We start from the raw sequence: 144,179 nt of genomic DNA on the forward strand, positions 1-144,179 counted from the left end.
CACACAATTCTAGAACATCTGTGATAGGAAGACAAGGAAAGGATCAAGCATGTAGTCAAAATCCATTCTGCCTCAGGATTACCTCAGTCTCTAGGCTAGAGGGGTGTAGGGGTCTCACCAGTGGGAAAGGAGTACATCAAGGCTGTATACTGTCACCCTGCTTATTTGACTTATTTTACCCAAAGGACAGAATAGCCATGGACTTCCTATATCTTCAGAGAGGAAACATTGCATAAAACTGGATTCCTCAGCACTTTTTCAAAGAGGCTTGGTGCTCAGCCAAGGAAAAGGTGGCATTTCCCCCGGGGGATGGCTGTTGTCTATAGCTGAGCAGGTGGGAGAGGTCCCTGGAACCGAGTGGGATAAACCCTCCTTCCTCATCTTTCAACCAGGGACAGAAAGCTTTCAACATGGAACATGAGTTCTTTCTTATTACAGCCTGGGTGTAGGAATCTTTCTCCACCCTCAAAGGGCTCGTCCCCACCAGCTTCCTCAGTGAACTACTGAAATGACCGGAAGTGGAACTAGACAAGTGCCATCAGAGCCTCATGCAGAGCAGGGTAGAAAGGGATCATTCCCTAAACAGTTCATAAGGGAACGAAAAATAATAAAAGCCGTATTTATGGAGCACACAAGGTGCTCAATATACCAGGTACATTACATTAAATGTGTTACAGACATTCGCTCAATAAGTCCACACGACTCTTATGAGTAGATATTATTTTATCATCTGAGGCTCAGAGACATTAAATTACATCCTAAGGGCCACCTGGAGGAAATAGCAGAGCAGAAACGAGACCCCTGGACACCGGGCTCAGGAGATCACCTCTCTAACGAGTGAGGTATGACTGAATACACTGCAGTCAGAGACGGGGATTCCAGGAAGCCAGCTACCCTCTCCCACCCTGGATGGTGACCCAGTGCTTAATTGTCAGAGGCAGTTTGAAAGCTTGCTTTAGGTTGATTTGCTTCTTTCTCAGCGGCGTGTCAGCTGCTGCCCGGCATGATAGCTTATTTAAAATATCGGGTAGAAATAAGATTCACTGTGAAATTAGTTGTAGACAAGCTCAGAAACTGCTAATGATGCAGAGATAATAAGGGGATTTGCAGAAAACACTGATATTGCATTATGATTAGTGAGCGGAGCTTCACCCCTTGAAGCCTGCAGGCCCCAGCTCCCACAAGAAGAACAAATGCATATGCATTAGCGGCGCACGCTGGCAGACCCAGGCTCCTGGGGCCAGCAGGCTCAGGCCTCCCGGTCAGGGGCTCAGAGCTCAGCTCTGATTTGCAAAGATGATTAATTTGTGGGTTTTGAGAATGAGAAATGTTTACTTCCCAGGTCTGAGAGAAACCAAAGGCCGGTCCTAAATCAAACTCCAATCTGAAAATGAGAACAAGCCACAGCAGTTCCGGAAGGAGGCCTCGCCGGTCCTGCCTGGTCCGCTGCCCAGGGCGCCTCAGGCAGCTCTCCCGGGGTTTGATCTCAAGTCTACCAAGAACTTCAATAGGTCCGTAAGCCTGCACAGCTGCCTGCAGCCCATTGGCACCAGAGAGGTGAGGCCAGCTGGGAAATCACGGGCATCTCACACCGTTGTTGTTCAGGCGCTCAGTCGTGTCTGACTCTTTGCGGTCCCGTAGACTACAGCACACCAGGCACCAGGCTTCCCTGTCCTTCACTATCTCCCAGAGTTTACTCAAACTCATGCCAAACTCAATGAGCTGGTGATGCCATCCAACCATCTTATCCTTTACCACCCCCTTCTCCTCATGCCCTCAACCTTTCCCAGCATCAGGGTCTTTTCCAATGAGTCAGTACTTCACATCAGGTGGCCAAAGTATTGGAGATTCAGCTTCAGTATCAGTCCTTCCAATGAATATGCAGGGTTGATTTCCTTTAGGATTGACTGGACTGATCTCCTTGCAGTCCAAGGGACTCTCAAGAGTCTTCTCCAGCACCACAGTTTGTTCTTTGGTGCTCAACCTTCTTTATGGTAAAACTCTGACATCCATACATGACTATTGGAAAAACCATATTGCCATACCAGTTAGTAACGAATGGTTTCCCTGACCTTGTGACATGGCCTGGCCTCATCCTCCCACCCTCTCTAAGACCCAGCAACTGAAGGGCTAGTGTTTGGGACCTTGAAGGTCTTCAAATTCAATTCCAACATTTTGGCCCAAATCCATTTGGATATGTTGGTGTCCACACCTAATTGGTTGTTAACTTCTTTTTTCTTTCTTTCTTTTCTTGGCTGCACTGTCTTTTGAGGTGGCACAAGGCTTCTCATTGTGGAGCACGGGCTCCAGAACACACGGGCTCAATACAGCTAAGCCCATGCAGGGTGGGCTTAGCTGCCCCACAGCACGCAGGATCTTAGCTCCCGGACCAGGGATTGAACCCATGGCCCCTGCATTAGAAGGTGGGTTCTTAACCACTGGACTGCTGAGGAAGTCCCTGTTAAATATTTTTAATATCACCCCTGCCTCCAGACCCAGCCCCAGACATGTCTGATAGAGCTGTATCCTTCACATGAAATAGGCTACATGCTAGAAATCAGATAAAATCCTCAAGAAAAACCTATTAGTCCAAATCAACAGGATCTCAGTCCTGTTCTGGCTGAGCCTGTCCCTCAGTATTTACAGATGCGCCCAGGATGGCAGTCTGTGCACCCAGGGTGTGTAATTTGGCCAAGTTACAGCCTCTGCACTTTTGGCAGAGAAGGGGGAAAATGCAAATTGCATGCATGTCAATGACTAAGTCACCTGCATAATGAAATGCCAGAAAGTTTGAGGCTAAAACACTTATTTACATGAAAAACAAATCTGTATGGAATACGTATTTCTCTCCTTCACATCTCAACACATTTGTCACTCAAAGCCAGAAGGCTCTACTTGACAAAGTCCCTCAAGTCCCTGGCCCCATTTTCATTCTCTTTAGCCTTCAGCTTACCTCCTTGAGGGATGGAGGCCACCAGGTGTTCAAAACAGACGCCGCTGCTTTGCTGCCTAGGGAACCACATGCTGAGAGAGGGCTGGGCTGAGACGATGCAAATTCCCACCATGCCAAAACTATTTGTATGATCCTTGTACAGAATGTAAATTATTTATTCAATTTATGCAGCGAGGTTGATACAGCTGAATGGCTTGGGACTCTGTCAGATGGCTGACCACCAATACCATCAGTCCTTTTCTTTTAAATGTGATGAAACTGTGCACCAAAGTCAAAAGTGAAATATTAAAGAAAGATAGGGAGGGAGTGTGGTTCCGTGATGGACGGATGGTACCCAGTGATGGGAGGGTTTGGCATATTTTTCCTCCATTCTTCCTCTCCCAGCAACAGACTCTGGGACTTCCAGATCACACAGGTGATCATGTGACCCTCCCTGAACAATCATGGCAACTCCTTCTACTGGACACAGTGACTGGGGAATGGGTGGATGCAGCATCCAAGGACAGCCCATCAGAACCTGTCATGGGAGTGATATGTAAATGCTCTGAGTAGAAGATTCTCTTTCCTCTGGTGTTGATAAACACGAAGTTATAAAGCCAAGGAGCTGTGGATGCATCCTCTGCCATCTATGCCATCTGCAAGAGTCTGTCTGCAGAATGAAGCCAATCAGAAATGAGCAGACATGAGAGACAGATGCAAAGAGCGTGGTGCCCTGACTCCTGGGTCTCCACCCCAAGCCCCTGTGCCCTACAATTCCTCCTTAACTCTTCAAATGACCCAGGATCCTTCCCACCTATGTAAGCCAATAAATTTCCCTTGGCTTAAACACTTTGAAATTGTGTCTGTCACTGAAAACATCCTGGCTTGCACCCAATCACAAAAAGGATGGCTATGTATCTTCCACACTTAGGTGTTTGATAATGAATATTTAGCATTTTGTGCAAGTTCTCTGATTTTGTTTTTCCCCCTTTGCAATTTAAAATGATTAATTAGTTTAAATCTAGTAAATATCCAATTAAAGCTAAATAGTCTCTATTTTTGTCTCAATTGTACTTGAGGTCCCTGCTTTTGATCACTCACATGGGCATTTTAATTTGCCTGTTTTCCACTCTTTGTAAAATATTAAGGGTGAAAGCGGAAGGAAACAGTCAAACGAAGGCAGCAACACTGCATTAGGGACAAAATTGCAGACCTTCCCAAAGCCGAACCAGTAGCTCGCAGGCACCACCAGCGTGCCGTAATCCAAAACATCAATTTGTTAACAGATAAAGAGTGAGGGTCAGCTGAAAGCTGGACTTCAGAAATTGCGCAAGACCACATCACTTATCACTTAGGTTCAAACCCATAGGTGGCCGTGGAGGGATGTGTTTAGTCACATCAGTCCGACTCTGTGAGACACTATGGACCGTAGCCCTCCAGGCTCCTCTGTCCATGGGATTCTCCAGGCAAGAATACTGGAGTGGGTTGCCTTTCCCTTCTCGAGGAGATCTTCCTGACCCAGGGATCGAACCCAGGTCTCTTGTATCTCCTGCATTGGCAGGCGGATTCTTTACCACTAGCGCCATCTGGGAAGCTCCAGTGGAGGGAATACCCAACATTATATTCATGGTGAGTTTGCCAATGGTAAGGAACTGGCTGTGAAATGTGCATCTATCCATGCTTTGGGTTGAGAAAAGCAGCCATAAGTGAGTGGTTTCCCAGCCCTGCATAGTTACTTAATGTCTACAGCTTCAATTTTCTCACCAGTTAAAGAAGGATGTAACAGTGCCTACCTCACAGGGGTGAAGAGCGGGCTAAGTCAAGACCGTTTCTGCACAGCATTGGCCATACAGCAAGCACTCACTAAAGCATGGACACAGGCCTCACTGTAGCTACCCCTGCCACTGCCCCCACCCCAGAGGCTCTCAAAACAGAAGACAAAATAAACACAGGTAGGGTTAGGAGGCCTGTAGGCAGAGACTGGAGATGATTGTCATTTCTGGATGAATCGCCACTGATACATGAAATGTTGAAATTCAAATATTCCTAAAAGATACCAAAGCCCTTGCCTCTCTGAGCAATAAAAAACAACAACAAATAACAAAAACGATGGCTCTCACTCACTAAGTCATTCCTATGTTAGGCACTTTCCATCTACTTACTTTGAACCTCACCACAAAGTACAGGCTAGGTATAGCTGTCTCCAGGGCTTCCCTGGTGGCTCAGGCGGTAAAGAATCCACCTACAAGGCAGGAGACTAGGATTTGATCCCTGGGTTGGGAGGATCCCCTGGAGAAGGGAAAGGGTACCATCTCACAGGGTGTACAGAAATATTGACCAGGACAACTCAGGTTCAGTGACTTGTTTGGGGGACACAGTTAGTGATGTGGAAGAGGAACCCAGCAGAAATCCATCCTGCTCTCAAACATCACCATGGCTCGTTGAGTTCTCTCACAACATCGTCCCTGCTATAAAATAACTTTAATGGTAACAATAACAATAACAGATTGACTGTGTACATGTGACCAGTGGACGTGTAAGCAGCTGACCTGCAGTCTGTGTCATTTATGAAAAGACCTCTGGTGTCTCCATGCCTTCCCTGGCTCACTAAGTAGCCTTGGGAAAATAAACCTCAGGTGTCCAGTCCTCCCTTGAGATCTCTGGACAGAAGCTTACAGAGAGCACACGTGTAGATGTCTAGCCCTTCTTTGCAGTGTGGGAATGCCATTTCACCTATCTGCCATCCCAGTATCCACCACAGGAAATGATACCATACTGGGAGATGCCTTTGGTCAAAACTCTGGCTCTCAAGAGAAAAGCCCACATGATAAATTATACGTAGGAGAACTAAAAGCTGCAATGGATACATAGAAGAAAGACTTTAAAACACATATTGGAGAGGGTAATTTCCTGGAAGTCTAGTGGTTAGATTTCACCTTCCAATGCAGGGGTAAAAGGTTCAATTTCTGATCGAGAAGCTAAGATCCCACATGCCTCATGGCCCAAAACTCAAAACATAAAACAGAAGCAATACTGTAACAAATTCAATAAAGACTTTAAAAAATGGTCTACCCTAAAAAAAGAAAAAGCATATGGGGGAATTAGGAAGAGCCTCTGAGAGCCTAACCAGTAAGAGAAATCACCAACGTCATCATGATTATTGACATCATCACCTTCATCAGAGAAAATCCGGACATGCCGTTAACAGCCAGAAGAGCTTTGTTCTCTTTTCTTTGTATTCGAAGCACAGATACAGCATCTCCAAGTGTCTACACTCACAGATTGGGAAACTGGTTTGGCCATTTGTCGTGGACAACCTCCAGATGCAAGCATGACCTTTCCAAGGGAAATAACTCCACTGACCTGCTTTCCCCTCTTAAATGTCAACTGTTACCATTCTGTGGCTGTTTTGCAATAAATGGAGGAAATAACATCAGAATCCATCTAAAAACCAGATTTGGTCATTAAACATCAGCAACTGAAAGATGTAAAGCTCAAGTTGCTCCTCTTTGAAATGACTTCCTCATCCATACAGGCTTTCCTCCAACAGTTAAAGAGACAAGAGCAGAGTTGAGGGTCGGCCCCCTAGATCCTGCCTCAGTTTCATTGAGATGGAAAAGGCATAAAAGAGTTGGTCTGTCTTCAAGAAATGATGGTTGATGAGGGCACTGGCACCAAAAATGAGAGACCCAAGTCCTGTCCATAATAATATCGAGCATTATTATGAGGGGAATCTGAAAAACTTTTATAGACACAATGATTATTAATCAGATGTTGGGGAGTGATGGCTAAAGTCCGGATGCCTGCTCCTCTCTTGCTTCTCCTGTGTGCGCGTGCTCAGTCGCGTCTGACTCTTTGCGACCCCACGGACTGTAGCCCACCAGGCTTCTCTGTCCATGAAATTCTCCAGGCAAGAATACTTGGAGTCTCTTCCAAGGGATCTTCCTGACCCAGCTGGCATCTCTTGCATCTCCTGCATTGCAGGTGGATTCTTCACCACTAGCGCCACCTGGCAAGCATACACTCCTCCTGCAGAAGGTGCCATACCCTGAGCTCTGAGCCTCAAATGACCTCTGAGGAATAGATGGAGACAGAGAAGGGAAAACAGAGGGTCCTGAGATGCATATGCACTCATCTGCAAGGAATACCCCCAGGACAGGGACAGATCCCCTCCCCAATCTAAAAAGAAGGGTTAGCAGGTGCTGTGTGCTGTTCAGAGTTAAGTAAGTGCAGGCTCACTGAATCATCCCTACAACACTGTAAGGTGGGTACTTTCACAGTCACCAAGACTTAGAAAAATAAGACTTGAAACTAAGTTTGTAAGAACTCAGGATTTGACCCTGGTTCTAACGGACTCTGAAATCTGCCCTCTCAACCTTTTTGCTCTGCTGCCTCCAACTGAACGCAGGGGGCTAAATGCTGAGCCCAGGTCCTCCTGCTGAAACAGACAGCTGGGTAAATATGACCTTGCTTCCCAGGTGTCGCAGTGGTAAAGAATCCGCCTGCCAATGCAGGAGATGCAGGTTTGATCCCTGGGTCGGGAAGATCCCCTGGAGGAGGAACCAGCAACCCACTCCAGTATTCTTGCCCAGAAAATTCCACAGACAGAGGAGCCTGGTGGGCTGCAGTCCATGGGGTCACAAGGAGTCGGACACGACTTAGTGACTGAGCATGCACACATACAACCTTAAGGCTGAAGGAAGGCAGGTGAGGACAAAACACTAAGGCTGAGGGGAAACACTGCCATTCCAGGACCCAAGCGGTGCCAAGGGTGAGACTGTTGGCGTCAAGAAGGAGGCAGCTGCAGTATCAGCCCCCAGCTGCACCGGCTTCTTCGTCTTTACTCAGACACCGTCCACCTGCCCATTACTGAGTTTTCTGTGCTCACCCGCCCGGCCTATGCATTCTTCTTTGGGCAGTGGCTTTGAGTCCTTGGGGACTGTCTGAGAATCTGTACACAAAGTCCTAAAGATACAACAGGGGGCATGAAACACTGCTGTTTTCGTCAGCCAGTTCACCTGGCACAGCTCTACAGGCTTCACGGTGCAATCTGTTCTGTTCCATTGCTGCCTCTATTTGATTTGACTGGCATCTGAGTCCTATGGGTTGTTAAACATTGAATACTACCCTGGTACCTCCTTAAAATATTGAGGAGTGGAGAAAGAGGGAAGGCCCTTCCAGATCACTTTTGGGTTGAATTCAGGTCCTGGTGGCATGCCTGTCACCACTGAGTCTCCTAGCCTTGCACTCTTGGAGAATGTAGAGTTGGTGGCTTGTTCCCTTTGGGGCTTGAGCTTCTCCTTTCTCTTCAGTGTCTGCTGCAGCTCCAGTGTATTTGTTGGCTCTGTGATGGCTGCTTAGGGCCTGGACAGCATCATTAGAAAGGCATTCAGCCTCATTCACAGCTTACTCTGATGGCACTGGCATCAGCCTCACAGCGTGCCATATCCACACAAAGCTACAAGCCTCCTTTGTGCCTGATTTGATTAAGCTGAGGGCCGACTGCTCAGATGCCACAGGACTCATCACCGCACATGGAGCAGAGGCACTGGGACAAAGGATGAGCACGGGCCCCGTGGGATCTCACTTTAGCCATGAAGCTGCTCAGATCTGTCATTTCTTGGGGGGATGTGAAATGCTGTAGTCGGAACTTGGCAGGTGAAAATCAGGAAACAGCTCTGCCAGCCCTGGCTGGCTATCAAGGACTGTAATAGCAAGGTTCCCTCCATCATTTATTCTAGACAGTTGAAAGTTCTTGGGAAGTCTCCACTCTCACTGGGGATGAAGAGAGAGCTATGACACCAGGAGATATCACGCCTCAGATCTGGGATCTGACCTAGAGCTAACTGCTACTCAGCCGGCTTAAAGGGTTCCTTCTCCAGCCTAGATCCTGGGAGCCTGAATGGTTCCTATAGCAATGGTTCCTTTCCTCCAGAACTTAGGAGCTCCTTCTGATCTGGTTCCCAGTGCAGAATGTTTCCAGGATCCAGAGAGGGCAATAAAGAGCAGAAATAAAGAAGAGAAAGAAGAAAGTAGTCTATGAAAACTGTCATCACAGATAGGACCACCGTTTGCATGTTAGAAAAGAAGAAAGAAAGTGAAGTCGCTCAGTCGTGTCCGACTCTTTGTGATCCCATGGACTGTAGTCTACTAGGCTTCTCTGTCCACGGGATTTTCCAGGCAAGAGTACTGGAGTGAGTTGCCATTTCAAAAGAGACTTCAATTCTTGGGTTCCTTCGGCCCTGAATCCTTAATTCAGACACTGGGCTGCATTATATTTATCAATAAAACATCTGATATGAAAGTAGTTATCCAGTACCAGACACAAAACTCTTCCAAGGACTGAAACTCTGTACAAAGTTTGTACTGATTGGGATGAAGATGGCAGAGGCTGAAAGATCACCATGCTTACAACAATTACCTTAGTACTCGTGCATGCGTACTTAGTCACTCAGTCCTGTCCCACTCTCTGCAGCCCCATGGATTGTAGCCCACAGGGCTCCTTGTCCATATAATTTTCCAGGCAAGAGTACTGGAGTGGGTTGCCATTTTTCACTCCAGGGGATCTTCCTGACCCAAGGATCAAACCCACGTCTCTTTTGTCTCCTGCATCGGCAGATGGATTCTTTACCACAAGCACCACCTAAGAAGCCACATTAGTACTCAACATATAAGAAATTCTCTCAGGTGAAGAGATGGTCAAACCTAAGGCTATGACAATGCCTCTAAGTACTTCTTTGACCACTTCTCACACGTTATAATTATGTGCTTCTCCTGTGAAATATTCTCTTCTTAATATCAATGTTATAAATGAGCTTACTGCTTTACTTCCAAAGGTTTAGAATTTTTTGTATAATAAATCTGAATCATTCGTTTTTAGATCTACTGCTCTGTGCTCAAATCTATTGCATTTTCTGTCCTTTACAATTGATTATTTTCTTGGGGATACATAGACACTCACACACACACCATGATTACTATGATCAAAAGTGAAATTCTTATCTGTGAGGTACACAATTTGGTATATGTTTTGCAATTCTGCCTGATGAATTGTATTAGTCATTATTTCTCCGTTCTATTCATTTGTTTACTAAGTCTGACACATCAATAAAATGAGACAAATTTTGAAAGAAAAAATAGTGACTTGGTGCCACTACACGGGATAGAATAGAATCATTTTCAGCTCAAAGTATTTAAAACTACAGAGCCATGAAGCTGAATTTAAAAAAAATAATAATAAATTATTTCTAGTGGTGGAATTTTTCAGCATCTTAATTTGAGTAAAGGAAAGGTTTAAATAGATTTGAGGGCTTAAATACTTCTGAGGAAACAAGGGACTGCAGCCGGGATGTGTAATTCACCTAAAAGTAATTAACAAAAAGTAAGTTAGATCATTATTTCCTCCAAGATCATAATTTAAAAGGAAGCTGATTTATCTGAACTGATTGGGGCTTTCAATCCCAACAGAAATGTAGACGGTTGGTTGTTATGGGGAGAACAGAAATGAGACCCAATTAAGCAAAATTCTTTCTTATGGAAAAAAAAAAGACTTAGATAAAACGATTACTTAAATATGCTCAGAAGGGAGCTGAAAAAAGCAGAACTGAGGGGGTTTTTTTTTAGCCTCTGGTTGAAATCTCCACCCAATTCACAAGTAACATTCATCACAAGAAAATAAAGGAAATGGGACCTCCATAGTGGCCTAGCAGCTAAGACTCCGAGCTCCCAATGCAGGGGGCCTGGTTCCATCCCTGGTGGGGGAACTAGACCCCACACGCCACAGCTAAGACCCTGTGCAGCTAAATAAATGAAAATAAAGGTTTTAAAATGGGGAACTCATTTCCACCTAAACATTTGAGTGTAACCAGCGGTTTAGAACTGGGTATTATGTTGACATTTGACATCTGACTGCCATGAGAGGGGCAGGGAGCTGAGGACAGAAACAATATTGGAGGAATTTAGAAGCAAGCTTCCTGATCCTCTGTGAAGTGAAGTGAAGTGAAGTGAAAGTCACTTGCTTGTGTCCGACTCTTTGTGACCCCATGGACTATATAGTCCATGGAATTCTCCAGGCCAAAATACTAGAGTGGGTAGCCTTTCCCTTCTCTGGGGGATCTTTCCAACCAGGGACTGAACTCAGGTCTCCCACATTGCAGGCAGATTCTTTACCAGCTGACCCACAAGGGAAGCCCGACCCTCTGTGATTAGGGTCTATTATGGGCTGAGCAAATAGGGTCCCCCTAATTCGTATGTTTGTATGTTGAAGTCCTAGCCTCCGTTCCCTCCAAATGTTATCATATCTAAAGACAAGGTCTTTAAAGAGATGGGTAAGGTAAAATGAGGTCATTAGAGTGGGCTCTCACCCAGTGTGACTGATGTCCTTGTAGGAAGAGATTAGGACACAGACATGAACAGAGGGAAGACACAGGGAGAAGATGGCCATCTACAAGCCAAGGAGCAAGGTCTCAGAAAAACTGAGCCTGCTGAACCTTGATCTCAGGCTTCCGGCCTTCAGCATTGTGAAAAAACAAAATGTCTGTTGTTTAACCCACCCAACCTGCAGTTCTTTGCTCTCACAGTCCTAGCTGACTAACACAGGGTCTCAGACAATCCTGGCTAGCCTACCAATTCTGTCTCTTCTCTTCCAATTACACTGCAACTCCATTGAGAGCAGAGTCTGTGTTTATTTCTGCATCACTGTACCAGTGGTGAATAAAGTAGATTTATTAACTGAATCATTCTTTCCTCAGAGGATAAACTGGAAGACTCGGGAAATTATAAAGTAAATTCAAACTAGTCCTCATGATTTGGCTGGTTATAAAGGACCTCGAGGTGGTTAGATGTGCCAGTCTGGGAGGAAATGCCCAAGTTCAAATCCCAACCAAACCACTGAGGATCTGTGTGACCCATAGCCAGTTCCCTAACCTCTCTGAGAACCACAATCAGGATCCAGAGTGGCACCTGACTCAGGGGGACTCAGCTAATGCACTGCTTCATTCACCCGCACAAATACATCCTGAGCCCACACTCCATCCAGGAACTGCTGTAGATATGAGGATGTTGACAAAAATGTCCTGCCCTGTGGGGCTAAAATTCTGGTGTGTATGTGCTAAGTTGCTTCAGTCTTCTCTGACTGTTGGCGACCTATGAACTGTAGCCCGTCAGGCTCCTCTGTCCATGAGATTTCCCAGGCAAGAATGCTGGAGTGGGTAGTCCCCCTCCACGGGATCTTCCCAACCCAGGGATCATACTTGCATCTCCTGTGACTCTTGAACTGCAGGCAGATTCTTTACCGCTGAGCCACTGGGGAAGCCCCAATCTTCTGGTGGATGTTAGCTAATAATTACAGTGAGGGCCCTTTAGTAAGAAAGGGAAGGATGGCATAAGTGCAAAATTCTAAAGCTTGGTCCATTTCCGTGCCCTCTGTGTAGTGACCCTGAATCTCGTTTTAAATCATCATCATAATAATAATCTGAGTCGCCCACCATGGGTGTCATTAATACTCTCTGCTGGCAGGCTCCCTGGCACCACAGTCACCCTCCATCACCCTGCTCTGCCCCAAATCAGGGCAGAGCCCTTGCAGATGCCTGTGCACTTTGCCGTTTGGCTGCAGAGAAACCTATTTGTTGATCTCAGAAGGTCAGTCTCCTCTCCCAGAGCCATTCAGCGAGCGACTCCCTCTGTCTCCCTGTCCCGCAACAAGAGCTCTGTGGTGCCAGCCGGTACTCAGCGTACGAGGTCTCTGAAGGGTCCCTGAGGCCCTGTCACCCCTCATGGGCAGCTGTGTTCAAACCAGCCAGGCTGATGTGTATGCAAGACGGGTCTGTGCCAACCTTTTAGGGAGTGGCTAGGAGCCTGGATCCAACACCCAGGCCATCTCCACCACCTGTCTCTGTGCCTCCCGGGTGATGGGGGCAGGGGTAGGGACCAGCATCTGTGCTTAAGAAACCTTGGGAGCCCAGAGATTCCACAGGCTTGTTTCTAGGGACTCCCTGGCACCTTCAAGTATTAAAAAGGACCTAAAAGCTTCCCCTCAACTTCTGCAAATCATTAAACCCCCCAAGGCTTTGTTTGCCCTTCTGTAAAATGGGGGTGGAAACTGCCCTGCTCTTTTCATGCAGTTCTGCAAGGATAAAATAAGTCTGCAAAAGCCTTTGTAGGGGGTTTCTTTCTGGGGTGAAGAAAGTGTTCTAAAGTTGGTTGCAGTGATAGTTACATGACTGTAAATATACTGAAAACCATTGAATTGTACAGCTAAATGGGTGGGTTTTATAGTATGTGAATTATCTTACAATAAAGCTCGGTTTTTTTTAAGCTTTTATAAACTGTTAAGGAGTATGGCCATCCTATGACTTCAAGTCAGCTCTTAATCAGATGCAGTGGTGGGGGTGGTGGGTGGAGTGGGAGAGGTGGGGGACAGAGAGAGACACTAAAGGAGCTGGGGTCGGGGGCCAGGGCAGGGCAGTTACCAGCTTACTGAGAGGGACACAGGAAGAAGCAGGAGAGGATAGTGTCCCAGAGAACAGAAGACAGTGGCCATCACTCTGTGGTCCTCCACGGCCAACCAGGGACCGTGTCAGGATGCAGACTCCATTCCCAGACCTTCCCTCCATGCAGTCTTTCTGCCTCGCCTCCCTCAGGCCTCCACGCAGATGCTGCCACAGCAGCAGGGCCTACTCTGCAGCCTGTGTCACGGTCTGCAGCCCAGCCTTGCTCTCCTCTCTTCAGAGACCTCGTCCCCACTCCCCCTGTGCAGGTATGTGTGTGTGTGATGATTCTTAGTGCTCCCCCACTGAATGCAGGCCCTGCACGAGCTGGGACTTTGTCTGCTTCTTCCCTGGGTACACGGCCCCTAAAATAGCTCCTGGTATATAGTAAGTGCTCAGTATGCTGCTGCTACTGCTAAGTCGCTTCAGTCATGTCAGACTCTGTGTGACCCCATAGACGGCAGCCCACCAGGCTCCCCCATCCCTGGGATTCTCCAGGCAAGAACACTGAAGTGGGTTGCCATTTCCTTCTCCAGGAAGTGCTCAGTATACATCTGATGAATTAATAAAGAAGACTAAGCACTGAAGAACTGATGCTTTTGAACTGTGGTGTTGGAGAAGACTCTTGAGAGTCTGTCGGACAGTAAGGAGATCAAACCAGTCCATCCTAAAGGAAATCAACCCTGAATATTCATTGGGAGGACTGATGCTGAAGCTGAAGCTCCAGTACTTTGGCCACCCAACACGAAGAGCCAACTCATTGGAAAAGACCCTGATGCTGGGAAAGATTGAGGGCAGGAAGAGAAGGGGACAACAGAGAATGAGATGGTTGGATGGCATCACCGACTCGATGGACATGAGTTTGAGCAAACTCCAGGAGATGGTGAAGGACAGGGAAGCCTGGCGTGCTGCAGTCCATGGGGTCACAAAGAGTCGGACACGACTGAGCGACTGAACAACAGCAACAAATAACTGAGTAAATTCCTGGGTCCATCCCACAGTCACCGGTAGAAAGGCCTAGAAAGGCGCATTTTAAGCAACTGCTTAGGTGATTCTAACCCCCAGGACCTCAGAATGGGACCATTATTGGGAGGTAGGTTGTTTAAAGAGGTAATTAAGTTAAAATGAGTTATTAGGGTGGGCCCAAGATGACTGATGCTCTTATAAGCAGAGATTATGACACAGACACCCACAGAGGGTTGACGTATGAAGACACAGGAGGGAGACAGTCGCCTGCACGCCAAGGAGAGAGGCCTCAGAAGAAACCAGGCCTGCCGACACCTTCATCTCAGGCTACAGTCCTCCTGAGCTGTAAGAAAATGTATTTCTGTTGTTTAAACCACTCGGTGTGCGGGACTTTGTTATGGTCCTACATAAGGAGGCGAAGACAGCACCCGGAAGAAAAGGTCGCAGTAGATGTTACCTGCTGCCTGTCTGCAGAGCGGCAACGCGGTGAAGAAAAAGGATGAGGGATCAGACGGACCTGAGTTCAGACTGGGTGTGTCACGTCCCTCTGGGGCTCAGCTTCCTTGCCCATGAAATGCTGATCACGCAAGGACAATGTGAGCATCACACAAAAAAGAGCACAAAGCACCCAGCCCAGAGCCTGGGCTACAGTAACTGCTCTGCAGGGTTCTGGAAGCACGGTGGCCAACCCAGGCCATCATCCGGGTAAAATCTGACTTGACCTCTCCAAGTCCGGGATGTACAGAGAGACAGAGCTGGAGCCTCCTTTGCCAGCTTGAGCCACTGCCACTCTTCCCTGGACCAGGAGAGCAGACCAGGGCAAGGGGAGGGTGGGCATCAACCCAGGGGGCGCCATGAGCTCAGATCTTGAGGGAGTTTAAGAAAGAACTTTTTAGTGTAGCCCAGGAATCTACCACACTGCACAGGGATTTAATACAAAGCAGGATGGGTACGGGGAGAAGGCAATGGCACCCCACTCCAGTACTCTTGCCTGGAAAATCCTACGGATGGAGGAGCCTGATGGGCAATGGCACCGGACATGACCAGTGTTCTTGCCTGGATGCACTGGAGAAGGAAATGGCAACCCCAGGGCCTGGAGAATCCCAGGGATGGGGGAGCCTGGTGGGCTGCTGTCTATGGGGTCACACAGAGTCGGACACGACTGAAGTGACTTAGCAGCAGCAGCAGGATGGGTACGGGTTTCCAGGTGGCGCTCGTGGTAAAGAACCCACCTGCCAGTGCAAGAGATACAGGTTCCATCCCTGGGTTGGGAAGATCCCCTGAAGGAGGAAATGGCAGCCCACTCTAGTATTCTTGCCTAGAGAAATTCCGTGTGCAGAGGAGCTGGACAGGCTGCAGTCCATGGGGTCGCAAGTGCGCAAGTGTCCAAGATGACTGAGGGACTGAGTGGCAGCTGCAGAACGGGCGCAGCAAAAACAACAGATGTCTCAGCACAGGTGCGCCCCTCCCCAAGCCCCCTGGGACACCTGCAGAAGGCCTGGACCCCCATGTCCCCAGGCGACTAGCCCAGGTGTCACTGTCTTCCTGGAGACCTGTTGAGGGATGCACACAGGTAAGGGGGTGACTCCAGCACCGACAGGGGAGGTGACTTTCCCACATCCTGCCTCGGGTCAGGCAGCAGCCCCCCATGGGGACTCCCGTCCAAGCGTCTCTGACAGCCGGACAGAGGAACGCCCTCCCCTCTGTCACCCGCTAATGATGTGTGAAGGAAAGCAAGTCTCCCTGCCAGAGGGTCACCCACAGATGATGGAAAAGCTCTGTCCGGAGGCAGTCTGGCGAGATTTTTTCAATCCAATTTCTCTTGAGTGAAAGGCTAACAGGATAAGATCTCTCCGTGTTAACAACCTGGATTGTGAGTGAAGTCTCCAGGTTGGGGTGAGAGATGAGGTCATGAAATCAAGAGCTTACCTTGCAAAGCAATCTAGTCGGCGCCCCAGGTCCCCAAGCCACCCTCCAGAGCCTGTTATTCGAATGTTGAACATGTCCCTCATGGGCACTTCCTGTCCAGGGACTCAGGCTGTCTATCCTAGGCTGGCCGTCAGCCCTGGTGTCCAGTGGGAACCTGGAAGGCTTGTCACAGGGCATCCTACAGACTTCTCAGTGGGGAGAGAGTGGGGTGAATGCTACTGTCCAAGAATGGTCAGAGTCTCAGAGCTACAGCCTCGCAGGTGACCCCTCAGGATGGCTTGTGAACCAGTCAGTGTCCTCCTGAGGCTCCTGCCCTGTGGCAAACAGGCCATGAGCTGGGTCCATAGTAGACGCACAAGGAATTGCGTCCAGTAGAGGCTGTCTAAGGAGGCTGGTCTCCCTGAAACCATAGGGAGCAAGTATCTAGGAAGAATTAGAGTCCATCAGTGACCCAGTGTACTCCACCCACGCCAGGCTCTTAGGATCCCACAGTCACACCTGGCCGCCATGGGAGACTGGGTAACACATTCTACATTCGCTGGTGCCCAACTCAGTGAAGCCAGGGTGAAAGGCAAGGACAAGTGAGGTCGAGCTGAAACTAATCTGATTCAGCCTCCTGAGATGGGTTCCACTCAAGCCAGTGTGAGAAGTCCAAAGCCAGGAGTTAAGTTCGACGAGCAGGTTCAGATGTGTCAACCTTCTGCAACATGGTCGGCGCTCACGGATAATGCAGAATGAAAGAAGTCAGGGGATTCCATTTATGTGCAGTGCAAAAGCAGACGAAATTATTCTAAAGAGGGGGCGAGCAGAGTGACGGAGACTCTGAGTGGGGTGGTCTGACTGGGAGGGGCACTTGGGAACCTTGCAAGTATGTAAATGGTCTAGGTCTTGAACTGGGTGGTGGTCTCCCAGGGGTAGGCACATGTGGAAATTCATGGAGCTGCCACTTAGCCTGTGTACTTTATGATCTGTAAGCTATACCTTGAGCTTTCAAACTGCTGATGATTTATTGAGCACCTAGTATATATGCCAGAGCTTAGACACCAGCATCAGGACATTATCCTCTATTCAAATGGGATTGGTAAAACCCAAGGATGCAGAAAAACTTTTCATCTAACCATCCCATGTTGGTGCTTCAGTTTCTGGATTTCTGGGGATGCTATTGTGTACAGGGTGCCCTCAGGGAAAGAAACAAGAGTAAGCACTGGAGTGCACAGAGTCCCAGGCAGTCAAAAACCAGCTTTGGGAGAGGGTGGGGGTTGACTCAATATAAGGCTGGCTTTGACTTCTGGGAAGCCCTGGACTGGGTTTGGAGGAAACAGAAGCAGTAAACTTTCAAAAAAAAAAAAAAAAAAACACCCAAAGCTAATGGGTGGGAGGAGTGATCACACACAGCCTAGTCTTTACCTCAACTTCAAAGTGAGTAGGAGATTTCCAGGCAGAGAAGAGAGAGCAAATGTTCTGCTAGACATCCAGAGTCAAAGCCAGAAGTGGGGTACATGCCTGGCATGATGCTTTACACACAGCTGGCCTCAAAAATGTTTATTGAATCTGCATGCCCCTGTGAATGAGTGAATGACTGCATGCAGGTACCCCTGCATGAATGAATGAGTGAATGAGGGTGATCTCAAACCTTCAGCATCCACAGCTGGGCTCCTGGCTTAGCATCTAACGCAACTGACCCGCACCTACGTTCCACCAAATATCGGAACCACTCAAAGTAGTTCATTAAAGGAAGGCTGGCTGAGCCAAGGGAAGAATGAGGAAGGAGGTGGGGGGCGGGGAGGAGGCAGGACTGGGAACGAGAGGACAGGATGGCGTGGGGAGGAGTGAGGGAGTCGGGGGAGGAAGAGACTGGGAAGGAAGACGGGGAGGGGAGGAAGAAAGGAGGAGGAGGACCATGGAGGGGAGAAGAGGCAGGGAGGTGTCACTCCTGGGAGCCCATGTTCACAGAGGCAGGCTCCGCGGGAGCATCAGGGGCCAGTCTGACCTGAGTCATCCTGCCCTCAGGCAGCAGCAAGATGCTCCTCTGAGCCACACCCTCTCGGAGAGCAGCCGGGTCGGGGGACCTTGCTGACCAGCACACCCCGACCTCATTCCTGCCCAGAGAGACGTTTCCTGTTTCCTCCTGGACAGTGCGGGCAGTGGCAGTTCCGGCAAATGGTCACTAGGTGGCGAGTGCTCCGCGTGGTCCCTTCCCCAGGTCTCAGCTGTGGGATCCCGAGGCGGACACCTCAGCAATGTGAACGGTCCCAATGATGGATGCCCACAGCCAGCCCCCCCGGGGAGGGCCGGCAGAGCAGCCTGTGGGGCCAGATCGTCTCCCCGTCTGCCCGTGAAGGGGGTCCACGCTGTCCCTCTCATAACAGGGCTTGTCTGAGAGACGCCCCCCGAGATACGTCCAGAGAAGGGAGAGGGGAGGAGGAGGCCCGGATGCGTCCTGATCCACTCCATCCCAGGGCAGTCACAGAAGTCGTTTCCTGAAGGTGCCTGCGAGCCCAGTCTGGAGAGGAAGGAAAAGGGCTCCCAGATGCAGAAGCTCCACTGTTGTCTGTTTTACACCCCGGGATATTCATGCAACAAATAGTTTGGGAGGAAAATGAGTCCAGGGCTTAAAAAGCATTGAAGACCTTTCCACTTACCCTTGAGGACTCCACCATAGGGCAGAAACCCAGCCAAACATTCATAACCCGAGGTTCCTTTTCTTAGAAGTGTTACTCAGTCGTCCGACTCTTTGAGATCCCATGGACTGTAGCCTTGCAGGTGCCTCTGTCCGTGGGATTCTCCAGGCAAGAATTCTGAAGTGGGTAGCCATTCCCTTCTCCAAGGGATCTGTCCAAACCCAGGTCTCCTTCATTGCAGATGGATTCTTAAAGGGCCCCCCAAAAAATTGCTTCAGGTCCCACAAAACATGGATCTGCGCCTGCCAGGCACATACTAAGTGCTCAACCCACAGTAGCTAACCAATGAGCTGGATGAGTTCCATTTTACAGATGAAGAAATTAAGGCTCAAGAACACTGAGTGGTGAGCTCAAGACCAGGAGCATGAGAATCAGCTAGAACTCCCACCACGTCCTGGGGACCACAGTCGGCTGCCTTGTCAAAGCAGCACACCAATGGGCCATCGCTGCAGAGACCTGGCCCCACCCACCCCTCACCCCTCTTCTCTGCCAAGCAGCCTCTGGAGCTCTTGGACCAAACCCCCGTGGCCGCCTGTCATGTCACGTGAGTCCCTATGTGGATTCTTCCTTTATCTGAATGGAAATGGACTGGAATGGGTGCATTTAACTCAGATGACCATTATATCTACTACTGCGGACAAGAATCCCTTAGAAGAAATGGAGTAGCCATCATGGTCAACAAAAGAGTCCGAAATGCAATACTTGGATCCAATCTCAAAAACGAGAGAATGATCTCTGTTCGTTTCCAAAGCAAACCATTCAATATTACAGTAATCCAAGTCTATGCCCCAACCAGTAATGCTGAAGAAGCTGAAGTTGAACAGTTCTACGAAGACCTATAAGACATTTTAGAATTAACACCCAAAAAAGATGTCCCTTTCATTATAGGGGACTGGAATGCAAAAGTAGGAAGTCAAGAAACACCTGGAGTAACAGGCAAATTTGGCCTTGGAATATGGAATGAAGCAGGGCAAAGGCTAATAGAGTTTAGCCAAGAGAATGCACTGGTCATAGCAAACACCCTCTTCCAACAACACAAGAGAAGACTCTACACATGGACATCACCAGATGGTCAACACCGAAATCAGACTGATTATATTCTTTGCAGCCAAAGATGGAGAAGCTCTATACAGTCAGCAAAAACAAGACCGGGAGCTGACTGTGGCTCAAATCATGAACTCCTTATTGCCAAATTCAGACTTAAATTGAAGAAAGTAGGGGAAACCACTAGATCATTCAGATATGACCTAAATCAAATCCGTTATGACTATACAGTAGAAGTGAGAAATAGATTTAAGGGGCTAGATCTGATAGAGTGCCTGATGAACTATGGACGAAGGTTCGTGACATTGTACAGGAGACAGGGATTAAGACCATCCCCGTGGAAAAGAAATGCAAAAAAGCAAAATGGCTGTCTGGGGAGGCCTTACAAATAGCTGTGAAAAGAAGGGAAGTGAAAAGCAAAGGAGAAAAGGAAAGATATAAGCATTTGAATGCAGAGTTTCAAAGAATAGCAAGGAGAGAAAAGAAAGCCTTCCTCAGTGATCAGTGCAAAGAAATAGAGGAAAACAACAGAATGGGAAAGACTAGAGATCTCTTCAAGAAAATTAGAGATACCAAGGGAACATTTCATGCAAAGAAGGGCTTAATAAAGGACAGAAATGCTATGGACCTAACAGAAGCAGAAGATATTAAGAAGAGGTGGCAAGAATACACAGAAGAACTGTACAAAAAAGATCTTCACGACCAAGATAATCACGATGGTGTGATCACTGACCTAGAGCCAGACATCCTGGAATGTGAAGTCAAGTGGGCCTTAGAAAGCATCACTACAAACAAAGCTAGTGGAGGTGATGGAATTCCAGTTGAGCTATTTCAAATCTGAAAGATGATGCTGTGAAAGTGCTGCACTCAATATGCCAGCAAATTTGGAAAACTCAGCAGTGGCCACAGGACTGGAAAAGGTCAGTTTTCATTCCAATCCCAAAGAAAGGCAATGCCAAAGAATGCTCAAACTACCACACAATTGCACTCATCTCACACACTAGTAAAGTAATGCTCAAAATTCTCCAAGCCAGGCTTCAGCAATATGTGAACCGTGAACTCCCAGATGTTCAAGCTGGTTTTAGAAAAGGCAGAGGAACCAGAGATCAAATTGCCAACATCCGCTGGATCATGGGGAAAGAGTCCCAGAAAAATGTCTATTTCTGCTTTATTGACTATGCCAAAGCCTTTGACTGTGTGGATCACAATAAACTGTGGAAAATTCTGAAAGAGATGGGAATACCAGACCACCTGACCTGCCTCTTGAGAAACCTATATGCAGGTCAGGAAGCAACAGTTAGAACTGGACATGGAACAACAGACTGGTTCCAAATAGGAAAAGGAGTTCGTCAAGGCTGTATATTGTCACCCTGCTTAGTTAACTTCTATGCAGAGTACATCATGAGAAAGGCTAGGCTGGAAGAAGCACAAGCTGGAATCAAGATTGCCCAGAGAAATCTCAATAACCTCAGGTATGTAGATGACACCACCCTTATGGCAGAAAGTGAAGAGGAACTAAAAAGCCTCTTGATGAAAGTGAAAGAGGAGAGTGAAAAAGTTGGCTTAAAGTTCAACATTCAGAAAATGAAGATCATGGTATCTGGTCCCATCACTTCATGGTAAGTAGATGAGGAAACAGTGGAAATAGGGCAGACTTTATTTTGGGGGGCTCCTAAATCACTGCAGATGGTGATTGCAGCCATGAAATTAAAAGATGCTTACTCCTTGGAAGGAAAGTTATGACCAACCTAGATAGCATATTAAAAAGCAGAGACATTACTTTGCCAACACAGGTCCGTCTAGTCAAGGCTATGGTTTTTTCAGTAGTCATGTATGGATATGAGAGTTGGACTGTGAAGAAAGCTGAGTGCCAAAGAATTGATGCTTTTGAACTGTATTGTTGGAGAAAACTCTTGAGAGTCCCTTGGATTGCAAGGAGATCCTACCAGTCCATTCTAAAGGAGATCAGCCCTGGGATTTCTTTGGAAGGACTGATGCTAAAGCTGAAATTCCAATACTTTGGCCACCTCATGCAAAGAGTTGACTCATTGGAAAAGACCCTGATGCTGGGAGGGATTGAGGGCAGGAGAAGGGGACGACAGAGGATGAGATGGCTGGATGGCATCACTGACTCGATGGACGTGAGTCTGAGCAAACTCTGGGAGTTGGTGATGGACAGGGAGGCCTGGTGTGCTGCAATTCATGGGGTCACAAAGAGTCGGACACAACTGAGCGACTGAACTGAACTGAACTGAACTGAAGAATGCCATTGGAAGGAATGTGTGCTTAATATACTGTGTATCTCCACTCACCCACAGCCTCTAGTACCCAGATATGCATTCAGTAAGCACTCAGTAAATGTGTCTTCTTGCTGTTGGTACAGCCTAAGTGCAGAGAGTAAGGGCAGAGTGTTGACGACTGGAAAATGAGAGTGTTTCAGAATTACAGAGCAAATGAACAGGTAAATGTCTCGTCTATAATAAATATACCTCTGAAGAGTCTTAAAAGAAATCAATGAAGCACAACATCAAAGTCCCAGGGAGTTATAAATCAGCAGCCTGGTAGACAAAAGTGCATCTGAAATCATTTAAAGTGCACCAGAAATCATTTATGTCTGAGTAATTAGAACACATTGGAATGACTCTGTGCCATTGAACTGAAATTGAGCAACATAACGTTTAGAAATCCCCACAGACTCGGGGAGGAAAAGGAAGAAAGTTGCGTTGAAAACTCCTCCACCTGTCCGGAGCCGTCTTGAATGGTCCCCAGGAGGCCTGGAGGGAGACAGTTGTTGTTTAGATACTAAGTCTTGTCTGACTCTTTGGGACCCCATGGACAGCAGCAGGCCAGGCTTCCCTGTCCTTCACTATCTCCCAGAGTTTGCTCAAACTCATGTCCACTGATTCAGTGATGCCATCCAACCACCATCATCTTCTGTCAACCCCGTTTCCTCCTGTCCTCAATCTTTCCCAGCATCAGGGGCTTTTCCTAAGAGTCAGCTCCTCCCATAGGGTGGCCACAGTATTGGAGCTTCAGCTTCAGCATCAGTTCTTCCAATGAATATTCAGGGTTGATTTCCTTTAGGTTTGATCTCCTTGCAGTCGAAGAGACTCTCAAGAGTCTTCTCCAGCAGCACAGTCTGAAAGCATCAGTTCTTCAGCACTCAGCTGGTCCAATTCTCACAACCTACATGACTACTAGAAAAACCATAGCTTTGACTATATGGAACTTTTTCAGAGAGACACAGAGTTTTTTTCTAATGTTTGCCCAAACTGGCTTTTTCCTTCTGGTTTAAAGATGTCTGTGGCCCTGGTTGTTGCAAGAAAAATGCAGGTCCCAGGCTGCATGTAACAGACTAGGGTCCCTCATCTGACCTCACTTCCGAACTGAGAGGGGTGTTTGATAAGACAGAAAAGACACCAGGGGAGTGTGAGAACTCATGTGTTTTCCCAGAGAGGTGGCCAGTCTTAGCAAGGAAAAGGCTGGACTTTCTTCCCAGGGCTCCCACCGGAGGTGACACTCCCTCCCACAGCCTCACGAGGGGGAAACTGATGGGGACTGGGGTCCTGGTGGGTGGGAGCAGAATGAAGGGTCCAAGGGCACCCCAGATGGGGAGAGCAGGAGGTGAGAAGGACCAGACAGAGGGGCTTCTGAGGGCTACCTACCAACCCAGTGGCCAGATTGATAGCTGGGAAACATAACCCTACCCTCTTTGATTTGGGGAATAAAATAACAAAATAGCAGGAAATAGCACATGAGTATTAAACACTCTTACAGCCCCTGCACTCTGCGATGGAACCTGGCCTGCCTCACATGGCCCCAGCATGGCCCCAGGACTGGAAGGCTTCCACAGTCTAAACTGCCCCACGAGCCAAACCTGACATTCTTGAGTCACTGTCAACTCGCAGACAGAGAGGAATAAAAATCCCTGTCCGGGCCATGCCTCCCTCATTCTCTCCCCTGCTCCCCACTATTTTTAGACAACCTAACCTCAGGCTCCGGGAGTCATGTCCTGGGCTGTCACCCGGCTCCATCAGCAGGTGGGCAGACATGAAAGCAAGCGGAAGACCCTGCATGCAGCATGGGATGGGGAGGGGGTAATGCTCAGCCCACTTATAGAAGCATGTCTACTCATGCCTCCCTGCCTAGAATCCAGAAGGTTATGTTGGGGAATCCATCTTCAACCGTATGACTGCAAATGTGGTGCGGGCATACATGCACCTGGACGGCACGTAGAGGTCCTGCTGGAGTCTGGAGAGGATGACCGCTGCCATGCCAACAGCTGTTTTCCCTTCTGGAGCCTTTGCAATCCTGCTCCTGCTCCAGATGAGTGAGGCCCCTCAAAGCAGCCACAGGGACCTTCACAAAATGCAGATGGTGAAGCCTTTCAAGGCCTTCCAGGGCTTTGGGATAAAGACCAGTGTCTTCCCACAGCCTGGGAGCCCTGTGTGGGGTGACCCCTGTCCTGACATCCCTTTGGCCTCATCTGGGATACTGCCACTCAGGCAGACTTCTGACGGTTCCTGGAAATAACCATGCCCCTTCTGGTCACAGGGCCTTTGCACGTACTGCTGCCTCTGTCTGAAAGGCTGTACTCCCTACCTTAGTCCCAATACTATTCTCCTCCTTGAGACTTCAGCTCATGAGTCCCCTCCTGGGAGGACCCCAGATATGCCCCTCCATCTGGGCCAGCTTTCACTGTCAGAGGCCCTCCCAGGAACGCATCCCTCCCTTTGTAGACTCCTTTAGTGTTTATCTGCTTACTCTCTGTCTCTCCCACTAGACTTCAGGATCTGGGAGGGCAGGGCTCGACATATCTCAGGTGATGACTGTCATCTGAGCATCTACGCAGGGCCTGACACATGGTGTTGCCCAAAACTGGGCAGATGAATGGCTAGATGAATGTGCAGATGGGTGGATGGGTCACCGGTTTTTGTTGACAGTGGTTTGGGAGACTGATCATTTTTATCAGCTAGAAGAATACGAGGACATCAAAATACAAAGCAAAGGGTACTGGAAGTTGAAAAAAGCCAAAAAAGAAACAACAGCGATAATGCTGGTGGGGGGCAAGCCCACTAAGTCATTCATTCAGTCAGTCATTGACTGACTCATAATGTGCTAGGCTCCTCCAACATGTGGGCTCTGGGATGGTGCTGGGGTGGCAGGGAGCTGCTGGAGCCCACCTTGTGGACCAGGGCTTGGATCTAGGTCATGGAGTCTCACCAAGTTTGGCCAAGCTCTGGCCTGTGGTGGCCCTGGGTCAATGTTGGCCAAACACCTCTAAATGCATGGCACCTGCCAACCTTCCAGGAGGGTACTTCCCCATGTCCCCACATGAGGGGAACACAACCTTGGGGGACAACAGCCTGAGGGCTGACCTCTCCTTGGCACCCACTTCTCTCCAGGGGGGCACTCGGCATTCACATTCCACTCCCATCTCAGACCAGCGGTGAAAGACAGAAGTTGGCTCAATGTGTTTTGCTGGTAATGGGATAGACGGATGGCATATTGGAAATTCACATTTAAAATACATCTCTCCCTTCTGTAAATGAGATTGCATCTACCGATTCGGGTAATGAACATCTACTTAGATCCACGCCTTGGGCTGGAAGCAAGAGCCTAGGCACGGTTCAGCCTGTTCTGGGTGGTCCAGCCCATTTCGGTGCTCATCACAGAGCCTCTCCCCTTCCTCTGGTCATTTTATTTCTTAGCAAAATTATTACTGAGAATATTGAACTGCCTTACAGAGACATATTTACTTCCCTTATCTTCCCTCCGTCTCTCTTGATTAAAAGCTATGTGTGATATTTGTAGTTATCAAACATCAATATTTGGCCTGGATTTGCGGGAGGGAGGTGGTGGAAGGAAAGGCGTCTGACGGTTTCTATAAAGGGGAAAACCTTGAGCAAACAGGCTGCGTTTCTTACCAGGGGCACTAAAGAGCAGGGACTCATTTCGGAAGGGACTGGCCAGACTGCACCCCTGCAAGCTTCGTGACACCAACGATTGGGGCTAGAAATTAGATTCCAGATTTCATCTGGAAAGCTGGCTACCTTCAGAGGGTTGGGAAAGGGGGTGACAATTATGCAGCCTGCCTGACAACTTGATCAGAGCGACTACAGCCTTCTTCCCCAACAGCTGAGTCCAGCAAAGTGCACAGAGCTGAAAATAACAACAATAATAACAATATGAGTTAACCCTTCTGAAGTGCCCACCCCCTAACATTATATCTACATTAACTCAATCCTCACAACAACCCGATTTATCAACTCCAGACGTGGAAAGTGTGGGGCAGAAAGATCCAGTCGCTTGCTCAGTCCTTCCATCTGGAGTAAGAGGCAGAGCCGGAAGTCAGTGCCCGCAGCCCAGCTCCTGAGCCTGTGCGTATAACCACTCCACAACCCTGCCCTCTGTCTCACAGGCACTCCTGGACCCCGGCACCTCCACGGCAGAGCACGGTTGCCCAGAGTCAACCGTGCCCTGAATTCACAGAACAAGATGCTGGTCTAAGAGCTGCTGTTGTTGCAGAAGTGGAGTCCTTGCTTTAAGCCCTCACCATCACTGACTCCATGCGCCCCTCTGTCTATCAGTCAGCATGGTAATAACCACATCTGCCCTCTGGGGCATGACAACAAATCACAACTTATACTTTCAGAGGGCTTTTAGCATGCAAGTGGGATTTATATTCATTGATGGTAGGAGTGATCATTTGTAAAAACGCTTTAGAAAAGTTTAGGGGTCGCATCTACTGAAACTGAATGTGCATCCCTTCCACACCCAAATATACCCTGTGGTGGATTCCCAAGATAAATGGGTGCATATGTCCATTAAACAGCAGGCATATGAGAGTGTATAGCCCCAAACCAAAGACAGCCCAAGCGCTCATCAGTTGGAGAGCGGATGAATCAAGCATGGTATAATCAATCAATGAAATACTATTCGACAATTTTACCGAAAACAGTCAATGATGCACGCAATAATGTGGCTGAATCTCCCAGGGATGAGGCTGAATAAGGTAGATGTGTATAGGGTCCATATATGAAGTTCGCAAATGAGCAAAATCTACCTTTGGTGGTAAAAATCAGGAGGGTAGTTGGCAAAAAGTAGTAGCGACTTCGGTGAGGCACAAGGGAGCCTGTTGGGGTGTCCTCCACCCATAAGACTGATCTTGTTATTCACTCATTCATGTCAGCAGCAAGCATTTATTGAGCACCCACTGTATTTTACACACCCCCTCTGGAGACGAGGAGAACACTCATTCCCAACTGGAAGTACGACGCTCACCTTGGAAACCTCTCAGAAACCCAGTATCTCCAGGGGGCACAGCCAACTTCGGGGACCTGGGGACATCGCTAAGGAGATTTCCCCCTTTTATCTGGCAGCGAGTGGTGCAGAGAAATGGCAGGGCGGTTCATTAGAGCCGCAGACCTCTGCACTCGCTGAGCCCGAGGTCGCGAGCACCACTCAGCATTTCATCGTGGCAAGCCTGGCTTGCTTTCATCAGAACCACGTGGCCAAAATCATGTGCGACATTTTGAAGGGAAAAGAATTTAAGCCTCCATGTCTCACTGCCCCGAGTATCAGCTTTGTCCTTCTGCTCTTAATGCTGTTATCTCATCCGCACACTTGGTGTTCTGCTGAGCAGATGCTATGGAAAGGCAGATCAGCGAGGAGAAGCAGAGTGCGCCTGGCGGCCTGGGTATCGAGCCAGTGACCCCTCTGCTCTGGAAGCCAGCTCCAATGGGGTGCAGGAGAAGATAACGCCTGAGGAGGACCAAGGCTTCCCCCAGTTCCACAGCTCCCAAGCCCGGTCCCAGGGAGCTCTTTCTCAAATGCAAATCGGATAAGACAATCATGAGCTTAAAACCCTCCAATGGCCCCACGTGGATCACAGCCAAAACCCAACTGCTTGCCCACCGTGGAGCATGGGGCGGGCGGGGAGGTGGGTGACAGTGTCCACCCCTCCTGCTCATCCCTGGCATCCCCTACTCTAGAACCTAAGCCAGGTGTAAATCCATGCCCACGCTTCCCCTGCTCCTCCACAAGTGTGATGACCCACCCTTGTCTTCAAGATGCTTTGACATCTCTTCCATGACGCCTTCTCTGACTGCCTATTTATGCCACTACTAAATTTTGCATTGTGCCTCCGCTAAGAAGCAATCAGATGGTGCCTCCACGATGGGTTTCATTGTCATCTTCCCTCGTAGACCACAAGCACTCAGAGGGCAGGATCTGGGTCTCTTTCATCTTTGTACCTTCCGACTTTCACCAGTAACTGCAACAGAGTTTGCTTAAGGGTGGAGGGTGGAGAAGGGGAGGAGCGTGGAGGAAGGGAGAGATGAGGAGGAGGGGAGGTGAGGAAGGGAGGGGGAGTGGAGGGTGGGGGGGGCATCTAGTCGGGGGAGAAACTCAGTGCAGCCACAGAGACTTGGGAAGAATTGGAGGGCAAAGCTTTTCCGAGGGATTTGTGTGGACGGTTAGGAATCCAGACAGATTTGGAAGGGGTGGGGGTGCGGGCGGGTGACCTGAAGCAGAGGAGATGACCTGGGTAAGGTCCACAGTTGGGGAAGATGGCAGGTGGAGACAGGAGGACCTGGGCTGGAGGAGTGGCAGGGTGGGGCCCACGGCCAGCTTGGAGGGGTCCCAGTGTGTTCTCACATCCCAGGGAGCCACTGAAACGTGGAGAAGGAGAGCGAACCCTAGTCAAGAGGCTGACCAGCTTGGGGGGAAAGAACTGGAAGAGGAGGACGGGTTAGAGCTCGTTATGTAATCCAGACGCAACGTAAGGAAGGCATGGACCTGAGCCATGCATCCACTGGGGATGTGCTGATGGGGGCATGGATAAGCTGTGCTGACTTCAGAGAGGGGAGTGCCAAGGGTACCAGGGGCCAGGAGGGCGGCAGCGCATCTGAATGCACAGGAGGAGAAGCACTGGGGAAGGTGGGCAGATGGGCAGCTCCAAGTGAGCTCCAGGAGACTCTGTGTCTCCAGGAGGCACCTGGCATTGGGGTGGCGCCAGTGCAGCCTCCCCTCCCCAACTACCAGTTATAATCGATGGTTCCACTCCTTCCTGCTGAGGACAGGAACAGCCTTAGGTGCACTGGGCCCACTGACTGGCATCCATAAATGAGGTGCTACCTGTCTCCTACACCTGGCCACAGGCATCACGACCTGGGGTCAGGGGTGGGGAGCTAAAAGAGGCTGCTGGACCCACATTTCACAGGTGAGCTGCAGGCAGAACTGGGGATGAAGTCCAGCCAGATGCACCAGAGCTCATTCTCGTACATTCTGCTCCCTCTTGGAAAGTCAAACAGGCCTGTCAGGACTCACGGTAACTATGAACCGGAGAAGAAACGACCAGGAAATCCGCCTCAAGAAGAAACTGGCTCCTTTTCCTTTTTTTCCTCTAGAATCTGACACGAAACCTTGGTCAGCTCCCATCAGAAGTAAAGTCTGGGCGAACCGGTGCCAGTGGAAAAGAGAAAGGGATTGTGTTTCCTTTCCAGAGCTTCCTTCACCTCCATCCTTTGAAACAACACAGATCACTTTTGCTAAGTTCCAAAAGGTGGCAGCATTCTATTAAATATTCATTTGCTGCTGAGGCAAATTGAGGAGGAAGTTGAGACAAGCAGACGGCCAGATGGCCAAGGTCAGGATATCTGGGGGTATCCAGCACTGATGGGGGGCTGGTGTGTGTGGGGGAAGCTGTGAGCCCTCTACTGGGGCAGGAAGGGAGGATCCTGGACATAGAGACCCCAGACCACCACCCTTGACCCCAAGACAAGGAGTGTTTTAGACTCATCTTAGGACTGTCATAGCACAGGGTCAGCGGAGGTCAGACCCCTGAGTGTTCCCCTGTTTATGCCGCTGGGGAGAGTATTAGATGGAGAGTATTAGACCTGTGACATGCCTCTCACCAACAGTGAAGGTGATGGGTATCACTCAAACGATTCTGCCAGGATGGGCAGACCCAAAGCAAGCATGCCCTACAGACTGTCCCACCGGCCTTGAGAAGGGAAGCTGCCATGAGGGGGGCAGATGGCCGGGAGATGCGGGCAGCCTCTGGGAGCAGAGGTCCACCACCCTCCATCCACAAGGGACTGAATTCACCACAGCCAGCTCCAGGTGAGACCCCAGCCCAGGCTGACACCTTGCTTGCAGCCTCGTGAGACCCTGAGCAGAGTACCTAGCCATGCCAGGCCTGGGCCCTGAACACACGATAACTGCGATACAAGCTGCTGAGTGTCTGGTGAATTTTTAGGTCGCAAAAGGAAGTGAACACAGTGCATATCTGTCACAGAGACACATACAGGTTATGGACTACAGCTCTGGAATGAGACAGAACAAAATGCAATAGAAATTTGGATTCTGCTACTGAACTGCGTCATGTCTCCTGGATAGTACAGAAAGAGAGAAAAATGCAAGCAGAATGTTATTGTGCTGGGCAGTGTCACCGCCAACTGCTTAAGGAGGCATTTATACCAGAGAGAACCCCCAAATCAAGTGTGGGTCTATCTCATGCCTTTTTTATTTTGGTTTTTTTTTTTCTTTTGGTCTCATTTCTCATGCACCTCTTGTCACGTGACCTTTTGGCTGCAGTGACCCCGATGTTTACATACAGGTAACATGACCTCAACACAACCACTTCACCCAGCACCTAAGCAAAGACTCTAGTCTGTTCTAAGATTTGAGGAATGCATGGCTCACTCAGATGTGGGTGCGGAAAGGCTGGTCTCCAGCCTGGAATCTTCCTGTGGGGTCTTTAGCAGGTGACTCTGACCAGGTGTGAGTCACCAGCCTTACCTGCTGACTCTGAAGTCAATCTGACACCTAAAATGTTCCCAGAAATGCTCCCTGAAATGCCAAAACAGAACCAAGTGGCCTTCCCCTCAGCTCAACTCAGCTCGGGAAACAGCCCAATCCAGGTTCAAGTTCAGACCCAACACCCATGAGCTGTGAGGCTCAGCATGTCACTCTCTGCTGAGCCTCAGTCCCCTCACCTGGGAAATGGGGTCAGGGACATTTCCCCCTCAGTGGGCTGCTTCAGGGATGGGTGAGATCACGCACTTGAAATACTGAGCACAATGCCAGCTACTTCCTATGTGCCTAGTAATGCTGGCAATCATTATCATTTCCTTATTCTGGATGCAAGTGAGTGGCACCCAACGTGTCCAGGAAAGACCCTTTCTGGGAGGCAGGACTACAGCAGAAAGCTAGTGCCAGAAGCTGCAGCGCCGGCTGGTACCAAGGGGCAGTGAGTGGAAAGACACCAGGGCCTGAGGCATCCTTTCTCCTGGGGCAGCCAAGGGCCAGAAAGTGTCTTCGGACCCTGGTCCAGTCTTATAAACTGCATTTTCACTCCTCTAAGGGGACTGCAACATTTCTATAACAACTGAGAGTGAAACTTTATTAAAATGCCATCAGCTGTCCTAGAAACCTCCCTTGACAGCTCAGAACCCACCACTTAATTTTAAAAATAGTCATTGTCATTATTATTATTATTGGGTTGGCCAAGAAGTTCATTTGGGTTCTTACGGAAAAATCTGAACAAACTTCTTGGCTGATCCGATACTTTTACTATCAAGGAAAACAACTACATACTATAAAATAAAACAAAACCTGTAGAGTCAAAAAAAAAAAGCAAAACCAACCAATTTAGTTGATTTTCCCATCTGCCTCTCTGACATCTCTCTCTGCTTTTCAGAGAAGAGGAGATATATGAATCTAATTGCATATAATTGAAATTATATGCAATATAATATATAATGTCATCCAGAAAGGTTGGTCACCATATGACATAGGCTGCATTTCTCACTCCACAATATGTCACGAGCATCTTTCCAAGTCAATAAACATAAATCCTCACCATGAAATCCTAGCAGCAGCTTAGAACTGGACTTTATAGATGCTCATAGTTTACTTTTAAAAATTCCTTATTGACAGATATTGAGGGTGTACCTTTTTATTATTTTTGCTAATAGAATTACCCCTCAACAAACACTGCTTTCTCACACTCATACAATAAACCGCAAGGTGTCCATTCCTAGAAGTGTAATTACTTGGATCAGAGAGTGAACACACTTTGCACACTGAGACAGGTGCCATAAACCACCCTCCAGAAAGGTTGGTCACCACGTGCTGCCACCGACGGAGGTCATGCTGTGACTGCTTCTGCCCGTGACACGCTGGCCTGGGAGGCTGACCTGCGGATTCCAAGCAGGGAGACCCGGACCAGAGAACTGGGAGGGTCGAGGGTAGGGAGAGAGGGGATGCTTACCGTCCTCTGATCTTCAGAGCTCGAATCCCAGGGAAACTCTAAAAGTCTGCAGCCTCCAGGGGGAAACAAGTGGGACAGTATCCCATCAGCCTTAATGAGGCGAGGCTGGAGGCTGGAGAATACCCAGCCCAGCCCAAGGAGGCTGAGCATCCGGGGGTGCTCTTTCGGAAAACAGAGCTCTCGGCCACCACTGGTCTTACTGTGAACAACAAGCATTATGAGGTGGGGGGTTTCTCCCCACCTATCCAACTACTTCCGAAGAAGCTTCTGCGCTGCACCCCCAACTGCAGGACTCTTTGGTGAGTCACTTTCCTGCTCCCCATTTCATCTTCTCACCTGCTAAATGTTTTTAGGACCGTTTTATTTCCATAGTCTTAGTGAGAGGTTACCAGAATCCTGCGTGGAGCATGGATGGTTCTTTTAAAATTATGAAAAGTGTGGTAGCCAACCTCCAAAGTGACCCCCCAGTAATTCAGCAGAGGTGACGGCACGTGACTCCCCAGGGCACAGGAGGCATCCTGGTTTCTGCCTTGCTCTCTCTCTCCCAGGATTTCTCACCCTGGGGGAGCCCGCCAGCCACGTCATAGGAGCCTGCCTCCACATCACAGCTTTATGGAGGCGTCCACACACGAGGAACTGAGGCCAGGTGACAACAATGACCTAAGCCATCTTGGAGGTGGATCCTCTAGCCTCAGTCAGGCCTCCAGGTGGCAGCAGCCCTGGCTCATGAGAAACCCTGAGCCAAAACCAGGCACCAAAGCCATTCCCAGAGTCCAGAGGCACTGACACTGTGAGATCATACACATTTCTGCTTTTACCCTGGACTGAAATCTAGGGTTCCTTTTCAATGTGGCAAGAGGTAACTAACACACTTTCCCGCTCTATCAGTTAGCTTCCCATCCACAATAGGGAGAGACAGTTTCATGGGCTTGGGGTGAAGCCAGAAGACTGTGCCCCAGCGACAGAGTGGCTCAGCGGGTGGATGCAGCCTCTGAGCCCTGGGGTACATTACTGCACTCCGGTCTTGATTTCCTCATCAACACAGTGAAGACAGAGATGGTGTTTACCTTATGGGGTTGTTGAGGGGGCTTAGAACAAAGAAGCAATGTCTGGTCAGTGGCCAGGTAGCACAAGAAAATCGGTTGTGTGGTTGTCATTTTTCATCATCTTTCCTCTTCTTCCTCTTCCTCTCAGCAACTCAGATAAATGTCTCTTTCAGGTGACCCAGCAGTGAGGTTTATTATTTAAAAAAAAAAACAAAAAACACAACCTCAAAATCTTTTAGGGGGAACAGACAGAGGCCAAAAGGTGGGACCTTGGAGAGTCCAGCTTTGTACAAAACACCAGCGGTGACTGGGGAGAAAGAAGGAAGCATTTCAAATACACAGCATACATATGGACCCTGCCCAGGACCGCATGAACATCTCTGATAAAGGAATCCACTCTTAGCCATTCATTTGTCACTACCACAGCGTCTTGCCATATTCTTTCCATGTTCTTCTTATTTCCATACTATTTTTTTCTTTAAGTCAACTCATCTTTTTCAAAACTTTAATATTTTCAAAATACATTTCACTACCATAAAGAGAAAGCCAGTATCCGTTGCTATAAAGAGAAGATCATCATGAAACCACATAACAACAGTCAATACAAAACAACAAAAACAAAAGCCCATGTGCCCCTTGACGTCATCGCGGGGTCACCACTAATACACAGGCTGACTGCACTTTGGGATCTCACCACGAGGTTAAACATCCTGGAGACATCGGGCAGGAGTGAACTTGGAACTGTAAAGGCAGGGAACATCTCTGGTACGTGGTTGACAGGTGGCGGGGGGGAGGGGGAGGGCGGGTGCACAGAAATCCACAGAGATCCTAATACCAACCACGGTCACGTGCCCTGAAGCCCCCAATCCAACGCCACAAGGTGGGCCCCCCAAGGCACTCAGTACGCATCCATTTCTTTACCGTGGGGACAGTCAAATGATAAACTTTCTTCCCACTTTCCCAGCACCTTGGGGCCCACCGTCACATCAAGAAGTAAAGAGATTAGCCCGTGGCCCCTGCCCTGGTCACTGTTTCTCCCGGGTTTGCTCTCCCAAGGGACCTGGCCCTTCTCAGAGGAAGGTTCTTGTCTTTCACATCATGTGCCAGGGCTGAGGCTCTGGCCCCAGGTGTTTCCTAACAGAAATTCAGTGAGTGCCTGGGAACATTTATTCCCCTCTCAAACCCAGTTACTTCTCCAATGAGATCAGTTTTAAGTTACAAACACACACACGCACACACGCACTCCCAGTGATGGATGATGGTGACCAAGAAGGCTGAAAAGGATGCAAACGCAGTTTCAAACTCTAACCTGTTCAACAAAATGCTTCTACTTACTGAGGCATGCGGACTGTTGTTGGCACTGGAGAAGCAAGCTGAATGTTCAGATGTGTCGTCCTGGCGAAAACAAAGACAGGAGTAGGTGGGAAAACGGGTTGAGGAAACAAATTCTGATTTGGAGTATCCCAGTTTAGCACAATCCCACAGCAAGCTCGCGCGCCTTCCCATTCCCCCTCTCCAGTAGGGGGTCTAGATCCTCACTGCCCAAAACGGCAGCCGCTAGCCACCACGTATGTATGGCTAGTCTCAACTGAAATCGCTGCAAGTATTAATTACATAGCAGATTTTGAAGACACAAGAAAAAAAAAAAAGAAGTGTAAAATATCCTATTAATATTAATATCTCATTAATATTTTTATATCGATTACATGTTAGAATGATAATACTTAATAATATATAAAAATAAAGCATTTTAGCACGCTTAAATATATAAATATATTATGCATATTTAAAATAAAATATATTGTTACAGTTAATTTCATCTGTTTCTTTTTACTTTTTAATGTGTCTACGGGAAACATTTGAATTGCGTACGTGGCCCTCATGACATCTCTATCAGGCAGCACCGGTCTAGATTTTTTTGAATGTGGACACTCCATCCTAGCCTGAGGACCCAGGTGGCAGTTTCATGGCTTCCCTGGTGGCTCAGTTGGTAAAGAATCTGCCTGCAATGCAGGAGACCCAGGCCCAACCCCCAGGTAGCAAGAGGACACAGGTGGTCCTATGAAAACCATGCCCACCATTACTTCCACTATAACTTGCCACTGTTTCACACTTGCGACAGCTCAAGCCTATGGAGCAGCTGGGATGCTGTGTGCCTAGAGATCTTCACGCATTTTCTTCTTTAACCCTCACAAGGACAGAGGAAGGAGGTTTTGCTCTCAGCCCCATTTTACAGGCAGAGAAACACAAGAGAGGCTGAGAACTCATCCAAGGCAACTCAGTAGGGATGCTGTGGAGCCAGGGCCTAAACCAAAAGGTTAAATGGATGGGTGTTAAGCGCTGTGGCTCCACTCTCCCTGTGGGGCTTTTACCCACTTCTCCATGTGCAGCACATAGGAGCCTGAAGTAGCCACACTCACTAACCAAGTCTGGGAAGCTTGCCCCCCAAAAGATGCCTGCAGTGCCTATAGCTCCAAACTTTCATTAAAGTCATCGGGTTTCACCTCAAGTCACCCCTTAAACCTCCTGGGCAGAGACAGGGGCAAGTATATGTGTGTATGTGCACGTGTGTTCATGTATGAAAGAGATGAAGATGTAGACAGAGACACAGAGACCAGAAGAGAGAGGGAAGGAGCTGGACCAGGCAGTTACTCAGACCCACCACACAGTCCTGAGAGGGCGGTGTCTGTAAACAGATCTGAACTCACAAGGAGGAGGCAGACCCCGCTTGTCACTTCCCTTTCTGCAGTTTTCCCACAGCCAGTGGTCACGGGAAAAGCTGACGACCAGAAAGTCAAACCCGTGTTTGTGCCTCTCCTCCCTCTACAAGGAGCAGTCCTCACGCCGCCCCCCACCCACCACCCCCAGGTTACTAAAATGAAGTAATGAATTAGGGAAAGAAGGAAGGGAGGGAGGCGTGGGCTTAAGCATGAATCAGAGCCCCCAGACAGGGACTGCACAAAGCAGCCCCTGAGTGGAGAGGAGGAAGATGTGGCCAAAGGGGTGATGCTTCTAAGAAGACACACTGATTCTCCTTTGACGGGTGTCCTGTGGCCTGAGAAAGGCTGGGCTTTCTTACTTCCTTCTTGGCCTCATCTTCTAAATGAGCCAACTAAAAGCCCTGCTTGAGTGATGAGTTCAGCCTAACGGCAGATCTCAACCAGGACCACATCCAAGCGTTACAGACCCCCAGGGGCCCCTGCCTCCTGGGCACTCCTTTCTTTGAAAGGGATCCTGAGGCCACAGCTGCCCCAGGAGAACCTGGCCTCCGCGTACTTCCCGCTGGTCTAGGGACACACAGCCACCCAAGAGCACCCATCTCAGGCTCTCCCAGGAACAGGAACCAAGACAGAGACAGCCCCCAGGCTCAGGGATCTGAAACACTCCCATTCAAAGCCAGGCTCGGGTCCATGAGCTCAGCTGCTCAGCAGTGTCCAACTCTTTGTGACCCCATGGACTGTAGCCCACCAGGCTTCCCTGTCCATGGGATTCTCCAGGCAAGAATACTGGAGTGGGTTGCCATTTCCTTCTCCAGGGGATCTTCCTGACCCAGGGATCGAACCTGGATTTTCTGCATTGGCAGGAGTGTTCTTTACCACTAGCACCACCTTGAGTCCATAGCAACCACCAGCTCTGGAAAGCTGAACTCAGGGTTAAGCCTAAATTAAGAGCCTTAATTTTAATAGCATCACGGATTCAACGGACATGAATTTGGGCAAACTCTGGGGGACAGTGAGGGACAGGGAGGCCTGGCGTGCTGCAGTCCATGGGGTTACAAAGAGTCGGACACAACTTCATGACAGAACAACAACAAAAGAACCTCCCAGAGGAAGCTGATTGGAAAGGAAGAGAGGCCCCTGGTGAGCCGTTCCTCCCACCGAGGCAAGAACCCCTGGGCCTGGGAAGAGACAACTTACTTGTACTCAAGCATGACCTTACTTGGGAACCTGGTCACCCAAGAAATTTCTATCTGCCTGGCCCTGTGAGCCTCTTCCTTCCCTCTGCCCCCTCCTCACTTCCCCCACCTCCCACAAGCAGGGGCCTCCTCTCCCCCAAGACCTGAGCCTGGGATCCCAGAGGCCCGGGCTCTGCTCAGCTGACCCTCCCTCACTATGCCCTACCTCCTTCCCAGGTCCATTATCGGGAGCAGAGACGCCTTCACCCGAGGAGGTGCAGGGGGCACCAACTCAGTCTGTCGCCCTCCACAGGCCCCTTCTGTCCTCCCACCTCTTGGCAGCGTCTCACACCCGCAGGGGTTCACACACCTGCTGCACTGGCACCCCCCACACCGCTCAGCACGGTCCCTGTTTATCCTGCACAAAGCAGCTGACTCTTCGCCCGAGCCCCTGGGTTTCCTTTACCTTGAAAACAGCGAGAAGCATGTGAATAGGTTCAGAACTAGATTACGGAGACAGAGATGAGAAAAGAGATGTTGTCTCTCAAAGAAGGGTGAGGAAGCAGCCATCTGATGCTGTCCTCGTTTCCAGAAAGCCCCTCTTGTTCCCACCCCACCCCCCACCTATAAACATCTACAGCTTCTGACTCAAGCTGGTCCATCCTGATGAGATCTTTCAGCAGGAGAGAGACCTAACTGCCTCCCCTTCATGGGTCAAGGACCAGGCCCCCAAGCTGGCTGTCTCCCTAGATGCCAGCTGTCTCCTTCCCTGGGCCTCATGGCCTCCCTGGAAGTCCAGTATTCTGCCCCTGGAATTATTGTCTTTTTTGTGACTGGGTTTACAGCTTTCAGAAGCTGGGGTACAAATTGCCAGCAGTGGGCACTGAGCCAGTTCAAACAATGACCGAGGTGGAGAGCCTGCAGAACCACCAACCATCACCTTCTCAGGGATTTGGCATGAACTGGTGTGAGCTTCTGGAGAGCCATGATTGGTGGCATTAGAATGCGATGTTCCCTGCACAAAAATGAACTGTAAAGGGTTTATCTTTCAGGTTGGGCTTCCCAGGTGGCGCTAGTGGTAAAGAATCTGCCTGCCAATGCAGGAGACACAAGAGATGCAGGTTTGATCCCCGGGTTGGGAAGATCCCCTGGAGAAGGAAATGGCAACCTGCTCCAGTATTCTTGCCTGGAGAATCCCATGGACAGAGAAGCCTGGTGGGCTACAGTCACGGGGTCACAAAGAGTCAGACATGGCTGAGTACACACACCACCACCCCATCCTTCAGGTTAACAGAAGGCCAAGACCTTGGCTAGCTAAAGCCTCCTGAGTAATGGACAGAGGGTGAGGGGTCGGGGGTATGGTGGGGACCCAGCAGTGGACAGTAAGACCTGCAGGAAACTCAGCTATGAAAGAGAGGTGGGATCAGCTCTTCAAATGGCTGCTACCCAATTTCATTACATCCTAAATCATCCTGACCATGAGGGTTTGATACTCCTTGAAAAGTCTGAATGCTGAGAGAAACAGGGAGGGTTGAGAAGCCTGTGAGGCCAGATCATGGTCCCTACGTGATCCCAAGCAGCACACATTTTCACCACCCCATGAAGACTGCATTTTCCAAAAAAAAAAAAAAAATCAAACCAATGCCTTAATTTGTGGACCAATTAAAGGACATAATGTATTCAAGCCACTCATGTAGGTATTTGTCACCTCAAAGTGGTGAAGAGCTCTCTCATTACAAACCCCAAACCCATAAGATAAAAAATTTTGAACAGCTTTCTGCATGAAAAATAATACCATAATGTGGAAGATGACAAAGGTAACATAAAAGAAAAATTAAAACTCAAAGGAAAAAACAAGCAAAGGCGATGGACAGCCAGCTCACAAAGGGTGTGGTGATGCAAATGTCTGTTGTTGACATTAAGAAACGCTTAACGTCACACATAATAAAGCAAATGCAAATTAAGATGGTTTTTATTTGTTTTACCAAGATTGATAAAGATAAAAGCTGGACAAAGGATCATAGTTGTAGGAGTGCAGAGAAACAGGAATTCCTTTTCTTTAAGTGTGTTTATTTCTCTTTGTCTGCGTTGGGTCTCCACTGCTGTGCACGGGCTTTCTCCAGTTGCGATGTGCAGGCTTCTCACTGCAGTGGCTTCTCTTGCTGGAGAGCATGGGCTCTAGGGTGCGGGCTTCCATAGTTGCAGCTCACAGGCTTAGTTGCCCTGCAGCCCGTGGGATCTTCCTGGACCAGGAATTGAACCTGTGTCCCCTACATTTGCAGGAGGATTCTCAACCGCTGGACCACCAGAGAAGTCCACTGGGCAACATTTTAAAAGTTGATAATATTTAAACCAGCAACTCCACTTCTTGGAATCTCTGCAATAGAGTGTCTGCACATGTGGGAAATGCCTGATGCCAAGGATGATCACTGAAGCAATTTTTTTGTGACTACAAAATATCGAGAGTAACCAAAATTTCCATTATATAGGGACCAAGTAAATAAGTTATGGTGTATCCAGACACCCCAGTAAAGATAATGGGGCAGCTCAATACAGAACGATAGGGGAAAACAGTCAAATGCAGGGTGGCATGTATAGCAAGCCACAATCCGTGCCCTGCTTTAAGAATATATGCATATGTATCACATGCATTGAAACCTCCAGGAGATGGATAAGAAACTGACTTTAAAAAAAAAAAGAAAAGCTGACTGTGGAGAGAGGAACTGTGCAGGATGGAATAGGAGAATTTTATTCTTCTGATGTTTGAATTACGTGTTCCATCCAACATGTATTAACAATTAAAATTTTTATTTAATCTCAAAATTTTAAGTTTATTTTGAAAAGAAAATAATTTGAGGGAATTTCATGCAACACACTAGCAGAGTCCTTTGGGTAGAGATTCGTTTACAGACATTTTCTGAAAAATAATTCAGCCTGCAGGATGTGTCGAGTGATTTGGGGTCATTTTGGGGGACAACAGCCCTGCCAATGTGGTCTGAATACAGAAATGTTGGTACTGGGGGGAACACTTTAATTTTTTTTTTTTTTAAGCCAGGAAATTCAAGTATGTGGCACACCAGCTACACTCGCCCATCCTGTTCCCAGGGCAGGCAGTATTAATCGAGTGCTGCATTTTCCTGCCAAACCCAGATGCAGCCTTAGAATCTATCCCAGCACATTCAGAAACGCTGCCCCATCCATGCATGCTTCCATGCCGGCTGAAATCAAACCCCATCCCTGAGAGGGCAGCCAGAAACCAGAAGCAGGGTCCCCACTCACATGGTTCCCCAGCAGATCCACCTGGGCCTGAGTGCAAGGTTATGTCACCAGCCGAGTCTCAGGGCCCCAGCTCCTCCTCCACAGGTGGGAGTGGGGCAGCCGCTCCCCAAGGCCCATCTTCTGAAAATGTCACCTGGGTCCCACCTGCCCTCCCTGAATGAAACTACCAGAGCCCTTCTGAGTAAACACTGGTTAACCTTCAGCAAGGAACTCGAGCTCCCTCATTCCCCCAACTTAGAAAATTCCATGTAAATGTCAGATTAAGCTCTTCAGGCCTCTGCTTTTAAAATGAGAGATAAAATTTAGCTCCCTATTCCCAGATGTTAAAATCTCTGCTTCTCCCCGGGGCAAAGAAATCAATGTGAGTAAGCTCCGTATGCTTTTTCTCTTGGAACACGACCACTTCCAGCAATTTATTTGACTGACTATGCCTTCTATTACCATGTAAATTGTTTCAGACTGAAGGAAAAAAAAAAAGTATTAATCTCCTCTCAGTAAGTCATAAAATAAAGAAATCAATTTCAAGGTCAATTTAGCCCAAATAACACCTGCTGCCCTTTTTTTTGTAACATGCAGACTCCTCTGAAAGGCTAGGCTGCTGTCTAAGGCATCAAATATGCAGCAATGGAAAACTGAGTTTCACACCAGGGAGACCCTGGCCCAGAGGCCCCATGGCTCTGAGAGTGAACTTGGGGAGGACAGGGTCAACAGGACTCAGATGAATAATCCTCTTCAGGTCAGGGCAGGAGGATGAAAGAGGAGCTGCAAAGGGGGCCAGGTAGAGTTCCAGGAGGGTGTCTGGCTGACTTGCTGTGTGACTCTGGGAAAGTTACTTAACTTTTCTGAGCTTCAGAATCTATATCTGTAAAACTACTTTTTAAAAAACTGGAAAGAAAATGAGGGCTAGGTTATCTCACAGGACTCATGAACTCAGCCCATCATGGACTTTGTCCAAGGTTAGACACTCGGGGTTTTGTAGCCACCCTTCCCTAGTGGCTCAGACAGTAAAGAATCTGCCGGCAATGCAGGAGACCTGGGTTCAATCCCTAGGTCAGGAAGATCTCTTGGAGAAGGGAATGGCTACTCACTCAAGTATTCCTGCCTAGAGAATTCCACGGACAGAGGAGCCTGGTGGGTTACAGTCCAGGGTCAGACGAAAGAGTCAGACACAACTGAGCGACTAACACTTTCACTTTGCACCAGTGGCGCTATAATGGTAAAGAATTCGCCTGCTAATGCAGGAGATGCAAGAGACAGGGCTGATCCCTGCATTGGGAAAGATCCCCTGGAGGAGGGCATGGCAACCCACTCCAGTATTCTTGCCTGGAGAATCCCACAGACAGAGGAGCCTGGCGAGCTACAGTCCATGGGGTTGCAAACAGTCAGACATGACTGAGCGCGTTACACACACCCCTCCATACCCCCTGCCCTTGGTGACCACTGGTCTACTTTCTACCTCTATGGATCTCCCTGATCTGGACTTTCATAAAAAGGAATCATACAATATGTGGCCTTTTGTGACTGGCAAACTGTTTCAAGGCTGACCCATGTTGTGGCATGTATCAGAACTTTGTTCCTTTTTATGGCTGAAAAATATTTCACTGTATGAACAGACCACACTTTGTTTGGCTGCTAATTTGTTGATGGACATTTGGGTTGTTTCCACCTTCTGGCTATTAAGAGTAATGCTGCTGTAAACATTTGTGTGCATGCTTTTATGTGGATATATGTTTCCTTTCTCTTGCGTATATGCCTAGGAATACAGTTACTGGGTCCTATGGTAACCCACATGGCAAAGCATAATGGTCACATGGTTTAATCGTTTTAACAAGAACATTGTTTTCCAGAGGGGCTGCACCGTTTTACATTCCCAGCAATGGTGTATGAGGGCTCCGCTTTCTCAGCAACACTTGTTATTACCGGTGGTTTTCAGGATAGCCATCCTAGTCGCTATCAAGTGGAATCTCGTTCGTGGTTTTGATTTGCATTTCCTCGATGACTAACAATGTTGGACATCTTTTCGTATGCTTGTTGGCCATTTGTGGATCTTTCTTGGAGAGCTATGTATTCAGACCCTTTGCTGATTTTTAAATTGGGTTATTTGTTTTTATGTAATTAAATGGCAAGGGTTCTTTTTATATTCTAGATACAAGTCCCCTATAAGAGAGATCATTGGCAAATACCAGGGACTATCCAGTCACTTCTGAACAAAGCCTTTTACTAAAGCAGCTGGGCCACATCTGTTACAGGTAAGTAACCACCGGGGCAACGTCACAGCACTTTCTCAGAGCTTTCTATCCCGGCTTCCTCTGAGAGGTAGGACCCGGACTTGCATTTTGGAGGCCACTATTCAACCTTTTCAAGAGACAAACAAAAAAATGCCAGGACTTGCCCCCACATAACTCAAGACAGACTCTCTGGAGGTAAAGTGGGAGTTGTAGTAATTCTTTTTTAAAATTTTTATTGGAGTATAGCCGCTTCACTGTGTTGTATTTTCTGCTGTACAGCAAAGTGAATCACCCATGCGCATACATATATTCCCTGTCTTTTGGAATTCTTAAATCTCCCCAGGAAATGACAATATGCTGCCAGGCTGTGAACTATGGGTCTAAACCCAGAGGGGAGGTTTGGTAGGGGCTGTCCTTTGAGGAGTCAAGGCCACCCCCACGGAGTGGCAGGACATGTGCAAGCAGCCATGCCAGATTCCCAGTCGTGAGGTCCTGTAGCTCTCACTGACCACAGCAGCGCCCGGACCTCTTACCGCTCTCTCCGGAGAGAGGCAAATGGGTTAAGACATAGGATATTCATGAAGAAAAAATCAGCTAAGAGCAGAGGGCAGCCACAGATCCCAGACAATGTCTGCAACGTTTAAAAACCCCAACTAGAGCCAGAAGGTGGAAACAACCCAGACGTCCATCAAGGGATGAATGGATAAACAAATGTGGTATAGCCATGCAATGGCCTATTTACTCAGCCATGAAAAGCAACGGGGTTCTGATTCATGCGACAACATGGGTGAACCTCGGAAATACCATACAAAGTGAAACAAACCAGATACGAAGGCCACAGAGTGTACAATCCCACTGAATTGAAATGCCAAGGGTAGGCAAGTCTATAGAGACAGGCAGTGCACTAGGGATTCTGAAGAGCTGGGAGAAGAAGGAGTCAGGAAGTAACTGCCTGATGGATACAAGGTTCTGTTCTAGGAAACAATTATGTTTTGGAACCAGTTGGACATGGCAGTTGCACAATACTGTACTAAATGCCACTGAGTTGTTCACTTCAAAAATGATTCATTGTATGTTATGTAAATTTTACCTCTTTTTATCTTAATAAGAACAACAACAAATCCCAACAGATCCAGACGTCTCTCTTTTCCTGCCTTGACCATATTTCCTTTCAAATAAAAATAAATCTATAAAGCCACATTTCTACATACATCTGAACAATCAAGAAAAGCTTTCTCCTCTATTCATCTCAAAAGCTGTTAAAATTAATCGAGTCTGTATCAGGAATGTCTAACAGAGTTACTGACTCACTGACTCAAGAAGGAAGCCTGAGTAAGAACAGAAATGTGGTCCCCGAAACGCCTGGAGAATTTCAGTCTCTGGTGAGCAAGCGAGGCGTGGGTAACTGCAGCCCCCTCCTCGCCCATCTGTGGCACAGGGATGGCCTCTGACCCCCCAGGGTACCCCACGCTCAGGAGAGGACAGTCCACCTGCTCATGCTGCCGTGTGAGGGATGCGTTTTGAGAACAGAAGAGTTTTAACAGTCCTGGGAAGGACACAAGTCTGGGATAGAAGCAATGATTCATCGCTGCGCCCTTGCGAGGAAAACTCAAGGCATGAAAAGCATCTGCTGGCACATGGGCAACAATATCCAACGAGACGAGGGGTGACGGGACATTCAGAAGTCCCGGAAAAACGCTGGGAGATGCCGCGTGGAGAGAGAAGAGGGCATTAGGGATGCAAGAGGAAACCTGGACATATTTCTGGCTCGAGACGCTGAACACAGCACTCAAGTGTTCCCAAGGACAAGAGCAGCAGGGATGGCCGGGGGGCGGGGTTGCTGGTGAAGGAGACGTGGGTTATTATTATAGGAGCTTTTGCAAAATGAAGTCAGGGAGAATGGCAAAACAAGTGAAGTGTTAAATAAATACTTCCTGAATGGAATCACAGGGGAGAACGCTAAAATCAGGATGTCTGACAAGGGCTTTTTATCCAATCTGCCCAGGCTTTCTTCAGGGTTCCTGGGAGAGACGTTGTCAGTAGCCCGCACAACATCATGGGCCATTTAATGCAGAAATGGGGCAGTTGGGGCACGGAGCACTGGGCAGGCTGATTAGAGGGAGGTGGACTGGACTCAACAGAATCTGAGGTGTCTGGGGCAGGCGGAGGTCTTGGGCCAATCCTGGAGGCAAGTCCCTGCAAAGGAAGAGGGCGCCAGCCAGAGAACCACTGTGATGCAGAGGTTAAGAGTGTGGGCTCTCGGTCAAGCATGCTACACTGACTTCGAGTAGATGCATGACCTTGAACATCTCTCTATTTCCCTAAGCCTCAACTTTCCCAGCTGGCTGTTAAATGAGGTAATCATAGAAGCCCAATACAACCTAACACTATAGTTCACACTACTTAGGGAACTGCCTGTTCTTTGTACACAGCTCTGACTAGGAGGAAGAAGTATATTCTCAACTTATATTGTTTATTTTATTAAAGTTCCCATTAAAAAAAAAAATAAATCACAGCTGTTGTTATCCCCATTTCACAGAGAGGAAACTGAGACTCAGGATGGTTCAATAACATTCATGGATGTCCCTGAACTATGTACTAGCTTTTGTTGTGTGTGTGGCAGGCTGTTGCAAGAATTTTGCATGAATCATGCCATTTGAGCTCTAGAGCAACCTAGGAAACTCAAGAGCCAAAGTGGACCTTTCCCTTGCTGTGTGACCTTGGGCATGTTACCTAGCCTCTCTGTGCCTTGGTTTCTGCCTCTGATAAAAGGAGGAGGCCACTGCAAGGCTAAATGAGTTACTATGCGTAAAGTCTGAGAACAGAGCATGGCACATTCCTGTAAATGTGGCCATCAATATTATCACTGAAACTGGTTCATCTTACAAGACCCAAGCTATGGTTTTCCCAGTAGTCACATATGGATGTGAGAGTTGAACCATGGATGTGAGAGTTGAGCACCAAAGACTTGATGCTTTTGAACTGTGGTGTTAGAGAAGACTCTTGAGAGTCCCTTGGACTGCAAGGAGATCAAAGCAGTCCATGCTAAAGGAAATCAACTCTGAATATTCATTGGAAAGACGGATGCTGAAGCTGAAGTTCCAATACTTTGGCCACCTGATGTGAAGAGCCAACTCACTGGAAAAGACCTTGATGCTGGGAAAGACTGATGGCAGGAGGAGAAGGGGGAAGCAGAGGAGGAGATGGTTGGATGGCATCACCAACTCAATGGACATGAATTTGAGCACGTTCCGGGAGATAGTGAAGGACAGGGAAGCCTGGCATGCTGCAGTGCATGGGGTTGCAACTGGACAACAACAAAAACAAGACTCAGAGAAGGTAAGCAAGTTGCCCAGGGGTTTGCTTGGCTGCATTCACACTAAGCTGATGAGGGACAGTCTGTCTGACTACAGCTCTCACTCTTCTTTCCTTCGCAACACTCAGTAGGCACTTGGGGCTTAACTGGCAGCTGCCTCTCCTAGGAAGCTCCCAGCCCCATCAGGGACACTGAAGTTAAGACGATGTGCTTCAGGCCCTGACATGCCTGGGTTCAAACCCTAGCTCTGCTCTCTCTTCCATATGTGACCATGGAAGGTTATGTAACCTGTCTGTCTTGATTTTCCCATCTTTAAGGGAATGGGGACCCCAATAGCACATCAAAACCTTGATGCGTGGTAACGTTGATGCTTTCTGTGGCTCCAGTTAAAGTCCTGCAGAAGAGGAGACACTGATTTCAATCCCAAGCTGTGTCATCACCCCCTTTCACTCGGCTGCTCTGAATGCATCCAGAGTCCTTGCTAAGATGGCCCTTTCCCTTCCTCAGCCCGCCTCTACCTCATGGGCCACGTGAATCTGTCTGCGTGACCAGCCAATGAGAACAGCTTTGTGGGAGTGTGGTCTGGGGCTCAGGGGGCCAGAAGAAAGCCAAGTCCCTGGGATTAGAGCTCCCTTGGGACTGCCTCCGGCACAAGAGGGAACCGTCAGCTCTTTTAACGGTGAAATAATTGCAAGTTTGAATGTGGATTTGATGCCGAACAACTGCAATTAGAAGCCACCTTCTGTTCTCAACAACTGCTGCTTAAATGTAATCCCTGTCTCATGCACAAACCCCAAATGAGTGTTTCGATTTTTCTTTCAACTACACTTATTCGTCTACATCAGAGCATCCTCGCTCCCTTTCCTAAAGCTCACATCACTCCCACCTCTGGGTGCTTCTCCCTTTTCTGGGTCAAGTCCATGTGCCCTACTCGGAGCAATAAGGCCTTGCCCACGGTCTGTCCCCAGCTCCCTTGTTCATCCTCTTCCTCCTCTCGTGACCCTCTCATTCTCTGAGCTCCAGCTCCAGCTGCTATCACCCCTGCTTGGAAAGTGCTCTGGTTTGATTCTGCTCTTGAACTCCCATGCACCATTTTGGCCAAAGTCTAAACAACACCTCCTCCAGGAAGCCTTCTGTGATGTGCCATACCAGGTAAGATATATCCTTTGATTACCCTTGCAGCATCATGTACAGCATGGCACCTCCTAAAGCTCACGATTACTAATTCACATTCATTACTTACATGATTCTGTGGGTAACTGTCTCCCCCAAGAACTGTGCCCCATCTGTGATGCCCAGATGCTGCTCTTTCTACCCCCAGTGCGGTCCCTGCCGGCACATAGGAGGTATCACTGTGTGTGTGTGTTCAGTGTTATTTGATCATGCAAGTGGTGTATTCTCCCTACTGAGTGCCACCTGCTCGGGGTAGGGGCTGGGTCTTAGCTGTATTTCCATTCCTTGTGGAATGGAAAACCTGGCCTGGTCCCTGGCACATGAAAAGGGCTCAATCTGAATTGGCAGTATTTTTAAGCAGACTCACGCTTTAGCTACTATTTTTTTTTTTTTTTGGTCAGGAAAAAATGCAAATATGAGTCCAGGGCAGCCCTTCCCCCTCTTCCTCTGAAAGTGAAGTCACTCAGTCATGTCCAACTCTTTGCGACCCCATGGACTGTAGCCTGCCAGGCTCCTCCATCCATGGGATTTTCCAGGCAAGAATACTGGAGAGGGTTGCCACTTCCTTCTCCAGGGGATCTTCCCGACCTAGGGATCAAACCCTGGTCTCCCATAGCCCAAGCAGACTCCTCACCGTCTGAGCCATCAGGGAAGCCCAAAGAGGTAGCACTAAATGCCTGGTACTTGGTTATAGGCCAGAATACTGGAGTGGGTGCCCTTTCCCTTCTCCAGGGGATCTTCCCAACCCAGGGATCAAACCCAAGTCTCCCGCACTGCAGGCAGATCCTTCACCAGCTGAGCCACCAGGGAAGCCCCCTCTTCCTCTAGATCCAGTCAAGTACAGGCTCCAGGGGTCCTCAGCTCGGGTGCCTGCACTCCCCCAGGAAGACAGACAACCCTGGCTATCTCATTAGGAACACTTCACAACCCTGCCCAGATGAAGTCCCTTGAATCTTCAAGCCTGCAGACTTCCTCCTGGGAGAAGTTGAGATAAAGGAAAGGCCCCTGGTTTGGCCTGTGTGGGTAGAGCCCTGGCCTGTCCTTACCACCCCTCCACCCCAACCCGGTGAGACTGAGAAGGGCAGGGATGAGCCCGCCCCCAAGAGGAGGCTCCAGGCTCACCGTGGAGGAATGGGATTATTAAGGCAGGTTATGACATAAATGTAACGCCATCTGCTGAACAGATTCCTGCCTCTGGGTTGCCCTTGGCCGGAATCCCACCAGTTTGCCTTTCATTAAACCTGGATGTAGAAGTCCCCAGTCCCCAGGCAGACGATGGGGTCTGGAGGCACTGCCCGCAAGCACAGTCAGGGCAGCCCCAGACACCACAAAAGGTGAGGTTTCCACCTGCTCCCCAAAGAGGGTGTTGCAGGGAGCTCCAAGCCCACAGGAGGCTGACGTGTGCAGGCTCAGTGCCTCCCAGGGAGAGTGACGAGCTCCGATTCAGGACCAGCTGGAGGAGGCAGCCCCGCCGAGCAACCCTGGCCTTAGTCTAATGCCCGCCTTGCTGGCAGCTGGCACGGGCGCCATCCAAGTCACATGGGTGATGAAGTAAAAAGTCTGCCCCCCCCACAGAGGGGGAGGGGTTGGATGGGAGAGAGCCACTCCCCTCCAGCCCTTGAGAAGATCCACAGACTCCGTGGGCACTTATCCCACAAGGAAGCGGTGCTGGGCGAGGCTGAGACCCACGCAGCTGGGGATGGTTTCCCACAAGCTGCCTCACCGGTGAGTCCCACGGCTGCTCCCAGATCAGGGTGGATCCAACCAGCCAGTGTCATGCCCAGAAGAGCAGAACTGCACTCCCTGCCCCTCCAGGTGCAAGCTTTGCCCACCCCATCAGTGGCTGGGGTGCCCCCCGGCCCCAGCACCATCACTGCATGAGATCTGGGGAGCCCACTACAGAGGAGAGAGGCGGGTGCTTGCCCTCTCGGGGCTTAGAGTCTATTGTGGGAGAAATTAAGTGGGGGATTACAGAAGTAATTGGGTAGTTAGGGGCATGAGAAGAGCCATATAAAGAGGAAGTCCTGGGAGCTACGAGATCGCCCCTGGGCGATATCCAGATGTCCATCGGCAGATAGATTGATAAGGAGGTTGGGGTACACATACACAATGGAATATTACTCAGCAATAAAAAGGAATGCATTTGAGTCAATGCATTTGAGGTGGACAAACCTGGAGCCTATTATACAGAAGGAAGCAAGTCCCTCTGTAATATACATATATTAATGCATATTATATGTATACTGTATATTAATACTGTATATTAATGCATATATATGGAATCTAGAAAGACAGTAATGATGATCCTACATGCAGAACAGCAAAGGAGACACAGATGTAAAGAACAGAGTTTTAGACTCAGTGGGAGAAAGTGAGGACAGAATAATTTGAGAAAACACTATTGAAACACGTATATTACCATATGTAAAATAGATGACCAGTGCAAGTTTGATGCATGAACCAGGGCACCCAAAGTCAGTGCTCTGGGATAACCCACCAGGATAGAGTGGGGAGGGATATAGAAGGAGGATTCAGGATCAGGGTGGGGAAACATGTGTACCTGTGGCTGATTCATGTTGATGTATGGCAAAAACCATCACAATATTGTAAAGTAATTATTCTCCAATTAAAATTAATTAATTTTTTTAGAACAGATATGAAGAATGATGGGAGTTGGCAGAAGAAGTGGAGTTGGAAGCAACCCTGCCAGAGGGAGCAGCCTCAGTGAAGACCCTGGGGTGGTCCTTTCTAAACCAAACTGGTGTCACTGGAGTGTGGCAATGGAAAGAGCTGGAGAATCAGGCAGGACCGGCAAGCTGGGGTCCTAAAGGGTATGCTAAGAACTTCAACCATCCTCGGAGAGCAGCAGGTGTTTGAGCAAGGTCAGGTCTGCTTGCAAAGACTGCTTTTGATCTAAAGGGGTGCCGGAGTGGACAGGAAGGAAGCAGGAGGAGGCTTCAGGGGGATCCAGGAATCCAAGATGCTGGAGAAGTGGACAGAACAGGGGGATGGAGGGGAATGTGTTCAGGGATTTCCTAGGGTGTGGGAGTTGGGGAGGAGAGGCAAGGATGACTCCAGGGTCTCGGTATGAGCACCCAGGCAGCCGTCCACGCCACCCCCTGAGCTGAGAGACCCTTGTGGATGCGTTGGTTGGGGAGAAGAGGCCAGGTTCCATTTTGACCTCATTGGAGAATTAGGGACATACAGCCTCCAAGCATGAGGATCTCTGGGGTGGAGGGGGTGTCTATAGCCTGGCCCCATGGAGTTTTTATCTTCATTTAACCTCCATTTCTTACATGGTTCATTACTGGTACTTCACAGAGGGGTTCCCTAGGATTCGTTTAATATCTGCTGAGAACCTTGAAGGCCTCAGAACTAACAGCTGTCAGAACTAAATTAATAAAACAACAAGGCAGCTTTTCTTTTTCTCTTTTCTTTTTTCATAGCGTGAGTCACTCTGCAGGAATGTTTGCAGAAAGCACCTGATCTCCCACTGGCTTTTCATGTTTTGAAATTGACAATTCTTTCATTCCAGTCAATAAACTTCTAAATGTCAGACCACGGATGGGGTTTTCCTGGTGGGGTTTGGGGTCCAAGGCTCTTCTTGAGAAGCAGGAAGGATGAGGGAGCTGAAACAGATCTGTCTCCCATCTTCCCTCTCTTTCCACACTTAGATTTATACTTACAGTTACACAAACACACACACACACACACACACACCCTTCAATAAGTAAAATTCGGTTACTCAAAAGAACAGAGGCCAGTGTGCCTTCTGACAAACGAGGGCAAGTACATAGAAACCCAGGATATTCATCAGAAATTCCAAAACTAAAAAAAAAAAAAAAGAAATTCCAAAACTGAAAACCTCTTTGCAAATGGAAACTTTCTTCTTGAATCTTAGATTCTTCTGCTGGTAAACCCCCCTGACTTACTGTGAGACACTTTATATTAGGTTGAACCAAAAGAAATCTCCAATAGCCTGCTGGCCTGTTTATGACCTAAAGAATAGGCATTCATCAGCCTAATGATATTTGTTTATCCATCTTAGTGTGGATATTGGCTGATTTGCAGAAACTCCTGTGTTTGCTTATGGAGTGCTGCCCCAGGCGCCAGGGAGGGGTGATGTCGAGTGCAGCACAGGCACCTAACAGCCTTTCTAAAATTTCAACAACGATGAATTCCAGACCATGACTGGCCCTGGGGTTGGCAAACCTGTAGTAATAGAAGTCATTAAAACTACTTATGGGACACGTTTCATGTTGCAAGGAACTGGACATCAGATGATCCACTGGGAGTGAGGATGCAGAGAGACCATATGAATGCTAATTATATAGAAAAACATGAGGGACTAGTGTTCCCACTAAATACTAGCGGATGAAGCCCCACACTGTCTTGACATCACGATGCTGGGGTGAGCCCACCCCTAGGACAGGTCTATGCCTCCCTAACACCCGCAATATGAAGGAAACTGCTGATTTAGTTACAAAGGGCTTGCTGTTGTTTAGTCAGTAAGTTGTGTCCAACTCTTTGCGATACCATGGACTATAGCCCACCAGCTCTTCTGTTCCTGTGATTCTGCAGGCAAGATTATTGGAATGGGTTGCCATGCCATCCTCCACGGGATCTTTCCAACTCAAGGATCCAACCCACATCTCACACGTCTCCTGATTTCCCACATCTCCTGCACTGGCAGGCAGACTCTTTACCATTGCTCCACCTGGGAAGCCCAGCATCCTGTGGATGACAGGCCTGGCACATCCCTTCCCTGTGTAGCTCTCCAGCACTCAGACGCTGCAGCACCTCACTCACCAGGACACCTGCCTCTAAGCCTCACTGCCTTTACCAACAGGGCAACTCCTAACACATCAGCCCAGAAGGTGCGCCTTTGAGAAATGGGTTCTGATGGAAACTCCCCATAACGGAGAAGCAAAAAGGACCAAAGAGATAAATGAGTCAGCTCGTGTGCAGCGTCTCCAAAACCAACCTAAAACTGATGTTGACCCTTCTCCTAGTTCCCCTTAACTCAAACTGTCATCAGGATGTGTGGGAGAAAGGGGCCAGAGTGTGCATCTTTTTGGATTGATCTGGGAAATTATCAGTACCCAGTTAACCAGCTTGAAGTATTGACAAGCGGAAATTTCTTTCTTTTATTTTTTTTTTAAGTTCTTTTCTTGGGTGGGTAGGTAGATGCTATTTGGTTTGATTTTTAAAATGATTTTCTTGTTGGATATAGGCTTTGGACTGAACAGAAAGACAACCAGGGAGGGAGCAAAGGAAAAGAGGGAGAAGGAACATGAAGTCCATCTTGACAGGACTCCATCAATAGAAGAAACAGCTGCAAAGCCCCCAACCCCAGAAGCCCCAGCCCAAATGAGCAGATGGCCTCACCTCAAAGTGCAAACACTGGGGATCCATTTGCTGCAAACTTCATATAATGCCAGCTCTTGATGCTACGATAAAAATGAGGGGAAATCGGGCACCTTGGCACCGGATTTCTCTGGGTGGTAATTCCAGCTTAAGAAGAGGTTATTACATCCTATTCCCTGGTGGCTCAGATGGTGAAGAATCTGCCTGCAATGCAGGAGACCTGGGTTCAATCCCTGGGTCAGGAAGATCCCCTGGAGGAGGAAATGGCAACCCACTCCAGTATTCTCGCCTGGAGAATCCCATGGATGGAGGAGCCTGATGGGCTACAGCCCATGGGGTCACAAAGAGTCAGACATAAAAAAGTGACTAACACACACACACATTCCAAGTAGAGATGAAGCCCTGTTTTGACAGAGAGGTGGTCAGCCCAGCTAGATCAGTCAAGGTTAGTGGATTATCTACTGGTTAAGTCTATACCACATGGCACTTCTGGCCACTCCACATGCCTCTGGAAGGTGTACCTCTGAGACAGGTGTCTCCAAGCCTAGCTGGCTTGGGATGCATGTTCCACACAGATCAGATAGGAGTAGGTGTCAGGGAATGTGGTGCCTGAAATGGCCATTTTCCAGAGAGACCTCGACAGCTTTGGACAAGGAAGCTGACTTTTCCAAACTCCTGTATATCATCCACGAAATGAGAAAAATCATACCATCCTGACATGGAATGGTTAGGGTGATCATCTGAGATAGCCCACATGATGGACAAGTTACCAGCAAACGGTGACTTTACTGATGATGCTGATGAAAATGCTGATAGTGATAACAACGGTAATGGGGATGACAACGGAAATGACTGTGATAACGGTGACAACAATGACGATGATGATGAAAGTGATGATGTAATGCTAATGGCGGTGGTGATGACGACGATGGCCTACTTTTCCTTTACTTCACCCATTCCTCAATATCCAATTTCTTAGAATTAAAATTAAGACACAGCCTACTCACCCTGCTTATTTAACTTATATGCAGAGTACATCATGAGAAACACTGGGCTGGAAGAAATACAAGCTGGAATCAAGATTGTTGGGAGAAATATCAATATCAATATGCAGATGACACCACCCTTATGGCAGAAAGTGAAGAGGAACTAAAAAGCCTCTTGATGAAAGTGAAAGTGGAGAGTGAAAAAGTTGGCTTAAAGCTCAACATTCAGAAAACGAAGATCATGGCATCTGGTCCCATCACTTCATGGGAAATAGATGGGGAAACAGTGGAAACAGTGTCAGACTTTATTTTTCTGGGCTCCAAAATCACTGCAGATGGTGACTGCAGCCATGAAATTAAAAGACATTTACTCCTTGGAAGGAAAGTTATGACCAACCTAAATAGCATATTCAAAAGCAGAGACATTGCTTTGCCAACAAAGGTTCATCTAGTCAAGGCTATGGTTTTTCCTGTGGTCATGTGTGGATGTGAGAGTTGGACTGTGAAGAAGGCTGAGCGCCGAAGAATTGATGCTTTTGAACTGTGGTGTTGGAGAAGACTCTTGAGAGTCCCTTGGACTGCAAGAAGATCCAACCAGTCCATTCTGAAAGAGATCAGCCCTGGGATTTCTGTGGAAGGAATGATGCTAAAGCTGAAACTCCAGTACTTTGGCCACCTCATGCGAAGAGTTGACTCATTGGAAAAGACTCTGATGCTGGGAGGGATTGGGGGCAAGAGGAGAAGGGGACGACAGAGGATGAGATGGCTGGATGGCATCACTGATTCGATGGACATGAGTCTGAGTGAACTCCAGGAGTTGGTGGTGGACAGGGAGGCCTGGTCCTCCATTCATGGGGTCGCAAGGAGTCAGACACGACTGAGTGACTGATCTGATCTGATCTGATCTACTCAGGGAGAGCCATTTAGGATGAAAGATGTTCTTAGGGTAAAGGAGGGCTTCCCAGGTGGCACTAGCAGTAAAGAACCTGCCTGCCAATGCAGGAGACCTAATAGACGCAGGTTCAATCCCTGGGTCGGGAAGATTCCCCCTGGAGGAGGGCATGGCAACCCACTGCAGTATTCTTGCCTGGAGAATTCCATGGACAGAGGAGCCTGGAAGGCTCCAGTCCATAAGGTCGGACACAATTGAAGTGACTTATCAAGCACACGCACCAAGGGTAAAGGAAGATTCATAATTGTTATGAAGGAACGTCCCATTTATAAAGCAAATATGCTTTCACGATAATACAATGCGACCCCAATGTGAAATCCCTCAGCAGAAGCAGTTGCACCACAATGTAAATGACCCTTATTATCACAAAATTATTAAAGTACCTATTTGTAATCTGGTGAGTCAGGGGGATGGGGCCAAAGTCAAAGTCCACATAGCACGGAATTTATCAAGCTTCAAGAGTAGAAAAAGCAGGCTCTCCGCACAGCAGTTGGGCTGCCAGTCTCTACAGCTCACATCTAGCTTTGTGAAGCTTCCCCTGCTGGAGCCAGCACATTAAAATGGAGGGAAAAAAAAAAAAAAACAAGACTTTCAAGAGTTTTTGATTTCCCTAAAAACATCTCCGATGTCCTGATTTTCCACAGCTCAGAGGGGTCAGGGACTGTAACGTGGAGGAGTTAGGAAAGTGCAGACACTCCACTCAAAAACAGTTTCCTTCAGTTAAAAATAAACGCAGCGATTAAGGTGTGGCAGGACAGCCTGTGAGGGGATGGAACACCTTCCAGGGCTGCAAAGGGAGTCCTGTGAGGCAGCCTGCGGTCGGATCTTACGTTTTCCAGGCCAGGACTACTAGCAGCGTTACTTGTTGGGTCAAACGGCACAAACTCAGTTCTTCTTCTTCTGAGCCTTAGTTTCCTCGCCCAGGAAAAGCGATGAAACAGATGATCACAGCGTCCTCACGGGTCCCTTGCCGGTGTGAAATTCTACCATTCTAAGATGATAGCTGTGCCTGCTGTCAGCTTTCTCAGGCTTCCACCCGAACAACAGATGAAAACCTGAAGATCTCGTCAGAAAGGAGAGAAAACTACGGAGCTGAAGGATAAACATGAAATGGTACAGGACAGACCCATTTCATAGAGAGGAGCCTTGGGAGTCTGGCAGGAGGTAAGGGGAGGATAAACACAGGGATCAAGGTTTGGAGGCAGCCAGGCAAGGACGGCTCTGCTACAGGAAGCTAAAAACCTATTCCTGGGCAACGCCCCGGGACTGCAGCTCTCAAAACAAGCTGCGTCCAAATCATCTGGAGCTCATACCGAAATGCAGTTTCCCAGGCTCCACCCACAGTAATTCTAATTCAGTATATTTGGGGTGAAGGGAAGGAATCTGCATTTTAAAAGCACCCCAATGTGGTCATGATGCAGGTTGTGGAGCAGCTCAGGCCAAGCAGCGATGAGAAAACTGAAGAGGAACCACTGTTATGGGGGCTTCACCACCCCACCCAAGGGGACAAGGACCGGCGTGTCCAACAGCTGCTGGGGGGTGGTTCTGACAGGCTTTTCTTCCAGTGCTTGCTCCAAACGCCCCCAGAGTCAGCCCTGATGCCTTTCCTCCCCTCCCACCCCACCCCTGATTCATCAGTAAATCCTCCAGCTTTGCCCTTAGAACAACACAGCCAACAACCAGAGTTTCTCCGTCTCCACCTCCACCACCCTGATCTGGACCACCATCATTACAGCCACCTCCTCAATATCCTCCCTACACCCGCCCTTGCCCCACATGGCCAGGGCATCCTTCATAAAAAGAAGTCAGGTCACCCTGCTGTACTGCTTAAAGCCCCACCTCCCCTGTCCCTCAGAGGAAGAGTCTGCTGTGGCCTTCTGCCCCCAGCTCCCCCCACCATGACCCAGCAGGCCTCATGCCCTGGTGACCTTCCCTCCTGCTCACTCCATATCCTACACATTCTCCTGCGCTTGCTGGTCCCTCTGCTCAACCTCTCCTGCCGTGGATATCCACAGGGCACGCTCCCTCACCTCTTTACGTCTTGGCTCAGATGTCATCTCAGTGGGCTTTGCTTGGCACCTTCTGTAGAAGAGCCAATCCTACCCCAGGTACCCCTCTCCTAGTCAGTGGTTCTCTATGATGCTGTTTTACAGACCATCCTCTCCCTCCCCACAGAAGAATGACTCCCAGCCATGGGTGGCTGGCCCCCCAGGGGCCATGTGGCAAGGCCTGGAGAGATTCTGGTTGTCACAACAGTGGGACGGGATGCTTCTGGCCTCTAGTAGGTAGAGACCAAGGATGATGCTAAGCACCCTACAAAGCACAGGACCATCTCCCATAACAAGACATCACCTGGCCCCAAATGATGATAATGCCAAGACTGAGAAAACCTGCCAAGAACATGAGATTCATGGGATCAGAGAGTTTTGTCTGTTTCATCCACTGCTGTGTCCCCACTGCTCACAAGAGCACTGTGAACATAGTGCCCACTCAGTAAATTTTGTCCAAAGATGTGAAAAAACAGATGACTGGGTCCTTCCCACAAAGCCTGGAGAACTTCTGAGCCACATTCATGTCTCCATCCTCTGATACAGGATGGGCTTGGTGAAAGATTCCTGGGGCTTCGTGGAACCACTTGGATTGTTGTTAATTGTTTAGTCGCTCAGTCATGTCCGACTCTTTGTGACCCCATGGACTGCAGCACACACAGGTTTCCCTTCCCTCCACTATCTCCTAGAGTTCACTCAAGGTCATTGAGTCAGTGATGCTATCCAACCATCGCATCTTCTGCCACCCTCTTCTCTTTTTGCCTTCAGTCTTTCCCAGCATCACGGTCTTTTCCAAAGAGTCAGTTCCTCGCATCATGTGGCCAAAGTATTAAAGCTTCAGCTTCAGCATCAGTCCTTCCAATGAATATTCAGGGTTGATTTCCTGTAGGATTGATTGGTTTGATCTCCTTGCAGTCCAAGAGACTCTCAAGAGTCTTCTCCAGCACCACAATTTGAAAGCATCAATTTTTCAGTGCTCAGGCTTCTTTGGTCCAACTCTCACATCCATACATGACTACTGGAAAAACCATAGCTTTTACTAGACGGACCTGTGTCAGCAAAGTGATGTCTCTGTTTTTTAAAATGCTGTCTAGGTTTGTCATAGCTTTCCTTCCAAGCAGCAAGTGTCTTTTAATTTCATGGCTGCAGTCATCATCCGCAGTGATTCTGGAGCCCAAGAAAAGTCTCTGTCCTCAGATGCAGAATGGACTTGGTGAAAGATTCCAGGGCTCCATGGAACCACCTGGATTGAGCCCTTCTGTTCCCAGGAAACCACAAGGGAGGGCACACATCTGAGATGTGCAGCAAAGGCTTGCTCTGCATCATAAGAGCACGCACCATGTGCCTTGTGATATTCCTGTTGGAAATAAGAAAGGGTCCACACCTCACTTATGAACGTTGAAGATGAGTTGCCTCATCACTGGTCCACAAAGGAGAAAACACTCTCAGCTGATCTCTGACTCTTAGAGTTCTGGATTCATGGTCTTATTTTCTTAAAGGCCTCCAAGATATTTAAACGTATGATACATGGAATGCTTTTAAGATGCAACATTAGTCTGCCCACGGGGGGCTAACCTGGCCTGACCGGTGGTTAGGCACTCAGAATGGTCAACTGGCTGACATTTACTGAAGGCCTGCCAGGAAGCAGGGACTATTCTAAGGACGTGACATGTGCTAACCCACACTGAAACCTCATGACAGTGACTTTATCCTCATTTTATTTTTTAAACTTAATTTCTTTTTAACTGGAGGATAATTGCTTTAAAACATTGTGTTGGTTACTGCCATACATCAGAGTGAACCACCCATAGGTATACACATGCCCCCTCCCTCCTGAACCTTCCTCCCACCCTCCCACCCCACCCCAGCCCTCTAGGTTGTCACAGAGCACCAGGAGCTCAAACCTGGTGCCCTCTATCCCCATTTTAGAGATGACAAAGTGGAGGTTCAAGGCACACAGCAAGGAAGGATTCAAGTCAGAATCAGAAACCAAACTTGAGGGACTCTCCCATGGTCTAGTAGCTAAGACTCTGCACTCCCAGGGTGCAAGGGGCCGGTTGGATCCCTGGTTAGGGAACTAGGTCCCACATGCCACAACTAAAGCTCACGCACACCATGCAGCAAAGACCTAGAGCAGCCAAATAAATGAATATTTTCTTTAAAAAGAGAAAAATAAACCAGACCTGGCTCAAACCAATCAGGTGCTACATGTAACCGGTCTGTATATGATACTTTGGATTAGAAGGAAAAAGCAGATAGAGGAGCAGCCTTGGGAGGCTCTGATGCCTGGTCACGTGTTGGGTGGGTCAGGAGGACACACCCAGGAGCCTCATGGGGTGTCGCATTTCCATACCCTACAAAGTACTCCTCTGAATGTCACCGCATGGTGGTGCTAGGAAAAGGCCAATAAAGTTTAAGCGAAGTGAAGTGAAAGTCACTCAGTCACGTACAACTCTTCTATACAGTCCATGGAATTCTCCAGGCCAGAATACTGGAGGGGGGAGCCTTTCCCTTCTCCAGGAGATCTTCCCAACCCAGGGATCGAACCCAGGTCTCCCACATTGCAGGCGGATCCTTTACCAGCTGAGTCACAAACACCAGTCCTAATGTGGAAATTCTCCCTTAATTGCCAAGCTGCATCACTCTGGGTTTTTAATCTTTATGATATCTGAAATATGACTGACATTATGTCCTATTCTTTTATTAGGATCCTCTTATGTAGGAGACAGGACAGGAAGAACCTCAAACAGAAAGAACTGCATCAAGAAAGGAAGAGGGGGAAAAAAAATCCTTGTTTCTCATCCCCACCCAAAGTGAAATTGTTAGTTGCTCAGTCATGTCCCACTCTTTATGACTCCATGGACTGTAGCCCACTAGGCTCCTCTGACCATGGGGCTCTCAAGGCAAGAATCCTGCAGTGGGTTGCCATGTCTTCCAGGGGATCTTCCCGACCCAGGGATCAATCCCCATCTCCTGCATTTCAGGTGGATTCTTTACTGTCTGAGCCACCAGGGAAGCTCCATCCACAATGCCCCAAATAAAGACCATATAGAGAGACCACAAGGAAGGGAAAAAGAAGAGTCAGCAAATGTCTGACACGCTCCTGCTGAGAGGCTGAGAGAAATGGCTTTGGAGTCATACATGTTCCTGATCCCACCATTTCCCTGACTTTGGGCATTTTATTTCATCCCTCTAAGCCTCAGTTTCCTTATCCGTGAAATGGGGACAATAAAGTACCTACTTCACAGAGCTGTTCTGAGTTTCCAGTGAGATGATGAACTCAAGTTCCTAGCACAAAGACCAAAATATAGAGTGCTCAGAAGGAACATTAACTTTATCATTACTCCTTACCAAAAGTTTCTGAAAAGAATATCATTCCTTCCATTTTACAGAGAAGTAATCAGATAATCAGCTGATGTTGGGACCTGCCCTCGGTGAAACATAGGCAGAACCAGGTTTCAAATGTGTCTGTTTTCAAAGCCCATGCACTTACCTCCAAGGACACCCGCCTCACGCACACTGGGGCAGTCAACCCCTAAGAGACAGTCTACCTTCCCCGACTAATGCCTCGAGTCAGGAGAGAAGTTTCAAGCCTTCACGAGAACATATGAAGAAGAGGTGCCGTGACTTCCCAACCCAGTCGTTTGGCATGATGAGTGAAAAAAAATCAAACATTTTAAGTATTGACATCAAAACATGAGTTCTTCTATACTCAACATCCTGTAATAAACCATAATGGAAAAGAATATGAAAAAGAATGCATTATCCTGGAGGAGGAAATGGCAGTCTATTCCAGTAGTTTTGCCTGGAGAATCCTATGGACAGAGGAGCCTGGCATGCTACAGTCCATGGGTTCGCAAAGAGTCAGACGTGACTGAGTGACTGAGTGACTGAGCACACACACACATATATACACATTTGCATGTAAAATTGAGTCACTTTGGTGGTACAGCAACAATTAACCCAACACTGTAATTCAACTATACTTCAACAAAAAATAAATTTAAGAAGACATGAGTTCTTCAGGCCGTCACTGAACAAAGTTGAGGCACAGGGAGAGTCTGATCAGAGAGAAAGCACAGGAGAGGAGAAACCCACACAGACACTGGGCAGAGAAAGGAATGCAGGAAGTCCTGGAATTTATCCAAACGCTGCCAGCCCACTACCGATGATAAAAACTGATAAAGTGGCAACTCTGCCCCAGGCCTGCGTCACTGTGTACCGAAGTGCCAGGTGGTCACTCCCACGACCTTCACTCTGCTACCCATCCCATCTCCACCAACACTGACAATGAATTTACCGACAAAACACAGCGATGATAAGTGGTGGAGGGGCGATGATGGTGGCTTCAGTGGTGACTTCACTTAGATGTACACGTAGCCCTTCCAAGCAGAAGGTTCTTTTTCTGTTAATCCGCATGTCCCACTGCTACGGTTTGAGTTGGTGTCTCCTCCATCTATAGATACAGAAAGTAGCCCCATTCCTTATAGAAAGCCTAGTATTGAAGACCTGACTCCCCACCACCTCACTGTGGGACTCTGGATGCCTCATGTTCCCGTCTATAAAGCGGAGACTATACTGTGACCTGGGCTTCCCTGGTGGTCCAGCAAGTAAAGAATCTGCTTGCAGTGCAGGAGACGAGGGTTCAATCCCTGGGTCGGGAAGATCCCCTGGAGGAGGGCATGGCAACCCACTCCAGTATTCTTGCCTGAAAAATCCCACGGACAGAGGAGCCTGGAGGGCTACAGTCCATAGTGTCGCAAAGAATCAGACAAGACTGAAGCGATTTAGCACGCATGCATAGTGCTACCTACTTCATGGGGTGGTCATAAAGATTAGATGAGTTGGTACTTGTAATGCACTTGGAAGAATGCTTGATGCCTCATAAAGATTCAGTATATGTTAGCTATCAACATGAGCATTTACTCTGACGTTAACTCACAACTGTTCCAAAGTGATGCAGTCCTGGGCCCACGCGTGCCCATCTGTCCCCCAGGCCATGGGGTCTGCGATGCAGCGAGATGACCCACCCTTCCTCTCCCAAGTGCAGGCTCCATCTGGTTTCCCGCAGGTGCTTGCAAGGCCTTTCTGTTTCATCCAAGCCGATCCATCTGGGGGCCTTTTTTTGGCATTTCCAGTCTCACTAATCACGAGGCTTACCGTCTAAGGCAAAAAACCCAATGTCTTTTGCTGGTTAAAGTGAAAGCGGGACCAGAAATCTGTTAAGAGTGTTTGGATGCCCAACGGTGAAGCCACTTCCTTCTGATGAATTGCGACACGCGGAAATCAATCCAGGTCACTTAGGAGAACAACCTGGTATTTGGGGTCCAGGTGAATCGCTGCTAATTTATTATGCTGCTAATTGATTAAATACACAGAAAGGGAGAGCGTCGATATGGAGTGTCTGTGGTAGATTGTCTCATGGCTCATTTTATGAGTGTCTCCCTGTCTACTGTGCAACAACAATGGAAAAAAAGAAAAACCCAACAGTTTCAAAGTACTCTAAAGCTATTCAAAAGGTTTCTCCTGATATTGAGTTTGATTTTTGTTTTATTCTTGTTCTTCTGAAATCTCTGGGAAACTGGACATATCAGGAAACCAGCCAGAGGCAAAATGTAATAACCAGAAGGAGAGAGTCAACCCGTATTGAACGCCATCTCCAAAATTTTTATTTTTAACCACTCCATGCCATCACGCACTTAACATTTGGCACCACCTTTAGCAAGTAGATAGCTTTGTGTTTGACCATGCATCTGTAGTCTATCTTCCTGGCGTGTGGAAGACAACTGGAGAGATGACAAAAGCCAGTCTAAACAGGCTCGCACGTCAACCTCAGTATGAAAAATGAGTGTGATCAGGAAGAGCAAGACCAGGCTTGGCTAGATCAAGAGTTCCACCCCCAGGAGCCTCACTGATGTTTCCTTTCCACATGGCACCAGCCTAAAGAGACTAGCTGTTGGAAAATATCTTAGAACAGCTTAGAGATGAGATTTCATAGGTTGTCATGAAGGAAAAGGAAGTGGGACCTCTAAATTCTGATGCAGAACAATTCATTCATACACATACACACACACACACGTACCACTTCTGCTTCTGAACCCCAGAATGCCATGGAGGCAGCTTAGCCAAGAACAGGAAGAGGCAGTTCTTGTTTGCTCTGTTTATTCGACCAGCCCATGTCATCTTTCTCACCCAGTATCTCTGTAAGGTTGCACCACAGTAAGGAAGCCCAGATGGTCTCCTTTTCCCAATATCACCAGTGCTTCCTGCTCCGGTGACAGGCAGAGCAATTGTTGGGTCTGGGTGACTGGAACCCTTTCAAGTGCTGTCCTTCGACCTGCAGGAGCCACAGAGCCAATCCACATAGGAAACTGGTTGCGGCTGCCAAGGTAGAGGTCTGATTCAGGGGCCTCTCACCAGCAGGACACCAGTCTCCAACTCTTTGTTTAAGAGGTGAGGTGACCACAATGATTGTGCATCAGCTAGAGAAGCAAGAATACTGGGGGGTAGCCCCAAAGTTTACCTTTGTAAAAAATGTATGGTTTTCACCTTATAACAAGTCTTCTTGGGGTTGTAAAAGATCACCTATTCTTTAGGTGACAGGCAGTCGGGACTGTACTTTTGCTCCCAGCAAACCCACAGGTGGCCTTGCATGACACAGAAAGGAGGGGATAAAGCCAACAGTAGAAGGATTCATTTCCTTAGCAAAGAGGGAGAAGTTAAAAGAGAAAGCCCACAATACTGAACAGAAATATTTGCCCACAGCCAGGAACAAATACAGGGTGGAGGGGAACAGGTGAGGGTGGCTAAAGGCACTCTAGACAGGGAGTCAGTGACAGACAGCACACACACATACACGTGCACACGCATGCACACACACAAACACACATCAAGTTACATTTATAAACGGTGGTAAGGGACAGAAAGCAGATCAGTGGTTGCCAGAGGCTGGGGATGGGGATGGGAAGCAGGAGGTGAGTGCTAATAGGTATGAAGATGTTGCAGAGTGGGGGAGGGGTGGAAATGTTCTAAAACTTACTGTGAAAATGGCTGCACAACTCAGTACACATCCTAGAAAGCACTGAATTGTACTCTTTAAATAGGTGAATTGTACAGAGTTTGGATTACAGCTCCAGAAAGATGCTATTCCAAAAACAAAAATCTATAGACTACAGAGGTGGGCACACCAGGAGCAAGGGTGCGTGGCCAGCAGGGCACTGGATCCGTTGTCTCGCACCCAGGATACAAAGGTGGGTTCCCCAGCCCTTGAAAGTTTGAGGGCCTTGTTATCCACCCCGAGAAAAGAGGATAGTGTTGCCAGCATGTCTGATTCTCTGATCCTTAAGAACAATTTCGCCTGAAGTTTTCTCTCCTCCCCCGTTTCTCTCCACTTCTTCTCCTCCCGACCCTGAAAAATTGCTCTGTACCTTTCGCGGGTTTCACAGACGCTCCTGGCACCAGAATCGACCATCACAGCCTTGATCTAATGCGTAAGCAAAGGTGACAAGACCAAGAGGTTCTTTCATTGAGTCCTGACCCTGGCAGTTCCAATATCTGGGGGAAAAGGCAGCCTTCACAGGCTCTTAAGTAAAATTGCTGGAGGCTCCGGTCTGACTTGACATATCACTGCAGATCCCCAATTACCACACTTTGCCACGGATGGTGTCCTTGGAAATAAAGTTGGATGGAACAGAAATAAATCTGTTCCATCAAATCTTTCTTTTTCCTGAATGATGAGAGGTCATTCTGACCTTGCCGCGAGCTCAGGAAGAACTCTGCCTTAGAGCTGGAGACGAAATTAGTGACGGGGATTTCAAAGCTTCTCACTCTGGAAATAAAAGACAGTCAATGAAAGATCATCTTTCCTGCACCCTCATAGCCACAGCACCATATTGGATGAGTGAATATATTAGCCAGTGAATAAACAAGTGACCAGGGGAATGAGGTCCTGGAAATAATAGTACAGGGTGGACTCAATAGATGTGATACACTGGGGGAAATATTCTCATCAATTCCAGGATCATAACTCGAACACACAAAATCCTAAGACCAAGATCCTCAAGTAATTTCTATTGAAATATATATGAAGGTAGAACAGATGACACTTCCATCCCAGAAGGGAGAGGACTGTCCATCAGAGAGGACCTGGGATCCTCCTAGAGAGGAGGCCCGGGAGCTTGTCGAGGGCGTATTATTGGTAATAGCCAGCACACAAAGGTCTAATGTGAAGATGGAATTGGAAACACATTCAAAAGCTTCCACTTTCGTCCTTTCCCTGGTGTCCTCCAGAGGCCTGACATTTGCATAATGGCTTCCTTTTGTACTTTTTCTTCCCAGCTAATTGAGTTAGAACACCTCTGTTAAATAGAACCGCTTCCAGAAATCTCTATCAGGCATGAAAAGAGGAAAATGTCTGTTTCTCACCATGTGGTCTTCAAAATATGGAAGTGAGAATCTGAGTTTTGACCACGGGCCACAGAGGAGGATGCTTATGATCTTTCAGAAACATTCATCCAAGCCCCTCCAACCCCATTCCCACCTCCACCCCCAGATATTAAGGATCAGGCAGCAAACTGCCTCCATCCATTTTCCTGCCCTTCCAGCCTTAAGAATGGTCACTGTTTTGTACTGGAAAGGGGACAGAACTGGTAGAAGGAATGTGGAAATTTACAGACCCCAAAATTATAATAAAACCTTGATGAAATTCCCAGTCTTTGCAGGAGCTTATGTCTCAGCATTATCCATTCTCATGTCATAGGGCTTTGTGAGTAGCCAACGAAATCCATTCTCTGCCAGAATGGCTCTGCTTTGCCTGCATGTGGCAGCAAGACCTGGGCAACCACATTGCCATTATAGACAGACCGTCAAGGAGGACTGGTTGGCGGTATGAAGTGCTCCCAAAGAGGACAAATACGGTTAAGGCTGGAGGGTGTCTGATGGGTCTGGCAGCATGGAACCCATGGGAATCTTGCCCAGAAATGTTCAGTGACAGTCCCAAGAGTAAACTTGCAGAAATAAAAGAAGACATTGAGTATAGGGCTTCCCTGGTGGCTCAGAAGAATCTGAAGAATTCCTCTGGTCTCAAGAATCTTCCTGCAATGTGGGAGATCCAGGTTCAATCCCTGGATCAGGAAGATCCCCTGGAGAAGGGAATAGCAACCCACTCCAGTATTCTTGCCTGAGAAATCCCATGGGCAAAGGAGCCTGATGAGCTGCAGTCCATGGGGTCACAAACAGTCAGATACAACTGAATGACTAACACTTGAGTAGGGACTACTTTTGAGATGTTTGAGGGGAAGAAAGGTCTTAGAGAGAATCAAGACAGAGGGTTAAAAATCAACATTCAGTCAATATTTATTGCATACTTACCAGGTACAGGCACTATGTTAGACTTTGTGGGAGGGAACTTAGGAGTCAAAAGTACACAAGAATCCAGGACCCTACAGTCCATAGAGGAATAAAACAAATGAATAGGTGATTGTAAATAGTGTAATAAGTACTATGGCAGCACACAGGAGAAACCCACCCCAAGTTGGGAGGTCATATAATGATTTGGACGAAGTGACATACTTCCTCCACATACTTCCTGGAGGAAGTAACATACATCTCTTGGAAAAGAGACCTATGAATTGAGAATTTAAGGATAAGTAAGAGTTAGCATTCAGATGCTTATATCTTTCCTTTTCTCCTTTGCTTTTCGCTTCTCTTCTTTTCACAGCTATTTGTAAGGCTTCCCCAGATAGCCATTTTGCTTTTTTGCATTTCTTTTCCATGGGTTCCAAAGAATAGCAAAAAGAGATAAGAAAGCCTTCCGCAGTGATCAATGCAAAGAAATAGAGGAAAACAACAGAATGGGAAAGACTAGAGATCTCTTCAAGAAAATTAGAGATACCAAGGGAATATTTCATGTAAAGATGGGCTCGATAAAGGACAGAAATGGTATGGACCTAACAGAAGCAGAAGATATTAAGAAGAGGTGGCAAGAATACACAGAAGAACTGTACAAAAAAGATCTTCACGACCCAGATAATCACGATGGTGTGATCACTGACCTAGAGCCAGACATCCTGGAATGTGAAGTCAAGTGGGCCTTAGAAAGCATCACTACAAACAAAGCTAGTGGAGGTGATGGAATTCCAGTTGAGCTATTTCAAATCCTGAAAGATGATGCTGTGAAAGTGTTGCACTCAATATGCCAGCAAATTTGGAAAACTCAGCAGTGGCCACAGGACTGGAAAAGGTCAGTTTTCATTCCAATCCCAAAGAAAGGCAATGCCAAAGAATGCTCAAACTACCGCACAATTGCACTCATCTCACATGCTAGTAAAGTCATGCTCAAAATTCTCCAAGCCAGGCTTCAGCGATATGTGAACCATCAACTTCCAGATGTTCAAGCTGGTTTTAGAAAAGGCAGAGGAACCAGAGATCAAATTGCCAACATCCGCTGGATCATGGAAAAAGCAAGAGAGTTCCAGAAAAACATCTATTTCTGCTTTATTGACTATGCCAAAGCCTTTGACTGTGTGGATCACAATAAACTGTGGAAAATTCTTCAAGAGATGGCAATACCAGACCCCCTGACCTGCCTCTTGAGAAACCTATATGCAGGTCAGGAAGCAACAGTTAGAACTGGACATGGAACAACAGACTGCTTCCAAATAGGAAAAGGAGTACGTCAAGTCTGTATATTGTCACCTTGCTTATTTAACTTCTATGCAGAGTACATCATGAGAAATGCTGGGCTGGAAGAAGCACAAGCTGGAATCAAGATGGCCAGGAGAAATATCAATAACCTCAGATATGCAGATGACACCACCCTTATGGCAGAAAGTAAAGAAGAACTAAAAAGCCTCTTGATGAAAGTGAAAGAGAGAGTGAAAAAGTTGGCCTAAAGCTCAACAGTCAGAAAACTAAGATCATGGCATCTGGTCCCATCACTTCATGGGAAATAGATGGGGGAACAGTGGAAACAGTGGCAGACTTTATTTTTGGGGGCTCCTAAATCACTGCAGATGGTGACGGCAGCCATGACATTAAAAGATGCTTACTCCTTGGAAGGAAAGTTATGACCAACCTAGATAGCATATTGAAAAGCAGAGACATTACTTTGCCAATAAAGGTCCGTCTAGTCAAAGCTATGGTTTTTCCAGTGGTCATGTATGGATGTGAGAGTTGGACTGTGAAGAAAGCTGAGTGCCAAAGAATTGATGCTTTTGAACTGTGGTGTTGGAGAAGATTCTTGAGAGTCCCTTGGACTGCAAGGAGATCCAGCCAGTCCATTCTAAAGGAGATCAGTCCTGGGTGTTCTTTGGAAGGAATGATGCTAAAGCTGAAACTCCAGTACTTTGGCCACCTCGTGTGAAGAGTTGACTCATTGGAAAAGACCCTGATGCTGGGAGGGATTGGGGGCAGGAAGAAAAGGGGATGACAGAGGATGAGATGGCTGGATGGCATCACCGACTTGATGCACATTTGTTTGAGTGAACTCCGGGAGTTGGTGGTGGACAGGGAGGCCTGGGTTGCAAAGAGTCGGACATGACTGAGCAACTGAACTGAACTGAACTGAAGAGTTAGCAGGCAAATTGTGCATCTGGAGGGGATACGAGAAGAGAGATTGTTAGACAGATGCAACAGTATATGCAAATACCCAGAAGAAAGAGAATGAATGTATTCATTTAAATAATAAATATTTATCATCTATTTACATAAGGACTGTTTTAAATGCTTGGAATAGAGCAGAGAACAAGACAGATAAGATTTCCAAATTCATTAGTCTTTCATTCTAGACAGGGAGAGGTAAGCAATAAACAAGCATGATCATCCAGACACAAATAGATCGGTTAAGAAAGGCACAAGGTGGGGGGAAGCGCTGAACAGAATGAGAGGACTTCAGGATGGTTGGAGTGCAACAAGCAAGGGAATTTAGGGTAAGATGTGAGCTGGGAGAGGCAGGCAGGGCTAGTTTATGCAGAGGCTTATCAGGGAACTGGACTTCATGCTAACAGCAATGTGCTCACGGCAACATGAGAGAGTGAATCCCCACTGAAGAGCTGCACAGTTGTGCAAGAGAGCATAGTGAGTAGCAAGAATGAAATTTGAGATCAAGGGGGAATTTTCCTTCTTAGGATGAGAAAGGCCACAGTTTATTTATATTCCAAGAGGGAAAAAAAAGTAGAAAACGGATAGAACAACTTTCAGAAGAAGCGAAGGCGGTAGAAGGGTTCCCCTTTTTGGGGGGCCACACCTTGCAGCCTGGGGGATCTTAATTCCTTGACTAGGGATCGAACCCATGCCCCCTGCATTGGGAGAGTGGAGTCTTAACCACCCAACTGTCAGGGAAGTCTCTGGAAGAGTCCCTTTAGAACAGAGGGTCTGATCAGGTTCAAAGAAGGAGGTGTAGACCACTCTCCCCAGTTTCAAATGACTATGCCCCAACCATGCTGGGACAGCTCAGTGTAGGTTTCATTTACCTGCAGAAATTCTGTGGCTTTGTTTTTCTTGTTCTAAGACTGCATAAATAAGTCTGTTTACTGATTTACAATCCCTCCAGCTGCCATATTCCAGATTTGGGGACCAGAGCCACACTAGATCACAAATGGAATGGCTTCTAAATCAAAGTTTACTATGGCTCTTAAGATGTACCTAGGCTCCCCTGATGGCTTAGCTAGTAAAGAATCCGCCTGTAATGTGGGAGACCTGGGTTCAATCCCTGGGTTGGGAAGACCCCCTGGAGAAGGGAAAGGCTATCCACTCCAGTATTCTGGCCAGGAGAATACCATGGACTGTATAGTCCAAAGAGTCGGACATAACTGAGTGACTTTCACTTAAGATGTACCTAATGGAGTTTATAAATCAAAAAATATACAGACTGTGCCTAAACGTCCCAGAACCAGAATAGGGACCAGAATGTTGTAAGCCTAACCAGTATGTCTTGGGCCTAGGTGTGCAAGCATCCTAGGCAGGTCCTGGGGCAGGGGGAGTGGGGGATGGATTGCGCATTAACAAATTCTCCATGTGTCTCTTTCATACACGGATAGGTGAGAACTCCTCTAGAAGTCTAACACCTTTTCATTCTCATTGCACACATGCTCAGTTGCTCAGTCGTGTCCGACCCTCTGTGATCCCATGGACTGTCGCCCGCCAGGCTCCTCTGTCCATGGGATTCTCCAGGCAAGAATACTGAAGTGGGTTGCCATTTCTTCCTCAAGGAGATCTTCCCAACCCAGGAATCGAACCTGCGTCTCCTGCATTGCAGACAGACTCTTCACCACTGAGCCACCAGGCATCCCTTCACTCTCATTACTACACTTCAAATGGAGTATAAATTATATGGCTTGATGTGAACTGGGGGCTTTTACCAGAGAGCAACAAAGGCTGACCCTTTCCACTCCAGGGAGGCCAACAGTCTTAGGGTCCCACCCCACACACTGCTGGGTGAGCCTAAGATGATGCAGGAACAAAGCCATGGGGCTTACCTAAGACCAAGGCCTTTCTAGATGGCCATGCTCATAATCTCTGGGACAAAGGAAGGGAGGGGGCTGATTCCACTTGGATTGGATACATTGTACCAGTCCCTTTGTAAAGACCTGAAGAGTTTCTCTGGTCGTAGGGTAGTTTACAAAAGCTATAGATCTTCAAATTGCATTTCTTAGAGCAAGAGTGTGTGATACCTCAGGGCCTTTTCACATGCCTCCTCATCTTTCTCCCCTACTTCACAGGCTGCCTCTTTCTCGTGCTTTGGTTATCAACTACAGGTGGACTTATTGGAGCATCCCACCCTGTCCTCCACCAAATTCACCCTCCCACTATTCCATATCACAGCACCCCACCTATTTATTTCTTTAAGGCACACAATGCATAACTCTTCATTGTTTTATTTGGTCACCTGTTTGTTATCTATCAATAAGCTCCATGAGGCTACACAAGGCCCATCCATCTTCCTTACCACTGTATGTCTTGTCTGTGAATTATAAAATGACAGCTACATAATAGAAACTCAAAAATCTTTTTGAAAATTTCAAAACTTCTGATAAATTTGGGAAATTCATGATTTAAGAAAGTTTAACAAGTTTCTTTCCTGTAAGAATCCTCAGGGACTTAAAATACTAACACAAGGGACATCCTTGGTGGTCCAGTGGCTAAGACTCTGTGCTCCCAGCACAGGGGACCTGGGTTCAATCCCTGGTCAGGGAACTAGATCCCATGTGCCTCCAGTAAGACCTAGCACAGCCAAAAAAAAAAAAACTAATATGAATTGTGTGTCAACAGAAATATAGTATGCAGTGTGTTTCAAACTCATTTGGCCACAGAACATTTTTTTTTTCATGGCATTTTTCCTTTGCTCAGAACATCTTGTGTGACTAATGTCCCATGTCCCGAGGAACAGTCTTTGGGAAACATGGCTTTTTAGGACTGTCAGCGTGTGCACACTTGAGCACTGAGGCTTGGAACGTAAACCCAGGAGGGGCAGGGCTGGCACCCTCTCCCAGTACCACCAGCCACCCCAGTAACTGTCTTCCTTCAAACACACAGGCAGCCAACCTGGAGAGCTGTCAGCTCCTACTTACCACCAAGCAGAAAATATTTTTTTAAGCTTTAGGGAAAAAAACGGAAAAAAAAAAAAGATAAATACTTTCCCATTCTCTGAACTAATGTCAAATGACCTGGAAACGTTGCCTCTGGGAGCTGAAGCCATAGAACAAAGTAGCATTTCATCTTCCTCGTCTGACAGCTCAATTTCAGCAGCTCCCGGGGAAGGTGGGTGAGCCTCCACCGCAGCCAGTCTCAAATGTCACCGTTTACACCGTGATCCCTTTGATAACTCTCTCTATAGACGGCAGGCTTGCGATTATTCCTCAGGCAAAGCAAACTCTGCATTAATACAACGAGGACCCTCTGCAGACTCTACCTACACACCCACAAGAGGCAAATGTGTTCTTTAACTAACATGTGTTCATTTTTCCCCGTATAAACTCTTAACACTCCGGCTTAGGAATAAATCATAACAGCAGGATAGAGGAAGGGGTTCTTTCCAAGAAAAACACTTGATGAAAAACTTCCCAACCTCAACCCTCACTTCAGAAGAGCTACAACTAGGTCCCTGCCTCTATAAGACTGAAAAGGTACAATGTTATAAAATCATTTTATTACAAAAACTTGAGATCTCTCCATGTATTTTATATAGGGCCCTCTTTCTCTAGTGCAAGTCTCAAGCCATGGGCATCGGCTTGCCTCGGCCACAACCAGCGTCTTAGAAACAGAAGGGGAATGAAGTTGGTTCAAGGGTAAGATTTCCATCTGCCCAGGGATCATATTGTGCATTTAGGGGGGCTTTATTCAACCCCATCTTCCATGTATTTCCACTGATCTGGGCTGATTTCATGCTTCTATGGGGTCACAAAGAGTCGGACACAACTGAGTGCCTACCACCACCACCACCGAGAGCTGGCTCAGTGTGGGAGTGAATACCTAGCGTATCCGTGAAGAGCTACCCTAGAGCCAGGGGTCCTACTGGCTTTTATTGGGGCCTTTCTCTTTTATGTGTTGGGCACATTGGTAATGAATACATACAGCAGGATCAGTAGCATGAAATCAGCCCAGATCAGAAGAAATACATATAAGACAGGGTTGAGGAAAGCCCCCCGCCCCAATGCACACTCTTACTGAACTACAAAACATGGTCTGCTCCAACCTATATTCTGAGGGATGATGTATCTTTACAGAGACATTTGAGGAGGGCATGGAAACCCACTCCAGTATTCTTGCCTGGAGAATCCCATGAACAGAGAAGCCTGGCGGGCTACGGTCCATAGGGTCGCACAGAGTCGGACATGACTGAAGCGACTGAACAACGCACAGAGAGACACTGAGGGGACCCTTCTGTACCCACTATTGTTTAGAGCAATAAAAGTATCAGATTCAAAGTATTTCTGGAGATTTATTTTTTCCTCATTTCCCATCATCCATCCATCCAGCATCCCGCATCTAAGCCCAGCATGATTCCACATACTCTTCTACCCAAGACTCATCTTCAAGCCATATCCCACTCCACAGGCTCCTGAAATTGTAAGCACAGACACACCATTTTACCAACAGAATCAGAAGGGAGTTGACTGGCCAGCAGGTGAAATCCCCTCTGCTGGACAGCATGTCACCAGTCAAGGCCAACCCCAGAAAGACCTATGTAACTATGCAACAAGCTCCAGAATTACAGTAAATTTCAAGGCCCCTTCCACTAATTCTATTCTGTCCATCGAATTGAAACCACCACAGCCACAGTGGGGAGATGGGGTGGGGGCGGGGGTGGCGGTGCAGCTGGGGAAGGGTGTGGAGAACTCCCCCACCACAGACCCAGGCAAGAGGGGCTCCTATCCTATGCCTGAACTTCAGAAAGCCCACACGTCACAACAACACAAAGTTGTATGTCAATTATCTCTCAATGAGAAAACAATAAACCTAAGAGTTTAAAGATGTACACCCCCCCACCAAAAAAAAAAAAAGTAATTTTACAAAAGAAATGTGAGTACTTCTATCTTCCAAGATTTGGTGGTCAGGCTGGCCCAGCACAACTTGGGACCATAAACATCCACTCTTAGGACTAACTCCGTTCAACATCCAGGGAACCTCATCTCTGTATCATATCCTCAAAACAGCCCTTGTTGAATTTTCAGGATGGTGAAGGAGAGTGCTCATCAGAGAAAGTCTCTCACCTTTGAGATGGAGTTAAAGCTCCAGAGGCAGCCGCTTGCCCCACACCAGAAGGGAAGCCACCCCCAAGTCTCAAGAGTTTGGAGGGGAAAGGGAGGCAAGGGTGGAAGAGAAGTGCCCAGTAAGGAAGGACCAGGGAGTGGGTATTTAGGAATATACTTTAACCTAGGATTGCTCACATAACTAATGGCTTAAATCAGCTCTCCTAGCTTTTAATATACAAGAGTTATGGTTTAGGGGCTTCCCAGGTGGCGCTAGTGGTAAAGAATCGGCCTATCAATGCAGGAGAGGTAAGAGACACAGGTTTCATCCCTGAGTCGGGAAGATCCCCCGGAGGAGGAAAGGGCAACCCACTCCAGTATCCCTGCCTGGGAAATCCCATGGACAGAGGAGCCTGGCGGGCTACAGTCTATAGGGTCGCAAAGAGTCAGACACGACTAAAGCAACTGAGCACGCCCTCTCGGCTTATGAACAACAAAACAAAAGGCAGGGGTCACAATTCAGTGTTCTTGAGTTCTCAAGGCTCAGTCCTACCCTACAGCCTTTTCCGTGTAACCTCGGTCTCTGGCACCAATGCTCCTTTCAAGTGCTCCTGCGCACAGCCCCTCTCTCCCTGTGGCACAGTCAGATCTGCAGTAACACTTGTTTTGAAAATGAATTTGTTCCAATGTGACTGATCCATTAGGGAACAATCTCAGCATAACACATATTTTGCATTTGCTTATGCATGATTTTGTCTGCAAGAGAAACACAAAGTGAATGCAGAAAGCTGTAACCAGCTGAACTGAGGCACTTATAAGGATGCAGAACACATGTATGTGCATACACACACACACACACACACACACACACACACACACACACTCAAACACATACCAGCCAGCTCAGTCCATTGCCTGTGTCAGGAGCCACACCCATCCACACCTGGGATCACTTCAGGCAACCGTGCCTCCACCAGCCTTGGCAACTCACAAACCACATTGCTTCTTCCAATGCCCACTTCCAACCCACAGGCCTTTTTCAAAGTAAAGTGTGATATTCATTGTAGTCTATGGGTACTCCTTATCCATTTAACACATATAAAACGGTGCTACTGTTTTTATTAGGTTTCCATCTTTTAAAATGTCTCACTGTTAACATTATTAAACTACATGCTCCGACACTGCTTTTTTCTTTTCCCCCAGACACAGTTTTACTGTGCGATTTTGTATATAGCACAGTGACTTTTAGGAGCACACATGTCATGGACGGCAGAACTGACTGTGTAATATTCCAGTTATCACATCACCATCTCCAAGCATCTTGCCAGCTAAGCCATCTCTACCAAAATGTTTCATAACCACTAAGTATAACTTTGTTTTAACAAGTAGAACCACCTACATGATATATTTCCTACACCTGTTAACTTTCCAAATTCTGATACAGTAAAATTTCCTTCTGATCAATATTACCTCTCTGACCTTAGTTACAGAGGTGACCACAAGCAAACCCAGTTCCCAGCAGAAAGGGCAGAGTTCACTCCAGAATGGTCAAACAGTCAAGCTCAGAGAATGTGACAATGAGACAGAGATGGGGCTCCTGGCTCTCCCAAACACTGACTACATTTCAATTCCTTCTCAACAGCTTCTCCATTTGCTTACAGCCACATCAGGGACAGCCCACCCAAGATGTGAAGACAGAGGAGGAAGCAAATGCGTTCAAATTAATCCTCAAATGCTGGGTTCCTCCAGGAGCCTCTTCCTCTTCAGAAGACGATCTACATAGCACTGCTTGGCAACCCGCATACAGATATTTCAGAATCCGTGTTAAATGAAGTCACCCTTCATTTAGTATCAGTAAGTGACAATCTTCACAAACAGCAAAGAGAAGATGTACAACGTGGAGGGTGTTTCATCTGGCAGAAACCCACTTGTGGGCCGCCCCCCCATCTTCTTCCTGGCTGATTCTCACTTGATCCCTGAGATCTCATCTGAGATCAGGTGAGAATCAGGTGTTTTCATTTATACACACACACACACACGATACCATCACCACATTCAAGACAGTGAAATACCCATCAGCTCATCCCACCCTGGGCAACCAGTGATCTGCTTTCTTCCCTACAGATTACTTTGCATTTTTCAAAATTCATATAAATGGGATCATATAGTAAGGAGTCTCTTTTATCTGGTATCTTTCACTCAGCACAAAGCTATTCAGACTCATCCACATCACTGCATGTATAAATAGTTCATTCCTTCATGCCTGTGCCACAAATGTTTCCACACCCGCCTTCTAATAGACATTTGGGCTGTTTCAAGGTTTCAGTGATTACAAATAAAATGGCCATGACCGTTCATGCAAATGTCTTTGGGTATATGCTTTCCTTTCTCAGAGTGGAATAGCTAGATCGCATGGTAAGTGTATGTTTAATTAAGAAACTGCCAAGCTGTCTTCCCAAGTGGTTACACCATTTTCCACCCCGACCAGCAGCATATGAGAATTCCAGTCTCTCCCAATACTTGTCAGAACTTGGTGTGGTCAGTGTTTTTAATTTTAGTCATTCTACTAGATGTGTAGTGATATCACATGGTGGCTTTAATTTGTATTTCCCTAAAAACCAATAAGGAGAAGGCAATGGCACCCAACTCTAGTACTCTTGCCTGGCAAATCCCATGGACGGAGGAGCCTGGTAGGCTGCAGTCCATGGGGTTGCAAAGAGTCAGACACGACTGAGTGACTTCACTTTCACTTTTCACTTTCACACATTGGAGAAGGAAATGGCAACCCACTCCAGTGTTCTTGCCTGGAGAATCCCAGGGATGGGGGAGCCTGGTGGGCTGCCGTCTATGGGGTTGCACAGAGTTGGACACGATTGAAGCGACTTAGCAGCAGCAATAACCGATAATGCTGAAAACCTTTTCATGTGATAATTTACCACGTATATCTAATTTGAAGTCTCTGTTGAAATATTTTATTGTTGTTTTATTACATGTTTTCTTTTCTTGAGTTGTGAGAGTTCTTCATAGATTCTGGATACAAGTTCTTTATCAGATATGCAATTTGCAAACATTTTCTCTGAGTTTATGGCTTGTCATTCTCTTAATGGTACTTTTCAAGAAAGCAGAGTTTTCAATCATAAATTAAATTTATTATTTTTATGAGTCAGACTTTTTTTGGTGTCACATGTATGAAATCTTTGCCTAATCAATGTCTAAGTCATATAGATTTTTCTCCTATAGTGTCTTCTAGAAGTTTATAGATTTAAGTTTTACACTGGGATGTAAAACACATTTTCAGTTAATTTTTGTATGTATTGCAAGCTATAGTTTGGAGTTGTTTGGTTGGCATATGGATGTCCAATTGTTCCAGCTTCTTTTGTTGAAAAGACTATTCTTTTTTTTATGATTCCACTGATCTAATTATCTATCTTGATGCCAGTATTCCACTGTTGATTACTATAGTTTTATAATAAACCCTAAAATCAGCTAATGGTAGCCCGCCAAGTCTGTTCTTTTTTTTTTCAGAGTTGTTTTAGCTATTCTGTCTTTCACTTTACATACAAATTTCAGAGTTAGCATGCCAATTTCTACCCCAGAATTCACAAAAATCCTCAAAACCTATTGAGATTGTGATTTGGATTCCATTCAATCTGCATATCAACTTGGGAGAAATGACACCTTAACAATATTTAGGTTTTTTGCTTTATAAACACCTGTCCATTTATTCAGGAAAAGGCAATGGCACCCTACTCCAGTACTCTTGCCTGGAAAATCCCATGGACAGAGGAGCCTGGTAGGCTGCAGTCCATGGGGTCGCTAAGAGTCGGACATGACTGAGCGACTTCACTTTCACTTTTCACTTTCATGCACTGGAGAAGGAAATGGCAACCCACTCCAGTGTTCTTGCCTGGAGAATCCCAGGGACGGGGCAGCCTGGTGGGCTGATGTCTATGGGGTCACACAGAGTCGGACACGACTGAAGTGACTTAGCAGTAGCAGCAGTCCATTTATTTAGATCTTCATTGATTTCTCTCATCATTTTTTATAGTTTTCAGTGTACAGATCCTGTATAAACTTAGTCAGATTTGTCAATAAGTATTCTATATTGTTTGATGCTATCATAGATGGTATTTTTTTAAATTGAGTTTCCAATTTTTCATTGCCAACATATAGAAATACAATTGCTTTTCATATAATGATCTTGTTTTTCTGCAATCTTGCTAAAACTAATGTATTTGTTCTGCTAGATTTTTTTGGTAAATCTCACTGAATTTTCTTCATAGATCAACATGTCATCTACAAATAAACACAGATTTATTTCTTCATTTCCAATCTTAATGTCTTTTATTTATTTCTATTATCTTACTACAGTGACTTATTCCACAATAGAATTGAAAGCAGAAATCCTTGACTCATTCCTGATCTTAGGAAGAAAGCGTTCAGTCTTTTCACTATTAAGTTAGCTGGGAATTTCTCATTAATGTCTTTTATCAGGTTGAAGAAATTCTCTTTCATTACTAATTTGTCAAGGATTTTTTAAAATCAGGAAAGTTCATGTTAGATTCTTGCAAATAATTTCTTCTGTGTCTATTGAAATGATCATATGTTTTAATGTTTTCTTTTTTGTTTTTTTAATTAATTTATTTTATTTATTTATTTATTTTAATTGGAGGCTAATTACAATATTGTAGTGGTTTTTGCCATACATTGACATGAATCAGCCATGGGTGTACATGTGTCCCCCATCCTGAACATCCCCCACCTCCCTCCCCATCCCATCCCTCTGGGTCATCCCAGTGCACCAGCCCTGAGCACCCTGTCTCATGCATCGAACCTGGACTGGCCATCTATTTCACATATGGTAATATACATGTTTCAATGTTATTCTCTCAAATCATCCCACCCTCACCTTCTCCCACAGAGTCCAAAAGTCTGGTCTTTATCTCTGTGTCTTTTTTTGCTGCCTCGCATATGGGGTCATCAATTACCATCTTTCTAAATTCCATATATATGAGTTAATATATTATATTGGTGTTTTCCATTTTGTTTCTTAACATGGTGAATTATATTGATTGATTTCTGCATGTTAAAACCAACCTGGCATAACCCAGCATACTCTAGCCACTTTTGGCTGTGATACATTATCCTCTTAATATATTGCTGGATTAGGTTTGCTAAAATTGTGTTTAAAATATTTTCATCTATATACATGAGGGACATTGGTCTGTAGTTTCCTTTTCTTGTATTTTATGTCAGGTTTTGGTATCCAGGTAATGCTGGCCTCATAAAATAAATTAGTAAATATTCTCTCTTTGATTTTTCTGAAGCAGTTTGTGTAGAATTGGTACTATTTCTTCCTATAATATTTGTTAGAATTTAATAGTAAAGCTAATTGTACCTGGAGTTTTCTCTGTGGGAAGATTCTTAACTACAAATTCAATTTTAAAAAATAGATAAACAATTAATCTGGTTATCTAGTTCTTCAGTGATCTTTGGCAGTTTGTGTTTTTCAAAGAATTTGTCCATTTCATCTGTGTTGTTGAACTTGCGTGCATAAAATTGTTCATAATATTTTCTGATTATTTTTAATAGCTAAAGAAACCATAGTATTGTCACCTCTCCTAATGCTGTTAATTGGGATTTTTTTGTCTTTCCCACTCTGGCTAGATATTTCTTAACTCACTGACCTTGTTAAAGAATCAGCTTTAGATTTAATTGAGTTTCTCTATAATTTTTCTGTTTTTCACTTCATTGATTTTACCTTGTGTGTATTAGTTGCTCAGTCGTGTCCAATTCTTTGCAATGCCACGGACCGTAGTCCACCAGGCTCTTAATGGAATTCTCCAGGAATGAATTCTCCAGGCAAGAATACCGGAGTGGGCTGTCATTCCCTTCTCCAGGAGATCTTCCCAACCCAGTAATTGAACCCAGGTCTCCCGCGCTGCAGGCGGATTCTTTGCCATCTGAGCCACCAGGGAAGATGATTTTACTTTGATGCTTATTATTTTCTTTCATCTGCTTACTTTGGGTTTAATTTGCTCTTCTCTTTCTAGTTTCTTAAGGTCGAATTTGAGACCTTTCTTCTTGCCAAATATAGGCATTTAGCGCTGCAAAATGCCTATATTAGAGTTATTTTAGAGTCTAAAATCTTAGAGATTTTCCAGAGATCCTTTCATTGTTGATTTCTAGTTTAATTCCATTGTGACCAAAGAACATACTTTGTGTAACTTGAATCCTTTTAAATCTACTGAGATGGGCTTTATGGCTCTGAACATAATCTATTTCATTAAATGTAATGTGTGTTCTTGAAAAGGATGTATATTCTGTTGTTGCTAGGTAAAAGTCAATTTAATCAAGTTGGTTGGTTATGTTGTTCAGGTCTTTTATATCCTTACTGATTTTCTCTCTACTCTTTGTATTAATTGTTGTGAGAGGCGTATTGACATATCCTCCTATAATTACAGATTTGACTATCTCTTGATATTCTATCAGCTTTAGTCCATGTCCCCTTATACTTATATCAGTTTTGCATCATGCATTTTAATCTCTGTTATTTGGTACACAAAAATTTAATATTGTTATGTCCTGATGAAATGACCCCATCATTATTTTTAAAAAAAGCCTTTTTCATACCTGATAATAATGAACACTTTGAAATCTATTTTGTCTGAGATGGTTGGATGGCATCAGCCACTCAATGGACATGAGTCTGAGCAAGCTCCAGGAGATGGTGAAGGACAGGGAAGCCTGGCGTGCTGCAGTCCATGGTGTCGCAAAGAGTTGGATATGACTGAGTGATTGAACAACAACAATATAATCCCTTTGGCTTTTGGGGGGCATTATTGTTAGCATTCTGTATCTTTTTCTATCCTTTTCCTTTAATTCTATTTGTATCTTAATATTCAAAGTAAGTTTCTTATAAATGCATGTAGTTCAGTCTTAAACTAATAATCTAATAATCTCCGCCTTTTAAGTGGGGGTGGTTTTAATCATTTCCATTTATTGTGATTATTTTGTTATGTGTTATGTGTTTACGTGTTATTTCTTGTCTATCAGCTTGTCAGTTGTTTTCTGCTTATTACATCTGTTCTCTGTTCCTGTCCCTTTTTTTTTTATGGCTTTTTTTCTTACCTTCTTTTTCTGCCAAAAATACTTTGGATTGATTACTTTAAATGATTCCTTTTTATCTTCTTTGTTGGCCTATCCACTATAACTCTTTTATTTTTTTTTTTTTTAGGTAGTTGATTCCAGGTTTACAATATAGTCCTTTGATTTACCACAGTCTGCCATCAAGCGGCATTGTATCACTACTATCAGAGTCTTACACTGATGTACTTCCATTTCTCTCCGCCTAGCCCTTGGGTTATTGTTGTCATACATTATACTATTACATACATGACAATCACCACATCATGTTGTTATGTTTATTTAAATAATCATTATTTTAAGGTAACTCCTGTATTATCCATGTAATTACTATTTCTAATGTTTTTGCCTTCCTTTTTGTAGAGTCCCTATTTCCATCTGTGGTATCATTTTTCTTCTGCCTCAAGGACTCCCTACAATATCTTTTATAGGGTGGGTGTGCTAGTGATGAATCCTTTCAGCTTTCATATGAAAAAAAATGTATTTATTTTGTTTCATTTGAATAAGATTTTTTGCTAGGCATAAACTTTTATGTTGATAATTGATTTTTACAGGGAGGCCTGGCATGCTGCGATTCATGGGGTCGCAAAGAGTTGGACACGACTGAGTGACTGATCTGATCTGATCAGTATGTTAAATATTTTGTCACGCTATCCTTTTTTAACCTGCACTGTTTCTGATGAGAAATCTGCTGTCAACTTATCTTCAGTCCTTCGCAAGTGACCTGCCTTCTGGATGCTTTTAAATCTTTCTCCTTGTCTGTCTATCTCTTTCTCTGGATCTCAGTGCTTGATCATGCTGTGCCTTAGTGCAGTTTTCTTAATTTCTCTTATGCATGGTATTCATTGAGCTTATTTGAGGGGGTCTCTGAATTTATGATTTTCTCAAACTTGGGCCACTTCTCCAAATATGTCTTTCCTATCTCTCCATCCCTCTCATTCCTTTAGAGATTCCAATTACAGATATATTAAATTGCTTGAAGTTGTCCCAGAGATCACAGGTTCTATGCTCACTTTTTCCCCCCCATGATTATTCTTTTTTCTGTTTCATTTTGGATAATTTCTATTACTACTTTATTATGGTCAGTGATCTTGTGTCTGTGGGTGTGGGTGCAATGTCAAATCTGTTATTGATGACATTCAGTGCATTATGTCTTGGAGATTATAGGTTTCTATCTCTGGAGTTTTTATTTTGGTCTCTTATATGCCTTCCATGTTTCTCGTTAAACTTTTTAAACTTGTCCTTATCTGCTGCTTCTAACATCTGTATAAGTTCTGTACTGGTTTCAGTTGATTGATTTCCCCCCTCATTTTACATTGTATTTTTAAGATTCTTATATATAATTCAGTTGGGCTGAACATCTTTGTATTCTTGAGCTTTGTTCTGAAATACAGTTAAGTTACTTGGAAATTGTTTGATCCCTTTAAGTCTTATTTTTAAGGTTTGTTAGATGAGACCAAAGCCATGTTTAATTTAGGGCTGACTAGTCCCACTGCTAAGACAGGAAACTTCTGAGTACTTCACTCAATGTCTCATGAATTCAGAGGTTTTCTACTCTGACTGGTAGAAACAGGCATTATTCTCAGCCATGGGTGACCACCAAGTACCATATCCCCTAATCCTTATGAACGACCCTGAAAGTAATTTTCAGCTGCTGGATTATGTTTCCTGGAATGGGTCACCGAGTCTTCTGGGACCCTGCCTTATCATCGATTAACATGGATGGTCAAGTATCAAATCAAAGAACCTACAAAGAAATAAAGCATAACTGTGGCCTGCTGCTGCTGCTGCTGCTAAGTCACTTCAGTCGTGTCCGACTCTGTGCGACCCCATAGACGTAACTGTGGCCTACTTACTCAAAAACTCATGAAGCTAGTATTTTAAACGGACAGTTTTGGCTCTCTTTGATAGAAAATCAACATTTATAAAATACCGGCAGAAGTGTTAGGTGGTCTTTTTGTCCACTCAAAATCTGTTCTTTCATTGTTTTCCTTGACTGAGATGTAAGGTGGTTATATTCAGTAAAATCAATATACAAGTTATTAAGTTGAGATGACTACAAGCATTTCACAGATGGTATGGAAGGGGAGGTGGAATTAAGCTATATAGAGTCAATTACTCTTGACAGACATTCCACATTCTATACCTAAGAGTTATCATTATGTCCGTAAATTTGGAATAAAGCCAACCCCTGAGAGACTATTTTCTTTAGGTAATCTGAATAAAGTCAGTATACACTGAAGGCAATAGAACAGTGGTGTTTTTCAAAAGGTTCCTGATCTGAACAATAATACTTGCCACAGAGTAAACAAGAGAGAGGTCATCAAGTCTATCTCTTCAATTATGATTTCAACTAAAATAGAACTCTTTATTCAAATAGCTTTTCAAACAAAATACATAATTAGAGCAAGATATAAAAATACATAAATACCTAAGTAAAATGAGATGTGTCATTCTCAGAGTCACTGCTTCTCATCTGAAGTATATGTGTCACCTAGGGATCACCTAGGGATCTTGTTAAAAATACAGATTCAGAGTCAGTAGGAGCAGGATCGGTTTGCAGTTCTGCATTCTAACAAGTTCTGCATTCTATCCAGGCCATACGGATGCTGCTGGTCCACAGAGCATTTTAGCAGCGAGACTAAAATTTTCAGAATCCATGACATTAGCCCCAGAGATTCTTATACATCTAAAATCAAGCCCAGATCTCTGGATTTCTAACAAATGCTTCAGATGGTTCTGATACAGATGGTCTCATGAGCCACAATTAGAGAAATGCAACCCTCGTACAATTACCAGATTTCCCAGGTTTTACTGAAGCATTCCTTTCAACTTCAACCAGATGTCTCCAGAGAGAAATGTGCAATACTCCTCAAATCTACTTTTGGAACACTAAGAGTAAACCAGTGTGCTACACACCAAACCAAGGGGCAAATACATAAAGGCGTGGTCAAAGAGGTAGGGGAAATTTTGGCTACTTATTCCCACTCTTGATGTCAAAATACACATCATCTCCAAAAATTTTTGTAATATTAATAAAAGTGGTTCAACTTACTTATGTTATTTTTTTTTCCAAAATTTTTTGAACATGGAACTTTCCACCTCCCTTCTCCTATATATTTGGCTTAATAGCCTGCAGGCTAAAGTCAATAGTTTGGAGAACTCTGTGCTCCAGGGCATAAACAAACTGATATTTTACAGTGTCAAATGGTGTCTAAGAGCACCTTCAGTTTTTTTTTTTTTTTTTAAGGCTTCTGCTTCCTCTGTTTTCCTGTTTGGCACTCTTGTTTTTGACATCTTCATCCTTACCTGCATCTTTACTTTAGAAAAACAACTGCCCTCCAGTCAAGAAGACTGGGAGAAAGCAGAACAAAGAACAAATCTGTGAAGTAATGTAACACTCTGTTCTTGGTTAAGTGCTCAAATGTACTTCTTATAGTCAAAAATAATTCTACCCTTTTAAAGTCAAAATCCTCCTTTAAATACACATAAAAATGCTTATTTGCCTCTTGCAATGCTAACTTCATAAATTCCCTTGTGATCAAAATGAACTAAGTCTTTTAAAAATTTCCACATCACTTTTGCAATTATAAATACAAGTTGCAAGATCATAATGCTTAAAAAGTATATCTAAGCAGAATTCAAGTTTTGGTTTTAGGTTCTTTTTCATTGCCCAACATAAGAACATAATCTGGAGTGGAAAAATGAAAAAATTTCTTGTAATCTCCTCATACTTGTGAATCAATGGTTTCTATCTCTTTCTCAGAACTAGATTTTAAAACAAATAATCAGGGATATAAAGTTATTCCTCTACATTCTCCTTGGAGATGAAGCACTTTGCAGCATCCCCAGGGCCTCCCCCTAGACCTATTTTCTCCCATCATTTCCTGCTATTCCTGAACCACAGTGGTGTCTTAGAATTATGAGCCCCTAGGCAGGAAGAAGCAAGGACGAAAAGAGCTATTTTGTGTAACCCCTGGTGCATTTAACAGATCAACATGCATCTCCCAATCTCTTCTTCAAGAGCCCTCAGAAAGTCACTTATGTGTGAAAGATGTGGTAGCAACACTTCATAGAGTTTGTTCCACTGAATTCTCTTCCAACAGTTAGTCTTGATGTAGGTGTTTTCATCATCAGTTCAGTTCAGTTGCTCAGTCGTGTCTGACTCTTTGCAACTCCATGGACTACAGCACGCCAGGCCTCCCTGTCCATCACCAACTCCCGGAGCTTACTCAAACTCATGTCCATTGAGTCAGTGATACCATCCAACCATCTCATCCTCTGTCATCCCCTTCTCCTCCTGCCTTCAATCTTTCCCAGCATCAGGGTCTTTTCCAATGAGTTAGTTCTTCACATCAGATGGCCAAAGTATTGGAGTTTCAGCTTCAGCATCAGTCCTTACAATGAATATTCAGGACTGATTTCCTTTAGGATTGACTGGTTTGATCTCCTTGCTGTCCAAGGGACTCTTAAGAGTCTTCTCCAACACCACTGATCAAAAGCATCACTTCTTCGGTGCTCAGTTTTCTTTACAGTCCAACTCTCACATCCATATATGACTACTGGAAAAGCCATAGCTTTGACCAGACAGACCTTTGTTGTCAAAGTAATGTCTCTCCTTTTTAATATGTTGTCTAGGTTGGTCATAACTTTTCTTCTAAGGAGCAAGCATCTTTTAATTTCATGGCTGTAGCCACTAACTACAGTGATTTTGGAGCTCCCCCCAAAATAAAGTCTTTCACTGTTTCCACTGTTTCCCCATCTATTTGCCATTAAGTTATGGGACCAGATGCCATGATCTTAGTTTTCTGAATGTTGAGCTTTAAGGCAGTTTTTTCACTCTCCTCTTTCACTTTCATCAAGAGGCTCTTTAGTTCTTCTTCACTTTCTGTCATAAGGGTGGTGTCATCTGCATATCTGAGGTTATTGATATTTCTCCTGGCAATGTTGATTCTAGCTTGTACTTCATCATACCCATTTACATATGAGAAAACCAAGGCACAAAGAGGTTAGTTAACTTGTTCAATAAATTGTTCAAAGTCAAGTAGACAAGCTAGAATTTGAATCCATAGCTATCTAACAAGTTCAGGCTCTCAGCCTCTATGCTTCATGCCTTCACCCCCTTTTCCAAAGGTACAGACTATCTGATTATCAGTGTCTCCATAAATGACCATGCCCCAGCTTTGTGTTTCCAGAGCCCAGGCTGGTGTGCCACCAAAAATATGGAGAGGGAGAGGTTCTTGGTATCTCTGTGACTTTTACCTTGACCTGATTATCTGAGGATTACAGCTTTCAGTGAGTGTAGAAAAACTGTAAGAATCTTAGGCAGAATGACTCCTCAGTGACATCCACATACTAGTCTCCAGAACCTATGAATATGTTATTCTATATAGCAAAATACTTTACTTTGTTATTCTTTATAGCAAAAGACATTACTTTCCAACTAAGGTCCATCTAGTCAAGGTTATCGTTTTTCCAGTAGTCATGTATGGATGTGAGAGTTGGACTATAAAGAAAGCTGAGCGCTGAAGAATTGATGCTTTTGAACTGTGGTGTTGGAGAAGACTCTTGAGAGTCCCTTGGACTGCAAGGACATCCAACCAGTCCATCCTAAAGGAAATCAGTCCTGAATATTCATTGTAAGGACTGATGCTGAAGCTGAAACTCCAGTACTTTGGCTACCTGATGTGAAGAGCTGACTCATTGGAAAAGACCCTGATGCTGGGAAAGACTGAAGGTGGGAGGAGAAGGGGACGACAAAGGATGAGACAGTTGGATGGCATCACCAACTCAATGGACATGAGTTTAAGTAAGCTCTCGGAGTTGGTGATGGACAGGGAGGCCTGGCATGCTGCAGCCCATGAAGTCACAAAGAGTCAGACATGACTGAGAGACTGAACTGATATAGCAAAATCATGTTTGCATATGTGATTAAAAGCATGGACCTTGAGATAAGGAGATTAGCCTAGATTATCCAGATCAGCTCAACCTAATCACATGAGTCCATAAAAGCAAAGAACATCTTTCCCAGCTGAGTTAGGAAAGAGTTAGAAAGATGGGACATGAGAAGGACTCAGTCTAGCATTGTTGGCTTGAAGATGGAGGGAGGAGGACACAGGTGGGTCAAGGAAAACAATGGCTTTAGAGGCTGGGAACAACCTCAGTTTATAGCGAGAAAGTAGGGCCCTCAATCCTGTAACCACAAAGAACTGAACTCTGCCAACAACTCGAATGAGCAAGGAAACAGATTCCTCCCTAGAGTAAGGAAGGAAGTCCTGCCAACACTGATTTCAACATAGTAAGACCCATGCCAGGCTTCTGACCTACAGAACCATAAGATCATAAAAGTGTTCTCTCTTTTAAGATAATAAGTTTGTTGTAATTTTTAAATGTATTTTTATTTTTAATTGGAGGATAATTGCTTTACAATGCTGTGTTGGCTTCATTTCCTCGAGCGGCAATAGACAATTAACACAGATTTTGGTACCTAGAAGTGAAGTGCTACCGTGTGTGCATGTGTGTAAGCAACTCAGTCATGTCTGACTCTTTTCAAACCCCCTGGACTATAGCCCACAAGTCTCCTCTCTCCATGGAATTTTTCGGGCAAGAATGCTGGAGGGGGTTGCCATTTCCTACTCCAGAGCATCTTCCTGACCGAAAGATAGAACCCGCATCTCCTGAGTCTCCTGCATGAGTAGGCAGATTCTTATCACTGAGCCACCTGGTAAGCCTGAAATGCACTCTGACAAATACCTTAAAATGCAGAAGGCGCTTTGGAGTTGAGCAATGGGTAGAGACTAGAAGAATTTTAAGGACAGAAGTAGTCTTGGTCACCTTGAAGAGTCTTAGCATTGATGAAAATATAAATGTCATGACTCTGCTGGTGAGACTCAGAAGGAAGTGAGAAGCATTATAGAAAAACCCAAATTGCCTTAGAGAACACTTAACTCAAGATGAACAGACTGTTGATAGAAATATGGGCATTAAGGATGCTGCCAGTGGGTCCACAGAAGGAAGGGAGAAACATGTTATAGAAAACTGGGGAGTAAGATGTTATACAGTGACAGAAAGTTTAGCAGTGTTTTCTGCACTTCAGTGGAGAGCAGAACTCATAAACAACCCTGGATATTTAAATATTTCCAAGCAAAAGGTTGAAGGTGCAACCTGGTTTTTTCTTGATGCTTATTGTAAAATATGAGAGGAGAGAAACAAATTGAGGGGAAAACTGATAAAGGAAAAAAAAAAAAGACTGAATGATCTGAGAATTTCTAGGCCTCCCCAGATGGCAAAAGATGCTAAAATTAAAAGAGTCACACTCAGGAAAGGGTGCTCTAGAGAAAATGCTAAGGGTGTGACTGTACTACATCTGATTAACTGAGCAGGAAGCTTAAAATTTCAGGTTTGAAAACTTAGTCAAAAAAGGCTCTTTGACTAATAAGGACCTACTGTTTAGCACAGGGAACTCTACTCACTACTCTGCAACGGCCTATACAGGAGAAGAATCTCAAAAGATATATGTTTATGTATATAAACATATGCATATGTCTACACACGGACATCACCAGATGGTCAACACCAAAATCAGATTGATTATATTCTTTGCAGCCAAAGATGGAGAAGCTCTACCCAGTCAGCAAAAACAAGACTGGGAACTGACTGTGGCTCAGATCATTAACTCCTTATTGCAAAATTCAGACTTAAGTTGAAGAAAGGTTCCGTTCAGTCGCTCAGTCATGTCTGACTCTTTGTGACCCCATGAATCGCAGCATGCCAGGCCTCCCTGTCCATCACCAACTCCCAGAGTTCACTCAGACTCATGTCCATCGAATCAGTGATGCCATCCAGCCATCTCATCCTCTGTCGTCCCCTTCTCCTCCTGCCCCCAATCCCTCCCAGCATCAGAGACTTTTCCAATGAGTCAGCTCTTTGCATGAGGTGGCCAAAGTACTGGAGTTTCAGCTTTAGCATCATTCCTTCCAAAGAAATCCCAGGGCTGATCTCCTTCACAATGGACTGGTTGGATCTCCTTGCTGTCCAAGGGACTCTCAAGAGTCTTCTTCAACACCACAGTTCAAAAGCATCAATTCTTTGGCGCTCAGCCTTTTTCACAGTCCAACTCTCACATCCATACATGACCACTGGAAAAACCATAGCCTTGACTAGACAGACCTTTGTTGGCAAAGTAATGTCTCTGCTTTTGAATATGCTATCTAGGTTGGTCATAACTTTTCTTCCAAGGAGTAAGCGTTTTTTAATTTCATGGCTGCAGTCACCATCTGCAGTGATTTTGGAGCCCCAAATAATAAAGTCTGACACTGTTTCCACTGTTTCCCCATCTATTTCCCATGAAGTGATGGGACCAGACGCCATGATCTTCATTTTCTGAATGTTGAGTTTTAAGCCAAGTTTTTCACTCTCCTCTTTCACCTTCATCAAGAGGCTTTTTAGTTCCTCTTCACTTTCTGCCACTCTACACATGGACATCACCAGATGGTCAACACTGAAATCAGATTGATTATATTCTTTGCAGCCAAAGATGGAGAAGCTCTATACAGTCAACAAAAACAAGACCAGGAGCTGACTGTGGCTCAGATCATGAACTCCTTATTGCCAAATGCAGACTTAAATTAAAGAAAGTAGGGAAAACCACTAGACCATTCAGATCATTCAGGTATGACCTAAATCAAATCCGTTACGATTATACAGTGGAAGTGAGAAATAGATTTAAGGGACTAGATCTGATAGAGTGCCTGATGAACTATGGACGGAGGTTCATGACACTGTACAGGAGACAGGGGTCAAGACTATCCCCAAGAAAAAGAAATGCAAAAAAAGCAAAATGGCTGTCTAAGGAGGCCTTACAAATAGCTGTGAGAAGAAGAGAAGGGAAAAGCAAAGGAAAAAATGAAAGATAAACCCATTTGAATGAAGAGCTCCCAAGACTACAAAGGAGAGATAAGAAAGCCTTCCTCAGTGATCAGTGCAAAGAAATTGAGGACATCAACAGAATGGGAAAGACCAGAGATCTCTTCAAGAAAATTAGAGATATCAAGGGAACATTTTATACAAAGAAGGGCTTAATAAAGGACAGAAATGGTATGGACCAAATAGAAGCAGAATGTTAGGTAGGTAGAATAGGGAAAAGGAGTCCAAAATGGCGGTGGCTAAAAGACAAGGAAGGTCAAAGGAAGGTCCGAGGACCAGAGTGAAGACCTCAGGCAGAACAAACAGCACTCCTGGCTAAGCCCAATTTGCATAGGGCAGGCCCAGGTGGAGGAAAAAACATATAAAAGGAGGAGGAAAAAACATATAAAAGGAGGAGTCAAAGCGCTTTCTCACAGACTCTCTCTCCTGCATGGGTGCACTCTTTTCTTTCTCTCTCTCTCTCACTCTCTCTCTCTCCTGCTATCTTCTAAATAAAATAGAGCTGTAACACTGATTTGCCTAAGAGCTGTAGCACGGTTTGTCCAAGACCCGAGAGCTGTGACACGCTGTGACACGCCGAGGGCTTTAATGTCCATCACTCCAAATCTTTGTTGTGACGAGACAAAGAACCAAGGAACATACACTTGCATGACAAGAAGATATTAAGAAGAGGTGGCAAGAATACACAGAAGAACTGTACAAAAAAGACCTTTATGATCCAGATAATCATGATGGTGTGATGACTCACCTAGAGCCAGACATCCGGGAATGAGAAGTCAAGTAGGCCTTAGGAAGCATCACTACAAACAAAGCTAGTGGAGGTGATGAAATTCCAGTTGAGCTATTCCAAATCCTAAAAGATGATGCTGTAAAAGTGCTGCACTCAATACGTCAGCAAATTTGGAAAACTCAGCAGTGGCCAAAGGACTGGAAAAGGTCAGTTTTCATTCCAATCCCCAAAAGGGCAATGCCAAAGAATGCTCAAACTACTGCACAATTACACTCATCTCACACACTAGTAATGTTCAAAATTCTCTAAGCCGGGCTTCAACAGTACATGAGCTGTGAACTTCCAGATGTTCAAGCTGGTTTTAGAAAAGGCAGAGGAACCAGAGATCAAATTGCCAACATCCGTTGGATCATCAAAAAAGCAAGAGAGTTCCAGAAAAACATCTATTTCTGCTTTATTGACTATGCCAAAGCCTTTGACTGTGTGGATCACAATAAACTGTGGAAAATTCTGAAAGAGATGGGAATACCAGACCACCTGACCTGCCTCTTGAGAAACCTATATGCAGGTCAGGAAGCAACAGTTAGAACTGGACATGGAACAACAGACTGGTTCCAAATAGGAAAAGGAGAATGTCAAGGCTGTATATTGTCACCCTGCTTATTTAACTTATATGCAAAGTACATCATGAGAAACACTGGGCTGGATGAAGCACAAGCTGGAATCAAGATTGCCAGGAGAAATATCAATAACCTCAGATATGCAGACAACACCATTCTTATGGCAGAAAGTGAAGAACTACAGAGAACCTCTTGATGAAAGTGAAAGAGGAGAGTGAAAAAGTTGCCTTGAAGCTCAACATTCAGAAAATTAAGGCCATGGCATCCGGTCCCATCACTTCATGGCAAATAGATGGGGAAACAGGGGAAACTGTAAACAGTGACAGACTTTATTTTTGGGGGCTCCAAAATCACTGCAGATGGTGATTATAGCCATGAAATTAAAAGACGCTCACTCCTCGGAAGGAAAGTTATGACCAACGTACGCAGCATATTAAAAAGCAGAGACATTTGCCAACAAAGGTCCATCTAGTCAAGTCTATGATTTTTCCAGTAGTCATGTATGGATGTGAGAGTTGGACTATAAAGAAAGCTGAGCGCTGAAGAACTGATGCTTTTGATCTGTGGTGTTGGAGAAGACTCTTGAGAGTCCCTTGGACTGCAAGGAGATCCAACCAGTCCATTCTAAAGGAAATCAGTCCTGAATATTCATTGTAAGGACTGATGTTGAAGATGAAACTCCAACACTTTGGCCACCTGATTTGAACTGCCACCTGCTGGGAAAGATTGCAAAGAAGGGGAAACAGAGGATGAGATCATTTGAAATGGACTCTGATGCTGATGGAAGATTGGTGTGCAGTCCATGAAAGAGAAGGGGAACTGAACAGAGGATGAGACTGATTGGTAAACTAACTACATGCCAGTATTTAAAAAAGGTTCAAGAGATCAGAGTGTGATTCCTAGGCCCTTCAGCTATCTCAATGGACATGAAAATTAAAGATTATCTCAGAAATTTGAACAAGTAAACTCTGGGAGTTCTTAAGTGATGGACAGGGAGGCCTGGTGACTGCAGTCCAATGGGGTTGCAAAAGAGGAAGTTGGACCTGGGCCCCTGGAAGGCATTGAGCTGCAAATAGGAGGACAGTCCCAGCCTCGTCAGACCATAAGTTGCCAAGAATTCCTGCAACTTTCCATTTTTCCCCTTTTTGGTAACTAGGTTCCTGCACTTCTTTTTGCACTTTCTTTTTATATTAATATTTATTTATTATGGCTACAGGCTCAGTTGTGGCAGATGGAAAGGAACTGTCCTCCAGGGTGGATCATAGTCATAGTTTCCCCATACTGAATTTGGATAATTTAGATGAGCTGATGAGATTTTGGACTCTGGGTTTATAAGTTGTCCAATATAGTAGCCACTAGCCACATAGGTGATTGACCATTTAAAATTGATTACTATTGTCTAGCATGACTGAGTAACTGGAGGTTTAATTTTATTTAATTTAAATCAATTGTATATGTCTAAGTAGCTGCACATGGCTATTGATTACCATATTGGTCAACACAGTTCCATAATTTACTTCTCTTCTGTCTCCCCCCAGTAGAATATAAACTGTATGAGAATAGCTATTTTTGTTTTTTTTTGCTTACTATGATTTCCCAAGCACATAGAACTGGCTCATAGTAAGGCCTCAATGAATATTCTGAGTGAATGAACGTTTATTCCACTATCCTGAACATTTGTCATTTTCAGTGGCCACAGAGCGTCTGCAGCCTCCTCCTTGTGTTTAAAAAATCCCTTCCTGGAAGGAGCAGGTGAGAGGAATTGAGAGAATAGCATGAATATATACAACGAAAGTGAAAGTCACTCAGTCGTGTTGACTCTCTGCGACCCCGTGGACTATACAGTTCATGGCATTCTCTAGGCCAGAATACAAGAGTGGGTAGCCTATCCCTTTTCCAGCAGATCTTCCTGGCCCAGGAATCGAACCAGGGTCTCCTGCCTTGCAGGCGGATTCTTTACCAACTGAGCTATGAGGGAAGCCCAATCGTGTGTAAATTAGATAGTTACTGGGAAGCTGCTGCGGGCTCCCCAGGTGGCACTAATGGTAAAGAACCCATCTGCCAGTGCAGGAGACATAAGAGATGCAGGTTGCATCCCTGGGTCGGGAAGATTCCCCTGGAGAGGGGCATGACAATCCACTCCAATACTCTTGCCTGGAGAACCCCATGGACATAGGAGCGTGGTAGGACATGTGACCCGGTAGGTCGCAAAGAGTTGGACGTGACTGAAGCAACCTAGCAAGCAAGCACAGGAAGCCACTGTACAGCTCAGGGAGCTCAGCTTGGTGCTCTGTGATGACACGGAGGGGTAGGGGTGGGGTGGGGGTGAAGGTGTGAGGGAGGTACAAGAGGGAAAGGGTATATGTATAGCTGATTCACATTTTTACATGGCAGAAACTAACACAGTTAAAGCAATTTAAAAAATAAAAATAAATGTGGTTTTTTAAAAATACCCTCTTACTGTGACTAGTTTAATGGTACGATTTTAGGTAATGACTCTGCTACAGGGCCTCTAACTATGTGGGCTCCTTGTCACCATCTCAGGAATTCCTGTTCTCCAAAATCACCCTGCATCCCTTTCCATCTCTTGCATCTAAGGGCTTTAATGAGAACCCCTACCCAGCTCACCTTGGGAGAAGGTTCTCAGCTCCACTTCCAAGCCACACCACAAACCAAATCACACACACCAACCGCCCAGGCCACATCATACTCGGTGAGCTAATCACTCTGATGGGTTCAGAATTTCCCCAGTAACCTTGAAACACATTCCGCACGGTCGTTTTACAAGGCCGATTAATCTAATTGATTTCCAGAATTAGGATCTTCGAGAACCCAGTTATTTTAAAATCAATCTTCATTAGGAGTTGATAATACCTCATCCATGCTGAGATGGCCACTGGGGCTCAGGAGGGATTTCAGCCAAGCCTCTGTTTGAAGTTGTCATGGAGGCTGCTCAGACTTTAAATGTTCTGTTCATCTCCAGTGCATGCACACACGCACACAAGCGTGCACACGCCACCAACAGAAAAATGTGTTTTCAAGCAAGGAGCCTCCCTCTGTCTACCTGCAGCAGCCCATCGTCTCCTCCGCAGCAAGATTATCCACACCGAAGGGTAACTCTCACCATTCCCATCACGAGTATTTATTATGGCACATTTCCTCTTGGAATTGGCTCAGCAGCTATCATAAACCCTATTAAAACATAACGCTTGTTTCTCAAAACATCAGTGTTCAATCTCTGTGATTCAGCTTAACATTTCAAACCTGAGGCTTGCGAGAGGGGCTCAGTGACTGTCTTCATGCACCAGTGCAAATCCACCAGCCCCTGGCCCCAGATAAGAAGGTTCACCTCGCTTCTAAACGCGTCTGCCTTCCTCTTTTGCCTCCTTCTCCTACTTGAGATGAAAAATATGGCTTCGCCTGCTCTGTTCACCTTTGCTGAACTTTTAGGAGCAAAACAAGAAAATTTCTGAAGCATGTGCATGTATGTGTGCTCAGTCGCTTCAGTCATGTCCAGTTCTTCACAACCCCATGGACTGTAACCTGCCAGGCTCCTCTGCCCATGGACTTCTCCAAGCAAGAATACTGGAGTGGGTTGCCATTTCCTTCTCCAGGGGATCTTCCTGACCCACGGTTTGAATCCGTGCCTCTTGTATTTTCTGTATTATCAGGTGGATTCTTTACCATAAGCACCACCTGGGAAGCCCAGAAGCTACTACACTTGAAGCTTTTTCCAGTGTGTTCTCTTATAAACTCATTGCAACACAAACTTTAAAAATAAAAGCGGGGGTGGATATAATTAATTATAATCATATAAATATTTAGCTAATCAGCCATCACTATGAAGACCTGGGAAGCATTTAAAAATACTGCATCCATGTCTCCCGGATCATCCATATCGAGGTCACCAGGTGAAAAAGGAAAGGGAAGAACCCACTCAGGGGCTGGGAATGCACTGCACAGACTTCACAACCCTGCCCACAGCTATCTCTGCCTGCTCCACCATCCATCACCCCAATTCACCCTGACCCAGGAAGGCCTGGATGAATTAGGATCCCTGGGCAGAGACATTGACAAAGCATCGACCTCAGGCCTGTATCTGAGCCAGCAAACTCAGAGCATGGTAGTGGAAAATGCAGATGACTGTTAGAATCTTAAAGGGAGAATTTTTATGTTGGCCACAATTCACCTGTTCATTCCTTTAACACACTCAGTACCTACGCTGAGCAGTGCCCTTCAGATCCACGCCCAAAAGCCCTGCTCCTCAAGCCTCAGGATGCATCTGACTTGCCTGGGGATCTTGTTGAAATGCAGCTTCTGATCAGTAAGCCTGGGACAGGGTTTGCAGTTCTGCATTTCTAACAAGCTCCCAAGTGAGCTGCTGAGTAGAAAGGCCTCAAGGAACTTACAATTGAGAATAGTGGTTCTTAACAAAGGGTAATTTTGTCCCCCAAGAATGTTTGGAATATTCAGAGACATCTCTGGTTGTCAGGACTGGACTAAGAGAGTGCTATATGCATACTAAGTTCAGTCATGTCTGACTCTTTGCAACCCTATGGACTGCAGCCCCCCAGGCTCCTCTGTCCCTGGGATTTTCCAGGCAAGAATACTGGAGTGGATTGCCATACCCTTCTCCATGGATCTTCCCAATCAAGGGATCAAACCCACATCTCTTATGTCTCCTGCATTAACAGGTGGCTTCTTTACCACTAGTACCACCCGGAAAGCCCAAGAGAGTGTTCAGTTCAGTTCAGTTGCTCAGTCGTGTCAGACTCTGCGACCCAACAGACTGCAGTACACCAGGTTTCCTTGTCCTTCACCAACTCCCAGAGCTTGCTCAGACTCATGTCCATTGAGTCCGTGATGTCTTCCAACCATGTCATCCTCTGTCGTCCCCTTCTCCTCCTGCCCTCAATCTTTCCCAGCATCTAGGTCTTTTCCAATGAGTCAGTTCTCCTCATCAGGTGGCCAAAGTATTGGAGCTTCAGCCTCAGCATCAGTCCTTCCAATGAATATTCAGGACTGATTTCCTTCAGGACTAACTGGTTGGATCCCCTTGCAGTCCAAGGGACTCTCAAGAGTCTTCTCCAACACCACAGTTCAAAGACATCAATTCTTCAATACTCAGCTTTTTTTATGGTCCAACTCTCACATCTATACATGACGATTGGAAAAACTATAGTTCTGACTATACAGACCTTTGTTGGCAAAGTAATGTCTCTGCTTTTGAATATGCTGTCTAGGTTTTTCATAGCTTTTTCTTCCAAGGAGCAAGTGTCTTTTAATTTTACAGCTGCAGTCACCATATGCAGTGATTTTGTAGCCCAAGAAAATGAAGTCTCTCACTGTTTCCATTGTTTCCCTATATATTTGCCATGAAGTGATGGGACCAGATGCCCTGATCTTAATTTTTTGAATGCTGAGTTTTAAGTCAGCTTTTTCACTCTCCTTTTTCACTTTCAACAAGAGGCTCTATAGTTTCTCTTCACTTTCTGCCATAAGGGTGGTGTCATCTGTATATCTGAGGTTATTGATATTTTTCCTGGCAATCTTGATTCTAGCTTGTGCTTCATCTAGCCCATCATTTGGCATGATGTACTCTGCATACAAGTTAAATAAGCCAGGTGACAATATACAACCTTGTTTATTCTTTCCCAGTTTGGAAGCAGTCCATTGTTCCATGTCTGGTTCTAACTGCTGCTTCTTGACTTACATACAGATTTCACAGGAGACAGATAAGGTTGTCTGGTATTCCCATCTCTTTAAGAATTTTCCACATTGTGTTGTGATCCACACAGTCAAAGGCTTCGGCATAGTCAATGAAGTAGAAGTAGATGTTTTTCTGGAATTCTCTTGTTTTTTTCTATAATCCAAAGGATGTTGGCAATTTGATCTCTGGTTTACCTGCCTTTTCTAAATCCAGATTGAACATCTGAAAGTTCTCAGGTCACCCACAGTTGAAGCCTCGCTTGGGGAATTTTCAGTATTACTTTGCTTGCGTGTGAGATGCATGCAATTGTGTGATAGTTTGAACATTCTTTGGCATTGCCCTTCTTTGGGATTGGAATGAAAACTGACCTTTTCCAGTCCTGTGGCCACTGCTGAGTTTTCCAAATTTGCTGGCGTATTGAGTGCAGCACTTTCATAGCATCATCTTTCAGGATTTGAAGTAGCTCAGCTGGAATACCATCACCTCCACTAGCTTTGCTCATAGTGAGGCTTCTTAAGACCCACTTGACTTCGCACTCCAGGATGTCTAGCTCTAAGTGAGTAATCACATCATTGTAGTTATCTGGGTCATGAAGATCTTTTTGTATAGTTCTTCTGTGTATTCTTGCCACCTCTTCTTAATATCTTCTGCTTCTGTTAGATCCATACCATTTTTTTCCTTTATTGCGCCCATCTTTGTATGAAATGTTCCCTTGGTATCTCTAATTTTCTTGAAGAGATCTCTAGTCTTTCCCATTCTGTTGATTTCCTCAATTTCTTTGCACTGATCACTGAGGAAGGCTTTCTTATCTCTCCTTGCGATTCCTTGGAACTCTGCATTCAGATGTATATCTTTCCTTTTCTCCTTTACCTTTTGCTTCTCTTCTCTTCTCAGCTATTTGTAAGGCCTCCTCAGACCTTGTCTTTGCCTTTTTGCATTTCTTTTTTTGTGGGGATGTTTTTGATCACTGTCTCCTGTACAATGTCATGAACCTCTGTCCATAGTTCTTCAGACACTCTGTCTATCAGATCTAATCCCTTGAATCTATTGGTCACTTCCACTATATAATCATAAGGGATTTGATTTAGGTCATACCTGAATGGTCTAGTGGTTTTCCTACTTTCTTCGATTTAAGCCTGAATTTTGCAATAAAGAGTTCGTGATCTGAGCCACAGTCAGTTCCTGGTCTTGTTTCTGCTGACTGTATAGAGCTTTTCCACCTTCGGCTGCAAAGAATATAATTAATCTGATTTTGGTATTGACCATCTGGTGATGTCCATGTGTAGAGTCATCTCCTGATTGTTGGAAGAGGGTGTTTGCTATGACCAATACGTTCTCTTGGCAAAACTCTGTTAGCCTTTGCCCTGCTTCATTTTGTACTCCAAGGCCTAACTTACCTGTTATTCCAGGTATCTCTTGACTTCCTATTTTTGCATTCCAGTCCCCTATGATGAAAAGGACATCTTTTTTTTGGTGTTAGTTCTAGAAGGCCCTCACAGAACTGTTCAACCTCAGCTCTTAAAGCATTACTGGTTGGGACATAGACTTGGATTACTGTGATATTGAATGGTTTACCTTGGAAATGAACAGAGATCATTCTGTCATTTTTAAGATTGCACCCAAGTATTGCATTTTGGACTCTTTTGTTGACTATGATGGCTACTCCATTTCTTCTAAGGGATTCTTGCCCACAGTAGTAGATATAATGGTCATCTGAATTAAATTTGCCCATTCTGGTCTATTTTAGTTCACTGATTCCTAAAGTATCGATGTTCACTCTTGCCATCTCCTGTTTGACCACTTCCAATTTACCTTGATTCATGGACCTAACATTCCAGGTTCCTATGCAATATTATTCTTTACAGCATCGGACTTTACTTCCATCATCAGACATATCCACAACTGCATGCTGTTTTCACTTTGGCCTCTTCATTCTTTCTGGAGCTGTTTCTCCACTCTTCTCCAGTAGCATATTGGGCACCTACCGACCTGGGGAATTCATCTTTCACTGTCCTTCTACTCCACTATCTATACTCTTACTCAAGAGAGTTCCACCTGTATGTATTAAAAGCAGGTAGAGGCCAGAGATGCTTCTCAACATCCCACAAGGCACAGGACAGCCCCCACCACAAAGAATTGTTAGTCTCACATGTTAACAGCTCCAAGGTTGAGAAACCCTAATCCAGAAGAGCTGGCTGTGTCCCTGTGACCTAGCTTCACCACTGGAAATGAGGCCTCATAGAAGCTACATATTTGATGAGCTCCTATATTGAACCAGGCAAGCATTAAGTACCTTAAATACATTGATTCATTTAATCCTCACAACAACCCCTTAAGGTACATGGTGTGATTAGTCCTACTGCACAGATGAGAAAATTGAGATGTTAAGAATATGGTCAAGGTCATCAGTTTGGATGTAGCAAAGCCAAGACAGTCCTTAAACAAAGTCCTTCATCACTGTCCCGTGCCAAAAGGAACACAAGAAGTGAACTGAACAGTGAGTTAAAGAAATAAACTAATCCTATCTTCCCCGTTCCAATTCTCTTCCTTCACTGTAAAGATCTATCACGACATGGACAGATGGTAACCAAGGTTAGCATCAGAACCCCAGTCTTTCCTTTCTCTGCCTCTTTGCTGGAGCCACAGTGCACCCTCAGGCAGGCAAAATATTATCATCTCCATTTTAGAGATGGGGCAAGCAAGACTTGAAAGGTTAGACACTTTGCCTAAGTTACACAGCCTAAGAGAGTCTTCAGTCCATTTGACTTGCCCTGAGCAGGAAAATTCTACAGGAGTTCAAGAGAGGGAAATGAGGCCTGTGGCCCAAGAAGAGACCCAAGGAGAGAGTCAGGGAGACACTGGTCACTCTGCTTCATGCAACTAGACTGAATCAATTTTCAAGGTAATAGTTGGAAAATTAGAGAATTAAGGATTTTTCCAGTAGTCATGAATGGATGTGACAGTTGAACATAACATAGGCTTAGTGCCAAAAAATTGATGCTTTTGAACTGTGGTGCTGGAGAAGACTCTTGAGAGTCCCTTGGACTGCAAGGAGACCAAACCAGCAAAACCAGTCAATCCTAAAAGAATCAATACTGAATATTCATTGGAAGGACAGATGCTGAAGCTGAAGCTCCAATACTTTGGCCACCTGATGAGAAGAGCCGGCTCACTGGAAAAGACCCAGATGCTGGGGAAGATTGAGGGCAGGAGGAGAAGAGGGTGACAGAGGATGAGATGGTTGGATGGCATCATTGACTTAATGGACATGAGTTTGAGCAAACTCCGGGAGATAGTGAAGGACAGGGAAGTATGACGTGCTGCAGTCCATGGGGTCACAAAGAGTCAGACACAACTACGCAAATGAACAACAGCAACAGATTAGGCAGGGTGAAACGAAAAAACAAAGAACTGTGGGGGGGGATACTCAGGACCACACATTTGCATTGCCTTACAATTCTGTCCCCTTTAGGCAATAAGCGCCACACACACAGCAACGTGGTCTGTTCTATTCTCAGATACAGCACAGAGCCTCACCCAGGATAAGTGTGCAATTCATGGACTGAAGGAATTACTTGGGTCTTTTTCCTGAAAATACAGGTTTCACACCACAGACCTACTGAGTCAGACTCTCTAGGTGGAGCCCAGGAGTGTACATTTCCTACACTCCTCCACGGAAAATGGACAGACACTACAGCTTCAAAACTCTGGCAAAGAGGAAAGTCTCTTTGGTCCCCATCAAGGAAGCTCATGGGAATGTCTGTAGCTGGAGAACCTTAGGACCCAGAAGGACAGCGCTGGGCACATACACTGTACTTAGATACTTTGAAATCATGTATTATTTAATCAGAAATAGGTCCTCCAGGATGACTAAATCCACGCTGTAAATAGGTGTTTGGAAAGCTCAGCACCCATTAGTGGTGGGTAATGACTATGAGGGCACTATTAGGCGCTCTGAGGGGCTGTTTAAACATCCTGACAGGCAATTTGGAGTCATAAAATCTCTCATAAAGGTAGAAGTCGCTGTGCATGCTCTTAGGGGAGCATCTATTTTTTACAGTTAAACTGATACCTAATATTTTCTTTGGATAAACCCACTTTGTTACCTGGGAAATCAAAGACAAAACCCAAAGGCTCATGACAACGGGGTGTCATGTACAGGGCCTCTAAGAGCACCCTCAAACACGAAGTGTGAGGATTCCAGGAGAGATGGGCAGCAACTTTCAGGAATCAAGTCTCCTGAGGTCTCTCTCATGTGTCTGCTGCTCAAACTTAGAGCCAAGACCACCCTAACCCCTGCCCTGACTGCCAATGGGAGGAAGGGAAGAAGGGAGGGTGGCGAGACAACACTGGGGGCTGCAACAAACAAGCTCTTCCACGTATAATGGCTCAAACACAATAGAAAAGCACTTCTTGCTCACATAAAGTGCAAAACAACCACTCTAGGCCAGAGAGAAGCTCTCCTCCAACAGCGACGCAGGAATCTGGGCTCTTTCCACCTTGTTTCCATCTTTTCATTGCAATTTCCAAATGTGGCTGCTGCTGCTGCTGCTAAGTCGCTTCAGTCATGTCCGACTCTGTGTGACCCATAGACGGCAGCCCACCAGGCTCCCCCTTCCCTGGGATTCTCCAGGCAAGAACACTGGAGTGGGTTGCCATTTCCTTCTCCAATGCATGAAAGTGAAAAGTGAAAGTGAAGTCGCTCAGTCGTGTCCGACTCTTAGCGACCCCATGGACTGCAGCCTACCAGGCTCCTCCGTCCATGGGATTTTCTAGGCAAAAGTACTGGAGTGGGGTGCCATTGCCTTCTCCATGTGGCTGCTAGGATGCCCATTCTCATCTACATCCAGCCAGTGAAAGAGGAAAGAGCAAGGAGGATGCTGTGTGGGAGAGGGTTGTGGACTCCATTTCCCAGCCTCCCTTGCAGTCAGGCGTGGTCATGTGACTAAGTCCTAGCCAATGAAATATGAACAGAAATGTTAGGGTCCAGTTTGGACCCATGAAGGGGAAATGGATTTGAAATAATGACCTGTTTTCTTTCACATTCACATACCTATTCAACCCAACCAGATTATTATGAAAGTGAAAGTGTTAGTTGCTCAGTGGTGTCCAACTCTTTGTGACCCCATGGACTGTAGCCCACCAGGCTGCTCTGTCCATGGAATCCTCCAGGCAAGAATACTGGAGTGGGTTGCCATTTCTTTCTCCAGGAGATCTTCCTGACCCAGGGATCAAAGCTGGGTATCCTGCATTACAGGCAGATTCTTTACCATCTGAGCCACCCGGGTAGCTCAGATTATCATGCAGGAGTGAAAAATAAAGATGATAACAATCAGGATGACAATAATAGTATCAAGTGGACATTTTCCAGCTCCTCACCCAGGGTCCATTCACCCTGATTTGGGGATCAATCCTCCCCATTTCTATGACAATGCTGTCCTCATGGGGTTGTCTCCCCTTGAGCCCAGCATGGAGTCATGTGACCCAGGCTGCCTTGCCTAGGCCATGGCAGAGAATGGCTCAAAAGTGGGCATGTGATCTGAAGTAGGACGGTCAGAAGCAGTGAGTCCCAACGTGGGGCCTCTGTCTTGCTCTTAAGGAGGTAGCATTGGTCAATGATACCGGAGATCTGGAATGCCCAGGACCCACCACAGTGAACTAAGTGCTCAGACGAGGAAAGACCCACTGAATGCAGCCAAGCCTCAAGTGTCAGTCTGCCACCAGACTCTCCAGTTACCGGGCTACCTAATTCCCTATGGTATAATCAAGGCTACGGTTTTTCCAGTAGTCATGCACGGATGTGAGAGTTCAACCATAAAGAAGGCTGAGCACCGAAGAATTGATGCTTTTCGAATTGTGGTGCTGGAGAAATCTCTTGAGAGTCCCTTGGACAGCAAGGAGATCAAACCAGACAATCCTAAAGGAAATCAACTCTGAATATTCATTGGAAGGACTGATGCTGAAGCTGAAGCTCCAGTACTTTAGCCAGTTGATGCAAAGAGCCCACTCATTGGAAAGACCCTGATGCTAGGAAAGATGAAAAGCAAAAGGAGAAGGGGGCAACAGAGGATGGGATAGTTAGAAAGCATCACTAACTCAATGGGCATGAATTTGAGCAAACTCTGGGAGATAGAGAATGGAAGGGGAGCCTGGTGTGCTGCAGTCTATGGGGTCACAAAGAATTGGACACAAGTAAGTGGCTCAACAACAACAACAATTCCCTTTAAAAACTGATGAGAGTCGAGTTTTTGTCGCAGTTACTGAAAGAGCCCCCACTAACATTGCTAGTAATTCACTAACTCCTTTAATCCACCCCAAAATCCCATGAAGGAATGTTGCTGTGGCTACCCCACCGCCATGATGAGGAGACTGAGGCATGAAGAGGCTAGCAAGCGTGTCCAAGGTCACACAGCCCATCCAATCTGGATTCCCATCCGTACATTCTTATTTTAAAGCCCTCAGTGTTGATGCATCATGACACGCATGTTGCCACAAATCCTGCTGCACACCAGGCACTTGGCCATGGGCTTTCTAAGCTGTCGGTCTGGCGAGTTCCCCAGCGGTCTAGTGGTTAGGACTCCACACTCTCACCGCCAAGGGCCCGGATTCAATCCCTGGTTGGGGAGCTAAGATCCCACGTTCTGCCAATAAGAATAACAATAATAATAAAGCAAAATGTAAGTTTATACTGGGGGAGGAAGAGCAGGTACAGCAGGGGTGAGCTGTTCAGACTCTGCAGTTGAACAGACCAGGGTGTGGATCACAGCTCTGCTCCCTTGGCTGTACAGCCTTAGGAAAATTACCTGGCCTCTCTGAGCCTCATAAAAGGGAGAGGAAACAGTTCCTGTTGCACAGGGTTGCTGCCAGGACACAGACGATCCTGGAAACTAAGGGAAACTCGAGCTTTCTTCTAAAGGCTTGATTATAAAATTAGCATGCAAATATCAGGACAGAGAGTAGCAGAGACATCCTGGAGACAGAGCAGCTCCCAAAGCATGTGGCTTAGTTGGATCCAGGCTGGGGGTCTCAGCCTCCCTGAAGGCTGAGGGGCCTGGGCAGCCAAGGAGACTGAGAAAAGGGTAACAGAGGGACTGGCAGATCCACTCTCGCACTGCCCAGGGATCAGTGTCCTCCACTGTGACAGCAGCTCATCCCCGGCCAGGACTAGGGTCACTCACACCGCGGATCAGACTGTCGCAGTCACAGGGTCCCCAAGCATCAGCCTTGACACCTATTACCTTCTGTCTGTGGTCTCCCTTCTCAAGCAGCCTTCACATGGCACTTAGTTTACAAGAGGCATGCGTTCCAGGGAAGAGGCAAGCCTTGGACATTTTATGTCTTGGTTTAATGAATTGAAGCCTGCCAGGCTCCTCTGTCCATGGGAATCTCCAAGCAAGAATACTGGAGTAGGTTGCCATTTCTTTCTCCAGGGGATCTTCCTGACCCAGGTATCAAACCCAGGTCTCCTGCATTGCAGCCAGATTCCTTACCAACTGAGCTACGAGGGAAGATAATTAAAAAGCTAGCACTTGGTATATGGATCAACTGGGCTTCCCTGATGGCTCAGACAGTAAAGAATCTGCCTGCAATGTGGGAGACCTGGATTCAATCCCTGGGTCGGGAAGATCCCCTCGAGGAGGGCATGGCAACCCACTCCAGTATCCTTGCCTGGAGAATCCCCATGGACAGAGGAGCCTGGCTGGCTACTGTCCATGGGGCCACAAAGAGTCGGACACGACTGAGGGATTAAGCACAGCACACATGGAGCAACCAGGGAGCTTCAGAGTGAATCACTGTGTTAAAAGTGTGGTCTCTAAAGCCGGCCAGTCTAGGTGTGAACCTGAGCTCCACCCTTCCTGTGTGACCTTGTGTAAGCCACTCACCCTCTCTGTGCCTACTTCGTCCACTGGAACATCAGAGTAATAGTACCCTCTTCCTAGGGCTGTCGTGGGAAACAAAGGAGAGAGCTCCTGTAAAACTCTTAGAACTGCTTCATAAATGGCGGGGCTGAGTATTAATCCCCATGTCTGCTCAACTGAGGGACAGTCACCAGACCAAGTCCCCGACCCTGCAGGGAGGAAGGCCAGGCCCTGGGCCCCCTGACAAGCCCTTCTTCCCTGGGAACATTCCTCTCCCTGTCCATTCGTCCAGTGGACATGTTTACTGAGCACCTATTTGTTAGGCACCAGCAAAGCAATACTGAGAAAGAACACATTCCTTGACCTGAAAAATGTTAAGCTTTGCTGGGGGAAGACAGACATTAATAACATAATCACACAAACTTAAAGTTACAGCAAAGATACTGTGTCTGAAAGAAACGCACCCCATGGGGTGGGAGGATGAAGGAGAGAGAAGAGGGGACTCGTCAGGAAGATCTCCCCAAGGAAGCAACAAATGCACTGAAAGTAGAAGGAGGAATAGGAATTAACGAAGTGGAAGAGGAGAGGACCGTGGGCTTCCCAGGTGGCGTTATTGGTAAAGAATCCACCTGCTAAGGCAGGAGATGTAAGAGACATGGGTCCAATCCCTGGGTCCAGAACATCCCCTGGAGGAGGGCATGGCAACCCACTCCAGTGCTCTTGTCTGGGAAATCGCAGTGGAGCCTGGCGGGCTACAGTCCAAGGGGTCACAAAAAGTCGGACATGACTGAGCATGCCCGCACGCACTCAGCGATGATCCTGCTAGGCGGCTGGAACCGTGTGTGCCAAGGTCCTGGGGAATGAGGAAGGACAGACAGCAAGCCTGAGGGATCAAAAGGAGAGCAGCTGCAAGCAAGCACATTTCCACAGTGGGAGAAGAGGCTTTGCTGACTTTAAACTATCCCTCTCTCCATTTACATCCCACTTCAGGGCTCCTGAATCCCCAGATGCACGCCAAGAAATCCCGGTGGGCCAGCTCTCCAACCAAATAGGAGATTCACACATTTTAAAGTGACTTCCCGGGTTGATCCTCCCCAGAGAATTGTAATGGAAGCGCTTATTGAGGGCAATGCTTGACCCAGAGGAATGATGACTGAATGGTGGGGAGGGGGGTCAGAAGTTTCTGAGTGTGCTTCTCCTCCAGGGACACCCGTGGACAGAGGTCTACACTCTGCTCAGGTGACCCTGGTCTGGACATGAAGCTCAGACACTCAGGAGCTAAAAAGCTCGGCTTTGCTTCAGCTCTTAACGACTGCCTAGCTCACATTTATTCTTAAAATAGGTTCTCCCAGAGTGTGTCTTTGCTGCATCCTGTGGGGCTGGCAGGAGGAATTTGGCACTTTCTCAACCACAAACCCTTTAAATTGCTAACAGCACGGTTTATGAGGTGTCAGTGGATCGTCTAGCTTTAGACAGGCCGCACACTTAAAGACCATTTGTCTTGTTCTGGGCCAGCCGGAGGTAAGGGGGCTGCTGAGGGCTCTTAACCCTCTCGCTGGCTGGCTCTTCAGTAGGACCAGATTGATGTAATAGCCTCTAAGAGACCCTCCGCTTTGTCTTCCAGGGGGCTCTGCGGTTTGTTCCCTCCCCACTTCCAAATCCTCTGCCCACCCTGGAGGCAGTGAGAAAGGAAAGTACTCTTTCTTGTGAGATAACCACACTCTAGGTATGTAAAGAGCTTTATGCACATTATGACACTGAGATAAGACCTATTACGGGACTCATTTACAGATGAGCAAACAGAGGCTCAAGGAGACATAATGACTTGCCCAAGGTCACACAACAAAAAAGTGAAAGAGTCAAAATTTGAACCCAGATTTTAACTTTCAGAAATGGAGACAAGGCCCTTAAAGATGAATGAAGCGGATAATTACCCCTAGGATTTGGCTGCCTCCAGCATGTATACAAATATTCTCTCAACAAACCCCACCCCCACTAAATCCTGGGCACTGAGAATACAGAGGCGAGAAGTCACAGCCCTCGTGTATCTTACCACCTGGCTTTTCCCTCCTCGGCCCTTCCACTGTCTGACAGCTCCAGTGGATCATCTTCTCCATCCACCCATCTCCGCAATTACTGGGCTCTTGCTATCAGCCAGGCTCTGGACAAATGCTGGGGTACAGAGAGGGATAAGATAATGACCTTCCTCAGGTGACAGACAGGTTAGTAAATAATAGCATTGTAGTAACAGTATGAAAAAAGATGAGTACCCAGAGATGGAAGTCCCTGACTCAGTCTTGGAGTCAGAAATGGTTTCCGAGGAGAGTCTAGGAGATGCTATTGCTTGCTCATCCAGCGGCAAGTTTCCCTTCCACGCCAGCACAGCCAATCATTCTTTCTGCAGTCCACCTGTCCCCTTGTGACTCTGCAAAATTCTAATTTGCCTGGACGGATCATGGTGGTCTCATGTACCATCCTAAGTGATAGATTCAGAATTTGGCATGTTAACCAGTGCAGTTCAATGAGATCCTGAGACAGGGTGTGGGTGGAGGGAGGGAGATGTCTGCTGAGAACTTATAAGAAATGATTTTAGATCCTGAAACCAGATGTGCATGGCTGGGATGATCTTTTATTTTCTCAGCAAAAGTTTTTGAGTGTGCATGGATTGTTGGACTTGAGACAGTAATTGTACAGATCTGCAGACTTGAGGGGTTTCACTTGCAAATACAGGAGATATGGCAAATGGCAAGATGAAAAGAGCTTGGGGCCCTGGAGATTCCACTGGCCTCCGAGTCAGTTCAGTTCAGTTCAGTTCAGTTGTTCAGTCGTATGCGACCCCATGAATCGCAGCACGCCAGGCCTCCCTGTCCATCACCAACTCCCGGAGTTCACTCAAACTCATGTCCATCGAGTCGGTGATGCCATCCAGCCATCTCATCCTCTGTCGTCCCCTTCTCCTCCTTCCCCCAATCCCTCCCAGCATCAGAGTCTTTTCCAATGAGTCAACTCTTCCCATGAGGTGGCCAAAGTACTGGAGTTTCAGCTTTAGCATCATTCCTTCCAAAGGACACCCAGGTCTGATCTCCTTCAGAATGGACTGGTTAGACTAATCTCGGTTGGGAATGCTTTTGGCTGCAAGGATCAGAAAATTCGACTACAAAAAATTAAATAGGGGCTTTCTCACAAAAGAAGAGTCTCAGAAATAGGAGCAGGTCAGGGCATCCTCTTGGCCTCTAGTAAGCCACTTTGCTAAAGTGATGGATGACCCCAATCTCTCAGAGGTCTTCAACAGCAATGTGCATGGCTCACTCAAGGGACATAGAGGCTGCAGTTGGCTGTGGCTCTGCCCTTGTGTGACTTCATCCAGACTGAAGGAGTGGACTTTACATGGGCAAGGTCCATCTTACTAATCAAAGTGAAAGTGAAGTCGCTCAGTCGTGTCTGACTCTTTGCGACCCCATGGACTGTAGCCTATCAGGCTTCTCCGTCCATGGGATTTTCCAGGCAAGAGTGCTGGAGTGGATTGCCATTTCCTTCTCCAGGAGGTCTTCCCGACCCAGGGATCGAACCCAGGTCTCCCACATTGCAGGCAGACGCTTTACCGTCTGAGCCACCAGGGAATACTAATCAAGGGAGTTCTAATAAAAAAAATCCAACTATACAACTGCATTTGAGGCATCTGCTCAGACCATCAAAGATCACATCTGCTCACATCCTATTAGCCAAAATTATACATCCATACTTGGCAGTGGAGAACAAAAGAATACTCCTCTTACAGGGAGGCTTTGTAAGCCAGGTACCAAGAAGAGGGTATATAATATCCTTATAAGAGAGGGACAAATAGATGTGATCAAGACCACAATCTACCACATGGCCTTTTTTCCTTAAAGTTGTAAGATGGCTGCTGGAGCTGTAGCCATCTTGTCCCAGTCCGGGCAGAAAGAAACAGGGAGAGAAAAGTGCCAAACTTTCCCCAGGACTCCAGAGCAGCTTCACTTTCAGCTCATGGCCAACATTAGATCACATGAACACTCATGTATGGAAGGTGGCTAAGACAATGGTGGTTGAGTTAGTCATTCAAAGGAGCTGGCCCTACTGCCCTGCCTCCAGATTACTTATTGATATTTATCTCTATATTGTTTAAGCCATTTCAAGTTGACATTTCTGCTACTTACAACTGAAAAAAATTCTAATGGGTAAGAAATCCAAAACTTTATCTCAACCTACAAGATCCTGGTCAGTCAGCCCACTCCCTGCCTTTGCCATCACCTCCCCTTCACTTGCCACGCCAGCCACGCTGACCTCCTCTCCCTCCTCATGCACAGGCAGTTCCTTCCATCTGGAATGCTGCTCCCCACATCCTCTGAATGTCTTTATCCCATCCTGCCACCTCTGCTTCATCGCACAACACACATTCCGTAACTATATGGCTATTGGTTTATCCCTCTACTATCTGCTTCCAAAAGACTTCAAGTTCCATGGAAACAGGCCCCGTGTTGACCACTGTCATGATTGCATTTATGCATTACAGTACCTGGCACAAAGCTGGGGCTTCATACAGAATTCACTGATGAGTGAATGGGATGAGATGAGACTCAAGAGAAGTCTTAAAGAATGAGAAATTTAACAAGTCATCAGGAAGCAAGTCTCCCAGCCTGCCTTATCAATAGGTAATAATTCTGGGGTACTGCATAGCCTTTTTTGTCAGTGAAGCATGGATGAGCACACCCCTTCCTCCTGTATGTACCCCACAATGATGAGAGAGAGAGAAGCTATAGATCTCCCCCTTTCGTACAAAGAGCAAAACCAGAAAAGGAAGATAGGTGCCCCCAGGCATGAAATGGGAACCCACTCTAGTATTCTTGCCTGGAAAATTCCACGGACAGAGAAACCTGGCAGGCGGGTTAGAGAGCCCCCAGGCATGAAAACCACTGTGCTAGCAACGTAACTCTGAATCTGCACACCAACTTGCCAATACTTCATACTAGCCATTTTTCCCACTTGTATTAGCTTTCTAGGAGCTTCCTAGGTGGCTAAAGTGGTAAAGAATCCATCCACCTGCCAATATAAGAGATGTAAGAAATCTGGTTTTCAATCCCTGGAGCAGGAAAATCCCCTGGAGAAGGAAATGGCAACCCACTCCGGTATTCTTGCCTGGAGAATCCCATGGACAGAGGAGCCTGGCGGGCTATAAGCCATGGGGTCGCAGAGTCAGACAGGACTGAGCACAGCCGCACACACACACCATTTTCCAGGGCTTCCATAACAGAGCACCTTACCCTGGGTGGCCTGAATGACAACAACTTGTTTTCTCACACTTCTGGAGGCTACAGGTCTGACATCAAGGTGTAAGAATGTTGATATTTGAAGCCTCCCTCCTTGGCTTGCAGATGGCTGTCACCTCCTTGGGTCCTCACGTGGTCATCCCCGTGTGTGCCCATATCCTAAACTCCTCTTCTTATGGAGGCACCAGTCCTGTTGGACTAGGGCCCACGCATATGACCTCATTTTGGAAATGGCGACCCAGTCCAGTATTCTTGCCTGGAGAAGCCCACAGACAGAAGGACCTAGCGGGCTGCAGCCCATAGGGTTGCAAAGAGTCGGACACCGCTAAAATGACTGAGCACCTCTTTAAAGGCCCTGACTTCAAATGCAGTCACATCCTGAGGCACGGGGAGAGGGAAGGGGTTAGGATCTGAATTTCAGGGCAACGAATGAGGAACGCTATTCAGCTCACAACCACCACTTCTTGAATCTGTGGTTTTCAGTGCAATTTCAGAAACTCAATTTTATGTGTTCCTTACACTAGGCCACTGCCTTAAACAGAGCAGGAATTCCTCATCCCCCTTCACAAGTGAGGAAATCAAGAGATAAAAGAACTCCCCTATGACCGTACTTCTGGAGAATCATGAAGGTAAAACCAGAACTCACTTAGTCCAAATCTCATCCTGGAGTTTTGGTATGGACACACCCTCGTGGATTTATGAGCTTCCTCTGAAAATCTTTTTACTTTAATAATTCTAAACTTAAATTTCAAGGGTAATCTTTTCAAATTGAACACATGCATTTCCCGTATCACCTGGCTGATTCCCTTAATTAGCTCATCCTACCGCATGCTTGAGCACTTGCAGTGGTGTTTGCAATCTCTTTGGTGCCACGCAGTACAACCTGAACTTGAGCTGATAGGGAAGAAGAGAAGCAGTCATAACACTTCCATGATGAAGGTCAACAGTCAAGGTCAAACCCCATCATTTTGGAGACAGAAAGTGGTGGATGAACAGAATATTCACTTGGCAAACAGTAGTCCAGACAGATCTAACACACGCAGAAAAAATACTCCAGCCATTAGTACCCATTGCACTTTATGAGAAGTGATTCAGTTTCAGCCAAGGAACATCATCCATCACATTAAATTAATGTTGCTAATTTGGATTTTATTGGTTTTATAGGTTTGTTTGTATTCAACTTACAAATTTGTTTTAGCTTTACAGCTGTATAAAAGCAATAAGCATAAGGCATTTATAGGTAGTTTTATGTTTTTGGGCCCCCTTAAGTAATATTAATTTAAGATTAACATTAATATAAAATAATTTAAGTCAACAATGGGGCTCCATGAGAAAATCTTTTCCCATTAAGACCACCATATATATAATGTTTGTGTGCTAAGTTGCTTCAGTCGTGTCTGACTCTTTGCAACCCCATGGACTGTAGTCTGCCAGGTTCTTCTGTCGATGGGATTTCCCAGGCAAGAATACTGGACTGCGTTGCCATTTCCTTCTCCAGGGGAATCTTCCTGATTCAGGGATCAAACCCACATCTCTTAAGTCTCCTGCATTGTCAGGCAGGTTCTTTACCACTAGGGCCACCTGGAAAGCGAGCTTGAGGAATACTGCAGTATATAACATTGTTCTACAGTCCTTGAGCCCCTGGATAAGAATCACTACATGAAATAAAAGGACATGAGCAAAGGGAGGATAGTCCTCAATCTACTGGATTGGCCCAACAGTTCATTGGAGTTTTTCCATTAACATCTTACAGAAAAATTAGAACAAACTTTTCAGCCAGCCCAATGTTTCTGATCTGGTTTGTTCCTTATCCCCTTAATGAATTTGCATTAAGTTCAACACATTGGAGATGCCAGACATTACCTCCTCAATTGCATGTCTTAGACAATGTGCCCTGTCCAACCCCTGGGAGAAGCAGAACCATCATTCATAGTCGATTGGACTAGGGTCAGACAACTGTTCAAATATGGACAAATCAGATTCTCCCTTCTGGGATTTTGGAATCAATGTATTGAAAGACTGAGCCAGTAAGCTGTTGGAAGCCAAGCCAGCAGGTCCTACAGACTCAGAGCAGAGGCCACAATTCAGGAGAAGCCATCAAGGGCTGGTGTGGATGGACGAGTGAGCAGAGAAGGCCAGTCTGTAACAAGATGAGAATGAAGTGGCTGGGCAGAGAGAAGCAGGCCTGGCAGCCTCTACGAGGGGGGCTGAGGCTGGCTGTGCAATCCTGCTGACTTCCCAGAGCCCAGCTACAGGCCCAGGAGATCAGCTAGAGATACAGCTGTCTTCTTTCAGCAAACCCCTCGGACTTGAGCCAGTCTGAGTGGGTTTTTGTCCCTGGTGACCAATGGAGGATAAGAAATGATGGAAGATAGGGGGACTTGGGGTTTCTCTGGTGACTCAGATGGTAAAGAATCTGCCTGCAATGCAGTAGACCTGGGTTCCATCTTTGGGTTGGGAAGATCCCCTGGAGAAGGGAATGGCTACCCACTCCAGTATTCTTGCCTAGAGAATCCCCATGGACAGAGGAGCCTGGTGGGCTACAGTCCATGGGGTCGCAAAGAGTTGGACATGACGGAGTGATTAAACACAGCACAGGGGGACTTTCCTGGTGGTCTGGTGGTTAAGACTCTGCACTTCTACGGCAGGGGGAGAAGGTTTGACTCCTAGTTGGGGAACTAAGATCTCACATGCCATGCAGCACAGCCAAAAAAAAAAAATTTTTTTTAAAGAAAAAAAGAAATGATGGAAGACAGGAAGTGATGTGAAACAGGAAGTGACTGGGAGACAGGAAATGGTAAAACACAGAAAATAATGGATGATTGGAAATAGTGGAAAATAGATTGATCTGATTTCACAGCTTATTCATTTCCCATGAAGTCTGACTTCCTTTGGAGGGATGGCATTGCTGTACTGGGATCAGATACAAAACTCAGAATGCTACCCACAGTTCTTCAGTATTCTTTGCTGACCACCTCCAGATAGAGGTGGGAACAGGTGTTCAACGAGCACCAGCTACCTTGGTAAACAGTTAAGAGGGAAGCAGTATAGTGGTTGAGATTGTGGACTCAGATCCTGGCTGTCACTCACTGTTTCAGGGACACCATCTTGGGCCTCAGTTTCTTTCTGTATAAATTGGAAATAATAATAGAATACCTCACTGGGCTCTGTGAGGATTAATTAAGACAATGCATGCAAAAATGCCCGGCACTGAGCCCAAGAAGCCCCTTGAGGGGTGATAGGGGTTATTTAACAAGGTCTTAGAAAGTAAACAGAAAGTTACTTATCATGAACCAGCAAGACCCACCAGTCTTGATACTTTGCAAAGCTTCTCTATAGCAGAACTTGCCACATTTCCCCCAAACTATTGGGTATTGATTTCCAACGCGAATACCTTAGATGAACTTCATTTATAGCAGCCACTGCTTCAAACTGACCTGAATTGATCAGCTGTAAAGATTTTCCATTAGGCAGAAATTAAGAAAATACATCTTCCAATATCTCAATTAAAACAGCCTCCATTTTGCAAAGGTAGGAGCCGCTGATTTGATTTTCGTGAACAAGCAGATCGATAAGACAGAAGGCCCAGGAGAGGACAACATGCCTCTCTGCACACCTCCTGGAGGCTGGATTCCTTCTTTGCATAAGATACCCAACCCCCCTCCATGGCTGATGGTGAAGCAGGACCCCTCAAAGCACTGAATCCTGCGAGAATAGTGCCAATAACCACTCCACTTGGCCACGTGGGGCTGACGGTTGCCACAGTCCTCTTGAGAGACTGAACAAAGTTGTCTCTTCTTCATTGCCGTCATCGTCATCACCACAGTGAGCTCCCCCAGGGCAGAGATCCGAGTCTGCCTCGTTCAGTGCTGTCCTGTCAGCGTCAACAGCAGTGTCCGGGTGTGGTGGACCAACAGCAGAAAGGGCCTGGGTTCTTTGCCCCTCCCTGTATCCACACCTACGCCCTTTGCCATGTGATTTGTGTTCCTCTCCCTAATGAGGCAGATCTTGCCATCCCTTCCCCTTGGAACTGGGCTGTCCTCCTGACGTGCAGCAGAAGATAAGCAGAAATGATGACGCACCATTCTGAGCCTTGACTTCAGAAGGCTTTACATGCCTCCACGTTCCCTCTTAGTCTCTGTCATCACCAGGAGAAAGACACAACCCAGACGAGCCTGCTGGTCTTACAATCAGGATGAGGGTCACGGGGGGCCAAGTCAGGCTGCCCTGGTCATTCCAGCCGAGGCCACCCAAGATAAGCCAACAGTCAGCCAGCTGACCAACAGACACATAAGAGAGCCTGGGCAAGCTGGCAGGACCTTCCAGCTGACCCGCAGACCTGTGGGCTGAACTAAAGCTTGCTGTTTTAAGTCAACATGTTTTGGGGTAGTTTCTTTGTTTGGGAAAGAAATCACTGATATACTAGCACATCCATATGAATTGATAGAATTAATCTATTAAATGCTGTTAAAATATGTATTAAATACTAGGCACCTGGTTAACTATTAATATATGTTACAGATCCTGACCTGATATAAAATGTTAATATTTTGTTCATCATGAAATCTGTCTCATTAATTTTTATCTGTTTTAAATCTTGCATTAACATATTATTTATCTTGGGACTTCCCTCATAGTCCAGTGGCTAAGATGCTGAGCTCCCAACATGAGCAGGAGCGGGGTGCAGGTTCTATCCCTCGTCAGGGAATTCGATCCCACATGGTGCCACTGAAGACCCCACATGCTGCAGCTGAGACCTGGCACAGCCAAATAAATACAAATAATTTTTTAATTTTAAAAAATACAATTTATCTTGATTACTGATCTCTTCGGTGCCTCCTTAAACTGGGTACCATTCAGGCTACCATATTTTCAGCCCAGATTATCACCACTTATTTCTTATTAAAGATGAATCTATCAAGAAAGTAAGGTCCCAATGAAGCTGGAATAATTTGCGTGACAAAATAAATAATGTGGTATTGGATTATAACTCAAAGCATAAAATTAATATCCACATTGATGTAAATAAACGACTGAATAAGTAAATATGGAAGAATGAATAAGTATCCCATACAGAAGAATCCTAAACAATTATGTAGACACCCACTGCCCTCAAGAAAGGGGATCATCAACCCTGACTCCTTAAGTGTGAACTGACACAGAGACTTCCTTCAAGGGCTACAGCTTGGAAAAGCGGGAAGGACGAACTGCACTGTGGAGACAGCTGACCGACACACCTCAGCCAGGTGACCGAGGCCAACAGCAGCAGCGACAGCCGTGCTGAGAGCTGGCAACCCTTGGTGGCGTCTGATGAGAATGGCGTTTTATCTCCGCGGTCTTCCTCGCCCAAACCCACGGCTCAGTCTAATCATGAGAAACAAATCAGACAAATCCCAACTGAGGGACAGTCTGCAAGACACCTGATTAGTCCCCCTCAGAACTCTCAAGGTCACTAAAGACAAGGACTGTCTCAAACTCATAGAGACAGAAAGCACACTGGTAGATGCTGGGGCCGGGGGGAGGGGCTGAGGAGGGGGAGCAGGGAGTCGGTGTTAAATGGGGACAGAGTCTCAGTTTAGGAAGGTGAAAAATTCGGGAGACGGACGACGGTGAGAGTCGCACCACAGGGTGAATGTACTTAGTGCCACTAAACTGGACACTTAACTATGGCTCAAATAGCACGTTTTGTATTATGTGACTTTTACCACAATTGAAAAAAAAATGTTTTAAAAACAAAGACAGCCTGAGGACTGTCTGGTGACTGTCATGGTGCCCTGGAGAGGATCCTGGAACAGTAAACAGGCATGAGTAGGCGATAAGGAAACCTTGGTGAAGTATTTAGTTCAGTTCAGTTGCTCAGTTGTGTCCGACTCTTTGCGACCCCGCAGACTGCAGCACGCCAGACTTCCCTGTCCATCACCAAGTCCCATGTTAGCTGATGACAGCGCGTCAATACTGGCACATCAACTGTGACAAAGGTGCCATGGTGAGGTAAGGCGTTGACAATGGGCAAAGTGAGTAACAGGATATACGGGCTCGCACTGAGCTATCTTTGCAACATTTCTGTAGATATAAAACTATTCTATTTTTATTTTAAAATTTTAAAAAATAAACCAAGGCCAAGAGAGATTAAGTAAATTGCCCAAAGTCACAGAGCTAACACACGACAAATCTAGGGTTCTAATCCAGGACTGTGTTGGAATCAACATCTATACCCCACAGCTCACCTAAGCCCTCTGAGACACTCCCCATGTGACAAAAATAGGGAGGGAGGCAGGGGGAGGAGGAGGAAAGAAGGGATGGATGGAGGGAGGTGGGAAGGAGAAAAGAGAGAATAACAGAGGGAGGGAGCGTGATTGCCATGTATTCGCCAGCTTTTCACTTTTTGATGAAACTGGCCGCCCAAAATGCCTTTTGTCTCCTCCTAAATGCATATTCAGCAGCTTTCAGCTGCACCGGGGGTTCTCATCCAGCTGTGCTCACTCTCCTGCAAACTCCCATGAAATCAATAGCACACATCCATCATTTTATCTCCACCACTTAGCGGAAGCAAAAAAACCACTTTGCCAAAGTACCCTCCACCGGACAAGACGTATCACCCCACTGCCATTGCACCCATCCATCTCACATACAATTGTTTAAGTGGTTTGGGGTCCTTTGGAATCAGAGATTTATTCCTGCTTCCCTTACGTTTTATTGGGGAAGGTTTATCATCGATATGAAACTTTAATTCCTCCAAAGCCGTGGATTAATAGACTCATAAACTTTAATACCTGGTGCTTTACACACTTCATTCAGGCTGTACTCCACACAGCTGGGGAGTAACAATTCACTTCAATCTTCTGGTCTCCCCCCCACCAGCAAGATTCTTAGACCTTTAGGGACATAGTTAGATTCACCCTGATAAAGTATTGTGTTGTGTTTAGGAGGCTGAACACTAGAATCAAACCAACATGAGTTCAATTCACTTACTTGCTGTACAACTCCAGGCTAGCTGCTTTACCTCTCTCAGCCTCAGCTTATTCATCTATAAAATGAGAATAATATTTGAAGCTATCTCCCAAGGTTATTAATTGCTCATGGGGTATGTGTGTGTGTGTGTGTGTTTTATGTGTGTGAAGAGGGATGGAGGAGGGCTAGAGGGAGGGAGGGAGAGAGAGAAAATAATGAAAACCTTACATATGACAAGAAAAATAAAAGCACCCCCTGAGGATCTCTGCAGAGAAAACAAAGAGACCAGAATGCTCACTCCTCTTCACTTTGCACACGTCCTCAAACCGGAGGTTCAAAACTAAGAGCATTTGTGTTCAGCCTCTGCCACTGTTTAAGGTGCAGCTACTAATGCTTCTAGGGACAAGAATAGCTAGTCTGAGCTTCTAAAACCTTTGGGAGCCAGGGCTTAGTCTGAGCTCTGTGTAACTTTCTAATTCCTTTGAAGACAAATTAGAAAAACAAACTGCACTGCTTTTTCACAGCTGACTGTTTCATGACATGGCTCCTCCCTTTTACAGCAATGGCTTCAATAAAACAGCAAAAGAGAACAATAATAATAATAGTCACGTGGATCCATGATATGCAGTGACTCAGGTAATACTAAGGATGACTAACCTTTACACCAGTGGCTCTCAACCAGAGGACCTCTGGCCAAGTCTAGAGACATTTCTGGTTGTGGTTGTCATGGCTGGGCAGTGTTACTGGCATCTACTGGGTGGAGGTCAGGGAAGCTGCTAAACACCCGACATGCAGGATGGGCCCCCACTGCTGCTGTGCTTAGTCACTCAGTCGTGTCTGACTCTTTTTGCAACCTCATGGACTATAGCCTGCCAGGCTCCTCTGTCCATGGGATTCTCCAGGCAAGAATACTGGAGTGGGTTGCCATGCCTTCCTCCAGGGGATCTTCCCAACCCAGAGATCGAACCCAGGTCTCCTGCTTTGCAGGCAGATTCTTTACTGTCTCAGCCACCAAGAAAACCCAAGAATACAGGAGCGGGTAGCCTATCTCTTCCCTAGGGGATCTTTCTGACCCTGGAATCCAACAAGGGTCTCCTGCATTGAAGTGGATTCGTTACCAGCTGAGCTACCAGGGAAGTCCCAGGGTAGAGAACTATTTGGCCCAAGGTGTCAATAATGCTGAGGCTAAGACATTCCAGTTTACACAGATCATTTATGACGTGCCAGGCTGGGTTCTAGGAGCTTTGTGTGGAGTAGCTCATTGTTTACTCTACTCATCAGAGAAACAGAACCAATGCATTAGGCAGAGAGACAAAGACAGACAGACAAAGAAACTTATCACAGCAGTTGGTTCATACAACTAAGGAGGTTGGTAAATGCAAAATCTGTAGGTGGGCCGGTAGTTCAGGAGCCCCACGGAGAGCTTATAGGCCAGTTCAAAGGCCAGTCAGGACTAAAAATCAATGCTGCAGAGGAATTCTGAAAGCTGTCAACTGGAGATTCCCTCTTGCTTGAAGGAGGCTGGTCTCTTGTTCTGTTCAGGTCTTCAGCTGATGGACGAAGCCCACTCACAGACAGACGGAATCTGCTTTACTCAAGTCCACCTATTTTTCAATGTCAGTCTCATCCTAAGAGGAGCACGGAGAATGTTTGACCAAAAGACAAGTACCCAGGGACCCAGCCAAGCTGACTCATAAAATTAACCGTCATACCCATCTCTGAGGAGGGCAACTCTATAGGTTAACGACCTTGGAAGACTGAACTGACGGCCTCGATTCTTCACCTCCCCCTATGTTCTCACCTTCACTCTGCCTTCACCCTGGGCAGAATGTTCTTCCCTGTCCTGAGTCTGGACTCGACCATGTCCCTTGCTTTGGCCACTGGTGCCAGGTCCAGAGGTGACAGTGGGCCTTCAGAGGCTCCACGCCTTTCTGCTTCCCTCTTGCATCCTGCCAACTCCATGAGGTCAACAGGCCCTGCCTGCTGCACTGATCCCAGCGGGATGAGAAACACAAGGAACAGAGCCACCCACGGACTCACACGCCTGCAGGAAGAAGGACTTGCCCCACACCCAGCCAGGATCATCCGGGGCCCAGGTAACCCACAGCGACGTGAGCTAATGTGATTGCCATGTAAAGCCACCGAGTTCTGGAACGGTCTGTCCTGTTACAATTGCAGAACAGCGAGCTCTGTTTTAGCAACCAGGGAACTGAGGTGCAGAAAGGTTAAGCAGCCAGCCCGAGTCACACAGCTGGCAGGCTCTGGGCCAGGCCCTGTGCTGCTGCCTTCCCTCATTTGACCATCATGGATCTTTACAACGGTCCTGACAAGCAGGTGTGTCAGGCCCCTCGCAAAGGGAAGGTGATGAAATACCAGAAGTTTTAGCGACACGTCCTGGGAAGGGTGCAACTGAGCTTTGAACTTCTGTACTTGTGCCCTGATGCCATGTGTTCACCCTCTAAAAGCAAAGGATTAAAAGATAGACAACCTTCTGATTCAGGGGACACTCAACCAGGTCATGACACAGGCTACTGGGCATGATCTCAGCCTCTTACTTACATATCCACTACCAAGGCATCACTTTTACCTCCGACAGAATCTCTTGGATCCATCCACTCCTCTCTGTGTATGTGACCACCTGGCTCTGAACATCCACCAGCCTGGCCCAGGGCCCTTCCCCTGTTCTATGCCCTCCTGCAACCCCTCTCTTGCTCCTCAATCCATCGTCCACACGACAGCCACGGGGACTATTGAAAATGCATCCCAAAGGCGGCTCTCCCCTGGAGAGCGGGGTAAACCTCGGAGGGCCCACCACTGCTCTTTGGAACAGGGACAGAGTTTCACAAAGCCTGCACCCCGGGCCCTCAGCCGCCTCCTCTCATTCCACTCTCCCCTTCACTCTCTCTGTTTTCTCACTTAACAGATATTCCTTGGGTGCCAACAGCACAGTGTGCGGTGCTGGAGACACACGTGTGACGATGACTGAGGGCCCTGCTGTGCTGAAGCTCACAGTCTGCAGGTGAGACAACAGAGGGCGCCCGCCAGCCTTCTCAGCCCAGAACGCGCCGCAGTCCATCCAGCTGCGGGACCTGTCCATCTGTGGCTTTTCCTGCTTGTACTCACCCCTCATCACCCAGGGCCACGTCTGATCCAAAGGCCCTCTGTTCCCACACTGCCCTTGCACGTCACAGCACAGATCCCAGTGGGTCGTCACATGCTCCGAGGCACGTGGCTGTCTACTGTCTAAATCTCACACTGGATGCTAAGGCTGTGAGAGTGGAAACGCAACTCGTCTCTGCTTCATGACGCATCCCTGGCATTTCAGACACAGTTACACTCAGTATGACTGAGTGGGGTATAGCTGTGAGAGAAATCAGCTGAGTTTACAACAAGATCCCCGAGCTTATGTGCACCTCTGGCTTGAGCTGCTAAGTCGCTTCAGTCGTGTCCAACTCTGTGCGACCCCAGAGACGGCAGCCCACCAGGCTCCCCGTCCCTGGGATTCTCCAGGCAAGAACACTGGAGTGGGTTGCCATTTCCTTCTCCAGTGCGTGAAAGTGAAAAGTGAAAGTGAAGTTGCTCGGTCGTGTCCGACTCCTAGCGACCCCATGGACTGCAGCCTACCAAGCTCCTCCGTCCATGGGATTTTCCAGGCAAGAGTACTGGAGTGAGGTGCCATCACCTGAGAGGAACAAGCAAAGACAGAGTTCCCATGACCTTAGGGACCTGGCAGAACCCCCAGACTGTAAGTTGCCATAGGAACTGCTCCGAGTCTGCTTGCCCACAAAGAACACAATCCCACCAGATGTCAGAGGTCTGGTTGGCTCTCAACTTCTGCCAACCTGACTCTGCTCAACACACTTTGAGGTGGCCTGTCATCCTCACCTCTTGAGAGCCATACTGTGCACTCCCCTGCCCTTGAGTGTGGGCAAGACCTGTGATTTTCTTTAAGTGAATAGAATATGGCAAAGGTAATTGTTGTTAGTTTCTAAGTTGTGTTCAACTCGTTGTGACCCCATAGACTGCAGCACACCAGGCTTCCATGCATCCTTCACTATCTCCCAGAGTTTGCTCAAACTCATGTCCATTGAATCAGTGAAGCTGTCTAACCATCTCATCCTCTGTCATCCCCTTCTCCTCCCACCTTCAATTTTTCCCAGCATCAGTGTCTTTTCCAATGAGTCAGCTCTTCACATCAGGTGGCCAAAGTATTGGAGCTTCAGCTTTAGCATCAGACCTTCCAGTGAATATTCAGGGTTGATTTCCTTTAGGATTGACTGGTTTGATCTGCTTGCTGTCTAAGGGATTCTCAAGAGTCTTTGCCAACACTACACTTTGAAAGTATCAGGGTGATTACACTACATGAAAACTGCAATGTCCACCTTCTGGAAACTCTCTCACCCTTTGCTGGCTTTGATGAAGCAAGTGGCCATGTTGGGGTGAGGAGACCCACAAAGCAAAGAATGGTGGGTGGCTTTTGAACAGAACTGGGGCTCCAGGACTCAGAGCAACAAGGGGTAGGATTCCTCCCAGTTGAGCCTCAGATGAGACCTCAGCCCTGGCTGACACCTTGATTGCTGCCTATACGGTTTAGAAGCAGAGGATCTAGCTAAGACCTGCCCAGAGTCCCGACTCACAGATGCAGTGAGATAATAAATATTTTATATGTGGGACTTCCCTGGTGGTCCAGAGGCCAAGACTGCATTTCCAATGCAAGGGGCCTGGGGTTCGATCCATGGTCAGGGAACTGGATCCCACAAACCATACCTAAAGATCCCACATGCCACAACAGAGATCAAAGATCCCTCAACTAAGATCCAGCACAGCCAAATAAATAATAAACATTTTTTTTAAGAAGAAGATAAATCTGTTGTATCAAGCTGCTAAGTTTGTATAATTCTATGGAGCAATGGAAAATGAACACACTGACTTGGGCTGACTCACCCACTTCTTTCCCATCCCGATGGGACATGAGCACACGGAAAAAGCTGTGCTAGCTCCTTAGGGGCTACGATGACAAGTCACCACAAACCAGATGGCCCCAAACAGCAGAAACCCTCTCTCTTACAGTTGTGAATAGCCAATGACTGGAATCAAGGTGTCAGCAAGGCCCTCCAAAGGCTCTAGGAAGACTCCTCACCTCTTCCTGTCTCCTGGTGGCTGTGAGTAACCCCTGGCATTCCCTGGTTTGCAGATGCAGCTCTCAAATCTGCCTCCATCCTTGCATGGCCTTCTTCCCTATGTCTGTGTGCGTGTGTCCAGATTTCCTCCTCTTATAAGGACACCAGTCACTGGAGTAGTCATCTGAGTCATTTGCTGGCACAGAGGTCCTACAAGACCCCTCAGTCATGTCCGACCCTTTGCAACCCCATGGATAGTAGCCTGCCAGGCTCTTCTGCCCGTGGGATTCTCCAGGCAAGAATACTGGAGTGGGTTGCATTTCCTTCTCCAGGGGATCTTCTCAACCCAGGGATCAAACCCATGTCTCTTGCATCTCCTGCATTGGCAGACGGGTTCTTTACTACTAGCGCCACCTGGGAAGTCCACTGGAGTAGGGCAAACCCCAATCCAGCGTGATTTCATCTTAACTTGATTACATCTACAAAGACCCCATTTCCAAATAAAGTCACTTCCACAGGTACCGGGGGTTAGGACTTCAACACACCATTGTTGGGAGGGCGGGTGGATACGACTCAATGCACAGGAAATGCCGCCTTCATATCCAGAAAACAGAGCAGGTGGGTCTCTGCCACCTCCAGCCTCTTGGAAAATTGCCCATTCAGCCCGATGTCCACCAACATCTGGTTCATTCGTTCACCCCATGCTTACTGAACACCCACACATGCTCCCCACGGCAGAGAAACCGGAGGGAACAAAGGCGAGAAAACCTCTGCTCTCGTGGAGCTCACATGTTGCTGAGGGAAGAAAGACAGATGATCGACACCAACAAATAAGGAGATGGTTTCCAGTCATGGCAAAGCATTCCAAAAATAAGAGCAGCAATTGTAGCAGGACAATTACCTCCACGCCAGGCATTGTTCTAAACACTTGACGTGAACATGTGCCCTTCGTCCTCACCACAAGCCCCTGAAGTAGCTTCTGTTCAATTCCATTTTTAAAGGTGGGGAAACCGAGGCACAGAAAGGTTGCACACAACTTATAGCAGAACCTGGATTCGAACCCAGGTTGTGCTGAGCCCCAGGGACCCCCTATGAGGAAAACAAAATGCTGGGGGAAAGAATAGGACTCTAGATCTGGTGGTCTCTGGAAGGGGACTTTTGAGTCAAGGCTTGAGCGAACAGTAGGGCAGACGCCTGATAGTAGCAGATGAAAGAGGGACCATAAAGGGGGGTGTGAAGATGGCAAAAGAAGGGTTCACGCCCATTCTGAATGGGATGACGTCCTCCCAAACAGGACAGCTTCTGAAGCATCCATCGCCACATCCGATAGAATCAAGATTGGTAGGGGCTCAGATGGTGAAGAATCTCCCCGCAATACAGGAGACTTGTGTTCAGTCCTTGGGTCAGGAAGATACCTGGAGAAGGGAATGGCAACCCACTCCAGAATTCTTGCCTGGAGAATCCCATGGACAGAGGAGCCCGGTGGGCTACAGTCCAAGGCGGGGGTCCCAAAGAGTCAGACACGACTGAGCAGCTAACACTTTCTTTACAGCACATTAAGGAAGGGTTTCTTAGAGAGCAGGTGCTGCCTCCCGGGGACACTGTGATCACTGGGTTCCCTTCTCGCTGACTCATCTCCGTCCTAAAGCCTACCTTTCCAGGCTTGGCTCAGGCCAGCCCCACTGCCAGGGGTGATTAATAGGTTTAATTTATCTTTACACTCCGTGGAGCTGAGCTAGGCCGACAATGCCTCTGGAATGGTGTGTGAGTAATCAGTGGGCAAGCAGAAGCCTCTGCATCCTTATTTATATTCATGTTACTCTGGGGACATTTCTAATTTGTTTGTTTTTCTCTGATCTGGCTTCACCCACCTAGACTCGGATGACTGGGAAGAGACCAGAGAAGGGAAGGTCCAGGAGACCAGGAGACAAAGGAAGAGAGGCTGAGTCCATGAGGACAGAGGACAGAGGCAGGAAGCGACTGGACGAGGGCCTGTCAACCCTCCATCTCTGTGCCCACCAGCTGCTGGCACTGTATTCATCCACACATGGTCCCAGCCTGTCGTTGGTACAGGGGCCCAGCTGAACACCGGGAGGGGCTGACAAGAGGACTTTGGGGTCCTGCCTTCACAGGGCTCCCGGCAGGCAGAAGAGATGCACATGTTGAGGATGTCAAAGCCCAGCCGGCCCACCGATGGGTTCAAGGCAGCACAGGCTCAAAGTCAAGGGCAGGGCTCCTCATTCTCATTACTGGTAGGGGTTTCTGGATCCAGGACCCTCAGAGCCAGCCTGAAATCTGGGCAATGTCATCTCTCCTCCCAGGACCGGAATGCACCCAGCTCAGGGAATCGTGACCAGGCAGAGCCGGGAGAGAGGGTAAGAGAAGGTCTCCAGCACAGGGAGGGTGAGGCTGCGCCTGGGTTTGCCGGCTGATGCATCCTGGCTGCGCGAGGCTTCGGCCCCTCCTAACACACCGCCACAGGGGATCCCCAACCAGCCCTGCAAAAGCCACAGGCTTCCAAAGTGTGCTGGGCGGGGTTTCCTTCGCTCTCACCCCTCCTGTGAGACAGATGTCTGTCATGCAGTCAGGGCTGACAAGGAAACAGAAACCTTCTCAGCAAAGTGAGAGGCAGGAGCCCACACAGACGAGGTGGCTCTCAGCGCAGAGCCTGGGTCTGTCTGTGCTCAGACTGGTCCCCAGAGCTAGGCCTCGATGAGGGCAAGCAAGGCAGCAGAAGAGGTACTGTGGGGTGGGTTTGGGGGCTGGGAGTCGGGAGGGGGTGTCTCGCCCACACACACATATCACACCTAGAATCTCAGACTGCAAAAGTTGCTCAGGGACCAGCCAGGTGGATTAAACCCAACCCAGACCCTCCCCGACTCTGTGGAAACATGTAGCTGGGATCCGAAATAAAAGACGGCACATTACCAGGATCCTGTGAGCAGCGATTGAAGTCAAACGAGACAGCAGCCAGCTGGGCAGGGCAACCAGAGGCTCTAGACAATGGTGTCTGCCACCTGGGGTTCAAGGTTATCCGAAGGACCGTTGAGTTAAATGTGAAGACGAGAAATTCCAGGTTTTACCTAGGGGGTGGTTGCGGAAGGTGTGGGATAGGAGGTTTACACAGCCTTGCAAACATCAATTCCTCATTTCTTCCTTTTTGGCCATAGCTTTATTGAGATATGATTCACCAACCACCCAGTTCACCCATTTAAGCGTACAAGTCAGCAGTTTTTAATCTATTCCTGGGTCATACGACCACCACCACAATTAGAACAGTGTCACACTATTATCTTCAGGAGGTAGAGGGCCTGTGCCATTCCCACCAAGCAAGCTGGGCAGCACACAATAGCAGACAACCTCCTGGGGTGATGACAGTGTTCTAACTGTGGTGGTTAGATTGACTGTGGTGGTCGCACAACTTTTTGATTGCACCCGAGAGGATCTCCCTACCCTTAGCTATCACCTTCCAAATGCACCAATATTCCCAGCCTCTACTGCTGAGTCGCTTCAGTCGTGTCCGACTCTGTGTGACCCCAAAGACAGCAGCCCACCAGGCTCCCCCGTCCCTGGGATTCTCCAGGCAAGAACACTGGAGTGGGTTGCCATTTCCCTCTCCAATGCATGAAAGTGGAAAGTGAAAAATGAAAGTGAAGTTGCTCAGTCATGTCCGACTCAGCAACCCCATGGACTGCAGCCTACCAGGCTCCTCCATCCATGAGATTCTCCCGGCAAGAGTACTGGAGTGGGTCGCCAATGCCTTCTTCTCCCAGCCTCTGGCAACCACTAATTTACTTGTAGCTTCTGTGGATTTGCTCAGGCTGGATATTTTAAAGAAATGGCCTCCTTCCTTTGCTGGGGGTCAGCATGAGTTCTGCAGCCAGAAAGTCTGGCTTCAGCCCAGATCCGACCTTGCCACTCATGGCCTGGTCATGCTTCTGTCCTCCTAAGCTTCAGCCTCCTCACTGAAAGTGGAGCCAAGCGCTGGTCCTCACTCATCACGTGGCAGGGAGGAGTACAAAAGTTAACATCCACCATGGTGTCTGCACCCTGCGGGTACTCAGCAAATGAGAGACACACATCTGCTCTTGTGTGTCTGCCCAGCTTGCTCGATGGAAATGGCACAGGCCCCCTTCACCACCTCATGGTGATAAAAGATAGAGTGCTAAGTTACACAAAAATACAAAGGTTCACACATGGAGGTCAATCCAAGCCTCAATGAATGGGGCCTGTGGAGGACTGTGCCGACGTGGACGGTGAGTCTGGCCAAATTTACGGTCACAGCAGTCAGGACCACTGGTCTCACTGTAGGAAACTGTCTCTATGTGGCCTGAAGACAGAAGCCAAGGGCAGCCTTGTTATCCAGGAGCTGGGGCCAGGCTGGGCAGGCTCCACTGAGCAGAGACGGAGGCCCAGCAGGCTCCTGGCAGGCCCCAGCTCGCTGGGCAGCTGTAGGTCCTGGGAGGTTGCCTGCTGCATGGTCCAGGCCCCCAGGGCCCAGGGTGGGTGGGTAGGGGGGTGGGAATAATCAGGTTACATGCTCAGGGGACGCTGCTGCTCTTGGCAGAGCCACAAATTGAGTTTGAAATGAGTAATCGGGAGCCAAGCTTCTTGTGCTGTGAGCGACAAGGCCTGGCTGGCAGGTTTCCTCCATGCCAAGCCCTCTGGACAGGAGGAGGGGGCTGGGGAGACAGCCCCAAACCAGCTCCGGGGTAACAGGTAAGCCATTTCCCCTCCGTGTCCTAGGGGGCAGGGCAGGGGCAGCTGACACCCAACCAAAAAGGAAGGAGGTCCTTTCTTTCTTTCTTTTTAAATTTTATGTTACATATATTTTGTTGTTGTTGTCTACACACTAAGTCGTGTCAGACTCTTTTGTGATCCTATAGACTGTAGCCTGTCCATGGGGTTTCCCAGGCAAGAATACCAGAGTGGGTTTCCGTTTCCTCCTCCACGGCATCTTCCTGACCCAGGGACGGAACCCAGGTCTTCTTCATTGGCAGGTGGATTCTTTACTATCTGAGCCACCCGGGAAGCCCCAGGAGGTCATTTCTATGAAATGTCTCCTGCTGCTGCTGCTACGTCGCTTCAGTCATGTCCGACTGTATGCGACCCCAGAGATGGCAGCCCGCCAGGCTCCCCCGTCCCTGGGACTCTCCAGGCAAGAACACTGGAGTGGGTTGCCATTTCCTTCTCCAGTGCATGAAAGTGAAAGTGAAGTCGCTCAGTCGTGTCCGGCGCTTAGCGACCCCATGGACTGCAGCCTTCCAGGCTCCTCTGTCCATGGGATTTTCAGGCAAGAGTACTGGAGTGGGTTGCCATTGCCTTCTCCGATGAAATGTCCAGGAGAGGCAAATCCAGAAACAGAAAGTAGATTAGTGGCTGCTGGGGGTCTGGGGGTGGGCAGGGTGGGAGGACTGGGGTTTGATAGCTAAAGGGTATGTTTCTCTTTTGGGGGGTGATGAGAATGCTCTAAAACTGATTGAGGCGGTGTTTGCACAACTGTGTACACTTGAAACCACAGACTTGCACACTTTGAGTGGGTGAAGTGTGTATAACATCTCAGCTCAGTGATACCTTCAGAGACCCATGCACTTCTCTTCCTCAGTCATGTCTGACTCTTTGGGACCCCAGAGACTGTAGCCCACCAGGCTCCTCTGTCCATGGGATTTCCCAGGCAAGAATACTGGAGTGGGTTGCCATTTCCTGCTTCAATGAAATGTATAAGATGTGAATTAAATCTCAACGTTGTTACAAAACGAGACAGTTTTTTGGGGGGGTGGGGAGGGGTGGGGGATGAAGAATGACTTCCCAAAGGCAGGCTGCTTTGTCCATAAAACCAAAGGTCTTCTCAGATCCTCCCATAAGAACAAAAATGAGAGCTAAGATGCAGGCGGTATATCTCACAGAGGAGAAAACTAAAGCACAGAGAGGTTAATTCTCTTGCCCAAAGTCACACAGAAACAAACGGCAGTCAAGCCCATCCCCTGCCCACCCAGAAAGAGGCCTGCACCTTAACCACTGGGCTGCCTTGCCTCTGGATGGCATCACTGACTCAATGGACGTGCGTTTGAGCAAACTCCGGGAGTTGGTAATGGGCAGGGAAGCCAGGTGTGCTGCAGTCCACAGGGTTGCAAAGAATCGGACACGACTGAGCAACTGTACTGAACTGTCTTGCCTCTGAGCGATAAGCACCTTAGGCACTTGCCTGGGGCACCGGGGAAAGAGGAGACAACACCGTGGAGGAGAGGCATGTATTTGACACCTCTGAATAGAAGAATCAAAGCGCCCGTCAGGGGCAAGAACAGAACTTGGCTGCATCAGTATACACTGCAGTGGGGAGTCGGTCTTTTCCGGGACTGGGTCTGTGAAGGTCTTGATCCAGCTCAGCATCTGTGCCCTGGTGTCCCTGCTCTGGCCGTCTCTCAGGGTCCCCCGGGGACAGGGGGGCAGGGGGCACCTGGAGCCAACAGGAGTCGATCTGATAAAGACCCTATTCGCGGGGCAGGCTCCGGCACGGCAGAGTCCGCACACATCTGCAGAAAAGACTCTAACTCAATAGAGAAATCTGTTAATGCGGCTGCCGCCAGCCTGCACCCCCTCAGCTCCCAGTCTAACCACCGTGGTGATAACAGAGGCTGGAGACCACAGGGTCCTGATTACATCTCCTCCCCTCTCGCTGCCCTAAAGAGACAGGCTTTGTCGGGCTTCTGCTGCCACCTACAGCAGCTGCCACAAAAGGCAGGTCTCCAGCCAGACCTGGAGAAGCAGAGCACGGTGATTCAGGGGAGAAGCAGGGCGCCAGGGGCCGAAGCCTGAGATCTGATACCCAAGTCCTCCCCATGGTCTCGGGCCGGTCTGGGGAAGAACACTCAGCAGCCTCTCGCATCCTCCTCTGGAGAGGCCCCACCCACCGGGACACACCACCCAGAAGGAGGACCAGCCTCTCTTCTCTCCCTGAGGTTGTTCTGATCTTTCTGAATGGATCAACCATCCTCTGCACCACCTCATTCACCCCCTCCTCCAAGAAGTCCCTCTGGACTCCTTCCCATAGTTTAACTAAGCCCACAGCTCCCTTCTGCCTGCCCCACTGATCAGTCTGCACTATAGCTCCTTACCTGCCTGTACCCCCCACAACAATGATAACAGTCAGACTGACCTTCACTAAGCACTGACCATGTTACTACTTCCCATGTTTAGAGATTTGCACACACCTTCTCAGTTAATACTTCAGCAACTCAGGAAGGAGATGCCACCGTTGCCCTCATTTCGCAGGTCAGAAAACTGATGCTCTGAGAGCTTAAGTAACTTAGCCAAAGCCAGCTTGAGGTCTGACTACAGCCCCATCGGCTTCCAGAGAAAACCCTCTTAACGCAGGAGTCTCTCTGCCTACCCGCCACCTCCCACCCTCCACCAACCCTTTCATTTGATGGGCAGGGTGACCATATAGTTCGTCTGCTATTAATTGATTTAGAAACTTGGGAGCCTGCTTGGCCGGGAAGTGAATAATCATGTTTTCTTTTATAGGGCTCATGTAATGCTGAAAGCAGTTGCTGTAAAAAAAAATATATTAAAAATTATGATGTCTGGTCACTGCAAGACGTCTCTGGGGCATAACTTCTCTTAGTCACACATTCCTTGTCCTTACAGTCTGCTTCACTGGGATTTGGGGAGGATGAGAGGTAAAATGGAGCCAAAATTGCAATCCTAAAGGCAATGCAGAATTATGGATGGAAGCTGTCTTTAGGGAGACCAGGAAGCTGGTGAATCAACTGTGTGGTGAAGAAGTTACCATCCCAGGAGTTTATGGAATTGACACCGACAGGACTGCTTTGCCCTAATGGGACCAGACCTGGAGCCTCCGAAGGTGGCTCCACATTCGAAGGAGCACTGGCTGAGGAGGGTGTTCCCTGAGAGGTGCCCAGGGTAGGAGAGAACTCTGAGTCAGGAGGTATCATACATTAAGAGTCAAAAAACATGGGGGAAACCTAAGAGCTGCCTACAAACATTTGAAGGGTTGACCCTTGTACAGGGTAGACTAATCTGTTCTCCCTGAGGGCAGACCCGGGAGAATTTGAGGGTAGGAAGAGGGAAAAGGGAGACAGCGGGAGACTCGTGCCTGGCACGTGATAGGCACACAATAAATATTTGCTGATGGAGGGAAAAGAAATGATGGGGGGTCCATTTTGGAGTCAGAGAATTCTGGGTTCCAATCTTTATCCTACCCTAACTGTGGGGTCTCGGTCAAGGGATCTAGCTTCTCTAAGCCTCCTTTTGTCCTTCTAAAAAGTGGGAGTGAAAGAATCAGTGCAGAGTTAACTTTCAAACCTGGACTGAGCAATCAGCAGGTATTACCAAGTAGAAGGAAGGGGGAAATCTGGGACCTGGGTAGGAAGAGTCCAACAGACGGGGAAGGGGGGCCATGCTGTCTGTGCCAGGACAGGCTGACCAGCCACAGGACAGACACTTGAGCACCTCTTCCTGCACAGCACTGGGCACAGGCACAGCAGGATGACATACATGAGGTAATGTCTGGTTCTACCCTCCAAGGGCACATGATCTAGAACAGAAGATGCAGCGTGAGCTGGTTGAAATGTCAGAAGACAGAACAGAGCCAGACGGGGCTGCCAGCATCAGAACCAAGATGCTGCTTGTGAGAAGTCAGACTCCTGGGACCTGGGAAGACCCAGCGAATCAGAGGCCGCTGCAGGACAAGGTTCTGGAGACTGCATTTCATCCAGCTGACTTGGAGCCATTTAGCCACTCCACCCCTGAGAACCACTGACTTAGTGCTTTCTGAAAAAGGGCACAGGAGCTGGGGGTGAGGTCAGCAGACCAGCAGCAGCCAGAGAATTCATAGAGGAAAAATCGTGGGTCCCATCCTAAGAACCCAGGGATGAGAACAGGTGGAGAGGAAGTGCTGAGCAACATGGAGGGTGGGAGCAGGAGACTCAGCCCCACATTGGGATATTGCGCATCATAGGTAGGGACCATCAGGCAGAAAGAAGGTTTCTTCTGGGAAATAAGCCACCATCAAGCTGGATGTATGACTGTCCATCTCTCAACATGCCCACCTCTCTCCATCCCCACCACCAGTAGCCTGGTCCAAGGTACCATCATTTCATCTCCAGCCTGAACAAAAGCCACAGCCTCCTCCATGGAACCACAGCCTCCGCCGAGGTACCAAGACTTCCCTCCACCCTACATCATCCTCACAGTAGCCAGCATGACCTTCTAAAAACACACACTAAACTGAGCACTAAACTAGCACTCATACACCACGGGGCTTCCCAGGTGGCTCCAGTGGTGGAGAACCCACCAGCCAATGCAAGAGACTCGAGAGAAGTAGGTTTGATCCCTGGTTCAGGAAGACCCCCCTGGAGGAGATGACAATCCATCCAGTATTGTTGCCTGGAAAATTCCATGGACAGAAGAGCCTGGCAGGCTACCGTCCACGGGGTCGCAGAGAGTCTGACATGACGTAATACACACAGAGTGCATACACCACTTAATTAAATGTCCCCAACCCACACTCTCAGAATAAAATGCAGTCCCTTTAATAAGACCTCCAGTGCCCTCCAGGGCCTGGCCTCTGCCTGCCTCCCCCCAACCCTTACTCACCCCAGCTACTCTGAGGTCCTTTCTATCGCTCAAAAGGGCCAGCTGGCCCCCATCTTCCAGCCTTTGCACCAGCTTTTCCTTCTTCCACAAATATTCTTTCCTCCTCTCTCTCTTTGACGGGTTCCTCCTGATCTTTCAGGTGTCATTTCAAACGTCACCTCCTCAGAGACGCTCTCCTCAAAGCCAACCCGCCTAGAGCGTCCTCCCCCTAAATTCCTATTTCATCACCCTGTTCCTGTGGGGCAATGATCAGAATCTGTAAATTCTCCTGCCCAAATCTGTTTCTTCATTGCCTGTCTCCCCAGCTGTATTGCAAGTTCCAGAAGGGGAGGAGAAATTTGTCTCGGTCACCATTGGATTTCCAGCACCCGGAACACACAATGCGTGGATGAGGCTTAACAAGCATTTTCTGAATCCATAAAAGATGCATCAGCCATAGGAGGCCTTGAATGCCAAGCTAAGGAGTACAGCGATGTGCCAACAGCTTCACAGAAGGAGTAATACCCAGCGTGATGAAAAGAAGAGCTTGTGTTATCTGAGAAAACCCTCCAGAGGATTTCTAAGATAATAATAGCAAAGTAAATTTCAGGAGTGAATCTAAATTCACCAACCCTGATGAAAGCTGAAAATTACTATCCCAGCTGGTGGAAATGTCAATTCAAACTTCATTTATAAAACCATTTCAGGCTCTGATTGCTAAATTATTATTTCATATGAGAATAAGCATTGTCTGGACAAAAAGTGATGGCAAAAAGAAAAAAAAAATTCAATTTAGTCAACATCCCCCTCTCCTCCCCAAAATAATATATTTTAACATTAAAAGTTACTCCAGATAATTGCAGATATAAATATCACTTAGTGCAGATGTTGTGTATAAAATGTAATTATTACTCATGGAAAATCAATGGTGGCAAATGATAAAATCCATGATCTGGGTCTTTCTACTGGGCAGAAATGTATTAGTGCTTTGGCTGTGGTTTATGCACTTTTTAATTGAAAGTGATCTCTAACTAGAAAAGAATCGCAACACGGGCATGGAGCAGCCGGTTGCAAATAAAGATGCAATGACCATCAAACTCTCCAGCAATGGAGGGAGTTCAAAGAAGGAGTCATTTCCCCACAAGGCAGCCCCTGCTTCCTCTCACTTGTTTGCTGAGTGCTTGCTCTGGGCCCACCCCGTGGTCAACAGCCATAAACCAGACAGATGAGGTTCCTCCTGATGGACATGTGCGAACAATGAGATGAGACACTGACAGACTGAGACATAGGAGACGAAGGTACTAAACAGGGGGCTGGAATGCAGTGTGACCACAGAGGCCGCTCTCGGCTGGTGGGAAGGCCGCTCAGAGACGGGGACATGTAAGACCAGACCAAGTGGTGAGGAGGAGCCAGACGTGGGAAGACAGGGCTGGGGGCGGGGGGCGGTGGGGGTGGGGCAGGGAGAGAACAAGAAAAGGCAACAGCGAGAATGCCTGGGAGACGATCAGTACGTTTGCAGCATAAAGAACAAGGGCTGGAGAGGGTGCCATCCGGAGTCATATCTGCTACTGGAGCTTTCAATCACCTTGATTCCCCCAGCTTCATCTCTGAGCTCCCTCAGCTGGTCCACCTCAGATGCTCAGCAAGCAAAAGCTGTTGGGCACCTGCAATGAACTGAACACTTGTGTCTCCTCCAGAATTCATACGTTGGAACGCTAACCCCAAAGGCAACGGTATCATGAGGTGGGGCCTTTGGGAAGTGGTTAGGTCATGAGGGTGGAGTCCTCATGAATGGGATTAGTGCCCTTATAGATGAGACCCCAGAGAGCTCCTTCATCCCTTTCGTCCCGTGAGGACCCAGCAAGAAGACAGCTGTCTCTGAACCAGGAAGCAGACCCCCATCAGAAACCAAGGCTGGCAAGCACTATGACCTCGGACTTTCAGCCCCCAGAACTGTGGGAAATAAATGTCTGTTTCTCACAAGCCACTCAGTCTATGGTGTTTTTGTTAGAGCAGCCAAACAAACTAAGACAGGACCTGAACCCAAATTTCACCTTGATCCCTCTGCACCCTTTTCTACTATTCAGTATCCCCATGACACCCATGCACACAGCCCACCAACTGCCAGGTGGATGTGGCCCTCCTGTCATTGGCCCAGAGGCCCCAGGAACACACTGTCTCCAAGAGACCCTAGAGGAGTGGGGGGAAGAGGGAGCATGGCAAAACCCCCTAGTCCACTCCTCCCCTCACCCTACTGACGCAGCACCTGCCATCAGCTGCCCAGCTCCCCCATGCCCACCAAAGCAGGGACTCAGAGTCAGATCTGGGTCCACAGATGCCCCTGGAGTAATTCATTATTGCCAGATTCCAAGCATGCAGGGGAAAGCAGTGATACAAGTCCTTCCTTCTCTTGTGCAGTCACTGACACGAGGGGGGTCAGGGTCTGACAACCCTCCTTTGACACAAAAGTCAAGTGTCTGCTCCAGGTCGTGCAGTCTGCAGATTCTATGGCAAGTGTGCTTAGTCACTCAGTCAGGTCCTTGTAGCCCCCTGGAACGGAGCCCTCCAAGCTCCTCTCTTCGTGGGAGTTTCCAGACAAGAATACTGGAGTGGGTTGCCATTTCCTCCCCCTGGGGATCTTCCCAACCCAGGATAAAACCCACGACTACTGGTGGATTCTTTTCTGCTGAGTCATCAGGGAAGCCCCTCTAATGCAAGACTGGAATCCAAATGTCTGGATTTGAGGAACAAGGTCCACCAAAGAGATGGCATCAACTGTTTGGGAAGAGAGCACAGTAAGAGTTCAGACTCATCTTCCTTAAGACACCAAGGCACACAAGCAAGGACGAGGGTTGTTCACTCAGTCGTGTCTGACTCTTTGCGACCTCATGGACCACAGCACACCAGGCTTCCCTGTCCTACACCATCTCCCGGAGCTGGCTCAAACACATCCATTGAGTCGGTGATGCCATCCAACCATCTCATCCTCTGTCGTCCCCTTCTCCTCCCACCTTCAATCTTTCCCAGCATCAGGGTCTTTTCCAATGAGTCAGTTCTTCACATCAGGTAGCCAAGTACTGGAGCTTCCGTTTCAGCATCAGTCCTTCCAATGAATATTCAGGACTGATTTCTTTTAGGATTGACTGATTTGATCTCCTTGCAACCTAAGGGACTCTCAAGAGTCTTCTCCAATACCACAGTTCAACACCACAGTCCAAAAGCATCAAGTCTTTGCCACTCAGCCTTCTTTACAGTCCAACTCTCACATAGGATGAAAGAGAACAAAATATATGTCATTGCACGGGGACCTCCATTCCTATTCCATCGTGAAGTAAATCACCATATTCCAAAGTCTTCACAAAGCCCCACAAGAAGGTTGTTTATCTCTGCCTTTCCAAAATCCTTTTCTTTTCCCTTTCTTTCCTCTTCTGCTGTCCCTTTCAGAACAGCCACAAATGAGACAGGGTGATTAATTTCTTATTTTGGCTACTGTTGCAGAAATACCTTCAAACCCTGATGCAAAAAGGAAAGATTTAATCAGTCTCTAGTGTGGCAGCCTCCTGTCTTTGAGATCATCTCTGATGGGAGGCAAAGAAGAAGTTTTCAAGCATTAAACTTTAATGAGAAGAGCAGGCAAACATATTGCTGTGTCAACACCCAGCTTGGCCTCATTGGGGAGAAACCTGCGCTAGTCCATCAATCTCCCCAGATTGGTATTGTCATCACTCTCAGCTCTTATTACATTTGCCAAATCTGGGTGTGCATGGAAAATACTCTGTTAAATCAATCAGCGCCAGGGAACGCCAATGGGAGTGGGAACTTTGCAAAGTTTTGCCAGGCTGATGGAGACAAGGGATTTTTTTTTTTATGCTTCAAAATGGAAGTTAATTCTTTTGAGTTCTAAGTCACATCTTAGCTTTCAGATGGTTTTTATTGCAGCAGGAGAAAAAGCAAGGAGAGAGCAGAAGGTTTCTCTTGAGGAAGAAGATCAGGATGAGCGAAAGCTATATAGGTCTTGGGGATCTGAGTTTCTAGGATTATCTAGGCTAGTATTAACAGTCAGCAGTCTTTTCTGTAAAGGGCTAGGCAGTCCCTATTACATCTTTCAACTCTGCTCTTATACCATGAAAGCAGCCACAGTTAGTTAGTTCAGTCGCTCAGTCGTGTCCGACTCTTTGCGACCCCATGAATCACAGCACGCCAGGCCTCCCTGTCCATCACCAACTCCCGGGGTCCACCCAAACCCATGTTCATTGTGTCGGTGATCCCATCCAACCATCTCATCCTCTGTTGTCCCCTTCTCCTCCTGCCTTCAATCTTTCCCAGCATCAGGGTCTTTTCAAATGAGTCAACTCTTTGCATCAGGTGGTCAAAGTATTGGAGTTTCAGCTTCAACATCAGTCCTTCCAATGAACACCCAGGACTGATCTCCTTTAGGATGGACTAGTTGGATCTCCTTGAAGTCCAAAGGACTCTCAAGAGTCTTCTCCAACACCACAGTTCAAAAGCATCAATTCTTCAGTGCTCAGCTTTCTTCACAGTCCAACTCTCACATCCATAAATGACCACAGGAAAAACCATAGCCTTGACTAGATGGACTTTTGTTGGCAAAGTAATGTCTCTGCTTTTCAATATGCTATCTAGGTTGGTCATAACTTTCCTTCCAAGGAGTAAGCGTTTTTTAATTTCATGGCTGCCATCACCATCCGCAGTGATTTTGGAGCTCAAAAAAATAAAGTCTGACGCTGTTTCCATGTTTCCCCACCTATTTCCCATGAAGTGATGGGACCAGATGCCATGATCTTCATTTTCTGAATGTTGAGCTTTAAGCCAACTTTTTCACTCTCCTCTTTCACCTTCATCAAGAGGCTTTTTTAGTTCCTCTTCACTTTCTGCCATAAGGGTGGTGTCATCTGCATATCTGAGGTTATTGATATTTCTCCCGCAATCTTGATTCCAGCTTGTGCTTCTTCCAGCCCAGCGTTTCTCATGATGTACTCTGCATAGAAGTTAAATAAGCAGGGTGACAATATACAGCCTTGACGTACTCCTTTTCCTATTTAGAATCAGTCTGTTGTTCCATGTCCAGTTCTAACTGTTGCTTCCTGACCTGCATATAGGTTTCTCAAGAGGTAGGTCAGGTGGTCTGGTATTCCCATCTCTTTCAGAATTTTCCACAGTTTATTGTGATCCACACAGTCAAAGGCTTTGGCATAGTCATAAAGCAGAAATAGATGTTTTTCTGGAACTCTCTTGCTTTTTTGATGATCCAGCGAATGTTGACAATTTGATCTCTGGTTCCTCTGCCTTTTCTAAAACCAGCTTGAATATCTGGAAGTTCACAGTTCACATATTGCTGAAGCCTGGCTTGGAGAATTTTGAGCATTATTTTACTAGTGTGTGAGATGAGTGCCATTGTGCAGTAGTTTGAGCATTCTTTGGCATTGCCTTTCTTTGGGATTGGAATGAAAATTGGCCTTTTCCAGTCCTGTGGCCACTGCTGAGTTTTCCAAATTTGCTGGCATATTGAGTGCAGCACTTTCACACCATAGTCTTTCAGGATTTGAAATAGCTCAACTGGAATTCCATCACCTCCACTAGCTTTGTTTGTAGTCATGTTTTCTAAGGCCCACTTGACTTCACATTCCAGGATGTCTGGCTCTAGGTCAGTGATCACACCATCGTGATTATCTGGGTCATGAAGATCTTTTTTGTACAGTTCTTCTGTGTATTCTTGCCATCTCTTCTTAATATCTTCTGCTTCTGTTAGGTCCATACCATTTGTGTCCTTTATCGAACCCATCTTTGCATGAAATGTTCCCTTGGTATCTCTAATTTTCTTGAAAAGATCTCTAGTCTTTCCCATTCTGTTGTTTTCCTCTATTTCTTTTCATTGATTGCTGAGGAAGGCTTTCTTATCTCTTCTTGCTATTCTTTGGAACTCTGCATTCAGATGCTTATATCTTTCCTTTTCTCCTTTGCTTTTCGCTTCTCTTCTTTTCACAGCTATTTGTAAGGCCTCCCCAGACAGCCATTTTGCTTTTTTGCATTTCTTTTCCATGGGGATGGTCTTGATCCCTGTCTCCTGTATAATGTCATGAACCTCCATCCATAGTTCATCAGGCACTCTATCTATCAGATCTAGTCCCTTGCAGCCATAGACAAAATATAAACAAATGGGCATAACTGTATTCTGATAAAACCTTATTTACCTGATGCGAAGAGCCAACTCACTAGAAAAGACCCTGATGCTGGGAAAGATTAGGGTAAGAGAAGAAGGGGGCAAGAGAGGATGAGATGGTGGGATGGTATCACCAACTCAATGGACATGAGTTTGAGCAAACTTGGGAGATAGTGAAGGACAGGGAAGCCTGGCTGCGTGTTGCTGTCCATGGTGTTGCAAAGTCAGACACGACTTAGAGATTGAACAACAACGATGATAACAGGTGGTTGACCAGATTTGGCCCATAGGCCATAGTTTGCCAATCCTAATCTGGGCTCTAGGGTTGAAAGAAGTGAATAGGATCCCATAGCAAATATGGACAAAACAAAGATCCACTTTTTCCTTCCATAAAGATCACTGCTTGAAGGGCAGAAGGAAAGAGTCTAGTCCTACCTCACTTCAATGGTTGACGGTTTAGTGGAGAAGGTAAATGTCATTTCATCCAGTGGCTCACCCATTATACCTCCAGCCAGAGGACCTTCGTACATGCTGTACTCCTTCTACTTAAAGTGTTCTTTGTTTCCCTTTTACTCAATTAAATCACCTTCATCTTCAGATCTCAGCTAAGATTACACCCTTCAGAGAAGATCTGCCTGGTGTTTCCCACTGCTGCCAAGCACTGAGCTTTCTGCACTCTGAAAAAGTGAAAGTGTTAACTGGTCTGTCATGTCCAACTCTTTGCAATGCCATGGACTGTAGCCCATCGGGCTCCTCTGTCCATGGAATTCTCCAGGCAATAATACTGGAGTGGCTTGCCATTCCCTTCTCCAGGGGGTCTTCCCAACCCAGGGATCAAGCCCCAGTCTCCCACATTGCAGGCAGATTCTTTGCCATCTAAGCCACCAGGGAAGCCTACGGTTCTGTTACAACTGTGTTTTAACAGAACAATGGCTCTTCCCTCATTTGGACTGCAAATCAGCACTGAGCATGTAGCAAGGGGCCTAGCAGGTGGGAAGAACTGAATGAATGGGCAGTAAATAAAGGCTTTCCTTAGACCTAGGAAATGATTGTCTGTGATCTTGAGTTCCCCTCACCCAACAAGTCTTCACCGAAACCCTCAGTCTCTGCAGAGAGAGAAGGGGATCCACTTGACTGTGCAGCAGCCCCCCCATGGAGGGCTCTGTGACACAGACCCCACGCCCGACACCCTGAATGTCTGAGTCAGCAGGTCTGGGATGGAGCCCAGGAATCTGCCATTTCAACCAGCTCGCAGGTGATGATGCTGCTTCTGGTCTAGGATCAAACTTTAGAGTCTCAACTCAAGTCACCCATGAGAATCACCAGGAAAGCCTTAAAAAAAAAAAAAAAAAAACATCCGGTCCCTCCCCAGACCAGTTATATCAGAATCTCTGATGTTTTTTATCTTGTGTTCTCCTTTTGTTTTATAAAGCTCTGGGGAAGACTCTAATTTATAGCCAAGGCTTGAGACCAACTGAACTACAGGATGTTTATAGTATAAGAACTGTCCTGAGGGGCCGGGCTCCTGCCCTCCTCTGCAATGGCAGTCTGAGAATGACCCAGGGAGTGCCCCACCAACCCACCCACCAACACACACCCCCGCCCAGGGCTACCTGCTGGGACAGCTCCCAAGACACACCTGAGAGGTATCTGTTGTTGTTATTGTTGTCACTAAGTCATGTCCAACTCTTTGCAATCCCATGGACTGTAGCACGCCAGACCTCCCTGCCTTTCACTATCTCCCAGAGTCTGCTCAAACTCATGTCCATTGAGTCAGTGATGCCATCCAATCATCTCATCCTCTAGCACTCCCTTCTCCTTCTACTTTCAATCTTTCCCAGGTTCAAGGTTTTTTCCCAATGAGTTGGCTCTTTGTATCAGATGACCAAAGGACTGGAGCTTCAGCTTCAGCATCAGTCCTTCCAGTGAATATTCAGGGTTGATCTCCTTCAGGATTCACTGGTTTGATCTCCTTGCAGTCCAAGGGACTCTCAAGAGTCTTCTCCAGCAGCACAATTCAAAAGCATCAATTCTTTGGCACTCAGCCTTCTTTATGGTCCAACTCTCACATCTGTACATGACTACTGGACAAATCTTAGCTTTGATTATATGGACCTTTGTCAGCAAAGTGATGTCTCTCTGTTTTAATATGCTATCTACGTTTCTCAAAGCTTTTCTTCCAAGGAGCAAGCATCTTTTAATTTCGTGGCATAGTCACTGTCCACAGTGATTTTGGAGCCCAAGAAAATAAAATCTGTCACTGTTTTCACTTTTTACCCATCTATTTGCCATCAAATGATGGGACCGGATGCCATGATCTTAAGTTTTTGGAATGTTGAGTTTTAAGAAGCATGTGAACACCAAGTAAAGCTCAGTGAGGATTCATTGGGCATAGCAGTTGTTAATCTGTTTCCATTGCTGTAAAAACTTCACTGTATAAATATACTACAGTGTTTTCATCCACTCGCTGTCAATGACTTAGGGCTTCTGTGAGCAATGCTGCTGTAAACATTCTTGTACACATCATCTGGTGAACGTATATGTGCATTTCTTGTGGGCAAAAGAAGCAGGTACAAAAGAAAGCACACTGTGTGACTCCATTTATATGAGGCTGAAACATGTAAAATTAATTATGGAAGTCAGTGCTGGGGAGGGTACATGCTGGGAGGAGAGTGGCCCTGGGTAATGTCCTGGTTATATTCTCTCTGTGATAACTCATCAACAAGCCATACTGGAGATTGTTTGCCTTTCTGTAGGTATATTATACTTCCATTAAATTAGGGGAGAAAAAAAAGAGTTGTTAAAAGCAAAACACTTGCTGTGCAAACGCAGGTGCACTGCCAACCCAATGGCCTGCAGGGGGCGCAGCGGCCTCATGAACTCTGTTCTCCCGGCTCCCGCCCGGAATCGCCGGCCAGGCCGCCTTGAAGTTTCGTCTGAAGAGCTGCAGATGCTCTGAGCTCACAGGCCGGAGGCCCCAGAGGAGCCAGGGCAAAGCCTGGCCACGCTCGCCTCCCCCAGCCCTCAGCTCACCACCCACGGCAGGCTGGAAATTCTGTTCTCAGAAGTTCTTAGCCTCCCAAAGCAATACTACCCGAAAGAGAGCCCAGAACAGCAATGCTGGGTTCCCAGGCCTTTCTCCTCTCTCCTCCATGAGGCCATGAACACACGCAGAGGGGCACTGTGCTCAGGAGTGAGGGCGACCTGGGTTCAAGTGCAGACACTGCCATTGCCAGCTGGGTGACCTTGAACAAACCACTTTACCTCCAATTCCAGTTCTGTTTAAAGAGGAGGTAAAACCTTCTGTAAACCCTCATGGGGTTGCCATGTCTAAGTGAGAATGTAACTGGTGGTTTTACTCCTGGGGCTTCCCGTGTGTCGTTAGTGGTAAAGAACCTGCTGCCAATGCAAGAGACATAAGAGATGCGGGTTCAGTCCCTGGGTTGGGAAGATCCCCTAAAGGAGGGCATGGCAACCCACTCCAATATTCTTGCCTGAGAATCCCATGGACAGAGGAGCCTGGTGGGCTGCAGTCCATGGGGTCTCACAGTCGGACATGACTGAGGTGACTTAGCACGCACACATACACAGACATCTCTGCCAATCATAACTAGACACCAGCAGAGAGTGACGGCAGAAGGGCAGCTGGAATTCATCTCCTTGGGCCATCCAGCCCCGCCTCCTGGGGAAACTGAGGACAAGTGTCCTGCCAGGCCAGTGGCTGCAGCTCACAACCTTCTGCTGAGAGACCATAGCCGAGGTCACACTTATCTTGGTCAGCACCAAGATGGACGGCAGTTGGAAACAGTAGCCCAGGCCTGAGGCTGACCTCCTTCCAGATGCTCTGGGCTTTGAGATGTCCTAGGATTCAGCACTTATGGTGCCAAGAAGGTTGGCGGCTATCTGGAATGCCTGGGTCTGGTGGAGGGAAGATACCGGCTTGGGAGCCCTCTGAGTTCCACATCCCAACTCTGGTACCTAATTAACTGCATGGCCCTGAAATAGCTACTTGACCCCACAGGGAGCCATCCACTTCCCGGTGAAGTCTGTCATCTTATAGGATTTACACGAGTGCCCAGTGCAGTGAGTATCAAGCATCTGCCACACACTAGAGCTCAGGGGGTGTTGCCCCCACTCCTCAGTGGCTCTGCATTCATGAAACAGTAACAATACCAATGGTAATAATACCAGCTCCACAGGTGAAGACTCCATGCCATGACATCCATATGGGTAGGCACCAGTCCCCATTAAGAGTCTTAAGACAAGGAGATAAGGTCATCGTCTTACCCAAGGTCACATGGCCAGTGGGGGCTAAAAGTTGGATTTGAACCCAAACCTGTCTAATCTCAACACTGTGCTTTTTACCTACCTTGCTGAATTAGAACTTAAGCCACCATCTCGTCCCCACCGTGGGGAGCAAGGCTTGGACACTGAGGATGTTCATGCCGAGTTACTTGTCCTCTGTCCTCTTTCCAAGAAAGCTAACAGCTCTCACCTCACCACATGGTCCCTGAGTCTTTACCTTCAGTGCAGAGTCGAGCACAGTCAAGGGAGAGAGGACAGGAGGTCAGGAAAGAAAGCTGTATGAGGCTGCCAGTGGCCTGCGACTGCCACCCTGCAGAGATGCCACAGCCTTCTCCCTGCTCTGCCCACAGAGCAGCAGGGTCAGCCAGAGCAGGAGATCAGGCTTGGCTCTGCCACTCACCAGCAGAGTGAGGCCAGGCGAGTTAGACGATCCCGCTGTACTGTGGCGTCCTCATTTATGGAAACACAAATAGTGAAGGAAACGCAAACTATCAGAAAAAGTCCTTGCGAGGACAAAAGGAAATAATATGTGTGACGCACTTGGTGGAGTACTGGCATTATAAGTTGGCCATTATCTCATCAGCAGCAGCGCCAGCAGAGCCATCCTCACCTTCTTTTTCATCATCATCCTCCTCTGTTATCGTATCACCAACATCACCCGTTATCATCATCACCACCACCAACACCATCCGTTAACATCACCATCATCACCATCATCATCCGCACCACCTTCCATGATCGTCATGGACACTATCAGCATTCCAAGGGGAAAACGCAAGCAGAGCTCACTGAGGGCAGGGTGAGGTGTGGCAAAGCCCAGAAATGGAGTCTTGGATTTTATTCTTAAATTCCTGGAAGCCATTAAAAGAGAAATTTAAGTTAAAAGGAGAAAGTATCTGAGTCACACCAATGTCTGCTTCATACTCAGAAATAAGAAAGGCATGAGTCTTGGCCAATGTCTTCTCTATCTCCTGGGAGTGACCCAGGTAAAACCACAAGTGGACTCACACTCTCAGAGAGAGAGAGAGAGAGAACACCGACAGGCTGGTCAAGTTGACCGGGGAGGAAAGAGACACTCCAGGTACTTCTCTGAGCAGAGCACTTCTTCCTCCAAATCAAGACCTGACCGCCAACTGGCAGCTGGGCATCCCATGCACCTGCTGCCATCTGCCCAAACCTCCTGTCCTCCAGCTTCCCTGTCTGCCCCTGCCAGGGAGTCCATACTTAAAACCACTCACTCCCAACAGGCATGCACTTGAACACCGATGTCTGCCAAGAACATAGTTTCTCAATGGTCCCCTTGGCTCCTCTCACCTTGCTCAGAAGATAAGACATCCACCCTGGAGGTCAGATGGAGAACAAGAAGCATCATGGAGCCCCCTTGCCTCTCCCTCTGAATGGACTCTCCATCTCAGGCAGCTTCAGGAAGTCAGACAACCCTGGATGGATCTCAGAAGCTGACAGCCCTGCAGTCAGGTCTCTGCCAGAGACTTCTGAGTCGGGAGGCACTCTGAGTTGCAGAGCACTTTTTATAGGGTTTTAAGTGTTATTATTTTAAAGAATGACTGGTATAAAGCAGTTCCTAAAGGAAATGCTTCAGGGGAGAGAAAAGCATTGTCGAAATTAGAATAAATTATTGGGAAGAAGGGAAACTAGCTTGTACTGAATTCCTACCAGGAGCAGCATACTTTACACACGCTGCCTCTCTCAATTCTCACAAAAATCCTACAACAGAAGAACTCCACTTTGATCGTCTCCACTGCAGATGGAGAAAATGAGGTCCAAGAGGATAATAATATCCTTCAGGGCACAGTGTTAAGTGGCAGAGAAGGAAACCAAGCAAAGATTCTATCTCGGTCCCCAACCCACGTCCGTTCTTATATTCCCAACACAGGCTGTGCATTCACTTCTCAAGTTCTTGTCAGTGTTTAAGGAAACTCATCAAAGTTGTTCAAGGGTAATGGAGCCTCATGGTTAAAAACCTGGGCTTCAGAGTCAGGCAGCCAGGGCAAGTTACCGAGCCTCTGGAAGCCTCTAGTTCCTCATTTAGGAAATGGAGACAACCTCCAAAATGGCCCCAATGATCCCCACCTCTGGGTATCCACATCCTCATATAATCCCCTCCACTTGAGTGTGGGCTGAACTCACTCATTTGCTTGCTTTAATTCTAATGAAATTATTTTAATTTCATTCCTAATGAAAGGAATAAAGCAGAGGCAATGAGATGTCATGTCCAAGATTATGTTACAAAAATCTGCCCTTCTGTCTTGAGTGCCCTCTCTCACTAGCGGAAGCTAGTACCCTATGAGCTTCCCTTTGGAGGTGGGGGGCCCATGTGTCAAGCAACTAATGTCTCCAGCTAACAGTCAGTGAAGACCTGAGGCTCTACCAGCCTCCTGTGTGAGTTTAGAAATGACTCCTGCCCAGCAAAGCTTCAGTATGGCTGCACTCCTGGT

The sequence above is a fragment of the Bos mutus genome, chromosome 25, assembly GCF_027580195.1.
Source record: "Bos mutus isolate GX-2022 chromosome 25, NWIPB_WYAK_1.1, whole genome shotgun sequence".
In the NCBI taxonomy this organism is placed as follows: domain Eukaryota; kingdom Metazoa; phylum Chordata; class Mammalia; order Artiodactyla; family Bovidae; genus Bos; species Bos mutus.